The sequence below is a fragment of the Notechis scutatus genome, chromosome 3, assembly GCF_049901735.1.
Source record: "Notechis scutatus isolate UNSWTSFEM ecotype Mainland chromosome 3, rNotScu1.2, whole genome shotgun sequence".
Taxonomy (NCBI): domain Eukaryota; kingdom Metazoa; phylum Chordata; class Lepidosauria; order Squamata; family Elapidae; genus Notechis; species Notechis scutatus.
In genome coordinates this window covers 76,792,073-76,936,251 of record NC_142011.1, presented here as the reverse complement: position 1 = coordinate 76,936,251, position 144,179 = coordinate 76,792,073, and positions in this window count along the sequence as shown.

Genomic DNA, 144,179 nt, shown 5'->3' with positions numbered 1-144,179 from the left:
CTGCAGACCTTTTGGGGGATTTTCCCAGGGTCTCTGGTCTACGGGATTTAAAATTATGAGTTTGGTGGTCACTGAGGTCCAAAAGGTTGGCAACCCCTGCTTTATGATATGTGAGGGCACTCATATAGCCCCTGTATTTTGTTCTAGATCTAGAATCTCATGTATTCTCTATAATTCTCCTAAATAAAAAGGGTGGGGAGATTGTGGAGGCAGAGACATTTTATTTCCTTCTACATGGCTCTGTATTTTATCCTCCCATCCTTCTTCTCTTGAAATAATCAAGTTAGATTGTTGCCTCAAGGGATAACTCTGATGTAAGTAGTTTTGCTAATAATGAAGCCTTCCAGCCTCGTCCAAACTTCTCAATCACAGGCAACCAGGAATCCCAGTGTTTATATTACCATCAAATTTCTAATTACAAATTTGAATCCAATTATGATCTCATTAGATCTGAGACCAATTTAAATTTGATTTGTACTGATTTGCTATATATTTGGCTATATTACATGCACATGCTCCTTTTCTGACCTCTGATATCTTGTTCCCAACATTCAAAAAGAGCTTTTTAAAATTTACTTTTATTGCTTTTAAAATAACCAAATAAATAAATGTTAAAAAAAATTCCTATATGTAATTACAATAAAAATAGATAAATTGTCAAAGAAAAGGAGGAAAAGATATAAAAATGCCTTTTTAAAAAATGACAAAATATAACAAAGGAAAAAAGAGGAAAACAATTTTAACAGTAAATAATTACAATTCTACATATACTTATATAATACAAATATTATTCAAGTTTGTATATATTTCTAATACATTGATACAACTATCATGCTTTTTTAACCTAATGTATTTATATAAATGACTTCCATATTTTGTTATATGTGTCCCAACAAAGTCTACATATATAAGCAATTCAATAATTGGTAGCAAGTGTGTTCAGGACTTTAGTCAACTCACTGAAAGAAGCCATACATTTTTCTTTCTAATGCTGCAATATTAGTCTTTTAACCACAGTAAGGGCAGTGAGAATCCATTTACATTACAAATTTTGTGTATTAGGTATGTAGTTCAAGGGAATATTGTCCTCTGAAAATTTTAACTTTTGCTGAACAGTCATATAAATATAATCCACTACTTTCTTCCCAAACTTAGTAAGCATAGGACATTGTAAAAGAACGTGTTTTAAACAATCATTATCCTTATTATGTCTCCAACAAAATGCTATATTAATGGCCCTTTTCTATACAAAATTTTGGGGCAACTTCAGAATATGCAGTATGTATATGGCGCCTTTGGTTGGATGAACTGTATTAAAATCTAAATTGCAATAAAACTCTAGCTATCCCTGGAGACAATTACGTCAGTTAGAAACTTATACAATGTCTAATAAAAGAAGATTCAAGCCTTTTGCTATTCAACCAACTGAAGTTGATTTCCAACTTTAAAAATTGAGGAAAAGACGGTGATATGGAAAAATTGGATAGAAGCGAGGATATTGACATTGTACCAACTGATAATGACAAAGATGAATTTTTAACATTCCAGGAAAAACTTAAGGCCATTCAAGCACTTAGGATGAAAATTGAAAAAGGTGCTTAGAAGAATCTAAAGAAACTTGCATAGCAGTTCTTGCCAAGCTATTGAAGTAGCCTGGCCTTGTTCACGGACTGTGTAGCAGCTGCAAAGGGCAGTGATCCCAAGAAATGACATAAAGTTGCAGACAGATGCTATGATATGTGAGCACTCCTATGCATTTTAAAACTGTAGAAATGGTGGTAGACTTAAGAAGAAACCCTCCTATACTATCACCTCTTACAATACTAGACAACACAGTATCAGCAGTAGAGACCTTCAAATTTCAAGGTCTACTATATCACATGACCTAAAATGGACACCTAACATCAAAAAGATCATCAAAAAAGCACAACAAAGAATGTTCTTTCTGCACCAACTCAGAAAGCTCAAACTGCCCAAGGAGCTGCTGATACAGTTCTACAGAGGAATTATTGAGTCTATCATCTGCATCTCTATATCTGTCTGGTTTGGTTCTGCAACCCAACAGGAAAGACACAGACTTCAGAGGATAATTAGGACTGCAGAAAAAACAATTACTACCCACCTGCCTTCAATTGAGGACCTGTATACTGCACAAGTCAAAAAGAGGGCTGTGAATATATTTACAGACCCCTCACATCCCAGACATAAACTGTTTCAACTCCTTCCCTCAAAACGATGCTATAGAGCACTGCACACCAGAACAACTAGACACAAGAACAGTTTTTTCCTGAAAGCCATCACTCTGCTAAACAAATAATTCCCTCAACACTGTTCAACTATTTACAAAGTGTACACTACTATTACTGTTAATCTTCTCACCACTCCTTCTCACCCCTCCCCTCCCACTTGACTGTTTCCTAGTATGATTTGATTGTTGATTGTATCCTATGACTATCATTAAGTGTTGTACATTATGGTTCTTGATTCTTAACAAACATACCTTTTCTTTATGTATACTGAGAGTATATACACCAAGACAAATTCCTTGTGTGTCCAATCACACTTGGCCAATAAAGTATTCTATTCTGTTCTACCTTTTTTTCTCCTTGAATATGATGGGTTGGTCAACTTTATTGAATATTAAGAAACTGTTTATTCATTCACTCTCACCAGCTGGTTTTAATTGGCTCCTAAAGAGTTTAACTATCAAACACAGCGATTTAATGATGATACAATGCAAAGCTAATATTACACTATAAAATGTTGATATAAAATGCAAGTTAGGTATAGGTATTAAAAGTGGTAAAAGTGGAGTCAATATATAATAGTTCAAAAGCCACTGGAAGGACCATGTTTCACCTGCTACTGGAAGGCTATGAGGTTGATGTTCATTAACATATTTTTATCCTCTTACACTGATAAAATAGATGAATGTTCTTTTATCAGCTCCAAGATGATGCTTGATATTTAGTTTTAAGGAAAGACAATCACAAATGTTGTATCTATAATAGCCAACAATCTCAAAACTTTATATTTCTAATGGGTTTCTGTGCTTCTTTGTATCCTGTTCTTGTTTTTCTGTAAAAGTGAAATACAGGTAGTCCTTGATGTATGACCACAATTGAGCCCAGAATTTCTGTTCTTTAGTGAGACATTTGTTCAGTGAATTTTGTCCCATTTTACGACTTTTCTTGCCTCAGTTGTTAAGTGAATCACTGTAGCTGGTGTTAATAACCCAGCTTTAAGTAAATCTGGCTTCCCCTTTCACTTTGCTTGTCAGAAGGTAGCAAAAGGTGATCACATGATCTTGGGACACAGCAGTAGTCATAAATATGAGAACCAGTTGCCAAGCATCTGAATTTGGATCACACGACCATGGAGATGCTGGAACGGTGAACTGTGAAAAATGCTGATAAGTCATTTTTTCCAGTGCTGTTGTAACTTTGAATGTTCACTAAATGAACTGTTGTAAGTCAAAAACTACATGTACATTCCTTGTATAATTGCCTAATATTCAACTTGGCTTCTTTTCTGTTAATTACAACAATAGAAAAGCTTCTTGTTCTGGATTGTGTTGAAAATTGTGTTGAAAATTGTGTTGAAAATTGTGTTGAAGATTGTGTTGAAAATTGTGTTGGCCTGTAGGGGGCGTGCATAAGCGCACCAACGTGCCTACCGTCCCTGTCCTATTGTTTCTCTTATTCTTTTATTTTTCTTATATGTACCCATTTCATGTATTCACAACTATGTATACATTTATACTTATTATCTTGTAAACAATTGGCAAATCAAATAAATAAATAAATAAATAAATAAAATTAGTTGATGTGACATAATTTAAAAATGATTGGTAGAAGGTAAGATTTTTTTCCATTCCATTGAATCAGAGGTCTTTATTTTGCTCAGTTTGACAGGTTTTTTTTTTTTTTTGCTTAGAAAACCAAAGGTCTATGGAGATTCTCAATCATTCAGATCAGGGTTGGACTTTCTTGTTTTTTTTCCCCCTTGAAAACGTTTCACTTCGTATCCAAGAAGCTGAAGATGGTTCTTTAGAAATGTCAAATGGTGCTCCATTCAAAATTCAAGAAAGAAATGCTTAGACTCCATTAATTAGAGAAAAGGTATCTTTTACTGAAAATCAAGTGGTAGCAACAAAAGAATTCTGAATCTGAGAAAATGAGCGCATAAATCACATATACAAAGTGATGGCAACGTTCCTACCCACAATAGTTTGTCCATCCAATAAAAAGTTATGTATAACATCATGTGGGCATCTCCAGGTAGTGATGAGGCCTCTGTCTGTTGACCTTGACATATTTTGATAAAGAGTTGTGGCTGCGCATAGCATAGGATAGAAGCCTAAGCAAGAAACTCCCCCCCCCACAACTTATACAGTTCTGTTTTGTAAAACCTCCAGCTCGCTTCCCATAACCATGTTCCCCCTCCTCCCCCCATTACTTATAACAGCCGAAAGATACAAAGCAAAGGAAGAAAATCTTGAAGGCTGACAAGAAAGTTTAGAAAGCCAACTTTCTGTTATATAAGTCCATATTAAAAATCTCAAGTCAGTTTCAGCAATAAACAAACATGTGTTAACTGTCAAAAGCTACATTTAGGTAAGTTAGGTGGACATGATGAAGATAGTGATAGCAACAATAGCACTTACTTATATACTGCTTCATAGTGCTTCACAACTCTCTCTAAGCAGTTTATAGAGTCAGCCTATTGCCCCCAATAATCTGGGTCCTCATTTTACTGACCTTGGGAGGATGGAAGGCAGGTCAACCTTGAACCGGTCAGACCCAAACTGCCAAACTGCTACAGTGATCAGCAGAAGTAGCCTGCAATGCTGCATTCTAACCACTGCTCCACTGGTGGAAAATATTAAAATATTTTTTAAAAATATGAATTGTCATCAGGGATAGATCAAGACTGTGGGCATTTATCTAGAGATATACTGTATCAGGGACCAGTTCCCACCTAATGGCACCTGACTAATTAAGTTTTGTTTTGTTTTTTTAAACAAAAAAAAAATCAAGTAGAATCTACAACAGATTTTTTTTCCTTTCTGAGTAGAGAAGATAAAAATTCAAATATGATCACACAGAAGGATCACACAGAAAATGTAGAATTTTAAATACCGATCTCAACAAATCTGTACCCAGTCACTGAAAACTCCTATCAATGAGCTTATTCACTTGGACTGTTATATGTAAAACAAGAAAAATAAACCAATCATTGACTTTGGAGAATGGCCAATCCACCCTTCTCACTTGAGGCACAATGATTGGGCTCAATTTTTCTGTATTTTGGACACATTATGTGGAGTCTTAGGTCTCTTGAGAAGTTTTGCAAAAATTATGTTAAAAATTTTATATAGAGTAATAAACTAAAAAAAGAATAAAAAATCTAAGGAAGCAAAAAAAGAAAAAAAAGTCCCCTCCACACCATCATCATGACAAGTGTAACTGATTTCATAAACTCTTCATCTTCTCTTCGTTAAAACATATAAAGCTATTATATACGCAAATCAAATAAGTAACATCTTCTCCAGTCCAATTATCAGCAAAAAAAATTCAGAGCTCCAATATATTAGCATTAATTAACATATATAAAACTCAACATATTGGTTCTTAACTATAAGCAAAATCCCATTTAAAAACATAAAATGGTTACAATATCCTAATGTAAACCAAATAAAAGAAACACTAATTTATTTTATTCATTTATTTATTTATTTTTGTCAATTGCTTACAAGATAATGGGTTAAGTAAAAACATAGTTATGAATACATGGATACATATAAGAAAAATAAAAAAAATAAAAGAAACAATAGGACAGGGACGGTAGGCACGTTGGTGCGCTTATGCACGCCCCCTACAGACCTCTTAGGAAAGGGGTGAGGTCAATAGTAGACAGTCTAAGGTTAAAGCTTTTGGGGTTTGGGGAAGAAATCACAGAGTCAGGCAGAGTATTCCAGACATTGACCACTCTGTTGCTAAAGTCGTATTTCCTGCAATCAAGTTTGGTGCGATTAACCTTGAGTTTGTATCTATTGTTTGCTCTAGTGTTGTTATGGTTGAAGCTGAAGTATTCATTGACAGGTACGACATTGCAATGTATGATTTTATATACTATACTTAGATCGGACTGAAGGCGGTGTAGTTCTAGGTTTTCTAGGTCTAGAATTTTGAGTCTGGTGGCATAAGGTATTCTGCAATGAGTACAGGAGCGGAGAACTCTTCTTGTGAAATATTTCTGGACTTTTTCAATTGTGTTAATATCAGGTATATGATATGGGTTCCAGACTGATGATCTGTATTCGAGTATTGGTCTAGCAAATGTTTTGTACGCTCTAGTTATTAGGGTAAAGTTATCAGAGAAAAAGCTACGTAAGATTAGGTTAACAACTCTTAACGCCTTTTTGCCTATGTAGTTACAGTGGGCTCTAGCACTTAGGTCATTTGAGATGAGTACTCCAAGATCCTTGACAGAGTTTGGATCATCAACAAGGTCTTGACTATTCAGCCTGTATTTTATTTTCTGATTTTGCCAATATCTGGACAGAGCATTTATTTGTTGAGATTTGAAGTTGCAATTTGTTTGACCATTCTGATACATAGTCAAGGTCTTTTTGAAGGGTAGCAGTATTTTCTGTGGTTTTGAATAACTTTACATCATTTTTCAAGGTTAGTTCATCTTTCATTTAAAGTGTCCAGGGATGCTACTATGGTGTCAAGGGATGATATTTGCGTTTCTATGTAGTCAGCTCTTTCAAACAGGGCTGTACATTTGTCCAGTTTGGGTTTGCATGGTGGGCAGAAAAATGCAAATGCATAATTGGATGTTTCTAGGAATTGAGTCATTTGCTTAGGTAATTCCAGGCAGTCATGATGAGAGTATTTTTCACATAGAGAACATTTGATGGAATTTTCATTAACCTTTAGAGTTACAAAGCATAAAAAGCATGTGCAGGAGTCTTGTGGTTCATTGGTGGGGATTTCTTTTTAAATTTACTAAGGTTCTGTCACCCTTATTTTTCGCTACAGATTTATTTTGATCAAAGCAAAACCAAACCATGGTAACTTGTTGCTTGTTTATTGCTGTATCTGATCTTTATCTAAAGGCTCCCTATTGCTATAGAAATATTTTATTCTGTAAAAGTTATATCCTCTCAAAAGTTTCCTTTAAGCTATGCCATAGTGATTGTCGTGTGAAAAGAGTTAGAGAAAAAAAGCATACTTTATCAAGTCTCTTCTTCTTCTTGAAGGTCTCAAGCAGTGGTGGGATTCATTTTTTTTTTTTACTACCGGTTCTGTGGGTGTGGCTTGTGGGCATGGCAGGTGAAGGATATTGTAAAATTTCCAGTCAGAGGTGGTATTTGCCTGTTCTCCGAACTACTCAAAATTTCCACAACTGGTTCTCCAGAACTAGTCAGAACCTGCTGAATACCACCTCTGGTCTCAAGTTGGAAGGGACCTTGTAGGTCATCTAGTCCAACCCCCCACCCAAGCAGGAGACCCTACACCTTTTCTGACAAATGGCAGTCCAATCTCTTCTTAACACTCTCAAGTGATGGCGCTCCCACAACTTCCGAGGGCAAGCTGTTCCATTGATTGATTGTTCTCACTGTCAGAATGTTTCTCTTTTTTTCCAGGTTAAATCTCTCCTTGTTCAGTTTCCATCCATTATTGAATCCTTCCTCTCTGTGGCAGCCCCTCAAATATTGGAAGACTAATATCATGTCTCTCCTGGTCCTTCTCTTCACCAGACTGGCCAAGCCCAGTTCCTGCAACCGTTCTCCAGTCCCCTAATCATCCTGGTTGCTCTTCTCTGCACTTTTTCTAGAATCTCAACATCTTTTTTTATAATATGGTGACCAAAACTGGATGTGGTCTTAGTAAGGCTTTATAGAGTGGTATTAGTACCTCACTTGATTTTGATTGTATCCCTCTGTTAATACAACTTAGGATTGCATTAGCTTTTTTGGCTGCTCCTGCACACTGCTGGCTCAGGAAACTTCAATCCAAAAAGAGATCACTTTGGCGGAAAAAACAAACCTGGTTACGTTGCCAACTACAAAAGCCGATACAAAAATTTATGCCACCAGATAACGACTGAATGCACCAATTATCACATTAAACAAGAGTAAAACCTTCTATGCACCAATTCCACCTGCACTGTTTACAATTTTATAAACAACAAACTAAAAGACTCAAGGTCCATCCCACCCCTGATAGGACCTAATGGTAAAGGCTGCAACAACGACACCATTAAAGCAAAACATTTTAACACATTCTTTGGCTCAGTATTTGTAAACAGGAATGGATCATGCCCAGTATTTCTTAGCCAAACCACAGAAAACTACAATGATCTAATACATATCGATTTTACAGAAGACAATGTTGAAAAAGCACTATGCAATCTAAAACCATCTCTATCTATTGGACCAGACGGAATATGTGCCTACTTCTTTAAAAAGTTATCCACTGCCATAGCAGAACCTCTAAGCATAATCTTTGAAAAATCTTTCAGGACCAGCTCCTTGCCTAACCTATGGTCACAAGTCACGGTCATCCCCATCTTCAAAAAGAGAGACCCCAGCCTAGTTGAAAATTACAGACCCCAATCTCCTTATGCTGTGTCACCTGTAAACTCATGGAATCAATTATTAACCAATCCATTATCCTCCACTTAGAGACAAACAACCTACTCTCCAATAAACAATTTGGTTTCAGAAAAAAAAACCTATCCTGTAATCTGCAACTCTTACACTGCAAAAACATATGGACTACACAACTCAATCAGGGCAAAGCACTAGACGCAATCTATATAGACTTCTGTAAAGCCTTTGATTCAGTGGTACACGACAAACTACTCCTAAAACTAAAATCTTATGGTATCTCTGGACACCTGCATAACTGGATAGAAGCATTCCGCTCAAACAGACAACAAATGGTCAAAATTGGGAGTGTCCTATCCAAATCTGTACCTGTCAATAGTGGTGTCCCCCAAGGCAGTGTTCTAGGACCAACTCTCTTCATACTCTACATAAATAACCTCTGTGATCATATTAAGAGCAACTGCATTCTCTTCACTGATTATGTAAAGTTATTCAACACCACAAACAATACTGCTACCCTTCAAAAAGATCTTGACTATGTATCAGAATGGTCAAACAAATGGCAATTTCAAATCTCAACAAATAAATGCTCTGTCTTACATATTGGCAAAAAAAATCAGAAAATAAAATACAAGCTGAATAGTCAAGACCTTGTTGATGATCCACGCTCTGTAAAGGACCTTGGAATACTCATCTCTAATGATCTAAGTGCTAGAGCCCACTGTAACTACATAGCCAAAAAGGCATTAAGAGTTGTTAACCTAATCCTGCATAGCTTTTTCTCTGGTAATATCACACTACTAACTACAGCGCAGAAAACATTTGCTAGACCAATACTCGAATACAGCTCATAAGTCTGGAACCCACATTATGTATCTGATATTAGCACAGTTGAGAAAGTCCAGAAATATTTCACAAGAAGAGTTCTCCAGTCCTCTACTCATTGTAGAATACCTTATGCCACCAGACTTGAAATTCTAGACCTAGAAAACTTTGAATTATGCCGTCTTTGGTCTGATCTATGTATGGTATATAAAATCATACATTGCAATGACTTACCTGTCAATGAATACTTCAGCTTCAACCATAACAACACAAGAGCACACAATAGATACAAACTTGATTGCAGGAAATACGACTTCAGCAACAGAGTGGTCAATGTCTGGAATACTCTACCTGACTCTGTGGTTTCTTCCCCAAACCCCAAAAACGTAACCTTAGACTGTCTACTATTGACCTCACCCCTTTCCTAGGAGGTCTGTAGGGGGTGTGTATAAGCGCACCAACGTGCCTACATATAGGACGTCCCTGTCCTATTGTTTCTTTTATTTTTCTTATATGTACCCATTTCATGTATTCATAACTATGTATATACTTATACCTATTATCTTGTAAGTGATTGACAAATCAAAATAAATCAAAATAAATAAAAATGAAAAAAGATCCCTCTCACAGTTACTGCCATTGAGCCTGGTTTCACCCAGTCTATATGTGTACTTTTGGTTTTTCTTGACTTTACTTTTCTCTACATTGGATTTCATTTTGTTACATACGGTCCAGTGTTCTAGTCTGTCAAGATCCATCTGGATCTTGAACCTGTCTTCTTGGGTGCTAGCTATTCCTGCCAGCTTAGTATCATCTGCAAATTTGGTAAGTTCCCCTTCTATTCCCTCATCTATGTCATTAATGAAGATATTGAAGAGTACTGGGCCTAAGAGAGAACCTTGTGACACCCACTGCTTACTTCCCTCCATGTAGACTTAGACCCATTAAGGACTACACATTGAGTACGGTTTGTCAGCCAGTTGCGAGTCCATCTAGTGGTGGTGCTATCTATTCCACTTTTTTTCTAGCTTACTAAGAAGTAGGTTGTGGTCTACTTTGTCAAAATTTATCGTATCTATCTATTTTTTATTTTTTTTCAAATTTGGATTATCATTTTTGGGGAAATATTTTCAATCCTGTTTATTCTGTGGAAATGTTTGAGTGAAAGAACTATCAATTTATAGAATTATTTGGCTCTAGTATAGATTCAATATGGATCTATTATTTAGAAGGGTGTTCCAGAATAAATGGAATCATATGCCTTTATTACACCATTTGATATGTTCTCAGGCTGGATATGTCTCTATTCTTGAGAACAATAAAAATCATTGCATTGGTTCTGATTTTTTTTTCTATGGGAGCAAAGCTTTCTTTTTATTTACTAACTTGTTTTGCCAATATTTTAAAACCCATACTGGAATTTCAACCGGAAAGCATTGAAACAGAGAATTAAATCTTTCAAGGACTTTAATTTTAACCATTGCAAATTGCCCTAAAGTGTTAAAATATTTTTTTAAGTCCAACTTAATTTATTTCCAACAAAACTCCAATCTAATATTTCCCTGTTTCATTTCTAAAATCATAATCATAACAATATTTTTGGTAATAGTGATCCCTGAAAATTTATCCTTATTCTGCTGGAAACTTTAAACCTATAGAAATTTTCTTTTGAGGTTTGGGAGAGTATGAAAAATACCAACATGATTTTTGGATATTAGTAAATAATTCTGACACCTTTACAAATTCTTGTAACTCATTATTAATGTAGTCAGCTGAATGGGAGACATTTGGGAGAGTCAGACCCATATAATCTGCAAATAAATTTCAAAGCCATGATTTATCACCCAATTTTATCTCATAAATCTGATCATTGGATTGAAGTGCTACTGCAAGCACTTCGATAGCTGGGTTGAATAATGTTGATGATAGGGGAAGTCCTGGTTAGGACCTCTTAAAATTGTAACATCTTGTCTAATTATTTTGGCTAAGCAAAGATATAATGAATGTGAAAGTACAATGCTGGTGAATAAATTAAACCTAAGATAAAAAAAATAGATTAAAGATAGAAATACTCAAATCATGATTAAAACCAAATATAAAAAGAATTTAAACTTTTTTCACCAACTATACTCCTAAAACAATCCATCACTAATAAAAATGAATAAATATTTAAACTGATTAATGTTTTTAGAATTAGCTCAACAGGACATACAATTTCATCAATTATCCTTCTTCAATTTATCAAATCTCTCTTTTCTTCTAATTTCTGAAGCCTTTAAAATTTAAACATGGAAAATCTCCAGATTCTGATAGATTTTCAAAGGTCTTAATCCCCGAATGTTTGCTTTTATGCAATACCCTGCATAAAACTGACCAGAGTTTGGAAACAGACTAACATGGATGCATTGTTGAAAAACATAAAAGCACAGGATAGAGACAAATCATCCTGAAGAAGATTTATCTATATCAGGGGTGTCAAACTCAATTTCATTGAGGGCCACATCATGGTTGTATTTGATCTTGGGGGGCTGGGGTCAGTGTGGCCAGGGTGGGCATGGCCAGCTTGACATCACTTGTGTCGGGGATGCCTGTGGTGACTCAAGCACTGTGCCAGTGAAAATGGGCTCCCAAGCTCCTTTTTTTTAGCTGCAATGGCATCCTGCAACCCTCTACCAGTGAAAATGGAGCCCACCCTAGCTCTGTTTTCACTGGCACAGACACTGCAGGCCAGTTGTTTGTTGTTTCCAGGGCACTCCCCCTGGACCAGATCTAAGCACTCCATGGACCTGATGTGGCCTCAGGCCTTGAGTTCGACACCCCTGATCTACATGGTCCAGTGATGGAATTCAAATTGTTTTACTACCAGTTCTGTGGGCGTGGCTTATTTGGTGGGTGTGGCTTGTCATGTGATTGAGTGGGTGTGGCTTAGTGGTCATGTGACTGGGTGGGCGTGCTTGGTGGTCATGTGACTGGGTGGACATGGCCAACCCAATGTCACTCACATCAAGGGGTGTCTCACCTGGTCCCTCCCCTCCCAGCCATTCCTTGTCACCCAGCCTCAACTTATCTGTAGTTCTGTAAAAATGTTGTTCACCTTTTTTGACTTTATTATCTGCATACTATAGATGTACTTTCATGGGCCACTGAAAGGAGGAAATGGCTCACATGCTTTACTCAAGAGTGTGATAGCCAACAGGCTTTTAGAGAGCTGCCACAAAGAAAGGGGGACAATGTATTTTCCAAAGAAGCAGAATGCAAACAAGAAGCTATGGATGGAAACTGAACAGAGAGAAGCAACCTAAAACTAAGGAGAAAATTCCTGACAGTGAGAACAATTAACCAGTGGAACTGCTTGTCTCCAGAAGTTCTGGGTGCTCAATCACTGGAAGTTTTTAAGAAAAGACTGAACAGCCATTTCTCTGAAATGGTATAGGGTTCACCCCCAAGGTCCCTTCTAAGGATTATTCTGACACCTTTCCCAGAATTTCTACTCAGAGTTTGGCATCCTCAGTTTTCTTGCCTGAGCTGGGGGTTGGACTAGAAGACCTCCAAGGTCCCTTTCAACTCTTATTAAACAGATGTGTATTTTATGCTCTGGACTATTGACATTGAATGCATGTAAACCCTGAAAAATATATGGTAGCCCTGGGCAAAAGAAAGGCAGAAAAGGTGTAGGTGTAGGGACAGTGTAAAATATTAACACATGATAAATAATGGAACAATTAAAAATAATAGCACAGAGTGTTATGTCTCTCTCTTCCTATTTCCTATTTCTTTCTTTCTTTCTTTCTTTCTTTCTTTCTTTCTTTCTTTCTTTCTTTCTTTCTTTCTTTCTTTCTTTCTTTCTTTCTTTCTCATACACACACACATACACAGACAGAGAGAGAGAGAGAGAGAGAGAGCACTTAACAGACAAGCATTTTGGAAGCAGCTCCTTTAAATTTCTCCAAGGCTCCATTCACCCCCACCCAGTCTGTCAGACCTCACTCCTTCTCACTCCAGCACTTTAACTCACAAGGGGAAAGCAATACTTGCAGCGTCCATGGGGAATCCTTGGAGAAGTTTTTAAAAGACCTGCTTCCAAAATGCATTTCTTTTACATTGCAAAAGTGCTCCAAGGCTCGATTCAACCCCACCTTCTCTGTCAGACCGCACTCCTTCTCACTCCAGCACTTTAACTCACAAGGGGAAAGCAATACTTGCAGTGTCCATGGGGAATCCTTGGAAAAGTTTTTAAAAGACCTGCTTCCAAAATGCATTTATTTTACATTGCAAAAGTGCTCCAAGGCTCGATTCAACCCCACCTTCTCTGTCAGACCGCACTCCTTCTCACTCCCGACACTTTAACTCACACGGGGAAAGCAATACTTGCAGCATCCATGCCTTTCTTCCTTTTCTCTGGGGAGAAAGAGGTTGTGGGGAATGGAAAACTAGGAGAGCAATTGCAAGTGAGTGACTGGGCGACCGGGTTGGGGGCATGGCCAGCCAGGGATTGCCACCGGTTCAGCGACCCATGCCAAATAACCGCTACCGGTTCGCCCAAATAGGTGTGAACCGGTCGAATAGCACCTCTGACATGGTCACTAAAATTTGATATCAACTTGGTAGTAAGTAATCAATCAATCAATTATTCATTAACTTTCAAAACATAAAAACAGCTCTGTGGGTAATTAGTTGGTTTAGTACTACAATCCAAAAAGCTTTCTATATAATACACTGAACTCAGTATATTAATATTGAATATTAAATATAGAAAATACAAACAAAACTTATTTGAGGACCCTTGACCTGGCCAGATTATAATTCCAGTATCACAACAGGAAAAAAATTATAGACTGTGCTTAGTGATATTTGTAGAAATATGTGTTTCTTACACTGTGAGGATATGAAGCAACAGACTGGCTACAAAATTTTCAAAGGAGTTAAATAAGGCAGTCTATTCTTCCCCCTTTTTATTCAACCTCCATTTGAATACATATTAAAGGAAGCCAGATTGAAAGAAGATCAATGTGGTGTAACAGTTAGATGTCAATAACCTATAATATACTCATGACGTTATCCTGATTCAAGTAATAAAACTTAAGGAGAAAAATGAAAAGTAGGACTAAAATTAAATATAAAGAAGACCAAAAAATGACAGCAAGTAAAACAACAAACTTTAGAAATGTAAATGGAGATATCAAAGTAATAGATAACTTTTATGATCAACCATCAAAATATTAAAAAAAAAAAAAATCAGTCAAGAAATACACCACATTTAGCACTTGGCAGAGCAACCATGAAAGCCTTGGAAAAGGTATTCAAGTGTTGTGGTGTATCTATACCTACAAAGGTCAGAATTGTATGAATCTTGATATTCCCTGTGATATTTTATGGAAGTGGAGTCAATCTTGCAGTGAAATGGGTGGCAAACAAATTTAATAAACAAAAATAAAGTAAATAAATTAGCTTGGAGGATAGGAAAAGTATCAGTGCTTTTGAACTTTCATATTAGAGAAGATGCCTGAACATACCATAGACAGCCAAGAAAACAAAGAAATTGATCATCAAAGTATTCACTTGAGGTACAAATATCCAGGCTCAAGTTATTCTAATGTGAAAATCTATCTCTCTGGAAAAGACTTTAATGCTGGGAAAGATGGGAAGAAAAGGAGAAAGAGGAAGGAAGCCAGTAGGAAGATTACAACTTCCACTATGGACTCCATTGGAAGACTAACTTAAGGATATATCATCATGAAGAAAATGTATCTGTTAGGAGTTGAAAATGATTGGATGGTACATAATCTAGTTAACATGGTGAAAGATGCTGGGAATTATCCAATCTTTCTGGTTGGGTAGAACTTTTCCATTTCTAACTTGATTGTTTGTTAGGATAAGCATTGAAAATCACCGAGGGAAAAACCACACAGAAACAGCCAGAACAATTTAGGAATGTGCTAGTTTCTTTGCATGTCAACAGTCTTGTAGCATTGATGATATAAACTGAGATGATAACATTGTTAAAATGTTGGATACAGCCAGATTCTTTCTTTATAAATATAAATAAATTGTACAGAAAACCATCTGACAGATGTGCTTTTAAAAAAAACGAAAAAAAAAAACCCAGCAGTATTAAGGTGAATTGGTTTATCTCACATAGCTGTCTTAAGAGGTTTAAATATTCAGGTTTTGTTTAAATCTGAAAGCATGATCAGCCCATATTTCATTTCGCTCTGCTTCTGACTAGCTACCTTTTTAATCCAGACACAATTGCTCAAAAACAACGAACTATCAACACACCCTTGTCATTTCAATTTTCCACACATTTTCTCAGCTTGTGTGTTCTCTGTCTTAGCAAACTCTTATCTTCCCAGTCCACTGCCACAGGCTTGTGGTATATAACAAAGCTTCATCTCAGCAGTGTCAGAAATAATGAAATAAGGGAAAGCACAGAAGAGAAATTGGCCACAGTCGTTCTTGCAGATCTAAAGCTTGTAGGCCTTGATTCATCAGAAAAATTTGAGTCAGACAGTTCTTCTATCACTTCAGTTGCTGCTGAGCTGTCCATTGTCACTGAGCTACTGTCCAGCCGTGAACATGCCTTGAAGAATGGTTTCATTTCTGGGCTGCCTGACAGACAGACCAAAGAACAAAATCTCATTGCACAATGAGAAAGGATCTTTTTTTTCCTTGCTTGCTTTCTTCATCTGCCAAACATTCTTTTCAAATGTCAAGACATATGTTGAAGAGATGAGAAGAACTAAAGACACATACTGATTGGTGAATATATTTATGGCCTGGAAAAAAAGGGACTTTCTATTGATCTGAAAGGGTTTTAAGTGGGATAAAGAAATGTGAGACAGAGAGAGAGAGAGAGAGAGAGAGAGAGAGAGAGAGAGAGAGAGAGAGAGAAACATTAAAAACCTTTTCGTACAAAATTTTAAAAAAGAGCTTCTGCGTTTAAACAGAAGACCCAAGACTGATTCACATAGTCACCACAAATAAGTGCAAAATAGATTGTGTGTTTTAGGATTCATTGCATGAAAAGTTTCTATTTGTGCCCAGATTTAATCTTTAAAATACATATTTGTATTGAGTCAACATCAAGAAGGAGCATTTCTACTTAGTCATAGGATAGTTACTACTGAAATAGTCTAAGGATGCTCTTGCTGTTTTTTTAATCCAGTTTTACTAAATTGTAGTTAGGTCTTTGTAGTAATTGGGATTTTGATGTGGGGGTGACATTTCAAACAATATTCTGGATGCAGTAAGTGAAAAAGTATTCAAAAGTGATTTCAAAGGAACTTCTATGGGCTTGGGATACCTTTGTGGGATATTATAAGTGAATGGGCAGCATCATAAATGGATACAACAGTGAAAAAATCAGAGCAAAATATCCCAAATTTAAAAAGAAAATGCTAGGGAAATAATCAAATAGTAGTACTGTAAATGTAAGATTACTCTGTACAGACTCTACCTACAATGTATGACTAGAATGAAAAAAAAAATTGAAATCTGTAGGATTTAAGTACATGGAGGTTTTCCTCTTATACCACTTTCAGAATATTAATTATGTTTCTACTGTGTGCAATTAAGCATTAATTAATTAATTTAAATTAATGGTTGGACTTAACTGAGTCATGGCACATGATAGACCTGAACAGCTGAATTTTCATTCCAAACAGTGTTTTAAAAGAAAGGAAGAAAGAAAACAAATTCCAATTGGAAGAACATCAGCATTTCAAACATCTGTTAATTTTGAACAGAAGGACAATTGTCTTTCATAAACTCATGAAAACATCAAAAATTGAAGGAGAGCTTTTGAAAATAGGTTCTGGAACACTTGGGCAACTAATATAACATTAAATTATAATCTAGTATTGGAAAAGGTCAAAGTATTAATTTGCAGTATGGCATTACATAGAAAAGAAAAAAGAAATACGAAAAAACTACATATATAACTAATACGGATGCTAACTTTTTTGAGGAAAATATATCCTCTTTCCCTTTTTTTATCATGATACATAATATACTGAAGAAATAATTGTATCATTGATAGCAGATAACTGAGTAAAAGAGCACATAATATAAGTTTGCCATTGGAATTAAAGGTGTAAGGGGTGGACTTCAGGGAACTCCAGACTCTCAATGTACAGTACATAGCTAGTCTGAGAAGGGAAGAAGAAATAAAAAGCTTCTACTGATGGAAAATTAAGTCATAGAAGGCAAGAATATCCAATAATGAACTGCAATCGTTGTGGCAAGTTATTCTTTAACGTCAGAACAGTTTCTCATAGCACATGTATATTTGTATACCAGTCCTTGGAAAAGAGCCAAATAATTAGAACAGTGATGAGAGGTGAAGATTTTTCTTATTAAAGAATGGCAACATTAGAAGAGACAAAGGGAATTCTCCTTAAGGATGAGAATCAAACAAAGGAGTGAGATCAGAGGAAAGGGATGACTTCTAAAGATTAAACAGTCTTTTCTCTCAAATGATTTAATTTGAATTCATACATTAAGCAGGGAGTTCAACTCAATGACACAGTCCATTTTTGACTTGATGTTTCCAGACTTACTCATGTATTTTGAAGGATAAAGTCTTAAAGAGTGGTTGTTTTGGTTTCAGTTTTATGTGTGCATAATTTTCTTTTATCTGAACAAAACTAAATGGAATCCCAAGACACCAAACAGGACAGAATTAGGAATTGTCTATGCCATTCTTGAAAAATGGAGGAAAACCCTTCAAGTGTATTAACATAGTAATATATACCACTGAAGCTTAGCATCTCAGAGATTTCTTTTTTCTTAATGTAAATTTTATGGAAGAAGAAAAGAAAAATAATTTCTTAATTTGTGTGTGTGTGGGGGTGGTGGTGGTAATGACAAGATGACAAAAATCCACCTGACCCAAAAAATGTTCATTGTAATGATACACTAAAGTCCAGTACTTCATTAAGAAAGCTGTTCTTAGATATATACTCTATTAGAAAAATCAGGGCCATGCTCCATTAGAGGTGAAAATTTTTCCTCCTACTGAAATAAAAAATCCAAGTGTACTATCTCTAAAGAAATAAAACAGCTCACCTGATGCTTTTGGGTGTTGCAGATGTCCGAATGCAGCAGGCTCATCTTTTACAATAATTTTCTTGTTTCCTTTGTAATATTTCCTATTGTGGGCTGCTGAAAAAAGGCAGCAATGAACTCCATAGCTGAAGAGATTTGAAGAAAATCCAGATCCTCCATTACAAGAATGGTGATAGCTACTGTCCAAAACACAGAAGAGTGTTTAACAATCCAGCCGTGGTGTCATAGATTCACATGATCCAGTATTTATCAATTCAAATTTTATTTTTATAAATAAAACAATTTCACATTGAGATCTCACTTATGTGGAAGACTGAAACACTTGTTTTGAAAGAGAGTAGGTCACAGTTTTCAGGGGGCAAGGAGGAGGCATGGGGAGCAAGCTATAGGGAATTATCTATGCAACCATTGAAAATCAGTGAATAGTTTTCAGAGATATTCTATGCTTTTTGTCAAATTTGCAGTAGACTCTATAAATATCACCACACGATTCATTGCCATTTGTGGAAAGGGAAGGTCACAGGAAGTCTTCTGAAATATCAGCTCACCTCCTTTCTCTTTTTCATGAGTAAGAATAAATATAACTAAGGCAAAGAACACTTCTTGCTGAAATCAGCTGAATGCCATTTCTGTCTAATCTTAATAGAAAGGAAGAGGCATTTTGTATCCAGCATTCTTCCAGAAGATAACCCATTGAGGTAAGAGAGAAGAGGGTTTGAGGGTTTGTTTTAAAAAAGCAGCTATTTAAATGTAGCCCTTTCCATTCCTTCTCAAGTAGCATTTATCTAACTGTGCAGGATATCAGTAAAGGAGAATATTTGTAGCTCAGGATTGAAATAAGGGCTCCTTGATGCTCTCTGAGCTTAGTTCTTTTCTTGCAGATGTTTCATTGATGATTTGGGTTAAAAAAACATCTGCAAGAAAACAACCAAGCTCAGAGAGCATCAAGGACCCCTTACTTAGCTATTGTTGCCAAGAAAACTACGTGGTCATCTTTATGAGGTCACCAGGAGTCAAATTAGATTTGAAGGAGACTTAACTTTACCCTGCACTTAATTTCCTCTCCTGAAATATGGCATGCATTGCTTCTCATGAGATACGCATAAGCTGGGATGAGTGCCAGCTCTTAAGAGCTACAATGGAGCCCTCATGTGCCAGATATTTCAGGTCTGCTCTACACCTTTTTCCTTCAAAGGTCTAGATTGGCTGAATTGTTTTCTCCATCTATGTTATGATAGAGTGCTAGAAATAAATAAATGTAGAAAGAGATTCAGTGGAATTTAAAAAAAACGTGGAAAAGGCTGCTATAAAAGATGAAGAAGAACCCGCTGCCCATCAAAACTGTGATGTTTAGGACAGGTGTAGAAGCTCCATATAATAGCTGTCAAAAATTTTCTTCCAAATACACATAACAGATAGGTGACAATGTGAATAGCAAGCTATCATGCAGCATAAGGATTTTAAAAGTGCTAAGCCAAAAAGGAAAACTGAAATGAGAAGAAAGTGTTCCAGAAATTACAAAGAATCCAATTGTACAATTTGTATAACTTTCATCACTGAAAACCAAATGCACTGTACTGTTTCCTTTTTTGCAATCCAGATATATGCCTAAGCACTTCCTTGTTAGAATCTGGGTGCAAGAACAAATTTGTAAAAATAAAAAGCATGGGTATTCCTTCTCCCACCTCACCCCACTCGCCACCACAGAGTTGTTGTGACTAATTTCACAGCTGGAATTTTGTTCTGCCTTTTCTGGTGTGTTGAGATTGTGGTAGGTCATTCTGCCCCAGCTGAATTCCTGCTTTTTGAGAAACAGGCAAGGAAAACAACAACCATGGATTTGAGCCCAGAATTTATATTAAGAAATATAATAGCGTAACAGAAGAATACATCTATCTGGGTTGCTAATTATACAGCCTGTGTGGATTCCTTTCAGATGTATGCAGTAATTTTACATCTCAACTCTTACTGTAGTGTTGATAGTTAAAAAAAAAAAAAAAAGCACAGTCCCATTTCTCTGAGCCTTGCTTTTACTTCTGTGAGAGATGGCCTCATAGATTTAATTGAGTGACACACCTTGACCAGTTCCAGACCTTCCTGCTTTCACAAGTCCAGCGAGAGTGATTTCCTGAACAAGCAGAAAAATGATTGCAGGCAAAATGAAAAAGAAAGAAAGAGGGGGGAAAAAGAATGTTGCAGCCATGCCAACTTGCCAAGCTAAACATTGCAGCAAATTCTTGAATTGTTAGGCAATCTGCCCAAAGCCTCAGATGGCAAAATGAGAATTAATTTTCCTTCAAATAAACATTTCATAATATATTTAATCTTTCAGCACTGTAAAAGGAATATTAGTCAGTGTGGAGCTGAAATAAACTTCAGCAGATTATTCAGGGGCTGAAATATTGGCACTGTTTGTCTATTTTAGCTTTGTAACAATGTCCAAATGATGTGCTAAATGTTGGCAGCATTCAAACACTGGAGTTGATTATAGTTTGTTATTATGGGGTGGGGGGAACCACAACAGCTTACCCATGACCTGAAGAATCAAACAGTCACGTTGGGAAACCAGGACTCTACTAGCCTTGTTTATTCTAATTTTATGCATCTCAGTGTAGCTAATGGTGCAACTGTAATTGATACAAGGAGACACAAATTAGGCAACAGTTACAGCCTGGTCGGGGAATGGAGCAATCCTATGTTTGTCTAGTTTGAAATAAATCCTACGGCATTCATGGGCTTAATTCATTTTAAGTGTCTGTGTACAGCAGAGGACCAATGCTAATAGAAATGGCTAGCAAGAACACTGATTGAAAACCCTTTCCAGAATACATCAGCTTTTAACACCTGCATGTAACTGCTGGAAGAGGTTATTCATAAGAATGGAGTATGCTGATAATAGTCAGTTAGATATCTCCACCCATAACAAGATAGGTAATACTAGGTTGGTGTTAGCTGAGTGCCTAGAGATTTTAAGGGTCTGGAAGGGGAGGAACTGGCTTCATCTCAATCCTGGAAAGATGGAGTGGCTTGGGGTTTTGGTCAGGCTCAGATGATATTTCATCTGCCTCTGGACAAGGTGATACTCCCTTGGATTGAGCTGGTATGCAATTTTAAGGGCCCTTCTAACTTGCATATTTTAAATTCATGGTTTCTGCTTGAGGATCAGGGGACTAGGGGAGCCTTTGCCCAGATTTATTTAGGGTTCCAATTGCATCCTTTTCTGATCTAGGAAGCCTTGCTTTGGTTACTTCTTTGGATTACTACAATCCAACTACTACATGGGACTGCCCTTGATGACCACATAGAAGTTACAACTGGTCCAGAATGCAGCAGCTTGTCAATGATGGATGCCTCTAGGTTTATGCATATAACACCTTTGTTGTATGGGCTACGCTAGCTCCTGTTTCCTTCTAGATGCAATTCAAGGTCCTGGTTGCTACCTTTAAAATCCTATATGGCACAGGGCCAGATTACCTGTGGGATCACCTTTCTCTCAAGAAATCCATCCTTTCTATCAGATCAGATAGGGTGGGCATGCTCCTAGTCCCTTCCCCTAAATGTTACCATCTTATGGGATCTAGGAAGCATGCCTACCATATGTAATACCTCTAACCTTGAAATTTGGCAAGCCTCTACCTTCCTAGCTTTTCAAAAACACTTAATACCTGACTTTCCCCATGTGCTGGAATAAGGTGAAGTGGACAAGAGGATTTAATAAGGAATGGCATGTAGAAGCTTAACTTTGATGCCAGGTTTTTAATGTTTTAATTATATACACACACACACATAATTGATATTGATGTAATTGTTGATTGGAGCTACCCAGAGAATGTATAAAATAGGTGGCTGTATAAATATTTTAAATAAATAAAATGTGTTTATTTAAACAAGCTGTTTTAAATTTGAAGCTTGCAACCAAAACCAGAAATAGGCAGACAAGGAGTATGGCCTATTCAATAATGTATTTGTAAACCTGGGGAAAGGAAAATGTAAGTAATCTAGGCTAGCTGTGAGCAACTTTCTTCTTTGAGCCAGATGTTCCTGGGAGAATTAAGCACATCCTAGACCCTCAGCTACTCTTAGTATAATTTATTAAGAGAAAACACTGCATCAGTATATTGTGCTTGAGAAGTAAACTGAACAACCTCAAATTTAGTTTCGTATCTTTGCATGTACAAACTAGGAATATATAAGATGTTGTATATTACTATATAAGAGATTTTCTATAAATAGTTTAAACTTAGAGATCCTTTACTTACTCTCACTCTCTCTGTATAGTGTATGTGTGTGTATACACACACACACACACATATACTCTCTCTCTCTCTCTCTCTCTCTCTCTCTCTCTCTCTCTCTCTCGTTAGCTAGCTTACTAGCTATCTCTATCACTACCAACTTTCTCTGTCTCTGTGTATTTTCTGTCTCCCTTTCTCTTTCCTGTTCAGACAGTAAAACTAGCTGCCCTGATAACTATTTCAAATGACCTATCTAGAACTGATTGATTGCCAAGGAATTCACTAACCAAGAACATACGTGCCCGCTCCCGTGCACTCCGCATCGAACTCAAAAACCGTCTAGATAATGGAGAGAAGGACCTGTACATTGACTACCATGCTGACTGTATCAAAAGTAAACCACTCAACCCAATACTCAGCTTTTACCCACAACCACAACCCTACCTCAACCCATCCACCATCACCCAAGACTAGGCACGCACGCCCCCAACTACCTCAATTCCAACTTCTACCGCCTTAAATGCAAACTACTCAATGCAAGAAGCCTCGTGAATAAAATACCTGAATTTCTCTTCCTCCTAAATATGGCTAACTTCGACATTATATTTGTCTGTGAAACATGGCTCAATGCATCTCTCCCCGACTCCATTACCACAGTAAGAGACTATCATGTTTACAGATCAGATCGTGAAAATCGTCGAGGAGGTGGAGTTGCTATATTCTATAAAAATCCTTACATCTAAAAATATCCAAGTTACCCAGGAGTTTGCCCTTCCTGAAACCATCATCTGTGAACTATCCTCAAATATCACAATTCGATTCTTACTATGTTACAGAGCACCTGATTATGACATCGAACATGTAAACAAGCTAAATACATTACTAACATGGGCTGCATCCTGCCCATACCCTTTTATCCTTCTTGGTGATTTCAATCTACCTCATATTAACTGGACCCTAAATGATTGTACAACTGAAATCATACACACAACCTTCTACAATGCTATTACAAATCTGGGACTGGAACAACTAGTAACCAACAGCACTAGACTAAACAACTGCCTCGATCTCATCTTCTGCAACAGTTTGAACCTAATCTACGGAATACAATCTAAAGAACCCTTTTCCAGTAGTGACCACAATATGATCGACTTTTGTCTCAACATACATCCACACAAAAATCACCACAATGATGTAATCCCTATTGTAACTTCAAAAAGGCAACTATGATCTTATAGACAACGATCTCTCATCCCTTGATTGGCAATCTCTATTCACTGGATGCAATACTGTTGAAGACCATTATAACATATTTTTACTTGAAGTCAAAAGAGTCATCAAACTATATGTACCAACAACAACTCCCAAAACAAAACAAAAAAGCAGATTACCCATATCAATAAGGAAACTTCAATCCAAAAAGAGATCACTCTGGCGGAAAAACAAATCTGGTCACGTTGCCAATTTCAAAAACCGATACAAAAATCTATGCCACCAGATAAAGACCGAATGCACCAATTATCACATTAAACAAGAGGAAAACCTTCTAAGCACCAATTCCACCGCGCTTTTTACAATTTTGTAAACAACAAACTAAAAGACTCAAGGTCCATCCCTCCCTTGATAGGACCTGATGGTAAAGACTGCAACGACGACACCATTAAAGCCAACATCTTTAACACATTCTTCGGCTCAGTATTTGTAAACAGCAATGGATCATGCCCAGTATTTCCTAGCCGTACCACAGATAACAACAATGATCTAATACATATCGATTTCACAGAAGACAATGTTGAAAAAGCAATACGCAACCTAAAACCATCTCTATCTATTGGACCGGATGGAATATGTGCCTACTTCTTAAGAAAGCTATCCTCTGCCATAGCCAAACCTCTAAGCATAATCTTTGAAAAATCTTTCAGAACCAGCTCCTTGCCCAACCTATGGTCACAAGCCACAGTCATCCCCATCTTCAAAAAGGGAGACCCAAGCCTAGTTGAAAACTACAGGCCAATCTCCTTATGCTGCGTCACCTGTAAAGTCATGGAATCAATTATTAACCAATCCATCATCCTTCACTTAGAGACAAATAACCTACTCTCCAATAAACAATTTGGTTTCAGGAAAAAACTATCCTGTAATCTGCAACTCTTACACTGCAAAAACATATGGACGACACAACTCGACCAGGGCAAAACAATAGACGCAATCTACATAGACTTCTGTAAAGCCTTTGATTCAGTGGTACACGACAAACTACTCCTAAAAATAAAATCCTATGGTATCTCTGGTCAACTGAATAACTGGATAGAAGCATTCCTGTCAAACAGACAACAAATGGTCAAAATCGGGAACGTCCTATCAAATCCAGTACCTGTCAATAGTGGTGTTCCCCAAGGCAGTGTTCTAGGACCAACTCTCTTCATACTCTACATAAACGACCTCTGTGATCATATTAAGAGCAATTGCGTTCTCTTCGCTGATGATGTAAAGCTGTTCAATACCACAGACAATACTGCTACCCTACAAAAAGATCTTGACTATGTATCAGAATGGTCAAACAAATGGCAACTTCAAATCTCAACAAATAAATGCTCTGTCTTACATATTGGCAAAAAAATCAGAAAATAAAATACAAGCTGAATAGTCAAGATCTTGTTGATGACCCAAGCTCTGTAAAGGACCTTGGAATACTCACCTCTAATGATCTAAGTGCTAGAGCACACTGCAACTACATAGCCAAAAAGGCATTAAGAGTTGTTAACCTAATCCTACGTAGCTTTTTCTCTGGTAATATCACACTACTAACCAGAGCATACAAAACATTTGCTAGACCAATACTCGAATACAGTTCATCAGTCTGGAATCCACACTACGTATCTGATATTAGCACAATTGAGAAAGTCCAGAAATATTTCACAAGAAGAGTTCTCCACTCCTCTACTCGCTGTAGAATACCTTATGCCACCAGACTTGAAATTCTAGAACTAGAAAACCTTGAATTACGCCGTCTTCGGTCTGACTTAAGCATGGTATACAAAATCATACATTGCAATGTCCTACCTGTCAATGAATACTTCAGCTTCAACCATAACAACACAAGAGCACACAATAGATACAAACTCAAAGTAAACCGCACCAAACTTGATTGCAGGAAATACGACTTCAGCAATAGAGTGGTCAATGTCTGGAATACTCTACCCGACTCTGTAGTTTCTTCCCCAAACCCCAAAAACTTTAACCTTAGACTGTCTACTATTGACCTCACCCCTTTCCTAAGAGGTCTGTAGGGGCGTGCATAAAGCGCACCAACGTGCCTACCGTCCCTGTCCTATTGTTTCTCCTATTCTTTTATTTTTCTTATATGTAACCATTTCATGTATTCACAACTATGTATACATTTATACTTATTATCTTGTAAACAATTGGCAAATCAAATAAATAAATAAATAAATAAATTATCAGGGAATGGGACACCAAATCCTATCAAAAGGCATTAAATGAAGAAAATGGGGGATGTTTAGTTTAGAGAGGAAAAGTTGGAAGTGATACAATCTAATGCCAGATTCAAGTATGACAAAGAAGTCTGTGACATATCTGTACATTCCAGAATGCAGAGAAAGAATAATGAGGTTTTTTTTAAAAGTTGAATGTTAGAGGGGGAATGTTAGAGGGGGAAAAAATGAAGTTCAACTGAAGAATAATTTTCTCAATGTTTGCTGTAACTGCTGTAAGAAAGATCAGAAGTCATTTCATTAAATGTTTATTTTCCTTTTCTTAGTTACTGCACGTTCTGTTTTCTTTCTTCACTTTCTTTTTTCCCCCTTATTTCTATTTTAACTGTTTGAAAATACTCTAATATAAATTCTAAAAATTATTTTCTCAATTATAAGCTACTGTGAGTGTTCAGAGTGAGCTCTGACCTCCATCTTTTTGTATTTGTAATTAATTTTAATTAATTTTATTTTGAGCTGGGGTTCTAAACTCACATTTTCACAGCAGCATCACATGATGTATCTGGACTTCCCCCTCCCCTTTGTTAAGTCAGGCAGGGGCGTAGCCAGCGCATGAAGCATCCAGTCTGCAGGCTGTGAGTTTGACAGCCCTGACCTAAATGGTTATTTCACCTGTATACCTCTACCTACCTTTATCTTGCTTTTCCTACACCAGCTTTACACCTGGATTTTACCCTCAGTTTGATTTCTTGAGTGGCATCTTACTTCACCCATCAATCACCTGAAGCCTTTGGCTGCTGCCAGAGTTGAAATCTCAAGGAAGGAATATGATATCAACAGCTTGCTAGCAATACTTTTTTTGTGCAACATACATATCTTGGTCCCTCTTCACATCCAGTTATGCAATTGTAACTCCACTTGTCGAGCCCTAGCTTGGGGGGACATCATACCTGGGAGGGGGAATGCAGAGGAGGCGACTCACTGGTGGTGGCTCCATGTCCCCTGGTGCCAAATAGCTGGGGCATTTGCAGCCGATTGAGCACAGTGGAGGTCCCGCACAGCAAGGGTGACAAGCGGCACAGTGGCCCAACAGTGGTGGCCATGGCGTTGGACAGAACCACAATGCCGACATCCCGTGATATAGTCTGTGATGCCCAGCTAACCAGCGATCTTCCATGGTGGCTTTCTTTGAGTGGATTTTGCTGCCAGCCACCATATGGTAGTTACCAGTGGGACTTGGCAGCCGGATGGACAAGGGTGGGGTCCTGACACTTAAAAAGGCAATGGGAGATGGACACTCCCAGGACTGACTTTGCAAGGTTTCTCTACTCACCGCGTTCTGAGGTTCTGGCCTATTTGTGATTGAAGCTGGAATTAAAGCTGGGTCCTGATGCTGAGGATATGTGTCCTGGCTCCCTTTCTTTTACTATCAGGTCTGACTCAGTGTGGCTCAGACCACTACTAGTTCTCCACTCCTACTGCTGTATTTAAGTAACGCTCTTTTAAACAAATCATTGAGTGTTCTTAACATATCTTTAAAAGGTAGTAACTTGAATTGGCAAGACTGCATTTCTAGACATGCCAATATCTCCCATGACAAAGATCTTTTACAGGTCAAATGCTACACAGAGAAATATTTACAAAGATTTGTCACTATTCTGGCTCAGGCCAGTCCTAAAAAAGGAATCATTCATGTATTTAAAAAAAAAAAAGAAATATAATTGGAACCAAAGCAGCCCTTGCAAGCCATTTCTAGGTCATGGAATCAATTTGAAAATAAAAAGACCATAAACTTAAACATAGTAGTGCATTGCTGGGTTCCTAATACAATTTATAGATAGCTGTTAAACAGACAGACAGAGATAGATAGATGTCAGCATTCCAGGAAAACAAACTCCAACACCAACACTCCGAGACAGGCATTTCTCAAAGTTCCGTTTTATTAGAGTTGTCATACTGGGACATCTGGGAAAACCTGAATCTAAGAATTATGGGTTTTCCTCCAATATTTAAAAATCACAAAATCTATCCCTGCACCCATCACTCCATCACATGGCCCAATCACCCTCCATTCCAACTTGAGGCATCCCTTAAACCACTCCTCCTCCAGGTGCAGGAATAACATGACCTTGACTGTAAAGAAGAATGCTATTATGTCTAACTACAACCACTCTACAAAATCCCAAACATACAAAATTACAAAATGTGGCAGTGTGGAAGCTTCTGGTGCTGATATGGCTCCAAAACTGACGATAGATAGATAGATAGATAGATAGATAGATAGACAGACAGACAGACAGACAGACAGACAGACAGACAGACAGACAGACAGACAGACAGACAGATAGATAGATAGATAGATAGATAGATAGATAGATAGATAGATAGATAGATGAGAGAAAGAGAGATAAAGTAAAGGCTTCCCTGTCCAGTTTTGTCTGACTCTCTCTATATATACATATATCTATTGATAGATTGATCATAGATAGATAGGCAGGCAGGCAGGCAGGCAGACAAACGAGAGAGAGTAAAGGCTTCCTCTGTCCAGTTTTGTCTGACTCTCTCTATATATACATATATCTATTGATAGATTGTAGGCAGGCAGGCAGGCAGGCAGGCAGGCAGGCAGGCAGACAGACAGACAGACCGACAGGAGTAAAGAGAGAATAAAGACTTTCCCTGTCTAGTTTTGTCTGGCTCTAGGGAATAGTGTTCATCTCTGTTTCTTAGTCAAGGGAACCAGCATTTTTGGACACATTTCCAGGTAATATGACTAGCCTGACTATATCCCAAATGCATACAGACTGCTGTTATCTTCCCACTAAAGTGGTACCTATTTATCTACTCAAATTGCATGCTTTTGAACTGCTAGGTAGGATATATATCTCCCCACCTAGCAGTTCCCACCTATGAGATATGTATATGCTTTGGAAAGTAGGTTGACCCCTTCTTCTATGTGGCAGCCCTTCAGCAATTGGAAAACTGCTATCAAGTCACTTCTAGTCCTTCTCTTCATTAGAATAGCCATAACCAATTTAAGTTCCAGCGGAGCTAGGGCCATTTCACTAAGGAAAGGAGAGATCAAGAGTGCAATTTTCATAATTGGAGCACAACATTTATTCGGTTGATGTATAGTTTTAAAGAAATATGTAATATAATGATATCGTAGTTTATACCATACCATACCATACCATACCATACCATACCATACCATACCATACCATACCATACCATGCTTTTATTCCAGGAGCCTGTAAGTAATAATCTCCCTTTCCCCTCACTTGGAATTATATTTACTATCCTGAGGATATTAACTGTTTAATGATACTAATGGAGGTGAAACTCAACAGCTGTTATCACTGAAACATTATAATTCAGTCCTGTTGATAGTTTATACTTTAACTGAAATATTTCATAACCACTAAATTTGAACATATGGGACTCCTGCTGGAGAACTTCCCATTTTATGTCACCGGTTTCAATGGAGTGTGCTTTTGAGGTAACTGGCAGAAGGGAGGTGCATTACTGCAATGCTTCATGATATACTGTACATGCTTATATATGTATAATGACTGCAATACTTCATGATATGCTTATGTATGTAAATTATAAATATGTGTTGTCTTTCCTTTTAAACAGGATTTTCAATCTCTTTATTTTATTTAGTCTATGGCAAATACATGGACTTATAGTGGTTCAAATGTTAATGTCCAGTCCACCCAGCCATTCAAGGACAGTGTGGTCTATGTTAAAAAAAATCAGACATTGGGCCGGTGTAAGCTTTTGATGGACATCTGGACACAATGTGATGGATATTTTGTCAAGGAGACACACTGAGGGGTAGAGACAGGACCCAATTTAAACAATGAGTCCTGGCAGATGTCATGTTGGGTACAGATCCTGTTCAGAGTTGACCAATGCTGACAAGAAAGGTCAAAACCTGGCACCTTTTGTGTAGAGTCATTTACGTAACTGCCTGTATATGGGCATTCAGCAGCCCATTAGCCTTTCCACTGTGCTTTGATGTCAAAGTTGTTAGACAGCTGTTGAGTAGTGCCAGAGAGGCCTTCCTAGATTTAAGCCTGCCAATTGATAGATGAGGAAGATCAGCATGCACAGGAAGAAGTGGGTTTCTCATAATTTTGTTGTATTCCTTCACTAAGGCTTCCTGCCTTCATAGAGCTGGTGGTTCAATGTGGCTCAAGACGGGGAGCCAGCAAGTAGGAGTAGATTTTATGCAACCGCTTATGATCCTCTTTGTATAATTTAGTCTAGCATTGATCTTGCTAAATGTGGCAGATATTTCAATCACTACATTAAAAAAAAAAAACTATTTAGGAGCTTATGCATTAGATTTCAATTTCTATTATGTTATAGTTTTTCTATTATAAAGTTATACACAGTATATGTCTCTAAATTATGCTTGGCAATTAACTGCCTAAATTAAGATTACCCATAATTTGACTTTCGAATTCTGAATTATTTATTGATTTATTATCTGAAAGAGGCTTCTGTTAATCGTAGGATGCTTCAAGTTTTCTTTTGAATTTCTCTTGATAGTATTTTGAGCTTATTTTATGATTCATACATGTTTGCCCATCACTCTGAAGCCTACTTACTGCCCACAACTTTCAATCTGAGAAATTCCAAAGACAAAGTTTCACCATAATACCTTCCTTTTAAGATTTAGTTGAATGTAAATCTGAGATTGTGTGGGAAGCCAGAGAACTCAGGTAGAGGGTTATACAAAACAGGACATATCGTTCACACATGACCCTTATCAAAAAGATTTCTAAAGATTTCTCCACAAACCATTCATATCTCTAAAAGAAATGTGGAGTGCAAATTCATGCTTACTATAAAAAAACATATGATTAAATAAAATATTACTAATCCTAAATATATTTCTGGAATATAAATCCCAGTGTACTCCAAAGGGTACAGTCTTTGGATTGATCTATAAAGAACATAAAAAATGAATGCTCCATAGAGAATGATTAAAGCATAATCTGAAAAACGAACTACCATAATCTGAAATATGAACTACCATAATCTGAAACATGAACTACCAAATATGAAATATGAACTATCATGAAGTGGGGTTTGTAAAAAGAAAACCCATGAGTAGAAAATACGTATAACTGGAACTGTGTTTTGAATTATACAGTACACATAACTGGAACTGTGTTTTTAATTATACATTAGAAAAATATTTCTAGGCATAATGCAGACACCTTAGGGATTTGCAATTTATGGATGGTGGTGGCATACTTACACAGTAAACCTCAATAATAGAAGAAGTTGACCAGTTCCACAAGTTTTGATGGGCAGTTCATTTTGCAAATTTGCAAAGAAATACTCAGCCAAATGCCTGCTCAGTCTACAAAAATATTTGACACAGTTTCATAATATTGAAAGAGATATCAACTAGCAAATGAAACTGTGCTTTTGTCTCTATGGAAAACAGCATTGCATTTCATCAGTGTCACTGTTGCAAACATTCTACAAAGAAATGGTTATTTAACTTCCCCAAGATAAAATAGTATTAAAGTGCAGCATGGCTGGGTGGATGGGGAATAAGATAAAATAAAAAACTTTAAAAACAAGGAAACAAAAATCTTTCAAGGGAAACACCTTTATTGTGGACTAAGGGCTGGTAAGCACAACAATAAAATGCATAGACCTGTAATATCAATAAAACTTTTTAAAAATGCAATAACATTACATAAAATACATTATTATAGTTACTAGTACAGATAGAAGTGGTAATCATCACAATCTGTGCTAAACATCAATGGGTGGGTAGGACAGATACAACAAATGATAGCACAAAATCCAGCAACCTGGAACATATATCAATGTCCTGGTCAGATAGAAGCAGACAAATATACCTTGTGCTTTCTACCAGCAAAGTTTTTCTTTAATGGGATAAAAATATGTCTTTCTTGATTTGCTATAGTGAAAACAACAAAGGAACATATTGTTTAGGGATTCCAGAGATCCATCTCTGCGGTTCATAAGTGCTGCTGAAAAGAAATGTTTTTATACCATCCCTACAAAACTGCAGAGGGTAGAACATCAAACTAGCCAAAGAGAAAGCCCCTCAAAATTTCAGAATTAGAATTGAAGAGAGTAAGATTATGTTCACGCTCATTTGAGAAGGCTGTATAACCTGTAAAGTTGGACTGGTTTGAAAATCAGTCTTGGAGTCTAAGTAGACAGTCATTTAAATATGAGCCAGCAGTGTGCAGCAGCCATTAAAAATATTATTCTAGGCTGCATTAAAAGAGGGATAGAATCAAGATCATGTGAAGTATTAGTACTCCTTTACAAAGCCTTAGTAAGATCACACTTGGAATACTGCATATAGTTTTGTTTGCCACAATATAAAAAAGATGCTGAGACTCTGGAAAGAGTGCAGAGAAGAGCAATGGGGAGCTTGAGGCTAAAACATATAAAGAATGGTTGCAAGAATTGGCTATGTCTACTAGTCTAGTGAAAAGTAGATTTAGGGGAGACATGATGGCCATATTCAATATTTGAGGGATTGCCACAAAGATGAGGGGGGCAAACTATTTTTCAAAGCATCAGAAGGCAAGACAAGAAACAATGTATGGAACCAACAAGGAGAGAAGCAACATAGAAATAAGGAAAATTTTCTAGTGGTGAAAACAATCAACCAGTGGAATGGCTTGCCTTCAGAAATTGAGGATGCCCCATCACTGGTGGCTTTCAAGAAGAGACTGGACAGACAATTGTCTGAAATGGTATGTGGGTCTCCTGTTTAAGCAGGGGATTGGACTAGATAACCTCCAAGGTCCTTTCCAACTCTATTATTCTAAGTTTTATCTCAGATCTGTTCTTTAAGATGATTCCTAGCATTTTGAGGCCTAATGGACATAGACTTTCCAAAGAAAGTTCTAAGAATTGGAAATTGCTATTAGCTTTTATTAGTCAGGCTGTTTTAAAACTCTTTCTGAGAACTAGTTATGCCAGACGCACAGGAGAAAAAAAATCAATTTCAGCTAGAAATTAAGGAGTAAAAACTAGGTTTTAGCACCTCTGTTTATGGCTAAAGACAAATCAAATTTGTTTTTAACCATAAAACAGCATTCTTGATGCATGTTGAAATTGTAAGTGTTGCACTTATAAATTTGAACTAGATGGTTTTCAGAATATTAAAGATTGTAAAAATGCAAATTTGAACTGCATAAAGAAGTTAACCTTAACAAAAAAAAAAAAAACTTTGCAAGCTTCAAGAGTAAAATGTGCCCCCTTTGAACAGAAGAATCTTAAGACAGCTGTCAAGCTATGTTGGGCCAACCTTGCCAGATAAGAGAAATGTTCACTTCAAGATAAGGAAGCCTGGAACAGCAGCACCCCAACATATTTATATGTGCATACCTACTTTAGTTTGGTCCATTAATTTGCCATTTTAAATAATCTTCTGTTGCTTCTGTTGAAGCAAACATTACCACTTCAGGTTTTTTTTTATAGTTTATTACAATTTGTTCTCTTGGGCAAAAGGAAGTCAATGTCTCAATGCCCTTCTCATTTTCCCACCTAGGAAACAGACAAAGTTACTATATCATCTGTATCTAACAAACATGGAATTGCCTAATCTGCTAATATTAGAGAATACCAATAGCACTTAGAATTATATACCGTTTCACATTGCTGCATAGCCCTCTTTAAGCAGTTTATAGAGTCAGCATATTGTCCCCAACAATCTGGGTCCTCATTTTATCCACCTCAGAAAAATGGAAGGCTGAGTCAACCTTAAGCCTGGTGAGATTTGAACTGCCAAATTGCAGACAACTGGCAGCCGGCAGAAGTAGCCTAGAGTACTGCATTCTAACTATTGCACCACCATGGTTCATGATGATAGGAAGATGAAAAGCCTGCATTATTGAATTGATATATAAATTAAAAAGTAAAGGAGGTAGACTGCACCCTTGCCTTACCCCTCTTTAGGTGGAAATAATTCCAGAAATGTGCTCCTGAGAACATCTGATTCCACTTGAGATTAAACAAAAGAATCCAGATAAGAAGGAGCAATCACATGTCCATTGATCATTCCTGGTAGCACAGTGGTTAGAATGCAGTATTGCATGCTAACTCTGCCCATAGTCTGGAGTTTGAGCTTTATGGGGCTCAATGTTGACACAGCCTTCCATCCTTCCAAAGTCAGTAAAATGTGGACCAGATTGTTGACGTCAATATGCTGACATTGGAAACTGCTCAGAGAATGCTGTAAAGCATTATGGAGTGGTATGTAAGTCTAAGTTGCTATGAGTTTTTGTCATACGTCGCCCTTGGTATTAGATCAAAAACTGATTTGAAATCCACAAAGGTTACAAAAAAGGGTGCCTTTGAATGGTGAAGTGTATTTTTCAACTAAATGGTGCAAGACGAGACAGTGGTCTTACCTTTAAAAACATTTTTTGTGTGTGTGCAGAGATCATTTAATATGAGGTCTAAGAAATTTTAGGTAAAATAATAAACCATTAAACTAATTATTTATCATTCTTATAGAACTTTGGCTTTGTAATAAAATACTAGTCTACTCAACACGTCTTTCTGATGTATAGTTGTGGGCTGAAATTCAAGTACTAATGTTGTATGGGGTGGTAGACCAAGGGGATACCTTTTTATGTACAAAATTGGGCTCACCAATATAGCTAGAGGCCAGTAAGAATTATTAGTCTAAATGTTTTCTGTATTGGCTCCAAACTAAACTACTATATTATCCTGGAAATAGAGTTTGGTATGGACTATGTCCTTGCCAATATCCAAGAAAAGTCTAATAAATGTTAAAAAGCATTTTCCAGATGTGAGGAAACGTTACAAGAATGATATTAAGAAAGTGTAATTTTGGACAACTATGAGGAAAAAGCGTTCTAATGGTGGTTTTTATTAAACTATAAAATAATCCTTTTTAAGTATTTTCACCACTTGCACTCTTAAACATGAGACTAGACAAAGTTCCAAATTACTCTTCAGGGATTATGAAAAAAAAAAAATCTGTGTTGGCCAAAGACCATATATTTTAACAATTTGAGTCCATTTTCCTCATCTCTACTTTCAGCCAAAAAGAAATGCGCATACAGCCAGCATCTGGATTAAATATTTGTTCATTTATCATATCAACACCTTACTCCCATTGACCTTATTTTTGGAAGATAAGATACCGGAATCAAGGTAAATGACTGTAATTCAGGAAATACTGTCATGACAAAGTCAGATCTTAGGTTTCTCTGGGGGTTGCAAACAAAATTCATGTATAAGGTCAGTATAGTAAGATAACCCACTGTGGAATTGTATTTGATGACTAGAACAGAAAAGTGAGCAAATATATTTTCCTGGAGATGATATTCTAGGCATCACATACATTTCTTGACATTTGAGTGTATGTATCCCATTCAAAAAATGCCGTATTTTCTACAACTTTTTATTGCCAACTTTGAAGAATATATTTTGCTTTTGGAAATTGTATCCAACGTCTCATTTACCAAGTGAAATCATAGCTAGGTTACTTCAGGGGGTAAGCTATCATCTATTATGGCCAAAGACACCAGTAATGCTGGTTGGAAACTTAGAAGACTAATAACAAGGCTATGGTCCAAAACAAGTAGGTATTTTGATTCTAGGGATATAAACAAGATTAGAGAGAGATCAGATTGAGGCTCAGATCAAAGGCAGCAATCAGAAACAAAAATATAAGTAGAGTTCTTCCCAGGGACTGGGAAATATATGCAATCCCAGATGTTTTTAAACACCAGTTCATAGTAACTCCAGACATATCATCTATAGTGAGGGATCCTGGGAGTTGTAATTCAACAAATCTGGAAAGTCACTGCTTCTCTGTTACTAATTTTGAAGTTACAGCCTGGAAATAGCAGGGAGAAAAGCATGTCTAAAACAAAAATATGCATGGTGATTTTCTTGTCTGAAAGACATTTTAACAGAAGGGAGTCCATTAATGCAACTTGGGTTGGTAAGATAAGTGTTTCATAGAAGCTTTATAACCCTTTTTTAGAAGGGTTATACAGATGATAAACACAAAAGCATGAAGGGAGAAAGCAAAAGCACTTGGCTCAGAAACAAATTTGTGTATCCTCTAAGGATGTAAAGAATATGATCTGAGCAGGAGCTACCAAAATTCCATGAATGAATGAATGAATGAATGAATGAATTAATTAATTAATTAATTAATGAATTAATGACTTTCAAAAATTCATTGGCTGTTATGCTGTCCTGAGATTCAAAAGACAATATAAAATGTTGCAACGAATTCTGATCTGAAGAAGCATATTCAAAGGAGCAAGTGGTAAGTTGTGATGCTGTACAAAGGCAGTTGGTAAATGAGCAAACTTAGAAAGTAAAATGATCAGAACCCATTAAGCCACCTTTGTGTATCCGAGAACAGAAACAATTATTGAAAAATAATAACAAAATTGTTATTAAAGCAGACAGAAACACACACATTATTTTGGAAACTTGGAATTTAAAAGATTTTTTTGAAAATATTTGTTAACATGGGCTAACTTAAATAGGTTAACTTAAAACTTAGTGTTCTGGTTCAGTCAACTTTTCTGTAGGATTTTTGGTAGACAACTGAAAATTATTATGTTGTCCTTTTCTCACCTTCCACTCTCTTCCCTAAAACAAGTAGGATCAGGGAGATTATATGTATATCTACAGGTATATATGTTTATAATTTCTCTCTCTGCTGCTTAAAATGTTTTGAAATTTACTTATTAGCAACATTTTTTTTTCAGATCAAATTCTGAATAGCTCAAACTGAATTGACTGGTATCCCAATCTCAAATCATATTCACAGTGAATCTCTGAATTTCCATTATGAATTAAATTAGGATGGTTGACATAGGTCTAGTTGGGAGTTCTGTACATGAACATCCAGCAGCAAATCTTACTTCAGGTTATTGTTTTGAGAAACAGTCTAGTAATTACATGTGTACATACACATATATCCACAATTCTTGTATATCATTTTTTGAAGAAAGCAAAAGTCAGAACACGGAACATTACTAAACAAGACAAAAGAATCAAAAATAAGATATGAAAAAGAAACATAGCTAGAAGTAGTTAGCATCAATGCTATTCACTGTTTATCATCCCTACAAACCAGAGGTAGTATTCAGCAGGTTCTGACCAGTTTTGGAGAACCGGTAGCGGAAATTTTGAGTAGTTCAAAGAACCGGCAAATACCACCTCTGACTGGAGATTTTACAGTATCCTTCCCCTGCATGCCCACCAAGCCACGCCCACAGAACTGGTAGTAAACAAATTTGAATCCCACCACTGCTACAAACCATCCATTTAAACAATTCTTGCTTTTATCACATCCTTGTGCTACATTTTTGTTTTCATTTGTTATTAAATATGATCACTAATTTATCTAATATGGATTCCTTAGCTAATTTACATGTTGTTTAGGAAAACCTATTCTGAATCCAAACTGCTGCCAAGTAAAATCTTAGAAGATCCCTCATGGACCTACACTGGAGGCAGAATATGAACTGCAGAGTTTACTGCCATCTGCACAGCAAGCCTTCAGCTTTAACTTGATGTCCTCTCCCACAAGTCTCTTTAATTCTTCCTATTAAAAGCAATAGGTATGTATCTTGTCTGTAATGTGAGGCAAAGCAATATAAATTATTTTATGATGCTGATTTAATTTTTTAAAAAATATTTATTTATTCAGAAGGTTATGTACCATCGGTCTTGAGAAAATGCCTCTAAATAAATAAATGCTGTCAGCAAGTAGCATTAGCAATAGGACTTAGATTTATATACTGCTTCATAGTTGAATAGATAGAATAGAACAGAATAGATTAACAGAGTTTTACAGCATTGTCTAAGTAGTTTACAGAGTCCACATATTGCCTCCAACAATCTGAGTCCTCACTTTATTGATCTCAGAAGAATGGAAGAATGAATCAACCTTGAGCCAGTCCAGATCGAACTACTCGTAGTAGGCAGAGTTAGCCTGCAATATTGCATTCTAACAACTGCATCACCACAGCTCTTCAATAGTGTATGCACTTTGCAAGAGTTGGACAAGCAGGACTGCATTTCTAGGTTCAGTTACCTAGAAACAAACCCTTTTTAACTGAACAAGAATGGCTTTGGGCAAACATGTATAGAACTGGAGTAAAATGTTACTTTTGGAAAAATTATATTTAACATTAGAAGGAAGGGCTCACTGGAGAAGAGCCTAATGCTGAGAAAGATTGAGGGCAATAGAAGAAGGGGACGACAGAGAATGAGATGGCTGGATGGAGTTACTGAAGCAGTAGGCATGAACTTAAATGGACTTCAGAAGATGGTAGAGGACAGGAAAGCCTGGAGAAAAGTTGTCCATGGGGTTGCGCTGGGTCGGACATGACTTTGCAATTAACAACAACAACATTGGCCTTAAAATTATTCTGACTATTTTCATTCTCCTACTCCTAAAGGATTGATACGGATTCTTTAAAGTGTTTCACTGAATAATAAGCATTTATTTGCAAAAGCAACTACAGGTAATCCTCAACTTACAACCACAATTGGGACCAGGACTTTGGTTTTAAATTATTGTGGCTATACGTCAAGGCACCATGTGCTCAGACTCCATTTTATAACTTTTTCCTTATGAAAATCATTAAGTGAATCACCACAGTCATTGAGCCAACATGCAGTCATTATGCAAACTACATGATCGTAAGTGTGAATCTATTTTATCCAATAGGCATCTTTTTGCTGGAAAATGGCAAAACATGATAAGGTGACCATGTAATGCTCCACCTGGTTGTAAATACAAGCCAGTTGCCAAGCACCCAAAAAGTGATCACATGACTGTGAGAATAATGCTGCAGTTTTAACTTCATGGACTGGCCATAAGTAACCTTTTTCGACTCTATCATAAATGTGAACAGTGATCAAGTGACCAGTAGTAAGTCAAGGACTAACTCTATTTCAAAAGTTTAACATTCCAAAAGATCAATATAACCTCTAAAAATGGTCAGGTTTCAGCTGATTTCATCCCAAATACAATACATCCAGAGGATAAGCAAAAGGGCAGCATAGGTTCCTAAATACATTATTTCTGTATGACCTTGTTTATGATGACCCATGGGGTGGCACAAAGGCAACACAGTCACTTAAGTAAGAAAAGTCCCTTTAATATGTCCAACTTTGCCCCCAGTGTCCAGTTATCTTCGGCTGGAGAAAAAACTCTCCCAAGAACAGTAAGTGGAGGAAATTCAGTCCGAAAACAAAGTACATATAAAATACAAATAAAAATCCACACATGCTGCAGCAATTAACTGGACAGGGCAGGATAAGGAATTGCAAACTTCAAAGACCAACAAAACACACACAGTTGGGAAGACTCCAGGAACCCAGATAAGCCTTGACAATAAAAGACAACTCACGATTTGCTTTCAACGAGTTGCTGTGCACAACCTCCCTTTTTAAACACAGTGTTCCCAGCTGCAGCTAATGAAGGGAATCAGGGCCCTTTCCTCCCCCATAAGCCATGCAATTCATGTTGTTCCCTTTTCCATTCCTCCCTGCGTGCCCTAAGATGAAGAGGGGGTGGGCCTGGATCTTCCTCTGAATTCCTTCTGCCTTGCTCTACCTCTCCCCTGCTCTGCTGATGATGGCATCAGAACTAGGTTGATATTGTAAAAGCTATTATCACCATGAAATTATGCTGAGAAACAAAAGGCATACCCCACTTTATATTATGCATCTATCTTTTTAAAAACTCAATGTTTTATAGCTGTCCAATTACTTACAAATAATTAATGCTGCTAAAGATAATTGCAAATGAATGTCTTATTGAGAAGCTACATTTGTAGATACCATTTTCAATTCACAATATATGATTAATAGCTATTTTGTTATTTTCTTTTATTAGAAAGTTACGATTAGTGATGGTTTCTGGATGTATGGACATTGTGAAAACATAAATTTATGCATATATCATATGATGAATTGCACAAAGGTCAGGACATTTCATATTTGTAAATAGTTTTATGTGGAGCAAACCTTACAGTATATAGAGAAAAATAGACTTTCATCATAGTGGATTAGATTATGGAGTAGACATAAACCAAATATTTTATGATTTTAGCCTAACATTACTGCTACACCATATTTGCAACAATTAAATAGGTTATCATTTGTTAAGGCTTTGACCATATAATTCTATTGACTGCAAGAATAATGAAGAAATCTCTCCTTTTTAAAAAGATTTTTGTTTGATGGGTCCGCGCGGGAAAGGAGAGGCCATATTTGGTCATATATAACAATTTTTACTCTCTCCAGCATACATGTTGAACAACGTAGAAGCTACCTATTCCATTAGGGTTTGATTTTACAATCATTCAGTATGTTTTCCACAGTATAGCCATTAGGGTTATGTGATTCAGATATTTTGTCTTTCCCCAAGACAAAAATCAGAGGGATGGGAAATGCCTCCTGATAATCTTCCCTAATTTTTTCCCCCAGTACTGGGAAATTAACACCACAGGAATCAGCTCTTAGGCTGTTTTGAAGGGCCATGAGCAAGTAGGAAGAGGTTGTCTCTTAAAAGCAGCCTAGCTCAATAGTATCTGACATATCTCACCAAGATAGAAATTGTTATGCATGAAAGGTGAATTTCAGAGTTTATTTCTCCTGATTGATTGTGTGGCATCAAGTTGGTGTTGACTTTTAGTGACCACATAGATGGTTTCTCTCCATCTCCTCTCATATGGTCCTTCAGAACTTCCATCCACCACCACTATAATTGACCCCATGTCCTTATTGCCGGTCACTGTCTTTTTCTTCGTCTCTTCCATCTTTCCTAGTATTACAAATTTTTCAAAAAGCTCAGTTTTTATTTCTAGAATTTGAGAAATATAACAATAAATGCCATGTTTTAAAGAACAAAACCCTGAAAGAAGAGTTTGTAATCTAGAGGATTTGAAATCAATGGATGCAATGAAAAAGAATTATATTTTTCTGCTCTGGAATATTATACCCTTTACAGATACACTGCATTAAATAGATCTCATGATTAGAGCCTCTATATTTTATATATAGGCCGTATAATTAAGGGTGGTGCAGTAGCTCAGTGGTTAAGATGCTGAGCTTATAAACTGGAAAGCCGACAGTCCAGATTTGAGACTTGAACACCATCAACGGGGTGAGCTCCCCCGTTCCCTTCACCCTAGCTCCTGTCAAATTAGCAGTTTGAAAGCATGTAAATGTTAGTAGATAAATAGGTACCACTTTAGTGGAAAAGTAGTATCACTTCATGACATCATGCTGGCCACATGACCATGCAAACATCTTCACACAGCGTTGGCTCAATGGCCATAAAACAGAGATAAGCACCACCCCTTATAGTGCTGACTAGCAAAGTATAATCCTCAGGGACACTTTTACCTTTATATAATAATAATAATAATAATAATAATAATAATAATAATAATAATAATAATAATAATAATAATAATAATAATAATAATAACAATAACAACAACAATAATAATAATATAGCTATTATTTAGTAATTTTCATTCATTTACATTTTGTTCTTTTCATGCACATACTCAAATCTGAATAATATGCCCCCCCCCCCAAATTGCTTTAGGTAATTTCATGTGGAAATATCAAGCACTTGCTAACGTTTATGCTAGTTTGTTCAAAATGAAAAAAATTCAAATGTAAATCAAATACTGTACTTATGTCAGAATGACAGTTATCACTGCAGCTAGATCCCTTAAAAACAGTGTTTCTGAGGAGATGCGTTCACTTAGAAAGTTAGAGCCACTGAGGGATTCTGCCAAGCTAGGTACTGTTCATCCTACTGTCAATTTTAACTGACATATTAATCCATCTCTCATGTGGCTGTCTTTACTAAGGCAGGTATATTTTAGCAATCAGGTGAAAAGAACTGGATGTTCTGCTTTTTAGGAAGAGTGTGGGAAAATTCATTCCTTCAAATCTAATGAACAGATAGTAACATGCTGAATGTTAAAAAAAAATGATTGCAAAACAATACAAACATTCAGGCACTAAGCTTATAAATGAAATTTGCTTTCCACTATAAACAAGCTTTTAAACAAAAAGTATTAATCATTTTCAACATCATTCTTCTGAAAGAATGAGTAGATTCATCTTACTGTCAGTATTACTACAGTAGCATTCTTTAATCTCTTAAAATCAGTACTCACTTATGCTTAAAACTGACTACAACAGAGAGAAATTGCCCCCAAGAAATATGGTCATTTTTATATATACAAAGTTTCTTAATATATGAATTTCCTAAACCAATAAATAAATGAATGATAAAATCTGAAAACTCTTCATACTACAAATTTCTCTGATGTTTAATTTGTTACCATGAAGTCAAATTCCTCCAAGCTCTCTTTATTTTTATTTATATTTTAGCAACTCTTGCTGGGTATTTTTAGCAATGTCTTCTTCAAGTACATCTGGCACAAACAAATGATTTCTAGATTTTTGAGGAAATAACTATTCCTCTGATATGATGAGCTGGACACATATTGTGGAAAGCTGAAGGTAACAATAATGTATTAATGCTGAAAAAGGGAAGGTTGCATTCAAAGAGAAAGTTACTATTTGTGGTCCAGGCAACAGAAAGAACAGAGCAATAGGTATACGCAATTCACCTGTGGAAGTCTTACATGAAAAAATGAAACAGAGGGTACAAGAAACAAAAATCATGTTGGTCATGTGAGGTAGTCCTAACAAGGAGAAGCAGAAGTACAAATTATAATTTTATTGTAAGGTTACAATAACAGAATCTTGCAAGTCTGAATGTACATTTCCCTCCTCTCAACTTTACAGTCCAAGAAACTAAAAGTGGGGGTGGGCTTCTGAAGAGTTTACCATGCCCCTATCCCTTCTGTGGGCTCAGCTGCCCCTTGTCTGACAATTGTATGGACTGAGGCACTTCCTCCTATTTCCCAAGTCTATTCTCACATAATATTATAGGAGAGAGACCAAGAAAGCACAATAATTTAGAAGCCTTGCCATACAGGTGAAACTCGAAAAATTAGAATATCATGCAAAAGTTCATTTATTTCAGTAATGCAACTTAAAAGGTGAAACTAATATATGAGATAGACTAATTACATGCAAAGCAAGATAGTTCAAGCCATGATTTGTCATAATTGAGATAATTATGGCTTACAGCTCATGAAAACCCCAAATCCACAATTTCAGAAAATTAGAATATTACATGCAATCAATAAAACAAGGATTGTACATAGAAGAATATTGGACCTCTGAAAAGTATAAGCATGCATATGTACTCAGTACTCAGTACTTGGTTTGGGCCCCTTTGCAGCAAGTACTGCCTCAATGCAGCACGGCATGGAAGCTATCAGCCTGTGACACTGCTGAAGTGTTATGGAAGACCAGGATGCTTTAATAGCGGCCTTCAGCTCTTCTGCATTGTTCGGTCTCATGTCTCTTATCTTTCTCTTGGCAATGCCCCATAGATTCTTTATGGGTTCAGGTCAGGCGAGTTTGCTGGCCAATCAAGCACAGTAATCCCACAGTCATTGAACCAGGTTTTGGTGCTTTTGGCAGTGTGGGCAGGCGCCAAGTCATGCTGGAAAATGAAGTCAGCATCCCCATAAAGCTCATCTGCAGAAGGAAGCATGAAGTGCTCCAAATTTTCCAGGTAGACAGCTGCGTTGACCCTGGACTTAATGAAGCACAGTGGACCAACACCAGCAGATGACATGGCTCCCCAAATCAACATAGACTGTGGAAACTTCACACTGGACTTCAAGCATCTTGCAGTATGTGCCTCTCCGTTCTTCCTCCAGACTCTGGGTCCTTGGTTTCCAAATGAGATGCAAAAGTTGCTCTCATCAGAAAAGAGGACTTTGGACCACTCAGCAACAGACCAGTTCTGTTTTTCTTTAGCCCAAGTAAGATGCTTTTGATGCTGTTTGTTGTTCAGGAGTGGCTTGACAAGAGGAATATGACATTTGAAGCCCATGTCCAGGATCTGTCTGTGTGTGGTGGCTCTTGATGCACTGACTCCAGCCTCAGTCCACTCCTTGTGAAAGTCCCCAAAACACTTTTGAATGGCCTTTTCTTGACAATCCTCTCCAGGCTGCGGTCATCCCTGCTGCTTGTGCACCTTTTTCTTCCACACTTTCCCCTTCCACATAACTTTCTATTGATGTGCTTTGACACAGCACTTTGGGAACATCCAACTTCTTTTGCAATTCCCTTTTGAGGCTTTCCCTCCTTATGGAGGGTGTCAATGATGGTTTTCTGCACAACTGTCAGGTCAGCAGTCTTTCCCATGAATGTGATTCCTACTGAACCAGACTGAGATACCATTTAAAGGCTCAGGAACCCTTTGCAGGTGTTATGGCTTAATTAGCTGATTAGAGTGGGAGCTGTAAGCCATAATCATCTCAATTATGACAAATCACAGCTTGAACTATCTTGCTTTGCATGTAATGAGTCTATCACATATATTAATTTCACCTTTTAAGTTGCATTACTGAAATAAATGAACTTTTGCACGTTATTCTAATTTTTTGAGTTTCACCTGTATTTACTTGCAATCAATGTTAGAAGTTCCATCCCAACTGTGCTCCCAGCTGAACCTAAAAGTCTATGCCAACCAACCAACCAACCATTATGAGATTATATGTCTTATTAAGGAATACAATAAACCCTAAGAAACATAATGGAACTTAATTTTAAATGACCATCCATGTGGTGGATGTGTTGCATATTGATTGTGCTGCATATTGATGATGGTGCACAGGTCCTTCCCTCAGTGGATGGTGAAGACCATATTGCAAAGCTTGGATTAACAGCTAATTTGATTTGTCCTCAGATGGGAAAAATGATACCAATAGCAATAACACTTAGACTTATATACCATTTTACAGTACTTTACAGCCCTCTCTAAGTGGTTTACAGAGTCAGCATCTTGCCCCCAACAATTTGAGTCCTCATTTTACCCACCTTGGAAGGCTGGAAGGCTGAGCCAATCTTGAGCCTGGTGGAATTTGAACTGCCAAATTTGGCTGGCAGTCCGCAAAAGTAGCCTGCAGTATTGCACTCTAACCACTGTGCCACTGTGGTTCATAGAATATACAGTATATGTTCTTTGAAATAGAAGAATATATTCTTAGAACAACTGGATGGGAGCCTCCTGAATTTAGCTGGAGTCTACTGATTTAAATCCCAAAACCACAAAAAAATGTGTTGTAGCTAAAGCCATTTTTTCCCAAGAAAACTTTTTTTTCTACCATGAAAAATTATATGAAAAATTATCTATGCCTCAGTATTTATACCTCACCACCATCTCACACAAACAAGATACCAGAAGATAAAATTATCAATACATTTTTTTTTATTTTCAGAAGAAGGAAGCATGGCAGGCAGAAAGGTATTAAACTATGACCATTTCTGATACTGAGCAGCAGTATCAGCTGGAAAATATATCCTACTACTGAAAAAAAAAAGTTGAAATATTTTTCCTCCCTCCAAATTTTTCTGGCCATAAAAGAGAAATGCAAAATTTCAAAATTTCAGGCAGATATGTACAAATTTATATGATCTTCAGAAGGCTCTATATTTGTCCTTCACCTACCTCTAACATTATTTTAGAATGCTATATTCTCTGGAGTAATGAAATGAAAAACAATTTATACCCTTGGAATTTAACATATATATTTTTTGTAACGGTGTAGTTCTCAAAAAGAATATTGTTTTATGGTGCAACTCATAGTATATAATAACAACAGAAACTTAACCTACTTCAAACAAGAATGGCTCCTTTATATATAATACATTATTAAACAAGGCAAACCTAGACATTTAGAGTATGATTTCTAAGGGGAAAAAATAGATGAAAAAACCTAACTGGAAATAAGAAAGAATTCTAGATGTTTACAACTATATTGATTGTAATTACCAGTCAGGATATATAATGGAAGGGAAGACTATAATTTGCAAGCAAATAGTTTTATAATAATGTTTTATTGATTTTTATTCTTTATTCTTTTGTATATTAATAGTCATTTTTCTAAAAAAATAATTGCAGTTCGTAATTTCATCCTTATGATTCATATTGTGCTGCCTATAGCTTTTACTGTTTGCATTTTACATAGAATTTAATTGTGAGTCTTACATTTTTATATATAGCTTATGTAATTATCTCTATTCACTTATTGGGTTATTGGAAAATTATAATTTTAACACTTTTGCAATTCCCTTGTTTATTCAACTGATTCTATTCCTTCATTTTGTTTTTGCCGTTTTCCTTCTGTTTATAAATTTTCCCAAAATGTTGAGTATATGTTCACTGTGTTTGAATGCATGCATGTGTGTATATATGTGTGTGTGTGTATTTTACATGCACACAGACACACAGTCAGCCCCCATCCATCTTTCTTCAAATTTGGGGCTGCCATAAGGTAACTGTTGGGCTGCCAAATTGGTAACTGTGGGAATGAAAATAAAGTGAGAAGGGAGGATAGCCACAACAACATTCTTTCGCCAGAGCCCAAGACTGAGTGGCTGGAGGTTGGAGTGGAGTGACCAGACTTGGCAGGAGTTCAGAATGGATGTGGATTGGAGAATGTGACTTGAGAGTCATCAGTAAGGGGGTTGGGTGTGAATTTAATATAGCAGGGAAAAACGCGGAAATTCAGATTCGTGTTTTCCCAGATGTGCCAATATGACTTCTCTAATAAATTCTTACATGGATGAACTTTGTCTCTGAGTGCTGAATTGAAATGGAGAGTTTGGTTGGAACTCTGACACACACATTATTTGGAATCATAATGTTATAATGCATTATCAAAAAGAAAATCTCTCTCTCTCTTGTGGCTTGTCAGCAGCCAGCCCCTCCAGCAACCGAATTAGAGGAGGAGGCATGGGAATCAGGTCAGCATCAGGGCAAACTGGGAGCTCCGGGGGGGAGAGATACAACTAGCAGAGAGAGAGAGAGAGAGAGAAAGAGAGGTGGAACCTGGGCCATCCATCAGCTCTCAAATGGACAGTCAACAGCCCCCAGATCTGGAGATGGTAGAAGAGGAACAACTGGGTCCAGTGCCTGACATGCGGCTGCGCAGAAGGCAGAGAAGGGGAGTGTTAGATCTGGAGGAGTGGGCGCAATAACGGAGACGAGGCATCTATAGTGATTCAACTCAACTCTTTAATAGTGACTTCAGAACAGAACAGAACAACAACTAGGGCAGCAGCAGCTCTTTTATAGAGCTGGCTGCTGTCACAACAACCAATGAAATTGAATTAACCGCTCTAAAAGCATCCAATCAGAGACGGCCCGCTGTCAGCCAATCAGGTCAGCCAGAAGCGGCCAATCACGATTCGCTTATCCGCGGGCCAATCAGAAGTGCAGGATTAGGAGCCTGCTGCTGAAGTAAGCTAGTATGGTTATTGATGAATGAGTTTGTTTAGTTTGTAACAGGGAGAGCAGTGGAAAGCCATGGGCTGATCCTGGGGAAAGAAAAGAGCCATCGCTGCTAATGAGGCCCCACCCTAGCTCTGGAGATAAAAGGCAAGGGGTGGAGATATATAGATGTGACAGACAACTATCCATCATCCAGCTGGAGAGACTTCTTAGCCTGCGAGAGAAACTTTTTGCTGGGACTGCAGCATTCCTAATAAAGAGATCTTTTGCGTTCATGTCAGAGGGTTTGTCATGTTTGGGGAGCTGGGTCAGAACACTATCTTTATTTTCTTTGCAGCTTTCAGGCTAGTTCCTTTCTCAATGTATCTTGGTAGAACATAGATCACACAGTTCAGCTTTTAACTACTGTTTGTTATCTAAATAGTAAATGCTGGGCTGGTTAGAAATCACATATAAGGTAAGCTCAGTGCCAAAACTAGATGAGTTATTCCTTTTTTCCTGAACTAATCTAATAGTTCTTTATGAAGTTTAGATGAAGACATGGAAGGCAAAAGGGTCTCTGGCAGAGTTCCTGAATATAGTATATTTATGAAGATTGCAAGGCTCTTCATACTATCCTTTCCTGTTCTTGAGATAAACAAGTTTCAGAGATTCAAAACCCTGAAGCATGGGAAACTCAGACAAGCCGGTGTTTCTTCAGTTCAGCTGTGGTATAGCTACAAAGCTAGGTTTTCATTTGTGCTTGGGGCTTGTTGTTGTTTTTTTGAGGGCGGCTTCATTTGGTTCTGTTTTCCCATTAGACAGAAATGTTTTCATAGATCATGCTTCAAGTTCTTTAAGGGAAATGCAGGTTGGAGATTTTTCAGCCTCTGATCTCTACTTCTGATAAAAATAACCAGGAAGCTAATATTATTTTATCCTATTCTGATCACAGGATGACTTGTATGCTTTACCTGCATGCTAAAGAGTATTCTGTTAACATCTTGTAGAAATGTTAAGGTGTGAGCTTGTTAAGGTGAAGTCTAAATAAGATGCAATGACTCAGAACTTCTCAAACAGTAGTTGGACCCCTGAATTTCATGCAGTTACATCATCTTCACTGTTATGGTTAAGGTTTTGAAGCAAAAAGGCATTTTACGACAGTTAGATAAATTCTTCAAAATATTATTGTAAGTGTGGCACCACATTAGCAGAATACCATGGATTGATTGATTCTTTCTTTCTTTCTTTCTTTCTTTCTTTCTTTCTTTCTTTCTTTCTTTCTTTCTTTCTTTCTTTCTTTCTTTCTTTCTTTCTTTCTTTCTTTCTTTCTTTCTTTTTGAAATGAAAACAATTGTACAGGAACATTTAAGCACCTGGGGATATCAAAAAGATTGAAATGGTGGCTGCCCTTACACCATCAAACTTTCCATTTTTGGTCACATCACGTGTAAAATTTTGTGAGCCACTTCCATGGATTGATATCTTAGATTCAGTGGTGGGATGCTACCAGTATAACAACCAGTTTGCTAATTGTGCACTTTGTGCACGCCAGACACATGCTGCCTACAAGTGCAAAGCTTTTGAAATTACTTACTTTTGATGTTACTTTGGGAAAGTAACACAGCTGAGGTGGTGGCAATCCACTCTGCCACATGAATCAGCTGAGCAGAAATAGGTGAGTACAGCGCAGGGGCAGGCAGGCAGGCCCATGATCATCGGAGCAAACCAGTTTGGAACCAGCTGATCATCGGACCAAGGGGTTCACCCAAACCAGTCTGAACCAGTAGAATTCCATCCCTGCTTATGTTATGAAATATTGTGTGCTGTAGAATAGTCATTGCTGCATAAAATATAGATTTTTTTAAAAAAAATACGAAATTGGGCTCAACTTTAGATATAAGGATTGTTTTTATTTGTTAATGTAACTACCGTATATTATACAATTGAGTTAGGGCCATATCTATCCCATCTGGGACGGTAGTCAAGAAAAGAGAAAATATGATTTTCTGGAGGAGGGAATTCTCAGAACTTATTCAACTTTCTGGAGCATTTTGAAGCATTTCATGAAGTTTCTGTGGATATCCTGCACTATACTGTGGAATAAGAGAAAGTGTAGCCAAAATAAAGGAACATGTCTGCAAATCTCTACTTATTTCTATCCTGAACCATTTATTACACTAAGATAGAACATGTTTTTTATGTTGCTTTAAATGCATTCAGGATAAATTGATTTAAGCTGCTACTTAAACCAGCTTTTTTTTATGAAGATGAGGGATGCCCCTGAGACAATCTGAATAAATGGAATTAAATAGAACAAACACAGAGACACAGAGACAGGTACCTATGATTCTAAGTTTTTCCCAACAGTGTTACATTAGCCTGAACAAATATCTGAACAAAGGAGGAAAATGTTTGCTCCTAAATAACTAGTGTTTTGTTTTCCAACCAGTATTTACTTAGGCTGGCATAAACATGCATTCCAATATTTCACCTACCCAGTGACCTTCAAGTCTCTCTCTCTCTCTCTTTTTGTTTACTATACCTCAAATGGCATTTTCAATGCTCTAAAAAAACTTAGTCACATTATGATTCTTAAAAATAAAAGAAACATGTTTTGGAATCTCTACTCAAGTCTAAATGTCAACTCGGGTACCATTTAGTATTCGCAAAGTATTTTGTTCTCAAATTCTGATTATCAACTTTATTATAATTTGGGGTTTTTCATTTAACTGATTTAGTATAAAGACATTTCTAACAGATCAGTGGTGGGATTCAAATTTTTTCACTACCGGTTTTGTGGGTGTGGCTTGGTGGGCATGGCAGGGGAAAGATACTGTAAAATCTCCAGTCAGAGGTGGTATTTGCTGGTTCTCTGAACTACTCAAAATTTCCACTACCGGTTCTGCAGAACTGGTCAGAACCTGCTGAATACCACCTCTCTAACAGATACAGTTCTCTGTAATACACAGTTCTATTATATATTGCTTAAAATATAATTTACATTACTGACATTAATAAGCAATTTAAGGTTCTGTACTTTGATCAAGCTTGGCAATTGGTGTATCCTTCCTCCTAGCGTGAGGGATCTCTATCCTTTTATACCTAAAAAGGAACATAGAATTTTGAGAATATACTCCCAAAATTATAGGTACAGTGAATATGATAAATCATTCTTCCCCTTTCTAGAGGCAAGGTGGGGTTGACTATTTCAGGGAAAGGATGTTAAGCTGTGGGTGTAGGCATTCTCTCTCCCTGTCTCCCTTAACCCAAGTTCTATCCAAGAGGTTGTCAAGTTTGAATGCTATTGTTGCATCTGGATAGTGGAGAAGGTATACAGTTAGTGTACTAATGTGTTCTTGTGTGAGCAGCTGGAAGAATCTCTTTGATGTGGGACTAACTTTTTGTCTTGGGGTTCTTCAGTATCCATGCTGAAGCTGCCCAGTAATCAGTGGCTCTGAATTCTATGTGCATCATGATGACTATGTATTTTCCAAGTTGATATTTGTCACTAAGCTCACAGGGGCATTCTAAATTTCTTATATTGCATACCAGATTGGGAAGGTCATAGAGAAGTAATCTTTAATCATTGTTGTCCATACTGATTCCTTTCAGTTTATAAAACTCAGTCTCAAGGCACAGGCATTGTTTATTGAGATATGAGGGCCTTTTTCTCTTTGCTTTGCCCTTTTGTGGCTATTGTTGTAAATAATACAAAACCTAGTTGGATAAGAATTCTGACAGATAGGCTTACTCATTGTGGTTTTACATATAACTGAGTTTTAAGAATGAAAAAAGTCTGTAAGCAAAACGTTTGGGTCACAAAGTTTCAAAGATTAAAAGCTTTGTCTATGCATGAATTATAAACATAATTGTCATGCCAACATCTTGTGTTACTAACATACCAAATTCCAAGCACTTGCAGTCTTTAATAATAGCCCAGTTTAAGATGCTGTCTTTAGTATTCCTGCGAAGGAAATATCAAAATAACAAACAAAAAAGGAGGGAGGGAGGGAGGGAGGGAGGGAGGGAAGAAAAATATCCAACCTTATACTGAAAGAAAGTGGTCAAGTGAAGTTGGAGCTGTACATCAGTCTTTCTATGCTGTCTTTTTCACAGAGATTTTCATGACTTTAATGCTTATTTTAATGACTATCCAAAGTAGGGTATTTGAATGCAATATAAACCAGGGGTGTCAAACTTGTAGCCCATGGGCCAGATGCTTCACACACTGGCCATGCCCATGCATGGTTTAACAAAGGGGGAAAAGTTGTGATACATTGCATGATGCCGCCATGACGACGCAATTTTGACATCCCTGATATAAACATTTTGGTTAATAGATTTAATAGATTGACATCGGAAGATCTCCAGTAATGTGAACAGATTCTTAGTGTTTTTATTATTGATTCTACTGGTAGGAAACTAAACAATTTTGTGTGTCTTTGGCCTGTCTTGATGTGTTAAAGTTTTAAGATTATGATAGGATGATGGTGGTGGTGGTGGTGATGATGATGATGATGATGATGATGATTAATGAGAAAGCTGAAGGAGGAGAAAGAAGAGGAGGAGAATAATGGTGATGATTGAGATTCAATAGGGGATTAATCCCAAAGCTAAGGATGAATGCTTCTTTATGAGTCCATATGTTCTTGCCTTCTTATAATTATGAGTGGGATAACACCTGAAAAGACATCCATTGACATGGAAATTCTCCTTAACCATAGACCAATCTGTAATATTACATTTCTGGATAAAATTATCAAAAAGTTAAAATCCTGTAAATCAAGAATTATTTGATTATTTATGCCTATTTTAATTACAGATTCACCTAGCTTATGTTACTGACATTGTTCTGGTCATCTTGGTTAATGATCTACCATATGTTAGAAATTTGATGATGAGAAAGTGATCCTGATGGCTGTCCTAAATTAGCACCCCTTTTGGGTAGACTCTGATACTATCAACCTCTGGGTTAGATGGTACTGTAGGTTGTACCTCGAGGCAATTTTTGCAATGGTTTCAGTTCTTTTGTTGTCATGTATCCTGAAGGGAATGCTAGAGAACCACTATTCAGCACCTGCAAAGTTGAAAAGATTATTATGTACCATTAAGTAGGTGTTGAGTCTTAGTAATCATTTAAATAGAGTTTTTATAGGATAATCTACCATAACCGGATTTTTCATTTCATCACCTCTGTAATTAAGTCAATCCACCTTGTTGCTAATTCTCCTCTTTCAATATATCTGAGTATTTTAGACTTCTCTAGAGAGCTGGGCTTTTTCTTAATGTGCATAAAATGTGACTATTTGAACCCCTTCATTTCTGTGTCAAATGAAAACTCTAGATTGATTTGTTCTCTGATACATTTGTTTGTTTTCTTTGCTATCTATTGTATTCTCAGGAATACAATGCTACCCATTGTATTCTCCAACTCCAAATTTCAAAATCATCCATGCTCTATTCTACATTGTCAATATCCAACTTTTGCTTTTTAGAGTGTAATAAGGAAAACCATTGACTGCACCAGTTCTGAACCTTGTGGGCCTGGCACACCCTGGCATCTGAATATCTTTTTCAAGGTTTTCATTACTACTCTAGCCAGTACAATTTTATGACATTTATCTTTACTGCTGCTTTTATTTTCTGTTGCTAATTGATCCTAAAAAGCAGAAGCTATCCATCATTTTAGTATCTTCATTATCAGTTCTAAGGCTGGATGCCTTAGAATTTGTCTTCATTAATTTGTACAGCTTTCGACTGATACAACAATAAGATCATATTTTAAAAATCACAGTTCAAATCAAAATCATTAGAATCTATTAAAAGTTGACACCTTTTAAAAGTGATATATTTTGACAATTTTCTAAAATATTCAGGCAAAAGGGGTGAAATGTGTAAGCCAAAGAGATGATCTTGGAGAAACAAGACAGAGATCACTGTCACAAAAACATCCTTCAAGCCTAGGAAACCGAGAAACAAGTTAAGACTTCCCCTTAATTCATGAAAGCAATGCTTCTCAATTTTGACAACTTTAAGATGTATAGACTTCAACACCCAGAATTCCCTAGCTAGCATGCTGGGAATTGAAACCTATACACCTTAAAATTGTCAAGGTTGAGAAACATTGCAGTATAACAGAAGAAGGAAGAAGGAGAAAACTCAATCAGGTTTTCAAGAGTATGTGACTGTACCCTTTTTTGATCAAGTATAGGCTTGAGGAATGCCTTTTATGCTCTAGACCAGCGGTCGCCAACTGGTGGATCGCGGCCCACTGGTGAGCCATGAGAAAATTTTGGTGGGCCACAGAGAAATCTCTTCCCCAGAGCTCCCCCACAAAGCAATTAATCCAGGCTGCGCAGAACACCACTGGAACCCTCCCCACCCACTCACTCCTTACCCGGCAAACTTGCCTGCTAAATTGCTATTTTTCCTTTTTCCGACCATCATCTGTTTTGCTGTGCTGGGACTTTTAGATTAGCTAGGAAGCAGGAAATGGTTGGATTTCTTGCTTTCTAGCTAGTCTTTAGATCGTTGGCTCTACTTTTAAGCACAGCCAAACCTCCCTTAAGACTGAAGGTTCTATTATTCAGTGCAGACTCACGGCAAGCAAATTCGAGAGACTGAGCTAGCCGATGGCAGATAGATAGATCACTGAATGATTCTCTGAGCAACTCAATCTGCCTGCCTGCTTTTCCTGATTTTGGGTAAAAGTTGCTCTTTTTTAAATAAAAAAATTCAATATTTACATACATAGTGTGTTGTGAGTTAATTTTGTGAGTGTGCTTGCAAGCAAATTTTATGTGACAGACTGAGCTAGCCAATGTCAGATAGATCTCTGAATGAATCTGTGATTCTGTGAGCAACTCAATCTGCCTGCCTGCTTTGCCTGATTTTGGGTAAAAGTTGCTCTTCTTCAATATTTATATAAATATTTATAATATTTACATACAAGCCATGCCCAGCCAGTCACATGACCACCAAGCAATACCCACAAATTAGTCCACACCCACAGAACCAGTTAGTGGTCCCTGGGATTTAAAATTATGAGTTTGGTGGTCTCTGAGGTCCAAAAGGTTGGCGACCCCTGCTCTAGACTACCTCAAAGAGCTGACAGATATTATATTTAATAATTAATTTAAAAGGGTCCTTAACTTTTACCCCTCAATCAGGTACTTTTTAATGAGCTGATAGATATTACTCTTCCAATTTAATTATATTTTATTGTTTTAGTTTACATTTAGTTTACAACTGTTTTTGAAGACAGAAAAATGGAAGCATTTTATTAACTAATAAATTAAACTCAAAATTTGAGAGAGAGGAGTTGGTATAAGAAAGCTATGACCCTTTTAACAAGAAGATTAACAAGAAAAATCACTACACAATCTAAAACCATCTCTATCTATTGGACCGGATGGAATATGTGCCTACTTCTTAAGAAAGCTATCCACTGCCATAGCCAAACCTCTAAGCATAATCTTTGAAAAATCTTTCAGGACCAGCTCCTTGCCTAACCTATGGTCACAAGCCACAGTCATCCCCATCTTCAAAAAGTGAGACCCAAGCCTAGTGGAAAATTACAGGCCAATCTCCTTATGCTGCGTCACCTGTAAAGTCATGGAATCTATTATTAACCAATCCATCATCCTCCACTTAGAGACAAATAACCTACTCTCCAATAAACAATTTGGTTTCAGAAAAAAACTATCCTGTAATCTACAACTCTTACACTGCAAAAACATATGGACGACACAACTCGACCAGGGCAAAGCAATAGACGCAATCTACATAGACTTCTGTAAAGCCTTTGATTCAGTGGTACACGACAAACTACTCCTAAAAATAAAATCCTATGGTATCTCTGGACAACTGAATAACTGGATAGAAGCATTCCTGTCAAACAGACAACAAATGGTCAAAATCGGGAGCGTCCTATCAAATCCAGTACCTGTCAATAGTGGTGTCCCCCAAGGCAGTGTTCTAGGACCAACTCTCTTCATACTCTCATAAACGACCTCTGTGATCATATCAAGAGCAATTGCGTTCTCTTCGCTGATGATGTAAAGCTGTTCAATACCACAGACAATACTGCTACCCTACAAAAAGATCTTGACTATGTATCAGAATGGTCAAACAAATGGCAACTTCAAATCTCAACAAATAAATGCTCTGTCTTACATATTGGCAAAAAAAATCAGAAAATAAAATACAAGCTGAATAGTCAAGAACTTGTTGATGACCCAAGCTCTGTAAAGGACCTTGGAATACTCACCTTTAATGATCTAAGTGCTAGAGCCCACTGCAACTACATAGCCAAAAAGGCATTAAGAGTTGTTAACCTAATCCTACGTAGCTTTTTCTCTGGTAATATCACACTACTAACCAGAGCATACAAAACATTTGCTAGACCAATACTGAATACAGTTCATCAGTCTGGAACCCACATTACGTATCTGATATTAGCACAATTGAGAAAGTCCAGAAATATTTCACAAGAAGAGTTCTCCACTCCTCTACTCGTTGTAGAATACCTTATGCCACCAGACTTGAAATTCTAGAACTAGAAAACCTTGAATTACGCCGTCTTCGGTCTGACTTAAGCATGGTATATAAAATCATACATTGCAATGTCCTACCTGTCAGTGAATACTTCAGCTTCAACCATAACAACACAAGAGCACACAATAGATACAAACTCAAAGTAAACCGCACCAAACTTGATTGCAGGAAATACGACTTCAGCAATAGAGTGGTCAATGTCTGGAATACTCTACCCGACTCTGTAGTTTCTTCCCCAAACCCCAAAAACTTTAACCTTAGACTGTCTACTATTGACCTCACCCCTTTCCTAAGAGGTCTGTAGGGGGCGTGCATAAGCGCACCAACGTGCCTACCGTCCCTGTCCTATTGTTTCTCTTATTCTTTTATTTTTCTTATATGTACCCATTTCATGTATTCACAACTATGTATACACTTATACTTATTATCTTGTAAACAATTGGCAAATCAAATAAATAAAATAAATAAGATTAGCTTTTCTATCTGTGATGGAAAGGACTGAATTTTCTATCCCAAAGAAAGGCCATGGAAAATGTATATTTGCTTCCCAATCAATTGGCTTAGGAAGGAGCAAAGGGATGTTCAATATTGTATATATCCTATAAAGTACATACATTTTCCAAATAATAGAATAAGTTGAATGTAACAACTCATGAATCAGAGAACTCAGTCAGATTCAATGATGTCTATCAGGAGTGTCCAATCTTGACATCTTTAAGACCTGTGGACTTCAACCACCCATACTGACTGGGGAATTCTGGGAGTTGAAATCCACGAGTCCTAAAGTTGCCAAGGTTGGACACCCCTGAGGTACAGTTTCTATTAGAACTCCTTGAAGTTCTTTGCACAGCTAAACAAACAATGGTTCTTGTTGTTCCTTGGAATTTTTCCCATCTTAGGAGAGTTGTTTACTAAGGTTTTGCTTGCACATTTTTCTTTCCTGACTTCGCAGTCAGTATGTGACCTGTCGAAAAGCTATTGCAGCAGCAAACCAGATTTATTAGTGAAATAACTGAAGACTAAATTGGTGCTAAATAAAAGGTTTTTAATGACAGTCAAGACCTTGATCCAAACCAGATAACTTGCCATTTACAATTTGTAAATTTAAATATAATTTATCTGGGGGAAAGGGAAAGCTATTTTTATTATGCCTGGTGACTAAAGCTCAGCAATTAAACTAATTAAGTTTTAAAAGCAAAGCAGAGAATTGTCTGTTGTTTGTCAGTAATAGAGTTTCTTTTTCCATACTAGAGTGTGTTTGGGCATATGTTCCTGTATTCAAATCATACAGACACAACTGAAGAACTAACTAGAAGAAATAGTTCACAAAACTGTTAGGGTACACAAAGCATATGCCACAGTATTATACTTTGTTCAGTTCATAACTTTACACAATTTTAAGGGCTTAGTATGCTGAGCAATCAATCTCTTTTTCTATATGTATACATATTCATAGATTGACAATAGATAGATTGATAATAGATTGATAATAGATTGATATAGATCAATCGATCAATAGACAGATGTTTCAATTGGTGTGATCTGTCATTGGTCAACTTACAAAACAGAGGACAATTTCTAGGATGAAAAATAACAGCTTTGTGAAAGTGCCCAAAAATATAACTCATAGTGATAAATTACTTATAAGACATTTGGTGATTATGGATTGAACTGCATGTTTCCCAAGGTTTCCTGGTGGGAAATGAAATGCATTATTTATAGCTCTAAAGAAGTCCAAATGGCTACTTTTAATCTTTAATTTCAGAAAGCTTACTATCTTGTTTGTTCCCTAAAATAATTGTTATTTGGCTTTCTTGAGAAACTAAGAAAAGTTAAATATATGAAGCAAACGAAAACTTTACCAAGGTGGTCCTGCTTGCATAGAGGGAATAGTTTCTCCATTACACATAATGGGATAATTTATTTTTAAGATCACAATTGCTTTTGGGACACTCAGATTCCACTGTATGAAAATATTCCTTGATGCAACAGGAGACTGAAAGGAGAAAATTGAGAAAATGACCCTCAAAAGAGAAAATATATATATCGATATTTGAAAAAGAATAAAGCAAGGCATAATTTGCCTAAGAAACATACCTATTAAGGAAAGAGGCTCATAGAATTTGTGTCCATATATGAGAATCTGGCATTGTGGGACATGGCTAACAGCTACAATCTCATTGTGTCCTGATCACTCTGCACTTGAATCAGGATTGGATTCTTTCCCATTTTTGTTTTATCTTCATTACTGTAATGGCTTCATTAACATTTCTAATGATCCTCTGTGGCAAACTAATTAAAAGCAAGCATTGACTCTTTCTCGTTTGTTTTTATTAGCTTTTATATTATGTATTTATTTATAACATTCTATACTGTCTTTCTTCCAAGTCCTTCAGGAAGTTTATAAAACTAAGTCTACAAAATAGATTTAAAGAAATGCTACATGGTGTATAACTTCCTTCTTTCTTAATTTGGCATCTGGAATTGTTTTAGGATTGATTCTGGTTTTATTTTGTGATAGTTTATAGATCAGTTCATTTTCTGTTTTGGTGCACAGTATAATGTCTGTTTTGGTTATTCATATTTCTTTTCCTCTGTTTTCCTTTGTTCATTTCAATCCCATACTTGTGATTGTCATCCAAACGTTTCTGTTTGAATGTGTCAGCATCACCTAAAACTTAATAATGAAACTGAATAGATTGTCTCACCTTTAAATCATACTTTTCTACTTCCCTTACTGTTTCTGGCAAGGATTTGCAGTAAATTGCATTTCACCGATCATGTCCAAAGTTTCATTGTTGTCTTTCATTCTTCTTTATTTCCCAGCAGATGGATTTTACTGCCAGATTTCCTCCTTTGACTTTCACTATTAGTAAAATTAATCATTTTACATCTGTTTCTTATACTAAAAAAATGCTTGCTCAGTGTTTAATCTTGTCTTATCTTGATTAATTCAGTGTTCTTTTTGTGTTTCCACTTTCTCACCTTAAACCTTTGGTTTCTGTCCCAGAATATATCTGTCCAAATTCTTTATCTTTTTCTTAGGTTTTTTTTGTTTTGTTCTCATAATGTAGTGGGATTTTTTCGCATTAGTTGCTCATCTTATATTTAATTTAAACTTTGTATTGTTTGTTTTAAAGAAAAAAATTCTTATCTTCTCCCTTTGATATCCTGTGCTGCTACAGTCTCAAATCATTTTATCATCAATATTTTTAAGTATAAGGCCTTTATTAAATGTTTGATTTTATTCTCTTTTCTTTGTCTTTCTTTTTTGAATCAGCCTTAGGGCTCATAAGTGAATAATATTTCTTCTGTGTGAAGATGGAAGAGAAAACATGCAGAATAACATGAATAACAGAATAAAACCAAGTTTTGCATTGTCCCACATCAATAACTGTTTGGTACAAAATTAAATTGACGACATCAGTATTTTGTGCATTCATCTGAAGCTCAGATATTCAACCTCTATATGGAAAATTTGGTACATTCCTTCCTTCCTGTGGCTCTTTTAAAATTGTCAGCTAACTGCCCTTTTTATTGGGATAAACAACGTTAGTGAATTCATAGGAAGCAAACATATCTATTCTATTTAACTTAATATCTTAATTAACTTTGTGTTTTAGATTACTTGCAATGAAATTTAGATTTTGAATTAAACCAACCCATTTCTCTTTTGAACCTTAAAAACGTTGTGTGCTCCAAATTAAGAAGTTATAATAACAGGGGTAACATGAGTATTGAAAGAGCACAAGTACAATGAAGCTTTCAATATCTAATAATGTTCCCTCTTTCTTTCTTGTTTAAGAAATGTCCCAATATTTTAAAAATAATTATTTTCAGCTGTTCTTACTTTCTAAATTTCTGTTTTATTGTGCATGAGTATCTGGGGGTGGGATTCAAATTTCTTAACAACTGGTTCTGTGGGCATGGCCTAATTTGTGGGTGTTGCTTGGTAGTCATGTGATTGGGTGGCATGGCTTGCTGATTGGGCATTGCTTGGTGATCACGTGACTGGCTGGGCTTGGCTTGTATGTAAATATTGTAAATATTAATGTAAATATTTACTTTTTTATTAAAAAACAACAACTCAAAATCAGGCAAAGCAGGCAGGCCGATTGAGTTGTTCACAGAATCACAGATTCCCTCAGAGATCTATCTTTCTGCAATCTGCTGCCTGAGCCTGTCACATAAAGTTTGTTTGCAAGCTAACTCCTAAAATTTGCTAGCAAGCAAATTCACAAAATTAATTCACAACACACTATGTATGTAAATATTGAATTTTTAATTAAAAAGAGTAACTTTTACCTAAAATCAGGCTAAGCAGGCAGGCTGATTGAGTTGCTCACAGAATCACAATTCACTCAGAGATCTATCTTTCTGCAATCTGCTTCCTGAGTCTGTCAGATAAAATTTGCTTGCAAGCAAACTCATAAAATTTGCTAGCAAGAAAACTCATAAAATTTGCTAGCAAGAAAACTCACAAAATTAACTCACAACATACCATGTATGTAAATATTGAAAAAAAAAATTATTAAAAAAAGAGCAACTTCTACCCCAAAGCAGGCAGGCAGATTGAGTTGCTCACAGAATCACAGATTCACTCTTAGATCTATCTTTCTTCAATCTGCTACCTGAGTCTGCACTGAAAAATAGAAACTTCAGTCCTAAAGAAGGTTCAGCTCTGCTTTTAGATTAGCTAGAAAGGAAGAAATCCAATGATTTCCTGCTTTCTAGCTAATCTAAATCTCCCGGCACAGCTGATAGGTGGAACAGCTGATGGTCAGGAAAAAAAAGGTAAAATGGGAACTTACCAAAAATTAGGTGAAAGCACAATGCAGGCAAGTTGGATGGTGCACATTCCAGGTAAGGAGTGAGGGTGTGGGAGGGGAGGGGCCAACCAGTGGCGCAGTTTGCCAGTTCTCTGAACTGCACAGAATCGTAACAACCTGTTCTATAGAACCAGTCCAACCAGGTAGAATCCCACCCCTGTGAGTATCCTGTGGCTTGTCATGATCTGAATTTCCTCCAGACAATAAATTGGATAGGCAAAACTCAAGCAAACTGTGATTTCCATTAAAAGTAAAAACTTCCTTTCTTCCATCCCTCACTTCCTGTCTTTCTGAGTTCTAAGAACCTTTTCTCTCCTTCCATCTTCACACAGAAGAAGGAATGGTAAGTTCAGCCAGAAGTCTAAATTTGTCATTAAGTTAAAACAATGCTCACCTATTAGGGTGTTGTTGGTCAAGTTTTCCAGAATTTTTATATATTTAAATAATATTTTAATTAATTTTAGGGAACCCGTTTTGTCTAGTGGTTAAGGTGCTTTGCCTAGAAACCAGGAGACTGTAAATTCTAGTTTCACCCTAGGCAAGAAAGCTGATTGACTGACTTTGGGCCAGTCATTCTCTCTCTGCCCAAACCAGATAACAAAATGGTTGTTGTGGGGAAAATAGGAAGAAGGGGGACTATTATGTAGTTAACTATTTGAATTACTTATGAAGTAACAAAGGGAGGATGCAAATCTAACAAAATAAATAAATGAATCTAATTCAATACTCAATATATGCAAAATTTTGCAGTACTTCAGCACTTAAGAATGCACCCTCATCTCTAGAAGGAGTTCTTCACAGCAACTCTTTACATTTAAGTGCACCTACAAAACTGCACATACACAATATGTGTAGCGATAATATTTCTATAAATATTTATCTGGAAGTAAACACTATTGATACAGAAAAGGACATTATTTTATATTAAAACTCATGGGTTGTGTGTACATAGAGATTCTTCACACATAACCAGAGTTTGTGTGCATCACTAGGGCTCATTAGAATATTATAACAGAATATTAAAATATTAGTTTGTGATCTTCTCCTAAGTTGTATTTAATAAAAGATGGCTGCCTGCAATTTGGCAGTTCAAATCTCATCAGGCTCAAGGCTGACTCAGCCTTCCACCCTTCCGAGGTGAGTAAAATGAGGACTCAGATTTTTGGGGGCAATATGCTGATTCTGTAAAATTGCTTAGAGAGGGCTGTGAAGCACGGTAAAGTGAGATATAAGTCTATTGCTATTGCTACTGCTAAAAGCTTTTGAATCATAATTTCTGCTATAAATTATTTGTGTGTCCATAGCATTGTACTGGGCAATCATTTTGATCTTTCCCAAAGACTAAAATGAGTAGAACTAATAATGGTACATAAAGACAGCATTAAAGCATTGTAGATGTTCTGAGTCTTCAGACATAATGGACATTCTGACTGATATTCTTCAAGGAGCAAGTGTCATTCAAGTCCTCTTCTTTCTGGAAATAAATATAATGAGTCACAACTGAGACCAGCTGAATCACAAATATAGAACAGTTCAGAAATTTCATAGGTAACCTGTGCAAAATTTCAGGAAAAATCTTACAAAAAACAGATATGGGCTGCAAAAATCCATTTTACTGGATAGAAACATAGTTAGGATACCCTGTATTTTTTTTTTAAAAAAAATGTCTTCTAGAGATAGTCCAGATATTATTAGCCCATATCAAACCACCCTAATAAAAATCAGGAAGAAAAAAAAGACAGGAAAAAAATATTAGAGTCATGAAATGCACCTGTTGAAATGAAGATTGCTGGCGTTAAATTTATGTCCTTCCTATTACTGTGATGATTTGGGTACAACCAAGGTGACATTTTAGTCCTTAGTAAAATGAAGAAACAAGCAATGGCTGATATCTCATTTTGATAATATAAAATTCACTTGCTAATGGAAGTAAGATAGGATAAAAGAAGAGTCCTTTTCATCTTCTAGTCAGTCCAACAAAGCTTGTTAAATACTGATTAAAGTAAAAGGAAGATTAGCAAGGGGGAAAGAATATGCAATTTTAACGAGGTATACAAACATTTTAATTATATTAAATATTTCCATCTGGAATGATCTATTAGGAAAAACATTGTTAAAAAAGATAATAAAAGTTAACTGGCTTTGAATAAGGAAATGTTCCCTTGTAGAATGTTAACAGAACGCTTTCTTTGTTTTGCTAATGTTTTATCCAGTAGAATTTCTTATTATTTTTTTTCTGGAGAATTGTTTCAATGTATTTAAAGTATATTGCAGTAACAAAACTGATAACCAACAATAGCAACTTTCTAAGTTTCATGGTTTTATATACTTTAAATCAAATCTGATAACAAAAAACCAACAATTCTTCAATGCTTTTCTAATTTTTTGAAATCCTTTTGACCAAAATGACTGTCTAATTGAATATGGCTGCCATATATTCTCCAGAACAACTCCAATGTAATGTAGGTGTCTATGGAGATTCTCAGCCATCCAGGTCATAGTTGTCCCAAAGATGCTTTTTCAAAAGACAACTGGATTTCATATTTTTCTTGAATATATTTAGCTTCTCAGAACTGAAGAAGCTTCTTGAATGAGAAGTGAAATACCTTTAAGGAAAATCAAAGGCAAGCCCAATTGCCTTTTGAAAAAGCACCTTTGGGACCAGCAAATTTACAAATTATATAATATAACTTTGGCAAAGTACATAAACCCATGAATTTTCTTCACAGGTAATTCCTGATCATTTGCTGAAATAGACTTAAATGAATTCTAATAAGTTGAACAAATTCAAACTCCATATTCCATGTGTTATTGTGTGCTCTCTAGGGTTCTTTGGGATCTAGGCAGGTCACAATTAATATGAAACCCCTCCAAAAATATCCTACCAAGTTTTTTAACTTTCAAAAGACTCTGTCTTGCTTGTATAATGTTGATGAGATTCACTTGATTTTATAAAGAAGCAGTACATTATCCTTTAAATATTGTTAAAGGTTTCACTTAATGAAGTTTAAAGGTTTAAGAATGAATGACAAAATATGACTTGCATGTCCCAAATTCATTTAAAAATAGGCATATGCTGCCCTGGAATATATTCAGTATTTAGCAAAGTTAAAAGAAAATGTAAACTTGCTAGATGCCTCATCATTTCATTAATTACTTTTATGCACATACCAAAATCAATGTCCTATTATTTGTGGTGTGTGTGTGTGTGTGTGTGTGTGTGTGTGTGTGTGTGTGTGTAAAACTAGTATAGAATACTTAGAATACTTTATGGACTAAATCCCTATCCTTATATTGCAAAAAAAAAAAAAAAAAGCCAGTAACTATTATACATTCATAATACATTCATTCTATGATATCTAATTTTGCTTCCCCTAATTTTAGATTTAATGACTCTTATAATTTTTAATATAGTTACTCCTAGCTGACCCTGGCATTACTCGGGGCTCTACAATCACCTCTTAAGAGACCTGTGTAGATGAGGTGTTCTATTAGCTCTGATTTTATATGCTATTTTAGGCTTAATGCCAATTTATTAGTCCAGGGTATCCTTACCAGTCTGTCTTCTGGAGACCAGCTTTCTCTCCAGCAGTCAATTATGTTGCTTCTGATTACTAATCCAAATAGGCCCTTGATAACAATGTACTAAGTAAATGGGTGGCTAATGGCTTAAAGACCTTAAAGATTCCAGTATAACAGATTAAGTTGCTTTTTGCTCAACACACTGCAGGAACCAAAAGAACATCATCAGCTAAACTTTGAAGAGCTTCCATTAACAATTCCACTGTTACTGCTTGTTTCTCATGTATGTCAAAATGCCTTCATCAATATTATTGACTAAAAATTGAAAAGATTTGTGGGTGGTTATGGATTTTATCACTCATATAATCTACATGGAGATTAAATGAAAATTAAGAGTAGCTGCTTTTCGTACATTTCTACAGTGAGCTATATTTAATTGCCATGTTTTCAAGATTTATCATGAATTTCTATAAAATAGGAATTAAAAAAAAACAGTATATTGGTCAAGACCCTAATTACTTAAAAGGAGCAATTAGAAATTTAAAAAGCATCAATTCAATTCTCACTCAGCTCTGAATTGATGAAATTTGATGAGTCAAAAGTTGTGCATACAGAATTAATATCGGTTTAACTTATCCAAGGAAAGCTAAGTGTTATTTAGAGCTAATTCTTGTTTTTCATTTTTTACCTACAAAATAGGTAAAAAGGTTTTTCTGTTTCTGAAGGTTTTAGGAAGAAGTTGGATAGCATCATTGTGGTTTTCTTACACATTACAGAGGGACGAGCTCGAGAATTCTTATGGTTTCCTCTGAGTCTGCAGTTCTACAATTCTATGAATCTACTTGAATTTCATAAAAGAATAATTGAATGGTAGTTTCTAAATTAAGAAGAAAAAATAAAGTTTCACAATATATCATTTTCAGAATACATTTTATTGTAGTACCACTTTATCAATCTACCAATTAGAAGTTATTACAAAATTGTTCCACTTCTATTTGTCTAACTAACTGCATTTGGATATTATTTTTATTTTTCCATTTTCTTATACCTGGCTCGAAATAAGGAAAAATACATTTGATTCTTAAATAATTATTTCAAAATGATGACAGACAAGCCAAATATTCAAGTTTTTTTCTTATGCCCTTGATAGGTCACCTACAACTGTAAATAAATGTGATGGCTCCAACATAATATTCTATTCTATTCTATTCTATTCTATTCTATTCTATTCTATTCTATTCTAAAGTGCTATTGCTATTGCTTGTAAAAGACATTCAGATACCATGATGAGGAATGTCAAACTCAAGGCCCGTGGACCAGATCCATCCCATTGGGTGCTGAGATCTGGCCTGTGAGGCCACCCTGGAAACACCAAAGGACTGACCCATGGTGCCTCTGCCAGCAAAAACGGAGCTCAGGAGGTACGCAGCTCCCCCAGCTCTGTTTTCCCTGGCAAGGGGCTAGCAAAACAAACTAAAAACAAAACAAAAGGAGAAATGTTTGAGCATGCAAGAAGGGACAGGAAAGGAGAAAGGAAAATAGCAAAGACAAAGAAAAATAAGGAAAGATGAGAAGGGAGCAAAGAAGGAAAATAAGGAAAGAGGGGAAGGAGAATGAAGAGGGAAGGAAAGGAAGGATGGAAGGAAGGAAGGAAAGAAGGAGATTATAATGAGAGGGAGGTAGGGTCTGAGGGAAGTCCTGCTTAGCACTTGGCCACCACAGGTGCCCCCAAAACGAATGATTGAGCTGGCCATGCCCACCCTAGTCATGCCCACCCTGGCCATGCCCCACTTGCCTACGCCCTGAGGTCAAACACAACCCTGATGCGGCCCTCAATGAAATCGAGTTTGACACCCCTAGTCTATTTCAACAAAGTTAAGAAATATGCAGGCAATGGTTTACTCTGATGCTCTATGGAAGCAAATCTTGAACTTTGAAGAAACAGAACAAAAAAATATGGATTACTTTTAAATCTCAGAGTTGAAGAAGACTTCTAACAATACCATGCATAGAAAATAACAGCAAGATTGTAGAACAAATCAATTCAGAGTTTTCTCTAGAGGTACAGCTTAAATTCTGTATGTCTATATTTTAGACACATTATGTGAAGACCAGCTTTCTTTCTATAATGATGGGAAAAGTGGAAGGAAAGAGAAGTGGATGACCTGTAGCAAGGTGAATTGACTTGATTATAGTGGCAATGGGTGCATCTGTTGAAAGGTCACATTGGGAATAGGTCATCCTGTAAAAGGTCTGTCTTTGTGATCATTATAAGTAAGCTACAATGGCACATAACTGACAAATCAATGATAATGTTCTCAATAGAAAACTAAAAAAAGATTTGATGAAAAATAAATTGAATTTATTATAAAATGTACATACCCAGATCCAAAAGCAGGCCAGCGTTCAATCTGTCATTCTGTAGGGGATTTTTCTTATTCTAAAGCCTAAAGATTAGTACCAGGAACTTATTCAAGGGGCTACAAAGCACCTGCCCTTTACCAAGTAATAAATGTTTACTTATACTTAATTTGAATAGCCAATAGTATTGCCCATCTTCGCAATCTCTTTCCATCTTATGTGTCTTGTTACCATAAACAAGTTCTGATCAAGTAAATGATTCTTGCTAGCGTACAGTTTCTGAAGATACAATAACAGCATTACTTATGTATAATGTGACCACTGAAGCTTGACAAGGCATCAGCTTTTAGAAAAGTGCATTTTTAAAAATCCTTTGTTCTGACAGGAAGCAATGACCTAGATTTATGCCACACAATCTGTTAGAATAAGAGACAGCAAATCAGTGGATTTTTCTTTATAAGTAAGTAAATTAGTTACAATGTTTTATGACATTAAAATGCCACATGAGGAAAAAAGTGGATGCACACTTAAATTTATCTCATTAAATTGGTGAAAATGTGAGATAAATACAAAGGGAAGGGAAAGGAAGGGAAGAGAAAAAAGAAGGAAGGAAGGAAGGGTTAGGGTTAGGGTTAGGGTTAGAGTTAGAGTTAGGGTTAGGGTTAGGGTTAGGGATAGGGATATCTTAGCTATTAAGATTTTAGTAAAATGCACCCAAGTCTGCAAAAGCTTACTTTCAGCGGAAAGTTATGTTAAAAAAAAAAACTCTAAATGGACAATTTCAAATAAGTACATCTGGTTTATGTTCTTAAATCTCACCCCTAAAATGCTTTTCTACTTGTTTGCATAAAACACCATTTGGGATCGCTTGACCCAGTGACCTTTCTTCATAGGTGGTTGACTGACTAAACTGTTCAGTAATTATCATATAGTACAAGAAACATTACAGTTTAATATTTAGATAGAATAATATATATTGTTTACCACATAGAATACCAACATGTTATTTTTCAAAGCATATCGTCATAGAGAACATTAGCAATTGAAAAATATATTGATAGTAACTACTAGAGTGTAATAAGACCAAATTATCATATTGTTTGGAAAGATCAGATGAAACATTTATCGTTACTTTGTTAAGTAATATATATTCTTAAGGCAATTTTATTTGGTTTTCACTGTATTGAAAAGCATTTCAGAATCAAACAACAGTTTAATATATGTTTTCCTGAAGTTTATTTAAAAGTTTTATTTTAGGAAGTTTTTTTTAAAAAAAATTAACAAAATCATTCTCAAAGAAGAGGCGCTTAATATGATTTTCAAAAATATCACTTAAATAAATATCACTTTCTAACTAATTAAACAACTAATAAAAATACTAATTTGCTGGCATTTAGAATTCCCAGGTTGTAGGAAGAAATTATACCTTTTAAAATTAAGATTGGAACCATATTTTCTATGTAGACTATTAGACAACAAAGAAAGAAGAAGAAAAAAACAATTTAGAATTGGGGAAAAACTGAAAATACATGTCAACCATAAGAACAACAATTAAAATGGACATTAGATGAATTGGATGACAGCAATATGAAAGGCATGTTTTCCGGGATGCCTAGAAGTCTCCTCAGTGGGGCAAGTGTTATATATCCAGATACAAGTTTTTCAAAATCTGAATGTCACACAGGTAACATCTGTGTGGCAATCACATCACTGGAGGGCAAGGTCAGATTTTTAAACTTACTCCCACATTATTTTGGTGGGTGTAAGACTAATTGTTCAATCAAATGGACTGGAGGCCTCACTAGGTTTTCTACTGAAGAAATTTTTGGCAGCAATGTTTAGAGAGGGGCCACTCTAACTACCATAGAAATAGGGTTTCAGGAGCACATGAAGCCCAAAGACTGTCTACCTCTTCCCCTACTAAAGATTACAGAAGTAAACTTTGCATCTATCATTGGCATAGTCTTCTCTTACCCTACTATAGTACCTTCTCCTTTTTTTTTTCCTGATTTTGGAAAAAAAAATCAAGGTTTAATCAAACTAGAAAGTAGCAGTCATGTAATTCCATAACAAAGAAAGGCCCAAGTTTGGTTTGTTTGTTAATTTATTTGTTTATGAAATACTCTTCATCTGGACTGCTTATTGAAGAAAAAACTATTGCATTGATTATTAGGTTTTCTATCCTTGGTGATAAGAATTTTTTTCCCATCCTCGTGGACAAGCAATGCTTCTATTGTGGTCCAATATTCTGAGTTTCAGCAATTGCCCTAGATACATCTTCTTTCCTTCCAGAGCCTGACAAACTCTTCCTTCCTATTCATGAATGAGATCTGTAGCAAGTGCAAGCTATTTTAGTAGGTTCATACTTGCACATAAATCTCTGTTCTGAGCCAAGGCTCTGATATGTTAAGACACAAAGAATAATAAAGCATAGCTCCAGAGTTCACATTTAAGTTCAAGCAACCTCAACAGAGGCTTTGTTATGGTTTCTTCCAACAATTTATAATCTTGTCACTGGTTTGTAAATTTTATTTTTTTTAAGCAGGAGTGGAACAAGTTAGGTACATAAATTCAAATGATCAGTAAATATTTAACAAACTCTTTTGTAGTCAATTGAGTTAAAAATTAAATACAGTATTGGCTGGGAAGGTTTTTTTTTTCCTTTTCTTTCTTCCCAAACCATTAATACAACATCGAGTGTTATTTGTGTTGAGTGTAATTCTTTCTGACTTTGCCTTCCATTTGCCTTGAGGACAAGCCAGTTTCAAACTGTTCAGCACATTACACCATGCATAACAGGTAATCTGTCTAATTATGGCCTGTAAGGATGTTCAATGTAAAATATTAAAAAGCCTCCATAACCTCAGTTTCACCCTCCCTGGGCACCACAGCTTCTAAGACTTTGAGATACCCTAGCCATTAACTCAAGTGTTTACATTTGAAGCTCAAATTCTGTGTTGGCAGAATGGTTCATTTCACATTTTACAAGTCTGTTTTCTCATTCACAGACAGAAAGCAATTTATCAAATTTTTATATTACGTTTTTTTCCAGCTTTTTAGAATATGAGGTACAGTATTTGCTGTAAAGGTCTAACATGTAAAGAAAAAAAAAAGCCAAGCAACTTGGTCCAGGGGACCTAATAAGATTTATATCTAGAGTATGTGTGCTTGTTAAATTATTCATCATGATGAACAATAAAATAATAGTTTGCTCTGATGCACAGCAAGACAGAAGGGACCCCAAAGAAATGCATCTGAAAGCTCTAAGCAAGATGGCAAAAAATGGACTTACTCATCAGGCATGTATCAATCCATTGATTGAACCAAATGGACTATGTTCTTCAGAAGATAAAGAGCTGGTGAAATTGCAAAACCAGAACTCATTCAATTTTAGGAAAATTTGATTTGATTTGTTTGTGATTTAACAAACATCAGGGCACTCACCCCATTGTTTCAATCTGCCTTTTAAAGATTACCATCAATGCATGAGGGATGCAAACTGTGAACTGTAAAACTTGTGGCCCTGAATGCTGCACTTATTAATGTCTTACCAGAACTCGATTCACCATTAGGTTACTCCTGTTATATGTAAACCTCTTTGAACTAAATGTGAATTTTCTACCTTGCCTGCCCAGACTTATTTTGATTCTTATAACACAACTCCTAAGGGAAGTCCTCAGAAGCACAGATTAATGCAAATTCCATCTCATTTAAGTTACAAACCTCAAGTTTCAACAAGGAAACATTGTTTTTGAGATGTTTCATGTGCTGTATTAATATTCCTTAAACATATGATTATTAATAAGGTTTTTATTAAATAGTAATAAAGTCACATTTTTCAAGGTTATTTTAGGAAGATTTTCTTTTTATTTTTTTCCTCTTTTTTACAATATCTAAAACACACAAAGACACGAGTGTATTTATGACTTGGAAACTTGATGGTGATAAGTTAGTTGAAATTATATGACATGTACAGGTAGTCCTCAACTTACAACAGTTCATTTAGTGACCATTCAAAGTTACAACGGCACTGAAAAAAGTGAGTTATGATTCTTTTTCACAGTTACTAACTTTGCAGCTTTCCCATAATCATATGATCAAAATTCAGATACTTGGCAACTGGTTTGTATTTATGACCATTGCTGTGTCTCAAGGTCATGTGATCTCCTTTTGTGACCTTCCCACAAACAAAGTCATTGGTGAAGCCAGATTCACTTAACATGTTACTAACTTATCAACTGCAGTGATTCACTTAACAACTGTGGAAAGAAAAGTCATAGAATATGGAGCAAAACTCACTTAACCAACATTTCACTTAACAACAGAAATGTTGGGCTCCACATTGAGGGCTACCTATAGTTCAAACTACATTAAGTTAAGTTTCTGTATGTCCACTGTCTAATTTTTGTCTCAGTTCAGGAATTTTTATGACACAGAACTCCCACAGAGTTTCTCTCATATTGGTCTGCATATCATTGTTGTATTCACAAAGGTTTTGTGTGTGTGTGTGTGTGTGTGTGTGTGTGTGTGTGCGCGTGCACACACACGCACTCAGGTAGCCAGGGCCATATAAACATTTTATGTCAATAAATTATTTGGCATGTATATTAAGCATCCTGAATTTGTTTATGTCATACTTTCAAAATATGATTCAATTTATGGAACAAAGAAAGCAAAATTTGTTCTACATGGACACCAGGATATCTGTATCCTTTAAAAGAATAAGCCTTCTTTAGGTTCTATTATGGGATTAACCATCTGAAACTTCCTGAATACTAATTTATTCATATATTATTGACCATTTCAATAATTCTGGGTTTTATAGTCAACAGAACTATTACTACAAGAATATTCCACCTATCTGTCTTTGTGAGGGTCAGCATCAAAAAATAATACTTGTGTTCTTGGTTTAATGGTGCTTCATTGTGGTCACTAATATCCTGTCACTCAACTGTATCTCTAGCCCTATTATTTTCCAGCAAGTTTCACAGATGTCCAGTTCAGTTGGAGAGCTATTGGAAATATTGGCAATGTGTTAAGCATTCAAACTAATACTTGAAAGAAAGCCTTTAATATAGAAATCCACTGCATATAAAAGCTTATTTAGTATGTTTGGAAATCAAATATTTAAAACTACATGCCCAAATGAGTGCTCATTTTGTTGGGAAAAAATGGCACTAATGGGTTTTGACCGATCAATTCAGTGTGTAATAGTATCAAGAAAACATTTTTTTTTTACTCCTAAAGAGCTCAGGGGTGTGTCCTCTGAAGAGCCAACCTTTGACCTGCACATACAAATGTTTATCAATTGATGGCTGAAAGATCGATTAAAATGTATCTAATATCCAGCTACCTTTTATATATCCATATTCTTGTATCCAAGGGTGACTACCTTAGGATTTGATTTTCAAATTTTTAGAGCTTTCTATATCATCGCCCCCAAAGAACTGCAAGCGAGCTATGAAACTCAGAAGCCTGACCTAAAATACAATCTACTGCCTCACTTAATATCTCTCCCTGTTTCTGCACTGCTGATTAGAATCTAACAAAGCCAAATCAAGCTCCACTTGGGCTCACAAAGAGGCATTTGATTTCCTGTAAAATATGCTTACTTTTCACTGCAATATATGCTGTGAATAAAGAAATATTTCAAATAGAAATATGGAATAAAGAAATATTTCAAATACATACAGGCTGTCATAAGGGCTGATTATTCACCTACTTATTTTTACTGTCATGGACAAGCTACTTAAAGAAAGCAAATCCTCTAGCAACTACCATAATATTTATATATTTTCATAATAGAAGACAGAACCAGAAAGACTAGGGGAATTGTATACCGAAAGTCTGGAGAGTCTGTGGTTCTTCAGATGTTGAAGAGCAATTCCTATCACTCTCTGATGGCTGCCAAAGCAGGCTAGAACTTCAACAACATCTGGAGCATATCACAGTTGTTATGCAACATAAGTTCAGTGAATTGAGTTCTGCTATATATGTTGTTTGCTTATTGTACTTGACAATAACCTGAACACTTTCAATGCAGTAGAATATCTATTTTCATTGTGTTCTGCTTTTCCATCCCTTAAAATATATTGACAATTATCTATTTATACTCACAAGATGCCGTGCTAAATCATACTTAGTCAGAAATTGTGTATTTACTCATTTACTTGCAAGGTCAAATTGTAGCATATGTAGAATAAGTAAATCTGGGCAATAGTTTTATTTCCAAGTTTAATAAATTGATGCCACCCTGGCTAATAGACCTTTTGATCTGCTTGACACTTGCAGGATCCTTCAGACCATACCATGAGAAAATATGAAGGAAGAGAAGAGGCTTCTCAGTCAAGTGATATTAATCTGGCTCCAGAGGGAAGAATTAATGTGAGTTATTTTGCTCATTTTGTGCAAATGTATAACGGTTGAAAATAAAACTGCAATGACAAGTAAGGCAGCTGCTGTGATGATGCCTGAACTTTTTCAAAATGTCTGCATAGAAACAGACATTTTCTATGTCTGTTAAAGCTAAAAAAAAAAAAAAAAAAAAAAGACAAGGGAGGAAGAAAAAGAGAACATCATTTAATATTTTTCATGAAATAGATACTCATGATTTCCACTTCCTGATTGTTTTTATCAAGGTAGGAAGTAAGCTCCAGAGAGCTGCTCTCCCACCACTTTCAAAATCAAATGCTTTCTGCTCTTCCAGAAACAATATTCTCCTACTGAGAATAGAAGAGACAGGGGAAAAAATGAACTTTTGCTTGAGTAAGATCTGTTAACTAGTTGTTATTGGTTTTACCTAGTCTTTCCTTGCTAGAAGTCAGACTCTTAAGGGTAATGTGATCCACCAAAGAACCACTCAGTTTGTGCAATGAATATGTGTACAATTTCAGAACAGTTTGTTACCTTAAGACACATTAACTCTGATAATGAATTCAGAATAATGGCATTAATATAATCAACCCTAGTATTATTGAAAACAAGACATTTTCTTTGCATTAATTTATTCAGACAGAGGGAAAGTATTGGTGGGTGAAGAAAGAAACCATCCCAGTGGAATATTTGTTAATTGCTTCAAACTGTTAACAGTTACTTTGTCCCAAGGTGTGGGATGCTGAATGTTATGGTTAAATGATTCATTTAGAGTTTCTTGACATGAGTTTCCTACCACCACCACCACCTCTTATTCTTCACTATCAATTGTACATATGTCTTCTCAAGCAATTAAGCCTAAACTCCTGTTGGTTTGGAAGCCATGAGCCTTCAAATTCCAATTCAAATTTTACAACACCTACTGTTTGAGAAGGGAGGGGGAATTTATTAGTGAAAATTACGAAGAAGTATATGGATGCATATTCAGATATTTTATTTGAAGTGTGTGTGTGTATGTGTATGCATGTGTGTGCGCATACAGATTTGTGTGTTTGTATGTATGTATAAGGAGAAAGAGAAAAAGATGATGTCCATACTTTAAATAAATCAAGAGGCAGGGCCTATTGTTCAATTGCAGCCATTGCCATTCGAGGTGTATAATGCAGACATTGATAATTACCATTCCCTTCTTGCCACATAATCATTTATTTATTTATTTTTTAAAAAGGCTCATGACAATTGTTGTCTGTTCAGCCTTTAGATTTTGATGAAATACTTCAGAACAAAAGATGAAAGCATTTGTAAAATAAAACAGAAATGCTACAAAAGGTATATCTACTTCATATTCCCTGGTTTTGTATCAACAATTGTTATGTATTATGTTCCACATATTATTATAAACAACAGGCATGCAGTATTAAAAATAGATTAATCTATTCTTTTGATGGCAAAGAGTTAAATAGTTTAAGGCAGGGGTCCCCAACCACCGGGCCGTGAACTGGTACCGGTCCGTGGAACATTTCCTACTGGGCCGCCGGTTTCCTGGGCGCCGCCATCTTGTTTGACGAGAAAGTGCTTCCGGGTGAGCTTTTCCGGTTGGAAAGCGGCGTTTGGGTCCTGAAGGAATCCTCACGCCTTAGTTTCATCAAAGGGGGGGGCGGCTTCAAACAAAACTAAGGCGCGAGGATTCTTTCAGCACCCAAGGCAAGGCGAGCCGAGCGACTGTCCCGAAGCCGTCCCGAAGCGAAGCCCATCGACAAAGGTACAAAGGAGGAGTTGAAGGTGGCGGGGAGAAGCGGGGGACGGCTGGCTGGCCGGTCGCTCGGCTCGCCTTGCCTTGTCATGCATGCTGATGCCGGTACCAGGCCGTGGATCATTTTGTGATGCCGGTACTGGGCCGTGGCACAAAAAAGGTTGGGGGCCACTGGTTTAAGGAACCTAGATATATACATATCATTTGCTAATCATGGTGTCAACCAAATATTTATTTACCATGATATGTACATTTGGTCAAATAATTCATCCCACTTACTGGGTTCCATCATTTGAAAAGGGACAAATTCAAATCCTTAAATGTTATATTTTTTTTCCTTATTAAGTTTTTGAGAATGATTCTCAGAAAAATACTTTTTTCCTCAAAGGTGTTTCTTTCAGTTTCTTTTATTGTTGTGTGTACAATACGGCAAAATCTATGAACTGTACATCCAGTTAGGGTGGATATAGTTCTACATGAGTATATCATTTGTTCGTAAAAAAACACCACATTTATTTTATTTGATGTTTGAACTGAAATCTATACCCAGACATTGGGTGACATCCAGTGGTGGGATTTAATTATTTCTTCTTTACTACCGGTTCTGTGGGCATGGCTTGGTGGGTGTGGCAGGGGAAGGATACTGTAAAATCTCAGTAAGAGGTAGTCTTTGCTGGTTCTCCAAACTACTCAAAATTTCTGCTACTGGTTCTCCAGAACTGGTCAGAACCTGATGAATATCACCTCTGGTGACATCCCAATCTGAACATTAATTCAGACAATCCTTTTCAAATAAATTACACTGAAATTTTCCAAGATTGAATTCTAACTTTTTAAATTTCCACCACAATCCATAGAAAAATAAAATTATATGAAAATATAACAATTCAGCTTGCTTGTTCAAAGCATACATTCAAATAATACATTTCCAGGAACCAAATTAGTATATTTATTAGTGATACTTTTAGTTATTTTTTACAAGATAGTAGATGCCTATATTTTATTATTGACTGTTATATGCCTTGACTCCCATATAGATTGAATAAATCATTAAGGTCTTATTTCCCCCTTTCATTACATGTATTAAACTGTATGGCATAGGCAATGTTAAGAATGTAGCCACAAGTAAATTATCTAAAGGCCACTTCTTTTGTGTGAGATACATATAAAAAGGGGTGGAGTTTCATTCATCTAGTTGCAGCTGCCATATTGACTTTTTTAAAACAAACACTCTTTATGGACAACCTGAACTTGGTTTTACGAAGCATATGGATAATTTTCATGCATTATTTTTTTTTTTACCTTTAATATTCTTTTAACTTCAAGCTTGAAAATCAATGATGACAAAACGGAACTAGCTGTTGATATGCCAATGGTGTAACACTGATTTTCCCAACTGAAATGAATGCCAGTGTTTATTTAATATTTTATTATGGAACAAAGTTCTATTTTCCAATTATAAATTGAAATAATGTAATTTGTCTTATGGACTTGATTATCATTCCTACTAACTAGATAGTATCCCAATCTTACCCTCAAACTTTATGTACTAGCATTGGCAATCAAATTTAGGTGGGATTCTTGCTAATTGAAACTAGATTTTATTAAAATCTCTCCTAGTCAAAAAGACAAGTAACAAGGGTGGTCAGAATGATGAAATCTCATCACTTTTCTATCTATCTATCTATCTATCTATCTATCTATCTATCTATCTATCTATCATCATGACAGATCTCCCACACAAAAAGGAGTGGCACTTGTGTTGAAATAACACTATTTTGTTTTCATTATTCTGATCAAAGTGGAAAAATTCTGAAGATTTTGTTGCTAAAACACATGACAAAAACACCTTTGTCTCCAATCCAATCCATCCATCTCTTTCTTTCTTTCTTTCTTTCTTTCTTTCTTTCTTTCTTTCTTTCTTTCTTTCTTTCTTTCTTTCTTTCTTTCTTTCTTTTTCTTTCTCCTTCTTGAAGCTTCCCTCCCTCTTTCCTTCCTTCCTTCCTTCCTTCCTTCCTTCCTTCCTTCCTTCCTTCCTTCCTTCCTTCCTTCCTTCCTTCCTTCCTTCCTTCCTTCCTCCCTCCCTCCCTCCCTCCCTTCCTTCCTTTGGTTTCTCTTCTGTCTACTTCACAGTGCAACCTCTTATATTCTGGCCTTCAGATATTTTTTTCCTAATTTTCTCAGCTCAGAAAGCTAACTTTTCTCCAAGACTTCAAATTGCTTCTCTGCAGCCACAAGCCAGCTAATGGCTATTTACTAAATGGATTGTGCCAGTTCATTTTTTTTTAATTCCTCATGATCCTTATGGCCTCCTAACGATCTGGCTAAATTGTAGAAGCTTTGAATGATGAATGTTAGAGTTCCATAGCAAAAATAGCAACAGCAGACTTCTAGTATATTTATAATCTCATTCAGAAAGCAACCTTGAAACAGACATTACAACCATATTAGTACAAATAGTGAACTTAAGAACAAAACACTTTATTTTTATTAGCAAATCATTTGGGTCCCTGACCTGCTCATCATGTACACTCAGAATCTTAATTTATTTTCTAAGCTGGTCAAGTCCTTTTGAAGATCTTTAGTGGCATTTATTTAATGGGTGATGTTCCCAGCACAGCACAGGACTACTTAAATTCCTAGATGCTTTCTGAGTGATGAATAAGTTGCTTTTGCTCTTCCTGGACAATATATATGGAGCCTGCTAGGTTGTGTTTGTGAGCCTCTATTTGTGAAGTCTTTACTTTTGTATTCAGCTGCAACTGTACAGAAAAATGTCCTCTTCCTTAAGTGGGAGAAATAAAAGAATTGAGATTACAGCAGCTTGCCTCTTAGAGAAACACAACTGATTACTGTAGATTCATTCTGGAGATAAAGTGTTTCCTAAGAAGCTAAAGCAGCAGCTGGTACATGTAATGTTCTTTTTTTATTGTGGTTGGTAACAAATAGCAATGGATTTAAAAAGGCATAAAATATATTCTAACTGACACTGACCAAAATCCTACCTGAGTGCAATATAATTTAAGCCATCTTGACAAAAGGAGAGTTAATAATGTATAGCATTGAGTCTGACTGAATGGCACATGTGAAAATTGCTATTCCTTGTGAAGGAATAATGCATATTTGTAAGTGGAATTATTGCATTGTGTGAAAAGACAAAAGAAAACTTGATCTTTCTCTATGAAGACAAAATAGGGGCAAGGAAGTAGAAAGAACTAGATTGATCCTTTTGATCTGGGCTTCTTCTTAGAATCCAGTAGTAGTGATAACTTTTCTCAAGAGCCGGATTCAGGCTTTCAGTAAAGGTGTTACCGAAACAAAATGAGAAAGGAGTCAGTGCATTGACTTACCTTTTAATTTCTTTAAAAAAATGAATTATAAACTAGATGATCCCACTGAGATGAACCTGAGAAGAACCCCAAAATTTTCAGCAGAGTCATCCAAGCACAATTTTAATTATATAAAACATTCCATGGGAAGAAAGATATATAGATTTCAGATGCGTGACAACGGCATTCTTTCCTATTCTTCTCCAACTTATAATGGAAAATTAGATCCTATATGCTGGCAATCAGCACTTTAATGGAACATGATGGGAACCTGATCTTCATACTTATTTCATCGATTGTCAGATTGCCACAAACCATATGGCTTTGCCAAAGTATCCAACCATGAAGTCATTCAATCTTTTTCTTTATATTCTAAGTACAAATTACTACTGAGAAACAGCTGGAAAAGTCTCGAAGACATTTAAAAAAAGATTTCAGGAAATCAGATAGACTCAGAAATGATGATCAATAACACATGTTGACTTGCTATTACAGGCACTGGCTTCGGACATTAGACTAAAAGAACAATTGGTTCCCAAAAACCCAACTAATGGATTTTAAAATATGAATCCTTGGGTAACATGAGTAACAGTTATGAATAGATGAAAGTTGAACAATTCCCAGACTAATTTGGAGATGAAGTCTAAGCAGTGCTCCAGACCTTCAAAAGATGCTTTGGGAATACTGAATGTCTGAAGGTGGTCCTTGTTTTCATAGCACAATCTTTTTCAGAATCACATGGCAACTGTGTTCCTTTAATGACATGCATTTCTCTATATATCACGATTGTTGCTTCCACAAGAAACAATGCAAAGCTATTTACAGCTTTCCATATTGTACAGACACACACACACACACACACATTAAAAAACAAAGTGCCTGAATATAAAAATTAAGTGAGAATATGTAGCATATCTTAGAAATAGAGAGATTCAGCAGTATCTGCTTTCAACTAAAAAAAAGTTATTGGGAACCACTGACCATTTTCTATATCACATTCATTCATTTCTGTTTTGTATTTGGCCTTAGTTCAAAGTACCAAAAGCAAGAAGTAAATAAGGATTACTTCCTATTGTTTTGGCATGATCTGTAAATGTAGTAAAAATGTCAGGAGCCATATACTCATACACTAATGCTCCTTCCAAAAGGCTAGGACAATGATTAAATAGGTTAGAGCTGGACAATCTTTGGGAAAAGAGAGGATCATTGTGCCTGTATCAGGGGTGGGATTTGACTGGTGCAACTACTGGTTCGGTGATTTTACGTTTTGCACATGCATTTCCCATCTTGACTATTGCAACACCTCTACATGGGGCTGTCCTTGAAGAGCATCCAGAAGCTCAGACGCTCCAGTTGGTGCAAAATACAGTGGCCTGCATGATTTTGTGCAGACCCCGGTGTCCACATGTATCACCTCTCCTGCAGGAGCTGCATTGGCTGCCGATTTGCTTACAGGTGCAATTCAAGGTGCTGGTTGTCACCTTTAAAACCCTTCATGGCTTGGAACCAGTTTATCTGAGGGACTGTCTCTTGCTGATCACATCTATCTGACCCATCAAAGCTGGGAGGCAGGGAATGCTGTGGGTCCCATCCCCTAGGGAGATACACCTAGTGGGACTCAGAAGAAGGGCCATCTCCGTGGTGGCTCCCTCTCTCTTGAACTTCATTACCCCAGATATTAGAATGGCCCCCACTCTAACACTCTTCCAGAAGATGCTGAAGACCTGGTTCTGCCAGTGGGACTGGGAAAACCCCAGACCGGGATTGGGCCCATTAAATGGTTCATGTGATCTGCTGTTGCCAGGGCAGGGTGGGTGGGAGAGGGGTGATTTTATTATATTATATTAATGTATTTGATTCTTTTTATTAGTTTTATTGTTTTAAATGAAGTTTTATATTCTGTAAGCCGCCTTGAGTCGCTATGTGTGAATAGGCGGCAATATAAATTCAATAAATAAAAATAAAATAAAATAAAATAAATAAAAACCATGCTGATGTGAAATCAGGATGTATAAACAGCTTGTGATATATTTCACTGTAATTACGTAGATATAGAATTGTAAATCTGAGGCATGGTGCACAGTCAACTGTTATGAAAATGATATTTGAGACTATTCACATGTATTCATTTCTATGAACTCTCAAGGACTAGGATGAATCACCTGTAATGAGAACAGAGAAATAAGGAATGTAAATCACTGCTTTTTCTTTTTTTTCTTTTTAATATTTGTTTTCCCATCATATAATGTTTTACATATAATCTCTATATATGATAGAAATACGAGAAATCATATTATGTATAGAGTTATATTCTATTCATATTTCATGGAAGGATATTAATTCTGATGGGCTCATTTGATATTAATGTACTGTGATAAACACTTCTGTAGAATATTGTGTTGCAGTCAGTATTAATTAGCTGAACGATTACTTTGAAGCTTGGTATACTTGGCTTTTACAATATGTACCTGTGAATGATTTATCTCACTCTCTTTTATAGAGATTCTTATTATGTTGGCAAGAAAAATCTCGCCTGAACTGGTCAAGTAGATTAATCTGGATTCTACTTGCATAATTTGTGCAATTTCTTATCCAAAGGATATCAGAATATTAGAGGTGTTTTGAAGCTAAAATGTTTCCCAGCTATTTTATGTTCAAGCTGAACAACAATAAAGGTTAGATTCCAGAAAAACAATTCTTTACAAAAACAATGCTGTTCCCATTCTTTAACTAGAAAATATTATTGTCCTTTTAAATAAAATTTTGCCAGAACCGTAAGAATGATAAGCACAATACATTATCATCAAGGTAAATAAATATTCACTCTTTAACAATGATGTTCCTTAGCAATTGTTCATTATCTTTTTAAATAGCTCAGTGAAATCACAGGTATTACTTTGTGTTTTGTCAGATGTGCCATCTAAATATTAAGTTTATTTTTAATCCGTATTTTAATGTTAAAAGTTACCTGTTGAACTGATCTGGGTTGATAACTGTCTAAGTAACATTATGAATCTCTCCCTCTCCCCTTCCTCTCTCTCATATTTTAGTTGTTTTTCATTTGTAGCAAAATAATAACCCAGTGTAACCACAAGAAAACAAAATAAATAAATAAAAACACAAGAGAACCAAAGGAAATGCATTTTAGAAGAGTTAGACAATGATATCAAATCTTAAGCAACAAATTAATTCTGGAATACACAAAATCATATTGTTTGTGGAAACTTGATTCATATGAGGAAAGGATAGGCCTTTTTTCATCCCAGAACTTCAAGCAATCGTTAATCTTCCCACAAGAATAATATTATCTTCTTAGTTGTTGCCGTACACAAACTTTTCCATCCTTCAACAACTTCAATTTTTTTCAAAATATAATTCACTACCACTATTACATTTTGGGCTCATTTTCTTTTCATTTTCATTGTGTTTACCAATGAAAACATATAAATGTAAGCAAAATCAATCTAGAGTTGTAATATGCTACTTTTATATATCAGTATTTAAGAATACAATGTCAAAACATATCAAAATATGTTAATATTCATTTTTTAAAAATCAGCTGCAGTATAAAGCAAAATATAAATGCAAATTTATTATGAAATGATACAGTCCAGATTTAATTAATTCCTAAACATCAAACATTATTTTTGAGAATTGTCATGAATCATTCTACATGGGCATCTAACTGAATATATTTATTTATTTATTTTATTTATTTATTTGATTTGCCAATTGTTTACAAGACAATAAGTATAAATGTATACATAGCTGTGAATACATGAAATGGTTACATACAAGAAAAATAAAAGAATAAGAGAAACAATAGGACAGGGACGGTAGGCACATTGGTGCGCTTATGCACGCCCCCTACAGACCTCTTAGGAAAGGGGTGAGGTCAATAGTAGACAGTCTAAGGTTAAAGTTTTTGGGGTTTGGGGAAGAAACTACAGAGTCGGGTACAGTATTCCAGACATTGACCAATCTATTGCTGAAGTCGTATTTCCTGCAATCAAGTTTGGTGCGGTTTACTTTGAGTTTGTATCTATTGTGTGCTCTTGTGTTGTTATGGTTGAAGCTGAAGTATTCATTGACAGGTAGGACATTGCAATGTATGATTTTGTATACCATGCTTAAGTCAGACCGAAGACGGCGTAATTCAAGGTTTTCTAGTTCTAGAATTTCAAGTCTGGTGGCATAAGGTATTCTACAGCGAGTAGAGGAGTGGAGAACTCTTCTTGTGAAATATTTCTGGACTTTCTCAATTGTGCTAATATCAGATACGTAGTGTGGGTTCCAGACTGATGAACTGTATTCGAGTATTGGTCTAGCAAATGTTTTGTATGCTCTGGTTAGTAGTGTGATATTACCAGAGAAAAAGCTACGTAGGATTAGGTTAACAACTCTTAATGCCTTTTTGGCTATGTAGTTGCAGTGTGCTCTAGCACTTAGATCATTAGAGGTGAGTATTCCAAGGTCCTTTACAGAGCTTGGGTCATCAACAAGATCTTGACTATTCAGCTTGTATTTTATTTTCTGATTTTTTTTTGCCAATATGTAAGACAGAGCATTTATTTGTTGAGATTTGAAGTTGCCATTTGTTTGACCATTCGGATACATAGTCAAGATCTTTTTGTAGGGTAGCAGAATTGTCTGTGGTATTGAACAGCTTTACATCATCAGCGAAGAGAACGCAATTGCTCTTAATATGATCACAGAGGTCGTTTATGTACAACAGAATATGCAACAGAAGTTTCTGGAAAGAGAAGTTGCAAACATAATTTTCTACGTTTCACTTTCTTTTTAATTTCTTTCAAGCTAAGCATTAAACTATCACAAGTAAAAAACTAAAACCAGCTAAAACTCAAGTTTGAAGGAGTAGAGAGAACTAGATAACAACAATAATAGTGATTATAATATTTTTTAAAAATATTTTTTTAAAATTTCTCTAGATTTTTAAAATTTCTCTTAGATTTCTCTAAGCTATTTTTCCATTCTTTTTTTTAAGAGTATGACATTATCGCTTAAACGGTTTAGATTCCAGTTCTTTTCACACAAGAACCCTAGTGGCACAGTGCTTAGAATGCAGTATTGCAGGCAAACTCTGTCCACAGCTAGGAGTTCAAACCTGACCAGCCCAAGATTGACTTCCATCTTTCTGAGATCAATAAAACAAGGACCCAGATTGTTGGGACAATATGCTGACATTTGTAAACCGCTCAGATAGTGCTGTAAAGCATATGTAGCAGCATCTAAGTCTAAATGCTATTGCTAAGTACTATTGCTATATGCCTGAAACTAAGCACCACAGAATTTGGGATAACGTAAGGATAATGCCCCAGTATCCTTAATGTAAGAATAATGTCCCAGCTTCTGCCAATCTAGCAGTTCGAAAGCATGTAAAAATTCAAGTAGAAAAATAGACACCACTTTGGTGGGAAGGTAACAATGTTCCATGCACCTTCAGCATTTAGTCATGCCGGCCACATGACCCCAGATGTCTTTGGACAGTGCTGGCTCTTCAGCTTTGAAACTGAGATGAGCAGTGGCCCCTAGAGTTGGGGACAACTAGCATGTTTGTGCAAGGGGAACCTTTACCTTTACCTTTAAGGATACAATAGTGGCAAATATCTGTAGCTTGGGTGTCGAGTGAGGATGAAAATTCATTCTCCAAGCTTATGAGTTGGTTTCTGAACACTTTGTTTCCAGATTAGGTAACATCTTCAGCAGAGTTTAAGAGACGTCAGTGTCAGTGGTCTTCTAAGGACTTCAGTGTGAGTGTGTCAAGTGAGGGTCTTTTAATTGGTCTTGTGATGGTTCAGGTCATCAGTGAAGGTCTTTTAACATATCTTGTGATGGGTCAGGTGTGAGCTATCAGTGACAGTCTTGTGATGGGTCTTGTGTTGGGAAGGTTACATCATTGGGAGTGCTAATTGGGGGTGGGGCTTGCATGGGTTAGTTGAGAGTTGATGCTGTTTCTGGTTGGCTGTGTGGCTGATTTGGATTCTGAAAGGTTTGTAGGCTAGTTGTAGGTCAATGTGTCTGCTGATGGAATTGCTTGTGAAGTGACAGGCTTCAATGAACTCATGAGCCTGGCTAGTGGTAGTAGGGCCGATGATTTTTGTGTTGATCCAATTGAACTGGTGCTGTTTGGTGTTGGTATGGATAGAGATTAAAGATTTGGGATCAAGGTGTTTGAAAATGCATACTTATTCTGAAGGAACCTATGAAGAAGAGGTGTCATTGGCCAGGTAGTTGGTCAAGTTCTATCCTCATGGCTGTGTTCGAATTGGGAAAGCATGAGAAAGAGTTCTTGAGTTATAGATCTGGACAGAGAATCCACATATACATATCTGAGATCAGTAAAACAAGGACCCAGATTGTTGGGACAATATGCTGACATTATGCTAGCATGGAAAAACAACTGAAAATATGAAGTTGAAACAAGGCTAGTCCATGAGGCCTCTTTTATGTCATTTACAATCGACTTGAACTGCCAGCATTTTAATTGTTTCAGTACTGCTTGAAAGTAACTTTTTAATGAGAAATACCATCTAAAGGAGTTAAACTAATTAAAAACATCCCTGAAATCAGAGAGCTAATCAAGTATAATTAAGATCAAATAATAATCCAGGAAGAATGGTAAAATATCAGAATGTTGCTCAGAAACATCTTCAGGGGAAACTGTAAATATTTCTGACAAACCAAATAAAGAGAAACTTTAGTCAGTTTCAAGGCTCATTTAGCTAGTGATTGAAAATATAACTATGCTATAAATCATCAAGTACCTTAAATTATATGATCCTTTATTCCTTTCAATAATCTTTACATTTTGCAGTCATGGGGACATTTAAGAAGTACATATTTAGGAGACAGAACATAATATTTCTCTACAGCAGAGTAAACATGTAAGCAGGTTTGAATAATTACCAAGGCAATTTGGAAAACCCTATATAAATATATTTTATTACAACATAATATATTTAATAACCTTTTCATGAGTTGGGTGCATAAAGACTCTTTTTAAACTATTAATGTATCCGCAGTTCCATAGCTTCATCTTTTCTTGAAACAGAAGTTCTCTTAAACACAGGTTACTTTAAAGAACAATTTTTTTTAACATGTCAACATTTGAAAGTTGGAAAAAATAATTGAAGCTAGATTATGGATAAATAGAAATATGATAGTCAGTCTCCAAGCACAGTGAAAGTAATTTAGTAATTCTGGACTAGTCTCTTGCCTTGGACTAATCTTCATAAGATTAGACATGCTATGTGGGTAAGTGATTCTTATAAGGCGAAAATGGGATTTTATCTAATTGGGCATTTCTGCTAATATATAAAATGTTATTAATGATTTGTTCATCCTGTTTCTTGATACAATCTCCAGATGTGTCCACCAGAAAAGTTTCAGAAAGACTACAGGGCAAAAAAAATCACATTGTTTTACACTAGACATTTTTTGTCTATGTAAAGTTATATTTAGCTTATAATAAATAAGGCTAATGAAAATCCCGAGATCTACTGTTAGAGGCCTGGAATTGTTCTTGAATAGTAACTTTTAGGTCTAGGTCATGATAAATAGGAAGTTGCAGTAGTTATGCAGTCTTGTACCCAAATTTGTTTTTTTCAATATTCCATAAAGCATTAGAATTTGGGCTAGTACATGGATGGTGTCTTATGGGCCAGATTTTAGTGCAATTTTCAGAATCAGTGCTAAGATGCTTTTAAGAGATTGATCTTAAAAGTAACCTGTGGTACTGATTTTAGGGGGAAGCTGCCTTTATTCAACAGTAGAGCAGAGCCAGGAATATATGGCTAGGGTGAGTATTGAAAAACCCAACTAACTTAGATTTCAATTAACGTGTAAATTAATCCAATCGATTAACTGAAGTTAATACAGGTAACTCTCGACTGAGCCCAGTATTTCTGTTGCTAAGCAAGACAGTTGTTCAGTGAGTTTGCCCCATTTTACATCCCAGTTGTTAAGTGAACCACTGCAGTTGTTGGTTAGTAACATGGTTGTTAAGTGAATCTGACTTCCCAATTGACTTTGCTTGTCAGAAGGACACAGAACATTGCAACCATCATAAACATGACTCAGTTGCCAAGCATCTGAAGTTTGATCACATGACCATGGGGATGCTGCAACAGTCATAGGTGTGAAAAATGGTCATAAGTCACTTTTTTCAGTGCCGTTGTAACTAAATGAACCATTGCAAGTCAAGGACTACCTGTATTATTATTCCACCTTCAATTAATATTTTCATTTTTAAATTAAGCATTGTACGTTGGTGACAACTTTTGGAGGAACTACATATGACTCTTAGGCTTCAGGTTTGCCTTATTGTCTGAGAAGTAAAGATACTGAGGCTTAAGACTACTTACATATTACTAGAACATTTTTATCCACAATTTCATTATTTTACTGTGTTAATTTGCTATTATAGTTATAACCTCAAAAATCAGTATTTCTATAAACACGAGAATTGTGAATATTTTTTGGGGGGGCATATAAATTTCCATAATTCAGTAATGCAAGTAATACATGTTGGGATATAGAGTGAAAATGTGCAAAGATTGAAATCCTGAAAGAACCTCTTCCAGAAACCTAGTCAAGCAGCTTGATTACCATCACATCTCCCTGCCTTTCAGAGGAATTGCCTTGTTAGGAGTAACGTGGCTTCCAATTCTGGACATACAGTCCTTAATAGCTGGAGTAATAGAATAGGTTCTTCGTGGTGACTAATTCAGTGTTTATGCACCTACATTATGTCTGTGCTTTTCTAATTAATGCTGCACATAGTAAACAAGCTTTCGATTCTAAGCGCAGGTAAGAGCTAAAAGAATGCTAAAAGAATAATTGTTTGATGACAGTTAGGCACATCTCCCCCAAATCACACAACAATTTATTTATTTTGCTTTCTTCTAAGGATGCATAATTTTCATCCTTACCAAAGACATTTATATATTTCTTTATCACATTTCTCTCTTGCTGCAACCCCCCTCACTCTCAGCATGGAAGATGTCTTATAATGATCCGTTCTAAAATGTATTATTGGGGATTTTATAGAGTATAAGAACCATATAAAGCATGTACAATACAACTTGCCATAAAAGTGATAAAACCAACTTCAACCATGTATGTAAGATTACAAATAGTAAAATGGAAAGTTAAAGATGATAAAATCAAATCACCTGAATTATCCTTATGAGTGTTTGTGAATCAATGGTCAGTGATCAGGTGTTCCATGAAATTATAAATGCTGTGTACAAATTTAACACAGGTTATCAATTAAAAGAAGAGAGAAAATGTCATCATTCTAATAACCTTTTTTTGTGTGACTAAACTCACAGGAGAATAGCTTGAATTTGAAATGTGATTCAATCAGACTATTTAGCCTTCATAATTTCAGAAGTGTCGGGACAAACTCAGAAGCAAATCATTGATTAAACTGTACCAGGCAAAAAGAATATTTAACAAACTGTCCCTGATCCATGCAATCATGTAGATGCCAAATAAAGAGAAAGTAGAGAGATGCATTAATGAACATGAAAAAGTACACTTGCCGGTTAGCCATCTGAAAGACTAAGAGGAGAGGGAATGAAGTCTCAAATCAGACATGAAGATGAAACACTGGATTGCCCATGGCAAAGTCTGGGGAAGATGTAATTCATATGGAATGGGACGATAGCGTTAAGGGAGACCAAGCCATATTTTATTGCTCCATTATTAATCCATGCCTCAGGTGTGTTTTGAGGCAAGTGGCCATCGGCTGTTCCGCGTGGTGTTTTGAAGTCCTGGAGCTGAGATACACCAAAAGCAAACCTTTGATCAATCGCACAAAGCCAGCCAGGGAGTATAACTAAAGATAGGAAGGAAACTGCCCTTGGGTGTCAGTTTAAATGGTGTGTGCAAATATGGATGGGCTAAAACAAGAAGGAAAACAAATATGTGAAAAGGAAACAAACTCCTTTTTGTATGGTTGGTGTAATGTGTTCCCCAAGGTACGCATGAGGATGGGTGACCTTTCAGAGTCCTTGCCTCCAAAGTTGGAACATGAGCAGTCATAAACAGTGCTAAAAGTTACCAATAATTGAAAGCAGAGACAAATGAGGGCAACTGTGATAAGGAACACTGTGTTTCTTATCCCAGGGATACTATAACATTTTGTCACAGAAAAATTGCTGGTGAAGAATAGAAGTACCTTGTTACTGGGAATAAAAGTTACCTTCTCTCAATATATGTTAATGCTAAATATGTTATAGCCATGGCTGTAAAATATTACTTTGAGGTTTCCTTTCATTGAGATGCAATATCTTGGTAATAAAATGCTAAAGACACATATTACTTTTGCTAATTCCCATCCATCAAATCAGATCAAATCCAAATCATTTTAATTTCCATCCAGGAGAATATGAACCAATATTAGGGACAAAATGGCCATTCATTCTACTTTGGAGATAATAAAAAGTCAAGAAGTAATTATGAAGGACTTTTGAATGTATCATTGAGTCATATACCATGCAACACAACGCTGTTAATGTCTATACAGATATGTGATTCTGGGTCATATTGGATTCAAGGTGGTTTACTCCTGAGTAAGTGTACAACTCAAGGCTATGTAATTTGTGGCTTTGGGGCTACAGGAAGTGCTTGAAAACTTTGAGAATAGTTCCGTGGTGGGTTTCAAAAAAAATTTCCTACCAGTTCGGAAAATTCGCTTTATGCGCACGTGCGCACAGCTCAAACACTGCCCTCTGTATCAACGCTGATGAACTATGCAGGTGCACCTAATGCATGCACGTGCTAAACACACAATTTATGTGCACATGCACAGGGCTCAGAGACTGTCCTCTGCATCAATGCTGGTGAGCTATGCTGTTTTTTAGCTTAACTGAGGTGTGGCAATCTGCTATCCGGCGAGTCAGTGAGCTAATAAACAACAGAATATAAGAGAGGTAAGAGCAGGGGCAGTTGGACGGGCCCAGCCAGAGGTGGTATTTGCCGGTTCTCTGCAGCAGTCAAATTTTTTCATACCGGTCCACCAGAACCAGTCCAAACTGGCTGAATACCATCTCTGGAATAGTTCCTTCAAAAGTTTTGGCTGAATTACTTTTTTTTTTTAACATAGCAACAGGAAAATTATGAAACCTCTGGGGAAGTATTATATTATTACTCTCTATGTGATGGTTCTGACTGATGAACCTAACCAAAGCAAGCATCACTTTGGATGATTCAATCTCTTTACCCAAAACTTTATTGAGTACATCACTTTGGCATGGTTGAAGGCAAAACCAGATCTAGATCTTTACCACGCTAAGCTCCATAAGTAAAGTTCACAAGCAGTCTCCAGATATTATTGTGAGAAAGTCTTTCTGGCTTTTGTAAAGACCTGCTGAAATGTCCTTGGTTTTCATACAGACATCTTGATATCTGGCCCATGTTCTATTTCTCACTCACTCCCCCCATAGTTCATTGGCAAGTTGACACATGATAATATTGGCAACAACAAGATGTCTTTTGAAGCTTGACAATCTATTCATAACAATGTGAAGTTACAGCTGCCAATTTTTTAGCTGGTGTTGACCTTCATATGTATCAAGTTCCTCCAAAGAACCTGTGATGTTCTCATGTATTGGAGTAATGTACATGTGGATCCAAGCAGTGTGGCCTTTTGTGATAGAGAGATAAAAAATTTGTCAATGGGCAGATTTTCTAAATACCTTCCTAGATTTTTTAGTATGGTACTCTGGTGTTGATACTATTAATATTATTAGATTTATATCCTGCCTTTATTTTGAACAGTTCAAAGCATCTGTACATAATGTTCCCAACACCTACAGATAATCCTTTACTTATGACCACAATTGAGCCCAAAATTTATGTTGCTAAGTGAGACATTTATTAAGTGACTTTTGCCCCATTTTATGACATTTCTTGCCACAATTGTTAAGTGAATCACTGCAGTTGATAAGTTAGTAACCTGTTGTTAAGTGAATCTGGCTTCCCCAGGGTCTTTACTTGTCAGAAGGCCACAAAAGGTGATGACATGACTCCCCAAGATAATGCAATGGTCATAAGTATGAACCAGTTGCCAAGCATCTAAATTTTTATCATGTGAGAATGGGAATGGTGCAAAGGTCGTAACTGTGAAAAATGGTGATAAGTCACTTTTTTCAGTGCCTTTGTAACTTTGAATGGTCACTAAATCAACTGTTGTAAGTCAAGGACTACCTGTATTTCCTTACCATTTCCCAGTTTCGAGTTCAGTACCTTAACCATTATACATTATATTTATGGTATACTGTATCAATATTCCTTTTTGTGGTAAGCAAGATTATGCAAAGTTGAGAAAAGAAAAAGAAATAATAAGCCAAAGAAATTAAAGGCATGAGATAAGAAAAAGAAAAGAAACAGTGAAATTTAGCTTGCAGCAATGCCATTCATTATATAGCTAGATACCTTTGTATGCTAACAACCAAATTTGCTTCCATCTCATTCATGCACCACTTCATCCATTAGCTTTTGCTCTTTAAAATTCTCACCTCTCTCCCTTTCAGGATCTCATTAGCTCTATTCAACTACAACATTTTCAATCTTTTTAACCTATTCTCTCATTCTTTTTATATTTGTTTTGTGACTTGATCCTCATTAATTCTCTTTCTGTGACTAAACAGCCTCAACATCCTAAGGCATAAGGTAAGGCTGCAAGGTAATGGCCCCTCCTTCAAGAAGATAAAAGCCAGCTGTGAAACGAATGTACTTTGCAGAAGGCAAAGACATTTTGAAACTCCAACCTCGTGGGCATTCCAGTAGCCTGAGTTTGTATTTGAAGATTTTTATATTGCAAATTATTTCTTGTCTGTTATCTTTTGGCAAGGCTTGCACAGTTTGGCAAGGCTTGTGCTTATCACAGCTAATTATTTTGTAAAGGCATTACAAGGTTTATGTTCCCTTTGGATTATATTTGATTTCTGGAAAAGGTCAGAAAAGTTTCTGAGTGCTGAATGAGATGGGGAGTTTCATTGGAATGCTGACTCAATGACTAGTGAAGTAAAATCTGCAAGGACTCCTTTCCTTCCTTCCAGGTGGAACTCCAAATGTTTCGGGATTGCACCAAGGCACTTATTACTATTGATACTACCTTTGTTTTCCTTTCCCATAGTTGTTCTACTTCTTTTTGTAGGTCTTTATATTTTATGAGTCTTTATTATATTATGTTATATATGCAAGTACCTATATTTTATATTTGTCTCCAGTACTTTCTCTCCTTTTCTGCTGATTTAGTGTACTGTCACATCCACTATCCAGAATTTTTTGTCTTTCTTATAGAAAGTTGTTAAGTGTGGGATATTGTATGGTATGTGCTCATCTGTTTGAATTCTAAAATTCCAGAGCACTTTAATTTCTTAATTTTCTACCATTTTGTCTAATTTTGTCTATTTTGTAGTTCCACCAGTTCTTACTTGCAAGCCAATGGTATTTTAGATCTTCCACTATACCACTGTTGCTACTTTGTCATGCCATTGTTTGTATGCTAATTAGATAGTTCACTGTTTAAGATTAACCATAATAAAATAATACATATGATTAAAATATCCATGGTAAAAACAGTAACAATGTCAAGGAATAATCAAAATGACACAATATTATGGAAGAAGTTATTTAAGAAGGAAAAAAATAACATGAGGCACTATTCTGTTTTTAACAACATTTTTTTATTTGCCTCCCCTCCCCTCCTATAAGAGAGATACAGCCAGCACGTGTTCCGATAGATCAATTTTGAAATGTTTATCCTGAAGGAAAACTTGTAGGTGCCTAGATGGAATTCCAACCTATTCATTCACATCATATAACAAAATAATTCTTCTTTTGGATCATATTTATTCAGAAAGTTTCACCTTGCTGTTTTTCTCTGAAACTACTCTCTGTTTGTTCCATATTAATTCACTCACAAGTAACTTCCAGTTATTACTTCCTACTTTCATATACACAAAGAACAACCTAAATGATACAATTCTATACTTTCTGTCATATCTTAAAATTAAAGTTACACCTTCATTTCCTTGCACATGTAAAAGATGCACCTGGTGACAGGCTTATAAAAAGCTGTGACATAAATAGTCAAGGCCATCAAGAAAATGGTCAAAAGTTGTGTAACTCAGAAAGAGAGAAGAAAAAGCCAATGAATTAAATTGTAAAGGCTGTAACTTTTTTTTTGCATAACAGAAGCCAAGTCATATGTAATGTATGACAAATATTATTATTCAAGTTTCTATTCAGGACCTACAAATTGGCATACTAGTCAACTTATTTTTGGATTTGGAACTCCTAAATTATAATTATTCATTTTTCCTGAAATTACTTTCCCAGTGAAACACAACTTTTGGAGAGAGAGAAAGAGGCTAATGCAACTTTTAGACTTTGTACAGACCAGTTGGGAGGTCCATGACATAATGAAATAACTGAGGGAAAAATTGTAGAAGCTGACTTATTTTTGTAGCAATGAAAAAAAATCAAAGCCTAAACTAGTGTTAAAACCAAGCTTTTCTTCAAAGGCTTTTCTTTGCTTCAGAAGATCAAGAAAAATTATCCTGAATATGTTCAAGGAATAAGGAATCAACTTGCCTCAAAATTCATACGCATGTTATTACAGATTTTGTTAAAAAAAAAAAACACCAAGAAACTGACATACTAAAGAAAGTCAGTGAAAAAAGCAAAAGAAATATTAAGAATTTAATTATAACAATCCTATTTATTTTGTACATCTGCAGTCTTTTTTGGAACAATTGAAAATGACACATAATTATATTCAATCCATTCATGAAAAATTATAACAGAAAACATAGCCTCCTACTATTTTCCATGTAAGTATTATAATAAATTATGTGTAGAACTCTTATTAAACAAAGAAAAATTCTTATCATGACTATTGAGAAGCTTAAACCAAGTATCTAATAACAAAGTTTTTAAAAAGCCATGTTATTATAGACATAAAACTATAATAATAGATTCTAAGTAGAAGCTGCACTGAGATAAAACATTATTTATGTTGATTAATCCTACTGAATGTTAGCTTTATGCAAATATATTACATGGAAAAAAGAAATGTCTTGAGATAGCATTTCATTGGCTAGAGAGTAAAAACTTATAATCCTATTGTTAATAGTTTAATTTTTTTTATCCTGACTTTTTTTTATAACTATCACATTTCAACAAGTGGTTTAAAAACAGAATTTATCTTTAGTAGAATGTTTGGTTACCCTGACATTTATATGGAGGTTAAACAGGTCAGGTTGAAAAATGTATTCGTTGCAGTGTACACCATTTTCTCTCTCCCTCCCTCCCCCCCCCTCTCTCCTCCCCCTCTCTTTCTCTCTTTCTTTGTGACTCCCTCTTTCTCTTATAAATGACATATGTATCAATTTAAGCATGCCATAGAGGAGTAAGAAAATGATCTGTACCAATCCCACTAATGGCATTGGGGTCCATAAATCCAGTAAAGTATAAAGAAAAAATGAGGATCAACTCCTATTTTCTCACTGCAAGACAGCATGAACTGTGAATAACAGATTTATGACTTCAAGCTCTCCCTCTTCAAAATCCATTGCAACACAGAATCCATTGCAATAAGGCAGACTATTTCCCTGACCCTCAAAAGACTGAGCTTGAGCCATACTCTGGAGCAGGGTAATAATGAAGATAAAACCCAGAAACAAGGCCCCCCTCATACCCCCACAACCACATAACATTTTCACTATGCCTTCCCATTGCCAATAGAAACTCTGATTCCTATACTGAAGTACGTAAATCATAATGCTGCCAAGGGGGATAGCTTCTAAGGAGCCTTTGACTTATCTCTATTCCATGGAACTCAGGAGATCAAATCTCTAACAGAAGCTGGCATGTGAACACATTGGCCATCTGTCCTATGACATCAACAGGGCATCCGGAAAAAGTCAGTGCAGCCAATTATTGCTGTGTAATTCAGAGAAAGCTACTCTTCCTAGAAATCTATCAGAATGCCCACAAGTGGAGTTGCGCAAGATGATCATGGTTTCCCGCTCTCAACTCCTAAACTGTCAGACTAGGTCAATTGATCTGAAAGATTTTCACTACCTATTCAGCCTAAGAAATATTAAGCATACACTTCTAACTTTCAACAGCCATCTCTCCCTGCCAGACTTGCACAGATGTACAGATTGTCATGGTACCTGTCACTTTTAAACTCTCGGAGTCTTTAAAAATGAGTCTCTGACCTCAGTGGAAGAGTGACAGGTGGCTATGACTCTGCAGATAAGAGCTATAATATTGTGTGTTCCATCTTCCATAAACTTTCCAGCCATGCCAAGAAACTCGGTCCTCAATGAGTGAGCAAGTGAAATAAAGTGAGCACAGAATTACTGTGCTCCAAAAGCAGTTATCATAGTAACTATTTGACATCTCATTCAGACCCAGTCCTCCTCAGTGCTGACAGTGATATGAAAGTCTAGCACCCACTTCTATACGCTTTACTGCTGCTCACTTCCCAAACTACCACACATCACTGCTTCCTCTTGAATTAGGACCCATAGAAAGCTGTCACCATATTGGTCTAATGTCCTCATCAACACACAAATGGAGGGTGGAAGTGACCCTAATACCTGAAATACTCAACTTATTTCCAAGCAGAAAAGTTAGATATAGCATAAATTCCAAATAAACTCTTCAACACAGATTGGAGATACACCTGCAACTGCTCCCTCATTCCAAGAGCCACTTAGTTTAAAAGGGTAATGATCTCCCCATCTCTCCCTTCATTGGTGAATAGGTTTTGCAAGATACTATGCAGGGACCCTTGCCTGCCAATGGTTCCTATTTTGCTGCCCATTATGTACTGATTCTTTCAGACTCCCTCCTTGAACTATAAGCTCCCCTGACCCCTCATGGGGAGAAGAGAGTCTTGACATCCCAACAGATGGCAGAAATCAGATAGCAAGGATTTGACAGCACCGTCCTTTCATTTTCACAATGGAAGCTATGATCTCAGCCATCCCATTCATTGGCCAAGGTGAAGCTAATGTCTTGGCAACATTCAACCACCCAGCCTCTGGTTAGCAGTGCAACCACTGGATGCCCAAGTCAGCAGCAGTCAAGTTTCTAACCTGGAATGTGACTACATACATTGTATCTCTGGGGATTATTGATGTACTGATTCTCCAGTCAAGCAATATGATAAAAAGCAAAATGGTGATGGCTGACAAATTACTCTGAATCCAAAAGAGACAGGATCTGGTAACACAATGGCACAACTTCACTTCCATCATGTTGAAAAAAATAACTTCTTCCACTTTTCTGCTTCAGTCTTTATCCTATATAACTGCTTCTACAACAATAGTGGCTAAAATTAAATTGGGGATTTGCCAAGTGTCACAAGCTTATCTCATTCCACACACAGATCCAGTGCATGCCTAACTTGTACATATACCATCTTAATAATTTTAAACAATGTATTTTAATTGAGGTAATTTGAAACCTGAAATAAAATTAAGCTGGTTCTAAAAACCAAATGCAGGTCCACATTTCTTATTTTTCTTTTCAGTTGAATATAAACAACTGCTAAAAGTCTGTCTTTCCTAGGAAAGCCTTCAGGATGTTCCACTGCAATTTTGTACATAAAATAGAAGACTGCCTTTTTTATTGTACAAACTCTGGATATTTTTTCACCTAGAAACTAAAACCAAATTACTTAACTCACTAATTAGGAGAATATTGTCTATAAATAATGTATTAAAATACATATTGTGTATGGATAAATTGTTATAAATATAATTGTAATATCTGTCCTCTGTGGCTGTGTAATTTGTTCTATTGATGGAACATCATGTTCATTTCTTTCAATGTAGATCAATAGGGATTCATTTTTAATGCTTCTTCAATACTCAACCTGAAACACTTCATGTACATTCAGTTTAATTTTCTCATATTTGGAATATGTAGCTACCTCCTAATACCCCTAGTTAATTTTATCTGTGCAGCTCACAGATTCAATTAAATATAACTACAATTAAACATCAGCTCCCTGGCCTGCTTTTATGGCTTGTAGACAATTCATAGAGTTACAAGAACTCACTTAGGAGTCATTTCTTAAGACAGAAATCTGATCAAGAATGAGCTTTTAGTTCTGCAGATTGTAAAAGAAAGAATAATGATAACAATTAGGACTGGCTAATCCAATACAAATGCTATATCATGAATTAAAATGTATTCTTGAACGCTGTTGTATCACAGGGGGAAGAGCTGTATTTTTTTCTGTATTTTTTCACATTGCTGTTTTGAGGTTTTCCTTGAAAATGCCCACACTTTAAATTTCCAACAAGCATTTGTTATACAGACTTACCAGAAGCATTAGGTTTCATAATTTCTTATCTCGGAATTTCAGGAAGGGGTATTTTCATATGATACATATTTAATATCTCTCTTAAGATCTGTTTTAAATAGAGATGCAACTTTAATCATAGTAAGAATAACAGACATTTCAGTATTAATCACAAAATAGTAATACAATTAGTATTACTATTTTAAAAAATCTTATCTTTTTAGGTTCTAACCTCTGTTCTATCAGTTAACCATTGGTAAAACAAGTCTCATGTTAAAACGTTTCATACTTTCTTATCTTGGAATCTTAGGAAGTGGTATTTTCTTGTCAATCTTGTTTCTCCAATTCAAACTGGAGAAGGTTTTCATATGTCTACCAACAATGCATTCATTTATTTCAGTCGATACTACATCAAAATTTGCATTATTCCAAGTGGTTAGTACTGATACTAACCATACAACACCATGCAAAATATTTTCCTAATTAGAGATCAAATGTTAAAAGAAATAATAAAGTTCAGCAGACTACTTCATTTTTGAGTATGAATAAAATTAAAGAAACATTTCACTCACAAAAAGTAATAAAGTCATTTGGAAGAGATGTTCAGGTCTTGAACCTGCTTTATTCTAATTATGGATCTCCTGAACTAACGGTCTCTCCCTGAGCATCCAGAAAATGTCTATGTTGTGAAAGGTGGCACTATGGAAGCTGTGCCAAAATGTCAGTAAGGCTTATTTCATTTTTTAGCTAATATAACATGATGAGAATGGAAGTCATTGCATTCAATCAATAATAGATCTGCCTTCAAGTCAGATTGTGATTGGTTAGAATAGAATAGAAAATAGAATAGAATAGAATAGAATAGAATAGAATAGAATAGAATAGAATAGAATAGAATAGAATAGAATAGAATAGAATAGAATAGAATAGAATAGAATAGAATAGAATTCTTTATTGGCCAAGTGTGATTGGACACACAAGGAATTTGTCTTGGTGCAAATGCTCTCAGTGTACATAAAAGAAAAGATACATTCATCAAGAGTCAAGAAACATACGGTACAACACTTAATAATAGTCATAGGGTACAATAAGCAATCAAATCATACTAGGAAACAGTCAATAAAAATCGTTAGGATACAAGCAACTAACTTACAATCATACAATCATAAGTGGGAAGAGATGGGTGAAAGGAAGGATGGCAGGATTAATAGTAATAGTAATTGGTTAGACCATGATTGGTTAGCATGGGGCTTATTATCCCCACTGTCTGACCAAAACCAGAAGAGATGAGTCATAATAACTGGAAAGTAAAAATAAATGAATGCAATCTCTATTAATCCCTCACTTGCTGTCAAGGACTTAATTTTCTGCTCTACTTCCAAAGTGCACTTTTCAATGTTTTTGCCCTCTCAAACTCTTCTGTCCATATCAGACATCAAACTTTCATTTGCGACTGGTGAACCCCAACCATTCATTAGTTATTTCACAGAGGCGGGAATGCCCCTTCAGGCAAATCACTGCTTTCTATAAACTTTAATATATTTTTTAGAACCACCTTTTCCTTGACTGCAGAAAGAACACAGTGACTTTATTTATTTATTTATTTATTGTAAACAGAAAGTTACTGGTTTGAAACCCAGCAGGTTTTTGGTTTGTCTGTTTTAATTACTATTTTCCCCAAGCTTCCTTGTTTTCCCTGAGTTTTTTTCTCCCTCTCTCTAAAAAAAGGGAAATCAATGCAGTTTCAGTGTTTCTTTTTTCAGACAGCTGAAGTAGAAAACATTCACTTCTAGTTCCCAAACAATTGATAGCCTCTACTACAATTGATTGGACAAGTGACGAAATGATGTACTGTTGTATTTATTATTTTTAAAAAATGCACAGGAAAAATAGGAAGCTCAGGGATAGGGAAATAAAAATGGTAATTAACCTCCCACCCACATGCATGCAGACATTTCTGCTGTGTTAGTACTTCTATACATTCTGAAGCTCCTTTTCTGAATTATTTTCGAAGCATATATAGCAGTGTTACATATTCTCTATCTTTGCCTTTGGCCATTTTTCAGTCTGGCAACAAAATAAAACAGAAATACACATGATGGAATTCTTCTAGATGAAACATATAATTTAGCAATCTTAGATATCAGTTAGATAAAATAAAGTGTGCATACAATTACTACCTAATTGTAAGTGCATTCAGATCTACAATATTCTTTTTTTTTCTACTGTGAAGAATTGATACCTGGAGAGACTTCTGAGAACTGAAATCCCAGTTGTAACAGCTGCCTTGCAGAATGAAGTTAGTAAACAACTGCAAAAATACTGAGTATTATTCTTCCAATCAAGTGTTGATAGAACCAGAAGACCACCAAGTCAGACCAAACCTCAAAATATTTCCTAAAATTAAAATATATATTACCTAGAAGATGAAACATTCTCTATATGCACATGGCATCTTGCCTTTTTCAAGGTCAAAAAGATCTGATACCACATATTGTAGTTTGATCATCTTGGGCATGTTGTTTCAAATATTAATTTGAACTATATATTCTTCCTTATTTTGCTTTGTTGAATTATTTTTCAAACAGTAGCTGAAGACAGGGACTTCATTGAGAAGCACCATTTTATTTATAGATCAAACACTATTGTGTGTCCATATTATATTACCTTTCCTTGCACTTCATTTAAGAATCCTTGCCAACTGTCTACTGCATAATCTATTGCTCAGTGCCCAGTTCACACAATATCTAGAGGTATATGACCATAGCAGCTTTTTATTCATTGTTTTGCTTTCAGAGTTTACTGATGGTAAACTAGAAAAGCCAAGGAGAGGAAAAGGAAAGGTATTTATAGATAGGTGGGACTGTGACTAATATTGTGTACAAAAATACATAAATATATATAATAAAGTGAGAATGAGTAATTAGTCAGCTATAGAAGTTGAAATGATCACCAGTTTTATTAAACAGAATAACAGAGCTGGAAGGGACTTTGGAAGTCTTCTAGTCCAATCTCTTCTTAAGCAGGAAACACTATACCAAGGGTGTCAAACTGGTGACGCATGGGCCAGATGTGTCACATGCAGGCCATGCCCACCCCAGCTCCACAAATGGGAAAAACATCATGAAACATCATGTGATGGCAATGTGACTCAGTGAGTTTGACATCCTTGCCCTATACCATTTCAGACAATGGTTGTCCAATCTCTTGAAGCCCTACATTTGGAGGCAAGTCATTCCATTGATTATTTAGTTCTGCATTGATTAATTAGACTCTTTCTAGAGTCTCAACATCTTTTTTTTTATATCATGGCAACCAAAACTGGATGCAATATTCCAAGTATGACCTTGAACACAATTAAATTCATCATTTGCAGAGGATTAGATAATAGATACCACAAATGCTCATTTAGACTCTAGGGGAAAAGGAAGCAATTCCAAACAGAATTTGCTCAGTTGTTCAGATGATAACTCCTTCCAAAAGAAGAGATGTGTTGCATATTTTGGAAAGTAAATTATCTATGGAAAGTAAATTCTGAAATCGCTTTAGTGGGGAATTAGAGATGTCCCTACTCAATCTGTACATAGGTAGACTGTTCTGAGTTAAGACATTTTATTTTATTTTATTCTCTACAGAAAAATATAATGGCAATATGAAAATCGCATCCCTTCTGATTTATGTTCAAATAAATTGCACTCTTGATTCTTGAGTCCCTTCCTGATTCAGGAGCAATCCAACAAAGAATCATACCTTATTAATCTGAATGATTTTAAGAGAAGAGAGAGTATTATTTAATCATAATCAAATGAAGTTCCCAAACATCCCAAGTCTAAATTTTCACTTCCTACAATAATCAACTTCATCTCGAGTCATTGTACGTCTGGCATCTTAATCAAAATTCTGAAGCTTCATTAGAGTTTTCATCCCATGCTTAAGTCCTTGATATTATCTGAAATAGCTCTTTCTTCTTCTTTATTTTCCATTCACCTTTATTCTTACACACTGGTTTTGCCAATGTCAGATGACAGATACAGGTAAAGGAAGTGAAGAGACAAGACCGTTCCCCTTACTCTGCACCAAATTACAGGGTGAAAGTAATCACTTAGATGGTTTGTACTTTGTTAAAGATGCACCTTTGTCTATGTCTCTCTTCTTAATGTTTACTTTGCTAGAACTTTTTATTCTACTGGCCAAGACAGTTATTCTAACCCTGGAAATAACTATCAAATGACTCTAGGAAAAAAGACAGTGTTTGCCCTGTATTTTGCTCAACAAAGCAAACTAAGGAGGAACACACGGTTCAAATTAACGTTTGAAACAACATGCCCAGGCTAAACTAACTACAATATGTGAAATCAGATCGTTTTGACTTTAGAAAAGGCAAGATGCCAAAAACATACAGAGAATACTGTGTGTTCTAATACATATTTCAATTTTAAGAAATACTTTGAGCAAATATTGAGGAAATCAATATTTAAAGGTTATTCTATATTACATTTGGCATGAAGGTTGAATAATTGTCAAAGCAATTATCTATGATCAAAAGACCAACATAACCAAACACATTTGGCTAAAATCATAGATTATAAGCACCATGAGCCCTTGATTCCTTCTCTTACGCTGAAACAGAAATAATAATGATAAAAACAATAACAATAACAACAGTTGTCAATAGGAAAGACAAAAATTCTGGATAGTGGATGTGGCAGTGCCTGGAGACAGCAGTATAGAAAAGAAAGAACTGGAGAAGATAACAAAATACAAAGACCTACAAATAGAAATAGAATCACTATGGCAAAGGAAAGCAAGAGTAGTACCAATAGTAACAGGCATTTTGGGTGCAGTCCCAAAACAACTGGAGCATCACTTGTACATCATAGGCATTGACAAATCTGCCATCACTCAATTGCAGAAGGCAGGTTTACTTGGAACAGCTTCCATCCTGTGATGATATCTGTAACACCATCAAACATCCAGATTTGCCTATCCCAGGCCCTTGGTAAGGACTCCATAGGTAGACAAAACTGCCAAATCCAGTCTGAACATCTGGGTGACTGCAATTAATAATAATAATAATGATAATAATAATAGGCATAATTATTGTTTAGCCAATTTATTTTAAAAGAGTAAAAGCAATGAAAAATTTCTTTGGCAAAGCAATTAAAAACTTCTAGATCTCCACTTACATTTTAAGTCAGTGCTAACAGACTCTAATTGTTTCAAACTGCTTAATTTGCTGTTTTAACTCTTCTTCTTTTAATAATGTTAGAGTAATTACAATCAAAACAACAACATCATTTCAAAAACAGCTCTGAAGCATTAGCATAGCTATCAATAATTCCATCCATATTTAGTATTGTGATTTCACAAATAAAAAGTATCTTGGACACCCAATTTTAAAGTATTTTAAATGCTTAAGAAAGTGTCATTTTGTATATCCAAATTACAGAGATCAAAATCTTCCGGCAGCTAATGCAATGCCTCCCATCCCTGCAAACCTAATTGAAAAGTATGATGCAATCTCATTAAACAACCCATCCATGTTGAATGGATAAAGTTAATTTAATCTATGGAACATAAACTACTTTATCTCTAGACCCAGGCCCATTTTATATTGGTCAATAACATGTTGTTTTCCAAGCATGGATATACTAATAACACAAAGACATTTTTCTAGTTCTTCTTAGCTATTAAATGTCCTTAAACACAAACAAGCATTGTAATACAAACTAGATATACTTTCCTTACATGCTTGATGTTTAGCAAGGGGAAATGTTACAGCTAAATAATGGGATGTGTTTATTTATTTATTTATTTCATTTGTCAAATTTCGGCACCTCCCATCTCACTCTCTAAGTTACTCTGGGTGGTTTATAGGTAAGAAGTTATAAAATCACATAAAAGACAGTTAAACCAGGGGTGGGATTCTACCAGTTTGCACTTATTCTCTAGAACCGGTTGATAACATTCTAAGCAGTTCGGAGAACCAGTTGTTAGAAGAAATTACTGGCCTAATCCTGTAAGGAAGGCAGGAAGGAAACATTCTGGTGTTGCTTACAGAAACTGCCTCTCTGTTAACCCTTATTACATTCTTTGCAGGACTAGACTTCCTGTCTCTGGAACTTCTCTGGAGGTTTTTTTTTTCTCCTTTGCTGGTACTTTACTTGTGTGGAGTGACCATTCAATGTTACAATGGCACTGAAAAAAGTGACTTATGATCATTTTTTACATTTATGACTGTTGCAGCATCCCCACAGTCATGAGAGGCCAGACAAGGAGATGCATGCCTCAATGTGAGTGATGTTGAGTTGGCCACACCCAGCCAGTTGCATGACCACCAAGCCACACCCACCAACTAAGCCATGCCCACAGAACCGGTTGTTAAAAAATTTGGATCCCACCCCTGGTTAAAACAGAATTAAAACTGAATGACAAATAAAAGCAAGGATAAAAGATAAATTGAAAAGCATAAGAACCATGCTCAGAGGTTCACACCCAAGGTTTGGTTCTCATGTCAGTTGGCAGAGCCAGTTCTTCACACTCTTTTGGAAGACCAGGAAAATTGGAATCATTTAACCATTGAAGTCCCTAACATACCATTTCTGCCTAATTGGGTAGGATGGATTGATGTAATGGGACAAGATCAGGGATGGGTTTCTACCGGTTCTGTCCACCTCTGTAGAACCGGTAGCTCTGAAGAGCAGCAGACATAGAACCGGTTCTATGTCTGCTGATGTTTTTGCCCACTCGCCCACCCAGGCTCTTACCTGATCTTTATTTCCTGATTTTTCAACTTCAGCTCCCGAGCGAGGCACAGCTGCAGTTTAAAAAGCAGGAAAATAGGGATGTTTCAAAGGCTGCTTCTTTGCACGCAGCGTGCTGATGACGATTTACAGGCACACGCTCGCAGCGTGCAGGGAAGCACATCATAAATCACTGAATCTTGTAAATCCCGAACTGGTAGTTAACCCTGTCGTATCCTACCCCTGAACAAGATTGTTTCTCAAGCAACCTGGTCCCATGCCAGGAAGGGCTTTATATTGGATCCAGAAACAAACCAGCAACCAGCAGAAGTGTTGTTTGCACAGTTCTTGGCTATATCCAGAATCTCTAACATGGCAGTGTTCTGCACCAGCTGAAGCTTCTGGATATTCTTCAAGGATAGCCCTATATAATGTAAGTTGCAATTATCTGAGAGGGATATACAACCGGTTGTCATCTGCATACTGATGATATCTCAGCCAGTGGTGGCAGATTATATCAACCAGTGACTGTGATTTTCCTGGAATAAAATGCAGGTTTGCTCATTGATATAAATCAAGTAGGGCATGGAAATATAAATACAACACAATTCTTGCTAATAAAGATTTGATTCACAACATTTTGGTAGCTAAAATAAGATAGCCCTTGTAGTTGGTAAACCAGGCATTATGACTTTGTCTAATGTATACTTCCAATCAATTAAAGGATTTTATGAAGGTTGTCATTGTAGGCCAACAAAGAAGATTTGAAAGACACCTAAATGTATTTCATGTCAGGATCCCTTATACCTTGACAATACCCCAAACTTCTGAAATAGTGAATGTCTAGGTAAATATTCTCAACAAGTAAGGGCAATGATGTAAAATGCTTATTTGCATATCCTTGAAAAACATGTGGATGGCCTCTGGAGTGCCCATAATTGGGGTGATATACTTAACCTGGTCTTCCTTGATTTCTTAGCAATAATTCTATTATATATCTGTGCTTATATAATTTTATTAAACATGTTAATAATAATAATAGTAAAATTTAATACATACTAAGCTCAAAGAAGAAAAAAGAAAATGGACAGTACTTTAAAAAATGCAAGGAAAAAGGTCATTTGTATTTCATTTTTAAATTTTAATATTCCAGCCATTGAAACTTCCTTTTATGAATCATTTTCTTGGCCTGTCAGTTGTAAATCCATTTTCAATACCATCCCTATCTTTTCAGATATTTTTTTTTCTAAATCTGGCATTTCTTCAATCTTTTGGACATAGTCTATCCATAGAAGCATGCATCATTACTGATATTGTTAATATTGTAACTACTGTTTTCTGATTCCATTTTTCAAAAGTCTCCTTTAGTATTTTGTCATTTGCATAACTTGCAGGCACAACTCTCTTTTACCTAAAATTTTTAGTTCCCTCTAATGTCCAGCTTTTGAAATCATTTTTTTTTAACCTATGCTGGGTTATAAAAGCCAAAACAGGATCTGTTTCCCATGATAAGCTCTTTGTCTTTTATAATTAATTTCCATAATCTTATTGTAAAAGTTTCAGTATTCCAATTTTATCTGGATCCTTGGTCTGTTTATAGGTTTATAAAATGTATTTACTGTTTGTTTTAGATTCTTTACATTCTTCATGTTAGGTTTGGAGAATAATGGAGACCAGACATCTGACCAGTGACTTCAACTCTTTAATAACAGTAGATAGAACAGAACAGAGCAAGGCTATGGGCAGCAGTAACCCTTTTATAAGGTTGGCTGCTACCTTATTAACCAATAATATGTACAACAAGTTCAACTAATACCCAATAAGAAGTGTCCTAATATGGGCCAATCAGGAAGTTGCTATGGACCAATCCTTGTTCGTTGTTTAAGGACCAATCAGGTGTGCAGGCTTTCAAAACCCGCTTTGCATTTGGGCTTAGTTCTTTTATTGATTCACAACACCCCTCCCCCTTGGGCTCCGTTTGAGGGGAGCTGTAACAAAATCCTCAAGATAGACAGGCCGTTTGGTCTGTCTGGATGATTTCCGTGGTTCCACCGGGTTTGGCCTAAAGTCCGGTTCCGGTGGAGCGTTTGGATGATCTCTGTTAAGCTCCGTTTCGCTGCACGGAAATTCCGTGTTGCTTTCGTTGTGGTTGTCCCCACCAATCAGTGTTTCTTCGGGGGTTCGCAGTTCGGTTTCCCCCGTGTTCACGTTCCATGGGAAATTCAACTCCCTCCCTGCTTCGATTCCCGGTACTTCGCTGGGCCGTAGGGTTTCCGTTGGCCTGCTATCTGTCATATCGAAGTCAATTTCCTCGATATTTCCTCCCCCCTCAGTTGGTGAACCCGGGGAGCCATGAGCGCTGGGTGGTAATCTCGAACGGAGTTGGTCTATGTGGCGTTTCCACACCCTCCCACCGTCTGTTAGCAGGCGATAAGATCTAGGCCCTGTGAGGTGGGTGACGGTTGCGGGTATCCATAAAGGGTCGCCGGAGAAGTTTTTTGCAAAGATTAAATCGCCTACCTTAAATTCCCGGCATTTGCTGCTGGAGCCGAAAGGCTTTTTGGGTGAGTATGCGGGGTGGAGCCGGTCAAGGTGCGATCATAGTTTCCGCCCCATGAGAAGTTCAGCAGGCGTTTTGTTGGTAACGCTGTGGGGCGTGATGTGCTGCAACAATAAAATTCGATTGATTTTTTCATCGATGTCGCCGAATTCCATTTTGTGGAGGGTCTTTTTTACAAACTGTACCATGCGCTCTGCACGTCCGTTCGCCGCAGGGTGCGCGGGGGAGGTTAGCGCATGGCGGATGCCCCGGTCAGCAAGATATTGTTCAAATGGTAATGCTGTGAACTGTGGGCCGTTATCCGAGACAAGAACATCCGGAAAACCATGTGTGGCAAATAACCTGTTTAATTTGTTGATAACTGAGTCCGTTGTAGTTGTGTTCATTCGATGGATCTCGAGCCAATTTGAATAGGCGTCGACTGTAATAAGGAAAGTGTGCCCTTTTGTAGGCCCCGCAAAGTCAATATGAATACGGGACCATGGTCCCCTCGGAGTTTCCCATTCGGTTGGGCTTGCTCTAGGTGGGGCGTTGCTGACGTCCTGGCAACGTTGACAAGTAGCGACCCAGGCCTCGATTCTTTTGTCGATTCCCGGCCACCAGGCATAGCTCCGTGCGAGTACTTTCATCCGCACGATGCCCGGATGTCCGTCGTGCAATACCGCTAAAACAGTGCATTGCAGTTTGCCCGGGATTACGACTATATCGCCCCACAAGATGCAGCCCTTTTGGGAAAACAGTTCGGTTTGGCGGGCTTTGAAAGGCGCCCATTCAGGTGATAGTTGTTCTGTTGGCTAACCACGTTCAACCCAGCGTAGGATGTGTTGCAGGACCGGATCTCGTTTTGTTTCAAGGGCAATGTCTCTCGCCGTCAATGGCGGCGCGTGTAGAGTCTCAATTTGTAGCGTTGTGATGGTTGTGGCTGGATCTTCAACCGATTCTGGGAGCGGTGTTCTGCTCAATGCATCAGCGTGGAGAATTGATTTCCCCGGGCGGTGTTGCAAGGTGTAGTTGTACGCCGCCAAGAATTCAGACCAGCGGGTCATTCTGGGGGACAATATATATGGGGTTGGTTTATTACCCGCAATAATCCCCAGTAGTGGTTTATGATCAGTAATTATTGTAAACGCACGCCCATACACATATTCATGAAATCGTTTAACTGCAGCCACAATAGCTAAAGCTTCTTTATCCAGCTGACTATAATTTCTTTCAGCTTTAGCTAAGGTTCGCGAAAAAAACGCGACGGGAGCTTCTGCTCCTTTTGGTAAGACGTGGGCCAGGATTGCTCCAACCCCAAAAGGTGAGGCGTCACAAGTAATAGTTAACGGCAGAGTTTCGTTGTACTGCATAAGTACAGAATCAGAAGTTAGCAATTTCTTTACTTGTTGGAAAGCGTATTGTTCACATTGTCCCCAAACCCACGTTGCTTTTTTGTCTAAGAGTCTATGTAATGGTTCAGCTACCATTGCTTTATTGGGTAAAAAGACGTTATAAAAATTGATAAGTCCAAGGAACGCCTGTAGATCTGCCTTGTTCCTTGGAGTGGGGGCCTTCTTAATTGCCTTTAATTTGTCCTCAGTGGGATGGATTCCTTGACTGTCCAGGAGGTATCCCAAAAACTCTACCCTTTCGGTACATAACTGGCATTTATTTTTTTTGACTTTGAGGCCGGCGTTTTGGAACCTTTGTAAGACCATTCGGAGTCGTTTTTCTAGAATGTCTCTGTTAGGGGCGGCGATGAGTACATCGTCGAAATATGGTACAACCCCTCTTATTCTATGTAACAGCCTTTCCATTAAACTCTGAAAGATTCCTGGAGCGACGCTCACCCCAAACTGGAGCCGGTTGCATTTAAATGCGCCCCTATGCGTGATGATAGTTTGCGCCTCCGCGGTGGCCGGATCTACAGGCAATTGTTGATACGCCTGCGCTAGGTCTAATTTAGCAAAAACTTTCCCGCCGCCCAGGGAATGGAGCAGGTGTTGCACTACCGGCACTGGATATGCACTTTGCTGAATGCGTGGTTTAGGGTGGCCCGGTAGTCTCCGCAAATTCTCAGTGACCCATCAGGTTTGATAGGCGTCACTATTGGGGTTTCCCACCGGGCGTGGTCGGTGGGTTCCAGCACGCCCTGTGCTATTAGTTTATCGAGTTGTTTGTTGATTTTAGGTTTTAGGGCGAACGGCACCCGACGCGGCTTAAGGCGGATGGGTGCTACCTCGGGGTTCAAGTTAAATGAGATCGGGGTCCCCTTGTACTTGCCTAGTCCGTTCGCAAAAACGTCTTGGAATTCTTGCACGAGGGCTTCCTCCCAATCGTTGCTCTCGGCACGGTGGACTCCGGCTACAGTGATTCCGAGCGGTCTGAACCATTGCAGGCCTAAAAGACTAGGCCGGTCACGGTCAACGACAGTCAGTGGCAGTGCGACGGTGCGGTCCTTGAAAAAGACCTGGAATCGGCGGGACCCGACAACGGGAATTCGGTTACCCTGGTAATCTTTGAGGATAACCCTTTGAGGGTTGAGGTCTTGGCGGCGAATCGTTGGAACGAGCTGTTGGAGCGTCTTCCAGGACACCATCGAGAGGGATGATCCTGAGTCCACCTCCATTACACAAGGTTTGTTTTCGATAGCGACCTTCACTCTGATTTTCCCGGCATCTAGGGATGTAGCGTGGCCTATGGTAATCGTCTGGTGGGTCTCTTCCCGCCTGGTTTCTTCCCGCCTAGTGGAAGTGGTGGACGGTTTGTTTCTGTAGGAGTGGCTTCCCCATTGGTGATTCAGTTTGTCTCGGGGTGTGCCGATTAACCCTGAAGACTGGCATTTGGCCTGTCGGGGTTTGGAGTTGGAGTTTTGTTTGCTTCTGCAAACCTTTGCGATGTGTCCTCTTTTTTCCCGCAAACGTGGCAGAGTGCGTTGAGGAATTTGCAGCTGGATCGTGGATGATTCGCTCCACATCCTGCACAAGGTCGAAGTGAGTGTTGTGTGCACTGGTCTCGTTCAGTTCAGAGTCGGTTGACCTCTTCCTCATCACTATCTGACGGGGACTCTAGGTCTTCGTGGTGAGTCGATACCGGTTGTCTCTCTGAGCGAGGCGAGGTATCATTGGCGAGTTGACGTAGCGGTGCGCTGGTGCGGCGCATTCGGGCTGCCGACTTCTTAGTTGCTTCTGCTGCAGTGGCTTCTTTAAGGGCATCGGTGAGGCTGATGTCCCCCTTAGCCATGATTTTTCTCTGGATCATGCAGTCTTCTAGGCCCAGAACTAGGCGGTCTCGGAGGGCTTCTTCTATGTTAGAGAATCCGCAGAGGCCTCCAAGGTTTCGGAGGTCTGTGACGTAGTTGGCAAGGCTTTCGCCTTTCCGCTGGACCCTCTGGTAAAATTCGTGCCTTCTGACTAAGGTTGGCATGGTGGGCGCGTAGTGGGCCCGTAGCAAAGGCTCGAGGACGTCCCAGTCCATCGCTTTTACTTCGGCTGGCTTGGCAAGTGATTTTGCCATTTTAAACACGGTAGGCCCGCAGTGGGTTAGAAATACAGCTTTTTTTTTGCTGGCTGTTGCATCTTTCAAGTTGTTGGTCTCCAGAAACATCTGGAACCTATCCATGTACGACTCCCAGTCTTCGGTTTCTGGGTCAAATGGAGCGGGTGGTACGGCACCGCTGGCCATGTTGCCGTTGATAGTGCGTGTTCGACCACGTGCTCTGTTGGTTGCTCTGTAGATCAGTCAGCTCTTCGGTCTCCGCATCCCATCCTCGTCGCCAGTGTTAGGTTTGGAGAATAATGGAGACCAGACATCTGACCAGTGACTTCAACTCTTTAAAAGCAGTAGATAGAACAGAACAGAGCAAGGCTATGGGCAGCAGTAACCCTTTTATAGGGTTGGCTGCTACCTTATTAACCAATAATATGTACAACAAGTTCAACTAATACCCAATAAGAAGTGTCCTAATATGGGCCAATCAGGAACTTGCTATGGACCAATCCTTGTTCGTTGTTTAAGGACCAATCAGGTGTGCAGGCTTTCAAAACCCGCTTTGCATTTGGGCTTAGTTCTTTTATTGATTCACAACACTTCAGTTTACAATTAAAGATTTCTTAATTTCAGAATTAAAAGCAGATTTATCCAGCATTTTCAAACTTGCCATTCTGAATCTCTCTAATAGCTTAGAAGTAGTTGAGAAGTAAGGGTGACCTTGAGGAAAGAGGAAAAGAAATACTGCCTAGAAAACAAAAGGGCCATGAGCCCTCAGTCATTTAATCGTCAGAGAAAGAAACTAAGGAAGGACTTGCCCTAATGGAGCAGGCAATTAAAAGTGGAGGGTAGGAAGTTTGTACTTTCAGACTTGCAAGATTTTGTTAATATAGGCATACAATAATATAGATTAAGCTCACTTCATCATGTTTCTTCTCTTGTTTACCCAATATGGCTGACAACTAGAAAATGTAATTTACAAACTTACAAAATATTATTTTTATTAGTAGGTAGCTGCGAACAAAATGGCTAAAGCTGTTGTCTCCTGGTGTTCAAACCTTAGGAAAATTGATGTTCTGTGGTCTCCTTGGGGGAGAGCAAACATCTGAAGCACATGTGGACCATTTCCTATCCTCTCTTTATCTGGAGAAGGTCCAAGGAACCAGTCTACTCACCTGTTCCTTGATCTTTGCAATGGTTTTTTAGTTTCACTTTCATACAGCTGTGTTCAATTCACCATACCTCCCCTGGAAGCCATCATTCAGCAACTTCCAGTAACATTGATCATGTTTCAGGCTTGCTAAGGGGATTAAAAGTTGGAGGCATAAATCCTCCAAAGTGGATTTGAATCCGTGTTGGTATGGAAGGGGAGATCTAGCCCTAGGCCTCTGATTAATGGGGTGCTTCAGGGCTGAATACTTTTCTTGCCCCCCCCCCCCCCCCCCCCCCCCCCCCAAAAAACCCCCCCCCCCCCCCCCCCCCCCCCCCCCCCCCCCCCCCCCCCCCCCCCCCCCCCCCCCCCCCCCCCCCCCCCCCCCCCCCCCCCCCCCCCCCCCCCCCCCCCCCCCCCCCCCCCCCCCCCCCCCCCCCCCCCCCCCCCCCCCCCCCCCCCCCCCCCCCCCCCCCCCCCCCCCCCCCCCCCCCCCCCCCCCCCCCCCCCCCCAAAAAAACCCCCCCCCCCACCCCCAAACCCCCCCCCCCCCCCCCCCCCCCCCCCCCCCCCAAAAAAACCCCCCCCCCCCCCCCCCCCCCCCCCCCCCCCCCCCCCCCCCCCCCCCCCCCCCCCCCCCCCCCCCCCCCCCCCCCCCCCCCCCCCCCCCCCCCCCCCCCCCCCCCCCCCCCCCCCCCCCCCCACCCCCCCCCCCCCCCCCCCCCCCCCCCCCCCCCCCCCCCCCCCCCCCCCCCCCCCCCCCCCCCCCCCCCCCCCCCCCCCCCCCCCCCCCCCCCCCCCCCCCCCCCCCCCCCCCCCCCCCCTCCCCCCCCCCCCCCCCCCCCCCCCCCCCCCCCCCCCCCCCCCCCCCCCCCCCCCCCCCCCCCCCCCCCCCCCCCCCCCCCCCCCCCCCCCCCCCCCCCCCCCCCCCCCCCCCCCCCCCCCCCCCCCCCCCCCCCCCCCCCCCCCCCCCCCCCCCCCCCCCCCCCCCCCCCCCCCCCCCCCCCCCCCCCCCCCCCCCCCCCCCCCCCCCCCCCCCCCCCCCCCCCCCCCCCCCCCCCCCCCCCCCCCCCCCCCCCCCCCCCCCCCCCCCCCCCCCCCCCCCCCCCCCCCCCCCCCCCCCCCCCCCCCCCCCCCCCCCCCCACCCCCCCCCCCCCCCCCCCCCCCCCCCCCCCCCCCCCCCCCCCCCCCCCCCCCCCCCCCCCCCCCCCCCCCCCCCCCCCCCCCCCCCCCCCCCCCCCCCCCCCCCCCCCCCCCCCCCCCCCCCCCCCCCCCCCCCCCCCCCCCCCCCCCCCCCCCCCCACCCCCCCCCCCCCCACCCACCCCCCCCCCCCCCCCCCCCCCCCCCCCCCCCCCCCCCCCCCCCCCCCCCCCCCCCCCCCCCCCCCCCCCCCCCCCCCCCCCCCCCCCCCCCCCCCCCCCCCCCCCCCCCCCCCCCCCCCCCCCCCCCCCCCCCCCCCCCCCCCCCCCCCCCCCCCCCCCCCCCCCCCCCCCCCCCCCCCCCCCCCCCCCCCCCCCCCCCCCCCCCCCCCCCCCCCCACCCCCCCCCCCCCCCCCCCCCCCCCCCCCCCCCCCCCCCCCCCCCCCCCCCCCCCCCCCCCCCCCCCCCCCCCCCCCCCCCCCCCCCCCCCACCCCCCCCCCCCCCCCCCCCCCCCCCCCCCCCCCCCCCCCCCCCCCCCCCCCCCCCCCCCCCCCCCCCCCCCCCCCCCCCCCCCCCCCCCCCCCCCCCCCCCCCCCCCCCCCCCCCCCCCCCCCCCCCCCCCCCCCCCCCCCCCCCCCCCCCCCCCCCCCCCCCCCCCCCCCCCCCCCCCCCCCCCCCCCCCCCCCCCCCCCCCCCCCCCCCCCCCCCCCCAAATAACCATTATTGACCTCACCCCATTCCTGAGAGGTCTGTAAGGGGCGTGCATAAGTGCATCATGCCTACCGTCCCTATCCTATTGTTCCCATTTCATTTTGTACCTATTTCCTGTATTCTTACTAATGTTTATACTTTTATGTATTACCTTGTAAGCGATTGACAAATAAAATAAATAAAATAAATAAAATAAAATAAATAAGTGTCTGGCAGCCTTGATGAATCAATGAAAAAAAATCAATGAAAAAAAAAGGCGACAAAAAAATTTATGCCACCAGATAAAGACCGAATGCATCAATTATCACATTAAACAAGAGGAAAACCTTCTAAGCACCAATTCCACCCGTGCTTTTTACAATTTTGTAAACAACAAACTAAAAGACTCAAGGTCTATCCCACCCTTGATAGGACCTGATGGTAAAGACTGCAACGACGACACCACTAAAGCCAACATCTTTAACACATTCTTCAGCTCAGTATTTGTAAACAGCAATGGATCATGCCCAGTATTTCTTAGCCGTACCACAGATAACAACAATGATCTAATACATATCGATTTTACAGAAGACAATGTTGAAAAAGCACTACGCAATCTAAAACCATCTCTATCTATTGGACCTGATGGAATATGTGCCTACTTCTTAAAAAAGCTATCCACTGCCATAGCCAAACCTCTAAGCATAATCTTTGAAAAATCTTTCAGGACCAGCTCCTTGCCTAACCTATGGTCACAAGCCACAGTCATCCCCATCTTCAAAAAGGGAGACCCAAGCCTAGTTGAAAATTACAGACCAATCTCCTTATGCTGCGTCACCTGTAAAGTCATGGAATCAATTATTAACCAATCCATCATCCTCCACTTAGAGACAAACAACCTACTCTCCAATAAACAATGTGGTTTCAGAAAAAAACTATCCTGTAATCTGCAACTCTTACACTGCAAAAACATATGGACGACACAACTCGACCAGGGCAAAGCAATAGACGCAATCTACATAGACTTCTGTAAAGCCTTTGATTCAGTGGTACACGACAAACTACTCCTAAAAATAAAATCCTATGGTATCTCTGGACAACTGAATAACTGGATAGAAGCATTCCTGGCAAACAGACAACAAATGGTCAAAATTGGGAGCGTCCTATCAAATCCTGTACCTGTCAATAGTGGTGTCCCCCAAGGCAGTGTTCTAGGACCAACTCTCTTCATACTCTACATAAATGACCTCTGTGATCATATTAAGAGCAATTGCGTTCTTTTCTCTGATGATGTAAAGCTGTTCAATACCACAGACAATACTGCTACCCTACAAAAAGATCTTGACTATGTATCAGAATGGTCAAACAAATGGCAACTTCAAATCTCAACAAATAAATGCTCTGTCTTACATATTGGCAAAAAAAAATCAGAAAATAAAATACAAGCTGAATAGTCAAGATCTTGTTGATGACCCAAGCTCTGTAAAGGACCTTGGAATACTCACCTCTAATGATCTAAGTGCTAGAGCCCACTGCAACTACATAGCCAAAAAGGCATTAAGAGTTGTTAACCTAATCCTACGTAGCTTTTTCTCTGGTAATATCACACTACTAACCAGAGCATACAAAACATTTGCTAGACCAATACTCGAATACAGTTCATCAGTCTGGAACCCACATTACGTATCTGATATTAGCACAATTGAGAAAGTCCAGAAATATTTCACAAGAAGAGTTCTCCACTCCTCTACTCGTTGTAGAATACCTTATGCCACCAGACTTGAAATTCTAGAACTAGAAAAACCTTGAATTACGCTGTCTTCGGTCTGATTTAAGCATGGTATATAAAATCATACATTGCAATGTCCTACCTGTCAATGAATACTTCAGCTTCAACCATAACAACACAAGAGCACACAATAGATACAAACTCAATGTTAACCGCACCAAACTTGATTGCAGGAAATATGACTTCAGCAATAGAGTGGTCAATGTCTGGAATACTCTACCCGACTCTGTAGTTTCTTCCCCAAACCCCAAAAACTTTAACCTTAGACTGTCTACTATTGACCTCACCCCTTTCCTAAGAGGTCTGTAGGGGGCGTGCATAAGCGCACCAACGTGCCTACCGTCCCTGTCCTATTGTTTCTTTTATTCTTCTTTTATTTTTCTTATATGTACCCATTTCATGTATTCACAACTATGTATACACTTATACTTATTATCTTGTAAACAATTGGCAAATCAAATAAATAAATAAAATAAATAAATGTGTGCCATGTCGATTGATCATGTGCCAGGGCTTCCCAGGAGGTGGTGTCAATATCCAGGGGCTTGAGAGAGGCTTTCAGCATGTCTTTGTATTGCTTCCTTTGTTCCCTATGCAGTCGCCCCCCCTTTTTTTGAGACAGCTCACCATAGAGGAGCTGTTTGGGGATGTGGTGGCCTGGCATCCTTGCAACATGTCTGGACTTTCATCAGTAGGGTATGAACTGATGGCAGGCCTGCTCTAGAGAGGACTTCTGTGTAGTCTATAAGGTGCTGGTCAAAGTCATACATGACATGGTGACACACTTACTGGCAGGACTGTTTAACCCCAATGCTTTTGCTTGTCCCACTAGATTTTCATGGTGAACACACTCTAGAACTCATTTGTAAAATAGTGACACTTGACAGGGCTTTGGAATGGAACCAAGCCTCCTGTGTCATGGCACCTACCTTATAAGGCTCAGAGATATGGATGACCCTGAACCTGTTCACCTTTTGGAAAGAGATTAAAACGTTGACTTTTTTTCTCTAGCACTTGAATCAGGATGTTGATGGAAGTGGTATGGTCTGACTGATTTATGGATGTGAGTTTTTTTCAGGCCTTCAACATTGTTTTTCATTTTAATAGAAGAAAAAAATAATTATGCTGTGTTTCTATTCTCCTTTACTGCCAAGAGTCCCTTTTGGTAGATGGGTGGTCATATAAATTTGTCTACTAAAGAAAGAAAATAAAGAAATATTAGACTTTTCTTAAGATGTGGCAATGATGATGACAATGTTAATGATGGTATAATGATCATCATCATCATTATCCACTAGGGCATGACACACCTGGCAGGCCACCTGGTTCTTTTGCCTTTGGCTACCCACCTTGAAAATCCATTTACCAACAGAAAGCAGAAAGTAGAGAATGCTAAGAGAAACTATATTACCTTAATTGAAATCTTTATCTACTCCCAAATTTAACAAACCTCTTTAGTAAGAATGCTACTGGAGTCTTTCCTTACTCCAAAGGCATATACACAGTATGCATGCAGAGGAGAAGGACATTGAGGACAATCACTGTCACACTAGTTGCCCTTTATACATGAAAAACAGAGCTTGTCTCCCTCTCCCGACATATGCTACTTAAGAAAAATAAATGAGCTGAATGTTTCAGTTTAGCTGCATCCTTCTTGAATCTGATATGGGATAATGGCAGAGAAGGACAAGTCAGTGACCACAAGCATATCCAGATCTGGAATCACCATTTAGAAATATTGGACATCAAATCATATGGAGTATCTCTGCTTGAGACCCCAAAATGCTGATCCTACCTAAAATGATCAGGCACTGATCCAATAAAAGAAAACTGTTAATGAATCTGCTGGCCTAAAATATAGTTTCATTGTGAAAAGTACTGGTAAAAAAAAAAGTCTGGAAATAGTGGTTAGGAGATCACATAAACACCCTTTCTCAATATGGCATCCACCAATTAATTAATCTGGACCATAACTTCCATACTCTATAACCGTGATGGTGAAACTATGGCACACGTGCCAGATGTGGCATGCAGAGCCTGCTCTGTGGGCACACAAGCCGTTGCCCCAGCTCAGCTCTGCCATGCAAGTGCACGCACCTCCCACTGGCCAGCTGGTCTTTAGGTCTCTGCTGTGTGTGCATGGTGTGGGGTGCATGAGTGGGAGTGATGCACATGTACGAGGATGCGCATGCATGTTCAAGGGATGGAGCACATGCACAGGAGGGTGAGATGCATGCACGGGGGACATGCATACATGCATGGGGAGAGGGCACATGCACACAGGATGTGTGTGAGTCTGCAGGGAACATGCACGCATGCATGGGGATGGGGTGCATGTAGAGGTGGGGCCCATGAACAAGGGTGGGGCATGTGTGTGGGGGCAGGGCACATATTGCATTTTGGGGGTGTGCATGTGCACTTTCGGCACTTGGTGCCAAAAAAGTTAGTCATCACTACTCTATTACTACAGTATTTATAATGAATAAGGATATAAGAATTATAATCCAACTTCTTGAAGACATTAGGTTAGGCAGCCTAGCCTGTATGTTTCTTCTCTTTCTCTCTCTCTTTCCCTCCCTCCCTCCCTCTCTCTCTCCCTACCCCATCCCCATTCCTATCCCTATCTAACTCCAGATCTCTATCTTGAGATCTCTCTCTCCATTCATCCACCCACCCACCCACCCACCCATCCATCCATCCAGTAGGATCCCTGGTGGTGCAATGGTTAGAATGCAGTATTGCAGGTTAACTTTGCCCTCAGCCTGGAGTTCATTCCTAATGGGTTCAAGGTTGATTCAGCCTTCCATCTTTCCAAGATTGGTAAAATAAGAACCCAGATTGTTGGGGGCAATGCATACAATGACATTGTATACATCTCAGACAGGTCTGTAAAGCACTATGGGGTGGGTTATATAAGTCTAAGTGCCATCCATCTATCCTTCCATCCATTCCATCTATGTAACTGTTCAATTGCATATGTGTGAGTTTGGGGCAATAAAATTAATATGGTTATTTTAAAGACCTTTATTTAAAAAAAATACATCAATTAAGCAGGCTATAATAACATGAGCTCAGCTAAGATTACTCTGATTGCCCTCTCAGTTCTCTCTGGATAACGTTTGATTTCAGATCCCAGAGGGATAGCTTCATAGAATCTATTGCTCCTCCTTTCCCATTTTTCTCTCCATAATTTGACTTTGATGTATCTTTTTAACTATCAAATGTCAACATTAACAGGTTGGGTGTGAAAATCGTGGGAAACATTATCATTCCTGTAATCATATATCTTATTCAGCATAGGTCTATTAACCTGAGGCAAAATACAATCTGATTTTATCGATTTAATGGCAGAGCAAATCTGCACAGTTAGTTATCTGCCTTAGGATTTCTCTACAGACAGAGTTTTATATATACCAATATACAAATATATGAACCCACAAGCACAAGATTAAAGATCCAGTATGCATTTCTCAAAGTTGAATAATAAGTATGCATAATCACCACAATGAAATAATATCACAATGAATTAAAAATACAAGAACAAATGATCAAATATAAGAACCTATTTATCCATCAATTAAATGCACTAAGGACTCTTAGATATGATTCTGGGTTTCCTCTCCTGTGTCAGTTGCTAGTGAAGCATTGAGTTTCAACAAGGAATTCTGCATGATGGAACTACTCATATGTTGGGGTTGAAACCGAGCTGATATTTACACTTTTATTTTTCAGTACACATGGAAAATTAATAGCAGGTAAACCCGGGAGGGACACAAAACTAGCCTAAGAGTGATATTAAACATAGTTCTAGAATAGTAGATTCCTGCCACACTCTTTGAACATTTCAAACCTTAGTAAACATATCTGAGAACATACCCCAGAAACTTAGAATTATGATGTTCTTCATCAAGTTCATTCTGATATTTTTAATTTGCTTAATTTATATTATTCTATTTTATTTCATATGGCAAAGAAAAACAAAAGTAAAAAAATAGATATCTAAATCACATTAAAATGTGTTACTGCTGTATAAACTGTCCTAAAATTATTGATGTATATGAATATGTATCCGTATCAGCTGTCCCAAGTATCAAGAAAAATAAACATATTCTTCACTGTGCACAGTGAGGCTAATATGTCTATCATTACAGGCGATGTATCTCCCCAAGAAGACAATGCATAGGAAGATTGTCTTTGCTTAATTGGAAAGTAATGGTGAAATGAGACATATTATTGGCATAATTCTCCAAGTATATTGTTTCATACAAGCCTAAGTTATTGAATTGCATTTAATATTAAATCATTCTGAACTACTCTGCTGATTTTATGTTAGCATTTACTATGACAACTGCTGTAGTTTGGGCAGATAATTCAATAATCATTTATTAATTCCTACTATTATTTTCCTAAGCAATCAGAGGATGGTTATACAAAAGTCCAAAGGTAACTCCTAAAATGAAGCAGTGCTTCTGCCTAGTACTTACTACAGTACTATTGGTTTATGTGTATACTAAATATAACTTAGCTACTACGGCCAAGTTATATCAAAACAATGTAGAGGCCTTCAGTGATTCTTTGCATATGCACATAAATGCACAGAAGATCCCTGGTGAAATGAAGCGGCCACCTGAAGTGTAGGATCCTTGACATTTTAAATGCTTGGGTCAAGCACTACACCAGAGAGCAAGATCAAAGAAGCAAAGGCTACACTGGTTTCATCTGGAAAAAATAAATAAACGTCAGTAAGGTATCTTGCTAATCAGGAAAAGCAGAGAATTCTGAAAACTCTAATTGAAATATCTCAGCGATTGAGTTAATTAAGGTGTAGTCTCTTTTCAATGCTTTGAGGTGATTTTTCTCACATAGACTAAATTCCCATTTATGAGATAAATAGTTAGCTGACTGGCCCGATATCTCTTGACTGTCTTTTCTTTTCCCAGCCTCTACCCCATTTTTCTCAGAACATGGTTTATTGGATCAGGTGTTTATTGATTAATGGTTTGCACAGGTCCTACTACAAAGAAGAGACCTAGGCAAACAAAGCTCTGAGAATTCTCTAATCTGTTAGCAAACTGAGTATTTTGGCAAACTTGTTGAAGGAGAAGTTCTCCACGGGTTGTTTAGACTGGGATTTAGGATTAGCAGTAGCAGCAGTAGTAGTGTGTATTTCCCCCCAAGGTGATTTTTCCATGCTTTCTTTGAGTTGTGGCAGTAACAGCATTGTTGGCACCTGGAGCAACTTCTTATCTGCTCCAATATGGCCTGGAAAGGTAGGTTCAAGAAAGGATCTGTTATTTCTAGCAATGGTTGTTCTCAGCACTGGTTCTGTTGGAACTGGATCTCTGGCCCAGGTTCTGTGCAGTCCAGAGGACCTCCCAATCCAATGTTGCATGCATATTTAAAAATAATAATTGCAAGGGTGCTTCACTTTCTACTTATATTTCTGTAGGAGAGGAACCAAGGTGACAAGAAGAAAGAGAAAGAAAAGACAATTCTATCCGTGTCTGATAAGTGAGGGGAGAAGACTGTTTGGACCAGAAGTGAATAGAGACTAAAAAGACAAAATCTGGTGAGGTTGGGTAACTGGGAAGAAAAACATGGGAAGAGGTTTCAACATCCAGGTAGGCTTCCATAATTGCCATCCATAATTGTTTTCATGAGAACAGTATTTTTCAACTTGGCAACTTTAATATGTCTGAATTTCAAGTCTCAGAATTTCCCAGCTTTCTAGTAGTTGAGGTTCACAAATCTTAAAATGTCCAACTTTGAAAAATACTGTTCATCCTTGGACATGGTAGAAAATTAATAGAATCATAGGGCTGGAAGAGACCTTGGACATTTTCTAGCCCAAGGCCTAGCATCCTTATCTAGCACCCCTTTTTCAGGCTTATGCATTATTATCACTTGCAGTGTATTTTTATGACAAACTTCTTCTTTTTTAATCACGCTTCCTTCTTCCTGCTTTGTAAATCTCAATACTGATACCTTACTGCATATTAAGGTTATACCTACAAGGCCCACATTGCCTGACAGTCCTGAGGTTTGGAGCCCAATGTATTTGATGGTGGTTGAAATTTGCATAAGGTACATCATGTTTATTTTTTATGAACACCAGACAGCAAGGTAATTCATTCCTTTCTGCAATTTCAAAAACGCTCTTGGCGAACTGCTTGATTTCAACATCTAGCTTCTACATGTGCTAAACCATGTGCTTTGTTCTAACCTAGTTATCTAATAATCTAATCAAATAATCAGATAAATAATCTCCTATAACATCCCCCTTTCTCATTATTTCCAGGTCCTTTTATCCTTTTTTTTTTAACATCCAGTGATGGGAGGGAGGATGTTAGAAAGTTGGATGCAAACCGGCATCATCATCACAGATTGAAAGTTGCTTCTAAAGACAGAGGCACTAGTATGTTCAGCTAAATTGTTGAAATTGTAGATTGCATTGCCGAGCTGGCACCAACATTAAAATGAAATTAGAAAATACTGCCAGATGACAGGGATGTGAATAAATTATATGAAGCCCTTGCTTTGGAAAAGACAAGAATAATGTACATTAGGAAAGCAATTTCAATATGGATTACCAGTGATTATTCTACAAACAATTGCATCAGACAAATACTGAATCTTAGCCCAATTAAAATTATGTGAACTTGAACCAATGATCAAATAGTTTTGTTTGATTCTCACTCCCATCATTTCAAGCCATTTCTTTTTGCTGCATAATTCATGGTGAATGACATGCCAATTAGTAAACAATAAACTCAATGCAGAGCAGAATTAATTTTTTTTTCTGTACCATTCACTTCTCTTTTCAAACAGACAATAAGTCATCACATAAGACATTATTCTCCTAAAGATGGGACATGATGATGGATCACACAGTTAATTTAAACCAGTACATTTCACACAGGCCTCCTTTAGCTTTTATATAATATGGAATGCTATTTCCCCTCTCTTTGACTAATTTGTTTAAGAAGGGACACAATAAACTGCAAATAAAGTAACAAACACATTGTTTGGAAAGCTGGGATAAAATGTCCCAATTACTAAGAGCTCTATGCGAAAGTGACATTTCCCCAGCCTTTCCCTCTCTAAGCAAATTTATTCAATCAGGCAAAAGTTATTTCTACCAACGATCACAACAAAGTGTTCTCTACTGTTCAACCTAGGGACAGTTCCAATTATTTGCAATGTATTGTGATGACAACAGAAAAGAAGCCTATAATCTTTCTTGTAATCTTAGAATAAGATTTGAGAACAGAACAAGGAGAAAGATTACTATATAACTCCAAAGATTAGACTATAGGCAAATAGTCCATAGCCTAGATGTGTTTCACGTTTTATGATTAGAAGGCTATTCCAGTGGCAGAAACATGGCAGATTCATTAACCAAGGATTTCCATAACCATTACTGGGTGGGGTTTTTTGGTGGGGGAGAAGTGTTCATGTTAAATCTTAGAGATAAAATATCATCTTCTTTTAATGTCACTCCTTTTTTAAAAAAAAAAATGACTATTAGACAATAGAAAATGAAATGTCAGAACACCTAAAATCAATTTATGTAACTTCTAGGTAGCTATAGGCTACAATACAGGGGTGGGATTCTACCAGTTTGCATCTATTGGCTAGAACTAGTGGTTAACATTCTAAGCAGTTGGGAGAACCGGTTGTTAGAAAAAATTACTGGCCTAATCCTGTAAGGAAGGCAGGAAGGAAACATTCTGGTGATTCTTACAGAAACTGCCTCTCTGTTAACCCTTATTACATTCTTGGCAGGACTAGCCTTTCCTGTCTCAGGAACTCCTTTGGAGTTATTTGTCCCTCCTTTGCTGGTTCTTTGCTTGTGTGGAGTGACCATTCACAGTTACAATGGCACTGAAAAAAATGACATGACCATTTTTCACATTTACGATTGTTGCAGCATCCCCACAGTCATGAGAGGCCAGGCAAGGAGATGCGTGCCTCGATGTGAGTAATATTGAGTTGGCCACACCCAGCCAATAACATGACCACCAAGCCATGCCCACCAACTAAGCCAAGCCCACAGAACCGGTTGTTAAAAAATTTGAATCCCAACCCTGCTACAATAGCTTTCTTTTCAACTACATCCAATGAATGAAAACACTTTGAAATATTTGCAGTTAAAAAAGGAACAAGAAGGTCAAATTATATTATAAAAAGCTCCAAGGACGCACATACATTAAACCAACCCCACATTTATATTTTGCAATACTTAGGAAAACAAGGTGGGCTTAGACACCTACCCCTGGGTCTATTTTGTTTCATGTAAAATGGGAGATTAAAATACTGTTACAAAAATTACAAACCCAAATATATTAGCTTCATACTGTTAGAATGTTTATTTAAACTTTCAGTCAAGTAGTTTTATTTAAAAATTGCATTCTTGTTTGTTTTATTCACTTCATTTATTTGGCATTTTAGCAAACTCTTTTTCATGCAAATTAGGTAAAAATAATGTTCTTCATTTTTGCATTGAATCCCTTGATTCTGCTCTTAGTCAGTCATGACTTTATCCTGCTAAAATGTGCTCAGCACAGTACATTATTGCTTAATTAGCCTGCATTGCATTTTCATTGGATTATCAAAAGCTCAGAATTGCTGACATTAACTTACTGATAAATGTAAAGTCTCTTTTGCCCATTATGGATTGAGCCAATTCCAAATCACAAGGGCAGAATTTATGGAACACTGTGCTTAGATTCAATTATAATTGTAGCTACAAGCAATTTAAAACATTTAGTATTTATTTATACAGCATTCAGTATGTTGGTCTGTCAGCCTGGTTTTGGGGGAAAACATGTCACTAGAATTACAAATAATATGCTTTTGTTTCGTAGTCCATATTCATGAATTAAAGTGTATAAATTTGGCTGATATTCTGAATTAAGGAATTAAGGGGATGAGAAATTTCAAATGGAATTATGATGTTGGATTTGCTAAGACATAGAGGAAGAAGAAATTATGATCCCTAGGGTTCATGAAGTCCTGTAGTATTCAAGAATGTCTCAGTAAAGTTTGAAATGGCAAAAAATGACTTAATTAGGGAGAAAAGAACAAGTACGTTTATTTGGAACTGGAAATCCTTTATGGACTTTTTGCCACAAATGAGGTAAATATGAATGGTGACTTATGAATTTGTTCATTAGAAAGAGCAGAATATGGATATAATCTTAAAGAGGGATGATAAATGATAAATTAATTTGTAACTGCTGCAAAGAAGATCAGAAGCCATTTTATGTGTTTTCCTTTGTTTGTTTCTCTATTTACTTACTTTTTCTCACTTATTTGTTTTATATCTTTCTTCACTGTTTTTCTTTTCCATAAGTTCATATGGTACATTGGTCTTTTATTATTGTAAAAAATATTTTAATAAAAATTTTTAAAAAAAGTTAATAAAATTGTGTGTGTGTGTAAAAAGAATACTCCAATGAAATTTGGCCACTCTATCTACCTCATCATAGGTGGTGTACATATGGATTTATTTTATAAAATTGACAATCTGAACAGAAGGAGGACAAGAAATAGACTACTCTCATTCATTCTGTGTAGGGTTTCCTGCCTAGGCAGGGGGTTGGACTAGAAGACCTCCAAGGTCTCTTCCAACTCTGTTTAATCTATTCTATTCTCTTCTATTTGATGCAATGTGATGCAATGCAATGCGATTCTATGTTCTTTAGGCCTATCCTTAGAATACTGTATAGTCCCAAATGATTGTAAGTTCTTTGTCCAGTTTGGAGCTCTTTTCTGCTGTATTTTAAATAAAGTAAGGCTAGGAATGAGACAGGAGACCTTTTGTGTTTTAAAAATGCCCAGAGCAGAGTAATGGAGAAAATACCAGTTCCCTCTCTTCGTGATTTTCCATACTTCTGGATAACCTCAGATGCCCCCAAAATGCCCCAAGTTATATTTCTTCAGAATTTGGTGATATGTATCGCAACTGTAATAATAAAAGTATAACAATTAATACAGGGAGAAGACAAAATTGTGAAAGATTTTATGTGAGAGTGTTTATATGTTTATATACATGTTCATATGGGGAAAATGTTTCCAAAAATACATACACATTTGACCAAGGATGGACATAAACTTACATTGGGGAAAATCTGTTTAGAAACACAAATGGTTTCATTTACACTTCCTAAGCTAAATTATGAATAGAATTTATAGTCGTTAAATTGTCAGTTAATTTAGAGAGTGGTCTAGTGCTGAAAACACTAGGCTAGAACCTGAAAGAATGTGAGTTCTAGTCCTGTCTTAGCCTGGAAAGCCAGTTAGGACAGTCACTTTCTTTCAGCCCAAATCACCTTACAGGGTTGTTGTGAAGAAAATAGGAGAATGAAGGTATTTTGGATATGTTCGCCACCTTGAGTTATTTGCAAAAGTAATAAAGGCAGGATACAAAATCAGTCATCAAACAAATAAAGATAGCTGTCCAAAATGGAAGAATGCCAATTCTTAACATGTCATTGGACAACCCATGACCCATTGGGTCATCATTTCAGAGATATTGCTTACTTTAAGAGAAAATAAAATGATCACAGAAGAGCAGTAGGAGTGACTTCCGACTTCCTATCGGCTTTCCCATTGAAGCTGGCAAATAGCATTGGAAATGATTTTGCTAACTTTCAATCCCAAATGAATAATGGCCACAACTTCGACAAATTTTAATCCCAGAAGTTTATGGTACCATCATCACCTCAGTAAAGTTCATACTTCCTGCTGGCTTTACCACTGACTTGCAGGAAATTTACATTTAGAGTGTTGGGAATGGCAGTCATGTGACCAGTACAGCATAGCAGCACTGAAATGTCCACAATGTTCCAAATTTCAGTTCTATCTGTGGAAGGCTTCTGGATTATAGGTGCATACTGAAGACTAAAGGGCATTTACTCAAAGTCAATCCTCAGATTTCTCCTGCTTCATCACTGGGACATCAGATGCAGGTTCCTGGAAGTCCTAATTTATTATCTGCTGAGGATAATCTGAATGTGTGATACAAAAGATGTGATAATCTAGTTAAATTCTCTAAATTTGGTTGGATGATTCATGGTCTTCTAATACAAGGGTCTTCAAACTTGGCAGCTTTAAGACTTGTGGACTTCAACTCCCAGAATTCCTTTTCCAGTCAGGTTAGCTCAGGAATTCTGGGAGTTGAAGTCCACAAGTCTTAAACTTGCCAAGTTGGAAGACCCTTGTTCTAATACATGTTGGTAGCAGCTACCCTCATCATCTGTTTATGGGAAGATCAATTGACTAATGTTAATCATTCAAAGAGGCTTTGGTCTGTCCATCTCAAACATTAGTTTGTTATTACAACACTTGAAGACATGGCTCTTCATTTTTCCTACCTAAAGAACTTAATATAATTATTTGAGAAATGAGTTGATCTATTAAATCTGTGTTTAGCTAATGATGTTGAGATATGGCCATTGCTAAACTAATGAAATATTTGACCCTGACTGGACAGTATAGAAACCGCACTTAGGAATTAAAAATCGACACATACTGTGTAGTAATGTTGTAGAGTATAAATTAATGGCTTTCAAGTGTTCCTTAATAATTAAGCACAGCAAATACTGCCAGTGAAATGTGACATTTTCAGTATGATAGATTTTGTCAGGGAAGTGAATCCTCCTCCCCATTTTCACCTAATTAATTAGTAGTAAATTTGGAAGCAGCATTCTGACCTACTTATAAATCTCTGTGGATACATGTATATTTATATAATACTTCTTTGGGCTACCTCATTAAGCAGAGTGCAATAAACGAATTTTAATGACTGAACAGTGTTGAAAGTTGGAGGGATTTTTGCTCAGGTATCACAAAGTCCTTAGTAGAATGAAAGAAGGAGAACAAGAAATGCCCTGGCAGCTCCAACTGGATCACACCACATGTATAACTTGTTAATATTAGAAAGAACTATAATTGCAACTGACCAGTTCGCTAACTAATCTTCCTTTGAGGGTTTAATATACGGTAAAGGTAAAGGTTCCCCTCACACATACGTACTAGTTCTTTCCAGCTCTAGGGGGTGGTGCTCATCTCCATTAAAAAGCCAAAGAGCCAGCGCTGTCCAAAGACGTCTGTCTACATGGTCATGTGGCTGGCATGACTAAATGCTGAATGCGCACAGAATGCTGTTACCTTCCCATCAAAGTGGTCCCTATTTTTCTACTTGCATTTTTACATGGCTTTCGAACTGCTAGGTTAGCAGAAGCTGGGACAAATCCCTAGCATTCCATTATGCAGTGCTAGGGATTTGAACCTCCAAACTGCCAACCTTTCTGATCGACAAGCTCAGCATCTTAGCCACTGAGCCACCACATCCCCTTAATATATGGGAGTAAATATTATTTAACTGGGGAAAAGGGAGATAACTTTCAAAGCTTTAGTTTAGTTTAGTTTAGTTTAGTTTAGCTTAGCTTAGCTTAGCTTAGTTTAGCTTTGCTTAGCTTAGCTTAGCTTAGCTTAGCTTAGCTTAGTTTAGCTTAGTTTAGCTTAGTTTAGCTTAGCTTAGCTTCCTGGAACTGACACAAGAATAAGACTTTTTGGGAAACTAAACTTTGAAATATGTCAAGCAAACTTTACTTTCTGAGTGGTCCTTGGTGCTCACTGAGCTTGGTTGTTTTCTTTTAGATGTTTCATTATCCAAACTAGGTAACTGGGTTTGCTCTCAGTTTATACTCTGCTGACTTGCCCTTTCAGTGTTGGTGGGAAGTGATCTTGGAGAGTCTTTGGTGGAGCTGTTTATTGTTGGCTTGTTTGGCAGTTTTTTGATTGGGTATTGTTTGCTTCTTGATTGTTGGTCTGATGTTAATTTTGGTGTTTATCTTTGCTCATTTCCATGTTGATTGCTGGTGGGAGGTATTTTGGTCTACTAGCACTGATGATGTTACCAAGTTTGGGGAATGAAACATCTACAAGAAAGCAATCGTGCCCAGAGGCACTAAGAATCCATCATTTCAACCTTCATCTATGTATATTCTTTTCTATCAATACTTTGCTTTCTGGAAAAGTATATTGAAAAAAAAAATTAAATAACAAATATGCAGCCAAATCAGAATATGACTGGTTGGAGGAGAGAGATGAGAAGCATTTTTAAAAATATCAATAAAACTCTGTGAATAGCATATAAGACTACATTATTTCATACCCCCCAAAATCCACTTTCTCAAAATCTGTCACCCACATACAGCACATGTCATGTCCTGCTCAGATGGCAATTCACATTGAAAATAGTTTGGGAAGATTTGCTCCTGGAGCAGCCACAGAAATAAACAATTTTGGATTGGCCTCCAGGAGCAAAACTTCCCAAACTATTTTCAATTTGAATTGCCATTTGAGCAGGACATGAAGTGTGTTGTTTACTTATGTCAGGTGCTCATAAAGCAGAAGGTGACTCCGAGGATCTGTTCCTAACACTAGAGATAACTCCCGCAATGGTTAATTAGCAAGAGCTATTTCAGGAATGCTCTTCTCAAGCTCTTTTGCCTGAAATGGCTGATTCAGTCTGACTATTGGGTTTGACAGTGAGAAAAAGAGAATTTTAGTCATACAGTTTTCCAGGAACTGCCATCCTCTGCTGATAGGAAAAATCATTCACATTAGAGAGCCACAGACATCAGTTACAATTATGGGTTTCCCTCTGATGTATTCATTCCTGTCTCTTTCCTAATTATTCTGCAATTTTATATAAAAAAATCATCCCACAGAAAGCAAACTTGTAGCCTAGAGGTATTTTGTTTTGGGGTTTGTTTGTTTGATTGTTTGTTTCATTTTTTTCCCCTGTCAGTGGTGGGATTCAAATTTTTTTACTACTGGTTCTGTGGGTGTGGTTTGGTGGGCATGGTTTGGCTTGGTGGGCATGGCTTGGTGGCGTGTCAGGGGAAGGATACTGTAAAATCCCCATTCCCTCCCCATCCCACTCACCTGCTTTCCAGCTCTGTTCTCCTGGGCAGGGCAACAAAAGAAGACCCAGCCAATCAGCTGGGACTTGGGAGGCAGAGAATAGATGGGGATGGGGCCAGTCAGGGGTGGTATTTGTCGGTTCTCTGAACTACTCAAAATTCCACTATCAGTTCTCCAGGACTGTTCAGAACTTGCTGAATACCACCTCTGCCCCTTATGATATAGAATAGTTTACAGGCCCAGATAGCAGTTGTAATCAGCAATGTAGATTAAAAGTTTTATTTAGTTAAAAGAGAATTCCTTCCTTCCTTCCTTCCTTCCTTCCTTCCTTCCTTCCTTCCTTCCTTCCTTCCTTCCTTCCTTCCTTCCTTCCTTCCTTCCTTCCTTCCTTCTTTCCTTCTTTCTTTTTTCTTTCCCTTTCTACTTTCTCATTTCCCTTTCCTTTCCCTTCCAAGTTTCATAATGCTACTTGCTTATCTCAGGCCTGCAAAATTGAATGCATCCCCTTGTCATCATCCCACTAGGCATGGTAAATATAAGGTTAAAGGTGGTTTAATATTGCATCTGTCAAGTGGAGGCATTCTGAGATTCACAGAACTTGCCAAGTCAGTATCCATGAAAATAACTTTTCCCTGGATAGTTTCCCAGTTAGTCATTTACTTTCATTTCTTAGTTTTATTATAGTGAAGTTTGCAGCAACATACCTCCTTGCATTTCCTCAGTAAGGTCACTGAATTTTCTCTTGAGATCAGAAGCTTCACTGGGCAAGGAGGAGAGGGATTAATCATTACAAGACATTTCTAAGTAGGGCAGGGTTTCACTAATGTATCTGGACAGAACGGAAGTGATTCTATAAACTTTACTAGGGCATCTAACTGGAAGTTAAAACAAAGCAGGAACTACAACTTTGAGAAAGAGGTGGAAGATCCTCCACACCACTGTCTTTGGTTTTGAAAAAGGCCAATAATCCAGCCCTGTTTGCAGAACATAGTCTTAAAATTGTAAGATAGTATCTTCAGTTATTATGGCTCTGTGAAGAATGAGCTGCTTTATCCCGAGACATTTCATCTCTTGCTTTTTAACTTTGACCTGCTGACTCACGTAGGGCTGATGTTCTTTGTCTAGCAGTGGGACTTGATGGATGGATTGATGGATGAATTGATGTGTCTGGTCTACTCTGCAGGTGTAAAACAGAGCACTGTGACATTTTATGGATCAATGTCAAAGGATGCTTCTATTGGGGCTTTGATCTACCTGAAGTCTATTTTGAGTGTTCATAAAGACCTAGTTCTTTTAAAGTGTTCACACAGACCCAGTACTCATGTTACTGGTTCCAAAACAAGTAATTGGAAAGGAGAATTTCTGTTTCATTAATGTGTCATTTTCTGCTTGCTGCTTTAAAATGTGTTTCCTAAGGTGTCCATTAAACCCACATAATACTTATCTCAGAAGATGCAGTGCTCTTTTGAAGTACAGAGTTGCATTCCCAGATAGATATGTTGGTGTTTTCAGAGTATAATTTATACTGAATAGTGATAATCTATCAATTTGGCCATTATTAATGAAATTGTCCTGTGCTATTTTTGTGGTGGAGGGGGGGGGTTAAAGCTACATTTATGTTTTTTTTTATACCCACAGCCCAGAACTTTATAAATAAACAAAGAAAGAAAAAAGAAACATATATATCCCCACAACTTCATAAATGAATATACTCAACAAAAGTGAAAATCAATGAAATAATTCTTGGGCTTCAAATTACATTGCAGGTTTTTGTATTTTAAGAGCCAAAGTGGAGTAGTGGTTAGAATGCAGTATTGCAGAGTAACTCTGTCCACAAGTTTGATCCTGACTGGCTCAAGATTGACTCAACCTTCCAGTCTTCTGAGGTCAATAAAATGAGGACCCAAATTTTGGCGGGCAATATGCTCGCATTTGTAAATTGCTCAGAGAGTGGTGCAAAGCAGTGTGAAGTGGTATATCAATCTAAATGCTATTACTATTTCTGTTTTCATTGCCATTCTCCTCTTACTTATTTCCAAACAAATCAATATATGAGTACAACATAGATAGATAATCACAGTTTGTTGCGACATGGAAATAGCAAGTTCTTCATTTAGAACAATGCAGAGTGTTCAAAAACATATTCATTTGCCATCTGATTATCATGCAACTAATAATTAGATAACATTCTATAAAAAAGGAAATATACTTCCCAGGTGCAAATTTTCAAAACATGCTATGCTATGCTATGCTATGCTATGCTATGCTATGCTATGCTATGCTATGCTATGCTATGCTATGCTATGCTATGCTATGCTATGCTATGCTATTTGTTTGTATCCTACCTTTATTATTTTTGCAAATAACTCAAGGTGGTGAACATATCCAACATACCTTACACAACAGCAACCCTGTTAGGTGAGTTGGACTGAGAGAGACTGGTCCAAAGTTAGCCACCTGTTATATATCTTGACTTTAGTTTTGAACTGGATTTGCATATTCACTAAATGTGTTTAGTCAGTGGTTTTTTTTTTTTTTTTTAAAGTTACAAATAGTTTAACCATGGTTTATTTTGCAAACCATAACTGGCTGGGTTGAAACAATACACATAACTTAGTGTGACATGTGAAACATGCCTTAACTTATGTTTGGGAAGAAATAGCACTGTAGCCAATGTGCATTTTAAAAATGTTGGGTTATGTTCAAGACCAAGATGAGGCTCTTAGGGCATTATGTGATATTCTTTGAAGACCCAAAATATGGAACACAGTCAGTTCATTATTAAATAAATAGTGCCATCCTCCTCTGAGTCCACCTACTGGTGTTGATACCATCCAGATTATACACATTCATTTTATTTAGCAATTCAAACAATAATAGGAGCAGCAGCTAATGAAAGAATTGTATTTTGCTGATAATAAGAAAAATAGCTAGCCAGCAAACCAATAACTTGAATAAATATCACAGATTTTCTTTTGCAGCAAAACTGTAATAATTATAGTTATTTTGCCTCAGATATGGCTATCTGTAATTTTATGTTACAAATAAAACACAATTGAAGATACCTGTAAACTCTTTTTTTAATTTCCTTTGGGTAGGTAGATCCAGTTTTGATTTATGTACAAGCTATTGGTCATTTAATCCATTACTCCAATGCAAATGAAAATATTAATTAATTTGGGCAGTTTTTTGTTTAAAACATCCAAGATATGTGCCTGTGAAATTATATTTGCATTACATTCCAAGAGGCAACAATAACATCAGAAAAATGAGGGAAGGAGAGAGATTTCACAACATCTTGATGTGTGTGTGTATGTGTGTGTATATGTAAATGTATGCGTGTGTGTATGTATGTATATATATATATATATATATATATATATATATATATATATATATATATTATATGTGTGTCTATATATACACATACATATACGTACATACATACATACATACATACATATGTACATACATACATACATCAGGAACTAAAGTCAGGAAATAGGAATTAACTCTATCCACTGTGCATTTCAAGAATCTTCTATTTATAGATGGTGTCTTGGTGTCTTTTCTAGAATGACTACTTCTACAAAAACATGCAAAAATGACAGTCTTTGTTTTACATGAAAATGGTCAACCTGTCTTAATTGCTATGTTTTATGCACTCTCTTTGTTTGTTTCTTCCTTTAAAAAACACATTTGACTATTATTACTTTTACATATACTTGCATAGACCCTATGCAATATATACTACTACGCATCTGTATTAAGGATTAAAATGATCCAACCAACAATCCTGAATCGTATTGCATTGATGAAATAATCTCTCAATAAAATAAAATCACAAAATGCAGATCGACACATCTACTTCAGTCCTGACTGCTCTGAATATCAATGAAATGCAAATAAACTGTGGAATTCTGAGTTTTATCATAGTAACTAGCATACAGTGTGTTATATTTTTTTCCAAAAGATGCAAATAAATACAATGTAAGAAACAAAAATAGGGAATAAGCCTCCTTGAGTCACCATAGACAAATAGGCGGCAATATAAATCCAATAAATAATAATAAATAATAAAGAATGTTATGCATGCAACACATATTTAGAGAAGCTTTTATCTAAAGGTCCTTTTTGGTATCCTGAGTAAAAGGATCAGTTTTGTGCAAATAGGGTAAGCTTTTATGTAGAATGAGTTAATGTAATGGATGTATACACTGTATGCCTATAATCTACATTCATTGATGTAAAGGAATATTAGCCATACCATCTATGAAATACAATTTCCATAGAAGATTTATTTGCTTTAGTTGAAGTTGGAAAAGTTGGCTGCAAGATTTCTTAAAAGGCACATTAGTTAGAGAAAAAGTAAGGACGGGAATAATGCATCCTATCCTGGAGCCATATCTGTCCCAGTTCACAAGCTTACACATAATAATGGAGAATTATATTTACCCAATGAAGAACTTATAAGCATATTCTTGCTTTTTCTTGCTAGAAACCTTGAAAGAGGGCCCTTATAACAGCATTTAGACTCAAGAAGACTCAGTATTACTTTCAACCTGGTAAAATTAGATTTGGATATATGAGAATTCTACAACATCCTTAATTCATTTTGTTTATAATCTGAACATTCGTCTTATTTTTGGAAATGAGATTTTGCATGAGAGAGAAAGACAGAGAAATAGAAAGAGAGAGGGAGAGAGTAAAAATACATACAAATTACAAAATTGAAACATAACATGAAAAAGTTTAAAGTATAATATAAGATTTCAAAACTAGAAATTATTTCATTGGTATAAATATTCCACTTCTTTTATATATCAACTTGAATTAGAACAAATACAACAAAAAATTCACAAAGGTGTCATTTTAAATGTTCCTGTAGTATTATATTTCATTGCTATTAAAATCCCATTTTTATTAGATGAGGGATCTATCTATAAAAGTAAACAATTCTAATTAATTATTTCAGCACCTTTAAATGGTTATTTACAGTTCAGATGTGGAACATGCTATATGTACAATTGTACTCCATAAATGGTTTCCAAATTAATCTGGAACTAATGTAACTAAACTGGAACTAATTGTTTTTTATGTATGGTTTGACACTGATCTGTATTCACACAGTGCTACCCACTATTCTTCTAATACAGGAAAAATGCAGTTCTGAAGTTCATATATATTTTTTATTCCAAAAAAGCATAATATATATCCTAGCAGCATTGATCCTATATAAAGCAGATTCAATGTATTTTCTAAGTGCATGTATATATGATTAAGTACCATAATACAAAAAAATGTAACTGGTCAAGAAATAAAAGAGCATTTGCTTCATTTTACAAGAGATCACCTTCTAGAATAATAGAACCACCGGATATGGTAAAATGTTCCAACTTGATTTTTAGTTCCAATAACTTTCTAAATGTGTGTTGTCCATTTTAGCTGTCATTACTGGACTGTTGCACTAGTGGAGGAACATTTTGCATCAATTTTATTTTAGTGTATTATTCATAGCGACTTTAATATTTCTCTTCTATTGATATTCCCATTGTGTGTATTGATTGTCCTATTTATGTTCCACATCTATTTGATCATTCAATCTTTCTCTTTGTGGGTCTCCAAATCGCATTTCAGTAGCAACTTATATATAAACCATAGCAGGTGTTCTGTATTTTGTGTTATTGTACTGTCACAATTCCAATTCAGTCAAATCTCTGATCTTACCCCTTTGCTTTTTATAATTCCTTCTGGGTTCTATTGCTCATTTGGAGGTATTGAAACCATAAAAATCACTTCTGATCATTCTAAGGAGAGACACAGGAATATTTTTACCACCACCACCCCCCAAAAAATCTTGAAGGTTGTATGATTTTTCTATGCTGGTTATATTGCCAGGAGGTCTAACATTTTCAGGCCCTGGGGGAGCTACAGTAGAAGAATAGGTATCAGTCAAAACAATTACATTAAATTAATACAATTAGTTCCCATGGCTTGAAAATGTTTTCCCTATTATCCCATTAGGGACTGCAACAGGAGTTCAACTTTTAGAACATTTTAGGATTTGCATTCAAGACAAGGGAAAACATATAGAACCTTAGAGCCTGTACCTTGCTTTACTGTAAATGATGTTAAGATTACAAGTTTGATTTCCTGTCCCTAAAGGACTGCAGTTCCTCAACTGCAGAAACATTTGAGCCTACAAATGCTTTAGTTGTGTGACCTTCAGCATCCCAAAGTCCTTGTATTTTATGCAGCTATTTTTTCAACACATCTATTAGCAGTTTCAAAGCTTACACACATATACATTCTATCCCTCCTTCTCTCTCTCTCTTATAGATGTACATATACACAAACATACATTTAAAAGATGGATAACAGCATTTAGACTCAATAACCTTGTTATGGCCAACAGAGAAAAAAACTCAAGTAGTTTGCTACATTTGAAAAATTCCACGTAATTAGCTTCCATTTATTCCCACATAGAATGCTTGTGGCAGGCTTGCTTTTAAGGTAATATTAATGCAGCATGCTTTTCAGAAGAAGTAACCTCCTATTTGCAAATTATATCACTAAATAACTAGTCTAAGATTACATTATAAAAAGCCTGCATAAAATACTCTGATTGGAGACTCTAGGTTTTGACACTTCGTTTTGCCCTTTCTTTGCGTTTTGATCTATTATAATTTATCTAATGAGCCCCACTTACATGCCTTAAAAAAATAAAACCATTGACATTCCAAGTTTTACATATTTTACATCTAGCTTTCACTAGCTGGGGAGCTCATTAGCAGCTATTTCTTGTGGTGAATAAATGCCACCTGAGATCTACACTACTCTCTAATTCATAAGTTTGCTGCATTCTTCTAAGAGGTCACTTAACCTTTAAGTCAACCGCAGCATAAAAACGGTAAGCAGTTTTCACCGAACAACTTCCCAGGTTGTGTAACTGTACTGGAATTCACATATTAGATTGAAGTTTGACAATTCAGGATGATAAGAAAACTCTGCCACATATACATGTATGTGTATGCAAAGACTGCAAAGGTAGTATTTCAAAATGCAGCACTGAAAAAAAAAGAACCTGGTTTGTATGAAATAAATATTTTGAGAATTTTTTTTTATCACAGTGCCATAATTCACGCTCTTACCATTGAAATAGGTATTGTGGTTTGTAAAATCAAGACCCCCACAGCAAAAGAATAAAAAGAAACACCAAATCTCTTCAAATGAAATTTTATTTATATATTTTAAATACATAAATTGATTTTTTTAAATTACTCTATTTCTATATCTGAAAATAACAGGCAAATTTCTCAATATATCTATTTAGGATTATGCAATAATAATCATATATCTGAGGACCGAAGTAAAAGTATCAAAAACAAAAGATTGTAATCTTGATAGAAATTGAAAGTTCTACATGAAGAACACAATATAGATTTGTGAACAATTTTAATGCATTCCAAAAAACTGAAAATTAATAGGCCTCATAAAGAAAATTAATAATGTAAATTCATATGTACCTACTTAGAAGTCACCTTTTTATGTATTTGTTCAGGGTAAGAGATCATGAGACTGTACTCTTTGTTCATATAACCATCTTGGGTTTATTTAATTCAGTATTTTCAATCTTGGCAATTTTAAGATATGTGGACTTCAACTCCCATAATTCCTCAGCTAGCATGCATCAATCTTTCAAGCCATACATTTCTTTTTTTTCCTCTTCCATTATATTATACATTCACAGACACACAGACACAGACACAGACACAGAGAGGGGGGAGGGAGAGAGGGAGGGAGGGAGAAAGGGAGGGAGGGACAGAGAGAGAATGCGAGAGGGACCAAGGTTGCTGCAACTATATAGATGATTGCATCTGTATGCTTTTGAATTTTGTTTCACTGTGGAACTATATCTACATTAAGCCAGAGTGCTAATTGTGTATGTTTTTGCAATATTTTATCCATGGCCACATGCATACTAATAACATAGAAATGGAAAGAAGGCAGCAGTGGATAAGAATGAAATGAAATGAGAGTTGTGATGAATATGTAATCATGGAGTTTGACAAAAATCATAATAATTCTAAAGTCTCAAATGCTTTACAGAAACAACAGTGCAACCTTCAAATCCAGAGGAACTTTAAAATACCTAGACAACCTATATCATGTACTGATTTATTCCTGTGGATCAAGTATAACTTTTTATACTGAAATAATGTTTAACATATGGGATTAAAATTCAGTGGTTCTCAGTGTTGCTCCCTATCTGCCCAAAATGTTGACTTGGAGATGATGGAATTTGGGGACCATATTTTAAGATTGAGAATTCCTATATTAGATGGTAGAGGCTAGCATAGAAAAAATATATGATGGTGTTTTCATATGTACGATGCAAGGTATTATAAGCAATGAGGAACAAAAACTATATTGGAAAAAAAATCTATTATGATGCTTATAGCATAAATCAATGAAATATGGCAAACAGCAAGTGTTTCTTGCTAATAAGCAGTCAAGAAGAGCTATGCTAGAGCCATCACAAAAATAATCTCCAAAATGCTAACCTGGAGTATTAGGAAGGCAAACATCAGTCTCCTTAACAAAAAGGCCTCTCTTTCCAATATCCACAAACAAATTATTATGAAACACCAAAAACCTTTGTCAAAAGGTCATCATAACCCAGATCCAGATGAAAATGAAAGTCAAATGATAAAGCACATCGTGTTCTCAGGAAATTATGTTTTTTTTCCCCTTCGTAATTGTTTGAAATGTCAAAGAAAAGCTATTTTAAGATTGAGGATTTAAGCTGCATTACTCAAGATAACACTAGTGAAAACAAGTGATTTTTATTTATAATTTGGTAAACAAGTAGGAAATTATTGGTAAGCAGAAATGAAACTGTTTTGAACGGAAGTTTTCAAAAAATCTGCTTTGCTTTAATGTGTCTGGACTTAAAGGGCTTTTATTCAGAGTCCCCAGAGATCAGGTGGTGTCTTCCACATTTATTTAGTATGATCCTACCTCTGGACAATCAAGATAGAGTTATGTTATCAGAAGCTCCATCAGAATCTGAAGGTGTTGGTGAATGAGACCATATAAGTCAAAGCAGGAATCACCAGTGCCATAACAGAAAATAGCATGTCCTCAAACTCAACAAACCCCTAGGTCATCTCATACAGTGGTGGGATTCAAATTTTGTTACTACCGGTTCTGTGGGCGTGGCCTGGTGGCCGTGGCAGGGGAAGGATACTGTAAAATCTCCAGTCAGAGATGGTATTTGCCAGTTCTCCGAACTACTCAAAATTTCCACTACCGGTTTTCCAGAACTGGTCAGAACCAGGGGTGGGATTCAAAATTGTTCACAACCAGTTCTGTGGGTGTAGCTTAGGTGGTGGGTGTGGCTTGGTGATCATGTGACTGGGTGGACATGGCTTGGTGGTCATGTTATTGGCTGGGCATGGCCAACTCAATATCACATCGAGGCACGCATCTCCTTGTCTGGCCTCTCATGACTGTGGGGATGCTGCAACAGTCATAAGTGTGAAAAATGGTCATAAGTCACTTTTTCAGTGCCATTGTAACTTTAAATGGTCGCTCCACGCAAGCAAAGTACCAGCAAAGGAGGGGAAAAAAACTCCAGAGAAGTTCCAGAGACAGGAAGTCTAGTCCTATCAAGAATGTAGTAAGGGTTAATGGAGAGGCAGTTTCTGTAAGCAACACCAGAATGTTTCCTTGTTTCCTTACAGCAGTGATCCCCAACCTTTTTGATGCTGCGGCCCGGTACCGGCATCAGCTGGGCGCCGCGACCCGGTACACGGCATCAGCTGGGCGCCGCCATCTTTTTGATGAAAACGTGCTTCCGGTGAGCTTTCTACCCGAAAAGCTCACCGGAAGCACTTTTTCATGAAAAAGATGGCGGCGCCAAGTCGTGCCCGGTAGGAGTTGTTCCATGCGGACGTGCCGGTCCGCGGACCGGTGGTTGGGGACCCCTGCCTTACAGGATTAGGCCAGTAATTTCTTCTAACAACCGGTTCTCCGAACTGCTTAGAATGTTAAGAGCTGGTAGAATCCCACCCCTGGTCAGAACCTGCTGAATACTACCTCTGATCTCATAGCTTAAAATTCTCCTCAGTGGATAAAATATTAGATTTCTTAACAAACTGCATAAGTATTCTGGGTCCAGCTGTGTGTCCAATTGGACATTATGTTTGTTTCTCAAACTTTCAATGTTCCTTCCATTTCAGTCCTGAGAAGCAAGGTGTCGGGTTTTTTCAAATGGTCCTGGCATTCTTGTTTCTTCCAGTAGTGATCTTCTTCTTGTCTGACTTGTTTCTGGAGAATGATATTCTGCAGGGAGGCAATTAATGGATACATTATACCAGGCACACTTTTTTTTCTAGTGATGATTTATCCTTTTAAACTGGGGCTTTGACACTTCCTGTTTCTGAATTGGATCACTGACTATTAGGTGTTTCCTCTTGGTTATCGTGTCAGCTTGGCTTTATAAATTGAGTATAGTCATACATTTGTGAATGGACTATCAAATATTGCCTTAAGGACGGGGTTACTAGAGATCTGGAAAAAGGAGAATACACCTTTCTTTTTATCGTCATGTATTTTGTCTTGCAGGCATAGCCTTAAAATTAAATATTGTTTGTGTTTTTTTGAGTATCCTGGGGAGGAGTGTGAGAGGGAGAGAGGACTGTTTTCCTCACAGTAGTCATTCAAACTTTGTGTATGGTGACCTTGTGAATAGTCTACTTCTTTCTTTTCTTCATTCATTGACAGCCTCAACAGCCAAGATTTATGCTATTTAACGTTTATGCTATTTCATGATTACAGAAATTAGTTTCAGTCCAGTCATTTCAAATCTTCAATATAGAATATTGTAGTCTGTAGATCATACAACTTATTACAGTAAATATGTCTATATCTTGAAATTTGTAAAGTATTGTTGATTCTATATTACTGCTCAAATATGTTCTTGAAAACAAAGATTTGTTGGGAAAATATTTTGAGTTAAAAAAAGCCCAATCTTTCTCTTGCTAGAAAAATGCTCCCTCCCTTTGGAACATTGTCCCTATGGAGATTAGACAGGCCTCTGCTTTGAAATTTTAACACTCTTTCATAAGGCCCTGAAGATCTGATTTTTCCAATCGGCCTAGGTAACCCATCAAGTGGCTTGTTTGATTGCTTGCTGTTACCAGGAGGTGGGGTTTATTGTTTTTACTTTTTGTATATTGTTTTTTTTTACTACCTAGGGTGAAATAAATAAATAAATAAATAAATAAATAAATAAATAAATAACAACGGAGAACGTTAACACAGCAGTAATTATGAAACAATCTCTCAAAAATATTTTAATGTTATTTCTATTGATCTAAGTAGATAGTTAAGTAATTGCTTAACTTTCCCTTTGAATAAATATGTTTCAAAAAGAAATAACTTTCAGTAAATCATATCTTTTGTATATGCTAATGTGCTCTTAGTGAGAAAGTGAAAGGCATTGTATTGTTTTATTAAAGTCATATTAAATATATCTAATAAGCTGAGCATGTATGTTTATGTACTGAAAGTAAACAGAGATCAGACAACTTGTCTCTGAAATAATGAGACATTTACGATGACAAGAGATAAGAACCAGCCTCAGAATACTGATTTCGTTACACAATGGTATATATAAAACACAATGTACATTTTTTAAAATCTTGATTAATTACTGTCATAGTACTGCTTTTGTTTATTGAGAGCTATTAAGGAAAACCTGGTTATGGTAATAAGACATTGTAGGTGACAATTGCCAGCTGGGAAATAGCTAAATCTAAAGTAAGTCTGTCACAGGCTTCTGGATTAATGATTCACAGCTTCATTAATTATGTTCTACTAGATCTTTAGAAACATAGGTGATCAAACAAGCAAATCACCCCTCAGATATTCATACCAAAATGATGCTTCTGCTGTAGTGGAGTGAGCAGAACAGACCTTAGGAACTATAGAAATTCTTTGACAGAATTGCAAAGAGTAGAGATGGGCAGAGTAAGGTTAGTGTGTCCAATTTTATTTCCTTTATTGGGGTCAGTGTCTGTACATGCTAATATTCAGTCTGTTTTGTTTTTTGTAAAAATTAAAAATCCAGCCATTTATTTGCTGGATTAGATCTGGGGATTTGGCCATATGTCATATGATGGTTTAGAAAAACTGAGAGGAGCAAAAATCAGTTTTCCAACTTTGATATTTTTCTACAGTGCAGGCTTTTCTCATCATTTGAAAGAAATAGAGATGCAGCTCTCAAGCCTTATAAAACTTTTGAAACATTTCAGAATTATGTTAGTTCTGGGGGCAAACATTATTCAACATTTTTTTAAAATTAATGATGGAAGTGATGGCTTGTTTATCAAATTTGAAGATGACACAAAATTGGGCAATCTGACCAGGGTTAAGATAACAAAGCAAGATTGTAATTTAATCTGGGTAGGTTGGATGACTGAGCTGGGAGGACCAAGATGTCCTTTAATATAATATATTTAGGGAAAAAATGTAGGCATACATTCAAGAGAGATGTCTTGCTCGGAAGCACTATCTTTGAGAAGCAATGTAATTTAACTTGTCAAAAAGATGCCTTCTTCTGGCACATTAGAAAAAGCATCATATCAAAATCATATCATGACACATATAAAATATTTGGTATGACTCTGGACACGCCATTTCTAAGAAGATATTGTTAGATTGAAAGGGATTCAGAGAAAGGCAAAGAAGATGATACAGTGATGCCTTATGAAACCAAAAGAATTCTTTATTGGCCAAGTGTGATTGGACACACAAGGAATTTGTTAAGTTGATCAAACATGGGATGTTCAGTTTCAAGAGGAAGACTTAATGGAGAAAGGATAGCTATGTTGAAGCACTTAAAGGGAAACTATAAAGGTGATCATTGACTTCTGTATTTTTTGCACTATAGACTATAAGACACACCTAGCTTTGGGGGAGGAAAACAAGAAAAAAAATCTGCCTCTACCTCCCAGCAATTTGCCTCCTTGCAGCAAACAGCAAACAGCCTGGTCAGTTTCAGCACAGCATGATTTAGCATGAGTAGCTGATTGGTGGTTGGATCAGCCTCCTGGAATACCACCAATCAGATGTTCCAAGCTGTGAGGATTGCCATGCTGATCGCCACCGCCACTGATCGCAATTTCCACACGTCCCATTTTCGGCCTCTTCATGCTCCATTTTTGGCCTCCATGCATCCCATTTTTGGCCTCCGCACGTCCCATTTTTGCCCTCTACGTGTCCCATTTTTGTCCTGTTCACCACCACCTATTGCCACACTTGCCATTCAGTGATCAGGGGCAGCATTCGGCGGCGGCTGGTGATGGCATCCCCGCTGCCTGGAACAGACCGAAAACAGAAAGCACAAAGGCTCAAAATAGGGTGCGTGGAGGCTGAGAACAGGACTCACAGAGGCCAAAAATGGGGCACGTGGAGGCCGAAAATTAGGTGTCTCCTTCCGAGGTCAGTAAAATGAGGATCCAGATTGTTGGGGGCAATATGCTGACTATAAACTGCTTAGAGAGGGCTGTAAAGCACTGTGAAGCAGTATATAAGTGCAAGTGCTATTACTAATCACTTGAGAAAGATTTTACCAGCAGGCTTCATACTTGGCCACAATCTGTACCTCCTGTTTCTCACTGCAGATATTCAGAAGTAATATTCAGAAGTAACAGGACTCTAATTAAGCACTTTTTGGTAAAGCTTCAAGGAACCTTGTTGGTAGAAGCCACCTGACTAATATACCTTATTATCTCAGCTTAGTTGCTAGGATCATGTCTTACTACTTGAGTTAAAAAAAAACTAAGATATTTTTTTAATTTAATGTTATATATATAAAAACCAACCAGTCAGACAGTGAAAATTCTCTGGCATTGGGACAATGTTTCTGTTAATCTCTTGGAAGAGTTTGCCAGTTTAGCATGCCTGGCACAGGCTTATGGCACCCAGTTACCACTTTGCTGAATGTGCTGGCTAAGGCAGTTGCCTTCTTTTGCCTGCTGATTGGACCATCTTATTCAGTAGTATTATTGTTGCCGTTCAACTTCTGCTTTTACAAAAGATGTTACGAAGTGAAGAGCTTAAAATGCTATCCTCCTGCCTATTTCTTTTCTTTTTTTCTTTTTTGTATTGTCCTATCTTGGGTCTTTGAGACAAGTATTTGTATATTCAAATCATCACATTAGGAGGAAAAATAGTTGTCTGCTTCAAGTAATTTTGAGGCTGGGAATCACTAAGTGGTTCACCGCAGAAATGCACCCCAATGCTGGCATTTTGATAACTATAAAATTATTATCTGCAAATGTCAAGAAAGGGGATTTATATTGTGATATTTTGTATTGTTGCAATAATCTTGGCTGTGGTAATGAAATCAGAATGTGTACTTTGCTGTTCTCTGGTGACCTTTTGCCTTGGAATGAATGAAACACTCAAGTTAATACTAGAAAATATTATCAGCTTTCACAGATGCGGAAGGTTTTTAAATGTATTTCCCCATGTTTGCTCTAATGTTGCTGTGGTTTTTTTGTTACCTGTTCACCTTTGGGCTCTCTCTTCAGGTTCCTAAGATCAAATCAATATAGAAACACGTGATGGACTATAGTGCTTTTGTTAGACATTGGAGATTTGGGGTGATTAAAAGAGCATTTTCTTGCAATGAAAAATCATGACAATATCTGCATGTCATATATTTTGCATTAACTGTTTTGAAGAATGACTCCATAGCAAGTATTCAGATGATCATAGAGTTCCACAGGGAGGGGTCTAGGAGAAGCAAATGATAATACCTGTGACAAGATGGCTTCATACAAAAAAACTTGATATCAATATGGCTTGTAAGGAACTCCTATGCTTCTCCTTTGTGAAAAAATGCTTGAATGCTTAATATTTGGAAGACTACAACAGTATAGAAGCAGACAAAAAGTTCTTCTCATATATCTTCTTACTTGCTTGGCAGCACCTGTGGAATTTGATTTCTTTGTCACCATTCTTTCCTAGGATGTCACAACTTTCAAAAGAAATGACAGATATATTAACATAGTCATTTAAATGTCAGGCAGAGTAACTTAAAGCTCTTGTAAAACTTTTCCAAAGTCCATGTGCTCAGATAAGTCCCAATGCTTCTTAGCTGCAGCCACATCTTCCTCCCCTCCTGCCTGCCTCCCTCCTTTCCTTCTATCCATCCATCCATGTGTCCATCCATCCATCCTGATTTTTTTTTTATTTAATATATACCAGAGCAGTACATCTCAAAGCCAAGACATGCCTTTTTGGAAAAGCCTATCAATAGAAAAGTATGGAAACCATGAAAAGAATATATCCCTACCTATTGTCTAGTTCATGTGCATGGGCTTGGGGAACCTATGTAAGATAGTTACCCAACCCAACAAAACATATCATACTTCACACATCAAAGAGGGCAGAAGGACAGTTTCTCTTTTGAATTTACTCCTCTCTTTTTAAAAGTTATGGGTGCACAGCAAATATGAACTTTTCATATATTTTGTCACTCAAGTCCCATCTACCTATACAGTCAAGAAGGAAGTAATTCAATTTTCTATGTTTTTGATGCTTTCAACTGAAGGAAGAAAAAAAAAACCCACAATTTTTAATTCTTCACTTATTTTTTTAAAAAACTCAGAATCTTGATAGGTTGAGTTTTCACACCAATTTCTGTTTAAAAGGAAGTAGAGATGGTACTGAAAGAAGATATTTTCTGAACCACCAACATTTTTTACTTATGATGCAGGTAAAATAAAGGTAAAGGTTACCTTCGCACATACATGCTAGTCGTTTCCGGCTCTAGGGGGCGGTGCTCATCTCTGTTACAAAGCCAAAAAACCAGCGATGTCCAAAGACATCTCAATGGTCATGTGGCCGGCATGCCTAAATGCCAAAGGTGCATGGAATGCTGTTACCTTCCCACCAAAGTGGTCCCTATTTTTC